Here is a 144,179-nt window from a genome sequence, read left to right as displayed (position 1 = left end):
CACTCTTTACAGCTGAAAACAAGCCACTTGAGCAGCTAACAACAATAATGGCAGGAAAGACAAAAGAAACATTTGCAATGCAATAGGTCTCACATTTACGCGAGTTTGTGCTATTTGCATTGTAAATGACAATGCCTTTTATTTATGTTTTGGTTTTTAAAACATAAATAAAAGGCTTTGTCATTTACCATGCAAATAGCTTAACCCCTTCCCCACTCATGAAGGAACCACTCCGTCATGAGCCACGGTCGCCGTGTGCTCATGACGGAGTGGTTCCATCATGCTGCGGCCGTTGGCGGCCGCGCCGCCCACGCGGCGCTAATTCCCCGCCTGTGCGGGCAATTAGCGCAGTGGGCGGAGTCATGACGGAACCACTCCGTCATGAGCACAGCTCAACCGCGGCTCATGACGGAGTGGTTCCGTCATGAGCACCGCGCCACCGCGCTGCCCCCAAACCCCCCCCCAGCGCTGCGGCGGAATTCCCGCCGCAGCGAAAGGGTTAAAGTCTCGCAAATGCAAGAACTATTGCTTTCCAAATGCTTGTTTTTTTCTGTAGTGATATGTTCTGCTTTTTTTATTGCTGTGTTTTTGTGCTATATTTTTGGAATACGATGTGTTTTACTGTGGTTATTATCTTGCATTCTGTTTTGACTTGTGCTGCATTGTGCCCTGTTATGTTTTTATTGTGTATGTTGTTGTGGTATGTTCTGTTTTTTACTTTATTTATGTCAACAAATGCGGATCCATTTTAAGGCATAAGCAGTACATGCCTTTTAAGCTCCTTTATCAAACCACCATTTACCAGTGTCTTAAGTGGTAAAATAGCACTGGTCGAGCTGCATAACTAGGTAAGATACCAGTCATCCCCAAACTGTAGCAGAGACTGCCTTAAAGTAATGTTCCTTGTGATTTTTGTCGCATGTCTTATATTAGCACTTGCAGTGCTCATTTTATATAAAGTTGCCCAGTTTGTTAGTTACTTGAAAAGGGTGCCTGCATTCTGCAGTGCATTGTAGTGTTTCTTCAGGATTGGTGCTAAACATAAGGCTTCTCAAGTCAGAAGGTAGCATTTGCAAACGTCAGGGCTTGTGCCTAAGAGTAAACTTTTAATGCTCTAAACACCAGGGTTGTATTATATTATTATTGTGAATGGTCCTAGTCTGAGTCAGGTAAATTGGGAAAGTCCGGTGAAGGCACCCATTGATGCTTGCACAGTTAGGAGCACATCAGTGAAAGGTGGATCACAGCTCCACATCTTTCAAGGAAAAGGAACTGCTCTTACTTTAATAGGGGTTCGGTCTTCCTTTTCAAATGGGTGGATTGTGTGACTTACACCCATCTGCCTGAAAGGTGGATGGAACCACTGGCCACTTGCAAAATTTACATTCAAGGGCCACTAACTGTGTGCGACTTTCTATGTGGCACACTCTCAGTAGGCCTGAGAGCACCTGTGTCTGCATCAGCAATACAAGGAAGGGAGATAGGGCAAAAGTGTTCCCTTATTTGTGTGGGGTCACAATGTGAGGCAAAAGAGGGAACATCCCTTTGAAATTGTTCAAATGAAAAATGTGCACCCTTGTATTTACAGCATGGGCTGTAGAGCACATATGTGGGCTCTTTCAGCAGCATTGCAAAAGGCACAAATGTTCATTGGGCCTCAGAGCCACTTCTGTAACATGAAAGTACCCTATTATTATTACCGAACAAACACAAAGAGATGATGGACGGAGTGCTGAAACTTTTCAGACACTCACCCCCAGTCACAGATCTGGGTTGAATCCAACATCATTGTTTAGCTCACTTTGCCACCTCAATTCAGACCCAGCTATACGCAAATCAGTCTTCAACCTGAGGCACATTGTTAAGACTGATTTTCATATGGCTGGGTCCAAACTAGGGTTGCGTAGTGGGCAAAAGAACAATGGATTTAACCCAGATCTCTTGACTGGGGGAGAATGTTTCATTCAGCATTCCGTCCATCTTTTGTTGCAGTTACACTTTTCGCCCCAAGTGGGATGGGTATGCCCAGACGTGAGTCCCTTGCTCAATGTGCCACTGGATTCAAGCTAGCCTGGCTGGTGAAGGGTGATATACCCTGAAACTGGTCCCAGGATGCTTGTGTCTGGTCCAGGGAGGACCTGGATTGGCAGTTCGGGCCTGGACTGTTCCCATGAGGCACAGGGCCAAGACTGATTTGCATATGGCTGGGTCCAAACTGGGGTGGCGTAGTGGGAAAAAGAACGATGGATTTAACCCAGATCTCTTGACTGGGGAGTATGTTTGACTCATTCAGCATTCCATCCATCATTTGTTGCAGTTACACTTTTCGCCCTTAGTTGGATGGGTATGACCAGACGTGGCTCCCTTGCTCACTGTGCCACTGGATTCAAGCTAGCCTGGCTGGTGAAGGGTGACATACCCTGAAACAGGTCCCAGAATGCTTGTTTCCGGGCCAGGGAAGACCTGGCTTGGCAGTTCGGTTTGGACTGTTCCCATGAGGCACAGGGTTAAGACTGATTTTCATATGGCTGGGTCCAAACTGGGGTGGAGAAGTGGGCAAAAGAACAATGGGTTTAACCCAGATCTCTTGACTGGGGGAGAATGTCTGAATCATTCAGGATTCTGTCCATGATTTTTTGCAGTTAGACTCTTCACCCTTTAGTGGAATGGGTATGCCCAGATGTGAGTCCCTTGCTCACTGTGCCACTGGATTCAAGCTAGCCTGGCTGATGAAGGGTGACATACCCTGAAACCGGTCCCAGGATGCTTGTTTCCATTCCGTGGAGGACCTGGTTTGGCAGTTCGTTCTGGACTGTTCCCATGAGGCACAGGGTCAAGACTGATTTGCATATGGATGGGTCCAAACTGGGGTGGCATAGTGGGCAAAAGAACGATGGCTTTAACCCAGATCTCTTGACTGGGGAGAATGTTTGACTCATTCAGCATTCCATCCATCATTTGTCGCTGTTACACTTTTCGCCCTTAGTGGGATGGGTTTGCCCAGACATGGGTCCCTTGCTCGCTGTGCCACTGGATTTAAACTAGCCTGGCTGATGAAGGGTGACATACCCTGATACCGGTCCCAGGATTCTTGTTTCGGTCCGGGAGGACCTGGCTTGGCAGTTCGGTCTGGACTGTTCCCATGAGGCACAGGTTCAAGACTGATTTGCATATGGCTGGGTCCAAACTGGGGTGGCGTCGTGGGCAAAACAACAATGGTTTTAACCCATATCTCTTGACTGGGGGAGTATGTTTGAATCATTCAGTATTCCGTCCATCATTTGTTGCAGTTACACTATTATTATTACCACCCCCCATTTTTAGGTCGAGCCTGGGCAGGCATTGCGCTGCTCTACGAGGCATGCTCTATTCTGGTAGGGAATTGAAGCTCCACCCTCTCTCCGCCAATATTGTTCATTGGCTTGTGTCATTCTCCTTTGTAAATGTTGGCTTCTGATCCATTAATCGGCTTGTTGGTCCCACCTCAGTACTGCCTTGTCTTCATTTATAACCTTCCATGAGGACTGGCCCTTTTATTTCAGTTGTTACACGGTATGTCTTTTTTAGCCTGTAAGCACTATTTTCTATAATGAGTTTCTCCTACTGCAGGCACAGCGTGCTTTCCTGCAACATTCAGCACGCCTAGGACAATGGCGGCAGCTTCTTTGAAATAAAATGGGTCTCGCATTTACGAGAGTTTGAGCTATTGGCATTATAAATTACAATGTCTTTTATTTATGTGTTAATTATCCAAAACACATAAATAAAATGCATTCTTATTTACAATCTTAATACCTTAAACTCTTGCAAATGCGAGACCTATTGCATTGCAATGCTTTTTCTTTCTTGATACAGATACTCCTTCCCAACCAAACAGGAAGGTGTTAGCAGCCATGGCCTGGAGCTGGAAGCTGGAGGCCAACTGCAGAAAATATCGGCATCTGGTGGCTCTGGCGGAGGAGGAGGTGGAAGCAGTTTCAGCCTCCTCCAATGCTCCAGGCCCCAGCCAGGTCCCCCCAATGGTACAGAGCCACGGTCTGGCAGCCGCCCACTGCACTTCATCTTCATTGAACACTGCTGCCCCCCCCCCCCCCTTGAATGCAATTGTAGAGCCTTCAAGTGCTGCATGCTCCTCCGGATGGCCCGCCTAGAGGAGCGGGTAAAGGAGGTCCTGGAGATTGACCGGCGACTGCGAGCCCGGTGCTAGAACTCCATCGCCTTGCCCCTTTAAAAAAAGATTGGGCTGGGTGTGGGGCATTGTTGAAAAGTTGGGATATATATGGACAATAGACTTTTGGAGTGGACAATCTTTGGACATTGGTTGGGGTTAGGGAGAGGAGTGGGTCAGGTGTTGCGGGTTTTTCCAATCGTTTATTTTATTAAGGGGGAATAAATTACTTATAGTTACTTTACATACAATGTAAATGTTTTGTAGGGGGGTTACTCTTTTACTTCGCACAGTTTCCTTTGCTGCTGCAGGGCCACAGTCAGATTTTGATTGAAAAAAAATCTGCGATAGTGTAACACACCAACAGATAGATGCAGTACCCTCACTTGTGACTTGTCCCACTAGTACTGTCAGTCTCCGCTCCTATTCTATGCAGTCTGCAACTGGACTTAGAAGGGTGAGCGTGTGTGAATTAATGAATTAATTTCCATATTAATTATGCCTCCCCCAAACGTCTTCTCTTACCTGTGATTGATGTTTATTCTTACTTAGGCAAAGCGATGACTGCATCGTGATGATGGTTTGTTTCCCAAGATAACATGGTGGTGGTGGTAGTAGTAGACACTGACAGTGACAGTAGCATTTGCAAAAAAAAGAAACTGAGACAGTCAGTTGCCTGAGGGAAACTCGGGAACGAGTAGTAAAGGTACATTACACATGAAGACTGGCAAACAAGAAACCATGATGATGATAAGCAATGTTAAAGTAAAGTAAAACATAATGGTGGCAGGGATAGCCTAGTGCAAGTTACCAACTGAAGTTGACTCGACCTATAAAGTGGACAAGAGTAACCTTTATTGCTGGAAGGATGATGAATCGATGCCAGCAATTAATTATGATGAATTATGTTCCTCTGGAAAAAAAATTGCTCGCAAATATTTAGAATGGGTGGGCAAGCAAAAGAAGATCCTCGCCCTGCCTTGTTGAGTTGTGTTGCTTTTACCACATCCGCCCCAGCAAGTGTGATCAATTATTGGTGTAAATTTAATTTAGTCCCACCGCAATATAAATCACACAGCCCGGGGGAAGAGGGTTAGGGTTTTATGAATGGTTGGGAATGGGTATTTGAGGGAAAGGTTTGACAAAGACAAACACTACACATGGACATCACACAACCTTGGCAGACGACCATCATAAATCTGTTAAGGGAGAAAAAGGAAATGCATGCATGATGATGACTTGATGATGAGTAGTACTAGACTAGTAGTAGTACAGGGCAGCAGTACATATTATTAATTATTATTATGCAATTGCCTTGCCTGTCTGCCCCCAGAGAGACCCACGTTACATACATTTTATGTTCTGTTGTATCGGGTTTCCATTTAACACTAGAAAAGAAAATTTAAAAATATCTGTAGGAGTCAAACATAAGCAAACATAATAACAACAACACAGACAGTGTTAATGATTGAAGAGAAAAAATTAATCATATGAAAAGAATATGATACTAGCCTATAACTATGTTATGGTCAAATTGGAGTTGCATCTTGGCAGTCGGCATTCCTCTTGGTCCTTCCTTCCATGGACGCTCCCTCTGTCAATCATGGGTGCCTGCCTGGCGGATGCAGATTGGTAAGGAAGTCTTAGTTGTTTTTCCGGGTATTGCAGAGGGACAAAGGGTAAAGGCCGGCCTGTAAAAGTAGATGGGAAAACAAAAGAGATATTAAAAAATCAAGGAGAAAATTAAAGTTAAAATGCATAATTTAAGGAGAAGTGCAACAAGAACATTTTCAGAGGAAGCATGGCTAAATCATATCTACTCTGACAGTTTCCAGCATCTACAACAACAACAGGAGCAGGCCCGCGGTGCCCACCCAACCTCCAGTTAGCTTAGATTTTGAGCCAGATAGCACTGAGCACATACAAATACACAGCAACATAGCATTTTCAAAATTAAATAACTAAATCAATGCACCGCTGTCAGTCATACCACTACACTCGCCTCCACCACTACGCAGACATGTAGGTCTGGTGTTGTTGTTGTTGACTTGTTTACTTTTAGGCCACTTCATGAAACGCCTGAGTTATTCCATAAATCATCTCTGATCCTACTGCAATGGATCGTCCTGCAGTTGTACAATTTTGTTATGGACCAACAAGAAGGGAAACATTGACTTGAGGCACTCTTTTGTGTGTAGATTAATACTAGTAGACATCATGCACATCATGCACAACACCAACACAAACACCAATTTCTCAGAGTCAGCGTCCAATGCATGCCATCAGACATTTACCTGTTCTTACGGGGCAGTCCCTCCATGCTCAGAAAGGAGGATAGCTATATTCAGGTTCTTTGGAGGGACTCGACGAGGCAGGCACAAATTTCACATTTCTTGTACTATTCTCCAGCTTGAGGGAAATGGATTTAGGGCGAGTCAGGTCTGGAGGAGGACTCGGAAGAGTGGACTTACTTCTTACTTCTTCACTGACTACACACAGTTGCAACTCTGATCTGGCAATAAAAAGAGTAAGACGGTGGGGATGGATGTGTGAACCAGGAAGACAGTGACACACACAAATAATAGAGTAAATAATGTTTCTTAGCTATATCTTTTTTAGTTTTTTTTGGGGGGTGTCAAAGAAAAAAGAAAGTAACTGGAAATTGAAAGAGCCTAGTTGTCAGGGAAGTATAGCTGGTACTCAAACTCTGGTGGGTTACCCAGAAGTAGGTCATCTAACACATTACTTCCATGACCTAAGTCGCCCTCATCATCTTCCTGCTGTACTACTTCAGGTAAGGTGTAATATGGTGGTATAAAGTGCTGATTCATTTTGATCATGTTTAACCTCTCCACATTTTGGGGTGAGAGACTGGTCCTTCTCACTGTCAAAACTGCACCAGCAGCACTGAAAACACGCTCAGAAGAGACAGTTGCGACAGGGCAAGCCAGATAGTTTATCGCCAGCCTGTTGAGCACTAGCCATTGGTGCTTTTCCCTCACCAATATAGCAATGGGTTTTGATCAATGAAGACCTCTGTTGGGTCATCCAGATAGGACTGGACCATCCTCTTTTGCCTTTGCCTCAGCACTGGACCTAACAATCCCTTGCTGTAGAAACCATTCCTGTGCCGATTTTGGTGGGGCTGATGCTCCTGTACTTGTTGTTGTTGATGTTGTTCTTGGTGTTGTTGGTGGTTTTGACTGCTGTGAGCCAACCTCACAGCCCTCAGGTTCTGAAGTTGAACTTTACGCCAGCTGCCCTGCAGTACTTGTTGTGGCCTGGAGTGCCAGGCCTCTAATTCCCAGCAGTACTTTTTTAAAGTGACTGGCTTCCGTAGTTATCCAAGTTTTGTACTTGGCAATATCCCCTTTTAAAAAAGGAATCAATGTGTTAAGTACTTGTTTGTACTGTGGATCCAGAATTGTGGCACAAATGAAATGGTTGGATGACACAATGCCTCTTTGCACCCTTGTATTTTCAGATAAGCAAAGGGTTAAGCTCTCCACCAACTCATATGCTTCTTTTTTTCCTCCACACCTACGTACATTGCAGACACCCCCTTCAGCTGTTCCTGTAGCATGTGCAACAATGGGATAACTTGGCCCATAGTACGTTCCTCCTTGCTGACTTCACGTGTGAAGAGCTCAAAAGGAATTTAACTAGGCCCCATTGGTCCAGCTCAATGATCATGCCTTTCACAGTAGCATCCCCTCTTTGCATGACATATTCATTGATTGGTCTGTACTGCTCAAACAGACGTTCAAGCATGTTATAAGTTGAGTTCCAACGTGTTGGCACCTCCTGAATGAGTGCTTTAACTGGCATGATATGCTCATGTTGAATGATCCTCAGCTGCTTCCGGCCTTTAAAAGAATGGCTGAAATGTGTGCAGGTTCTTCTGCAGGTGGTCAGTACGTCGTTGACGCGGTCTTTTCTTTTCTCAGAAAGTCTTGAACAATGATGTTAATGCATTGCGCCAAACACAGGACCCTTAAATAGCCACCATCAAACAAGGCCTTAACTACATTACTGTCATTGTCCGTGGCAACAAAACCAATGTTAAGCCCTCTTGGGCATAGCCATTTAAAGACCTTGCTGTCAAAGTCTTCCAAAATGTTTGCTGCAGTATGAGAGTATGTGGAAGAGAACAATGGTTCGGGATGGCCTGAGAAGGTCCAGTGAAATGAAAAGCCCTTAGGAGGGCGAGATGATTTAGTATAGGTTCAAGGACTCATATTGGAGAGTGATACTTAATATAGAGAAACAAGGGACAGGAGAGGTCAATGTATGACACTTATTTATTGAACAAAGATTGAATTCAAGTGCTCACATATTTAGTGACAAGAAAGCGTGACATGCAGGTGAGGGTGGAGTCTTTAAAAGAGAACATCGCATTGGCAACAATAGAGAACCATTTTTTAAATAAGATTAGTACAAAATAGGTTCGAGTTGCATAGGGTCGACGGCGTTTCGAACTCAGTTATTTGAGTTCATCATCAGGACAAAATGTGAGCATATGAACTCTAAATGTGAAAAAAATACAGAAAAAATAAATAAATAAGTACAAAACATAAATTAGTCCCTGAACTGTAACAAGCATCACAAGCAATTAATGAGCGGTATATGGTGTTCTCCAAAACGTGATGCAATTACATAAAGATGAGAAATCGGTAACCTGGCAGAGTCAGCAAAGTCATGGAACTGAGCAGTCTAGTGCCCTGAAGGAATGCGCAATTACAAGAATATGATGTTAGAGACTCGGAGCTCATAGTGACGAAGTAAATTATAGCGCTAGGGGCGGAGGTTGGGGCATCATTGCGCGCGCATGAAGTGGAACACTTACTGAGCATATGAGCGGTAGAGTGACGGGGTAGTCGTCAGTAAAAACGTGTTCGTCGCGGTAGTGAACGTCTTGATTTGAATCAATAGCCTAAGAAAACGGAGTGATTATGGGATACAACTGGACAAAGCGCGTGGTGATTAAAGCAAGAATACCGCGTGGTGTTACGGTAGTGAAGACACTTACTGAAGTAATAAACTGGGTACGGACTTCTCAATAAATGGAAGCGCGGTGTCTGTGCCGAAATTTAATTCAAGCAGGTATCAGGAGGAAGTTGCCTGAGGAAAAAGGGGGGTGGTGTTATTGTTAAAGGGACGTAGTACGGTGTGTGTACATGTAAATACGGGGCGGTGCCAGAATTAGAGCGAGGACACTTACTTAAGGTAGGAGTGTAATCATGCCTGCTCAGCGAGTTGAGGCGAGTTTTCGGTGCCGAGGAACTCAATCTGTAGAGGAGGATGCGGGAGGTTACCTTCAGGCGGATATCAAAGCCACGAGCAAGTGGAGGGAAGGGGATTTAGTTTCAATAGTACTTACTTAATCCATGCGGCACTCGGTGCATTCAATGGGGGTCACGGGGAGTGGAGCGAATCCTGTGTGCGTGTAGTTACGCGCGGCGACTGGCCATGAAGTGGGAGGGGGAGGTATTTAAGGGGCAGGGTTGCCATTGGTTACTCGAGGCGTCTGCAGCTGCGCCGATCGCAAGGTGTGAAAGCCCAACAAGGGTAGTAGGCTCAGGAGGTGCCTGTATGCAATTAGAACCGCTAGCATGAATGGAACTGCTCGAGTTACTAGTTACTGTGATGGAGCATGATTCCATACCGTTGGGCACACAATGTTGAGAATTCTTAAGTCTGGGGTCAATACAAAAGGGCCAAAATGGGTATTGGGCGGTGCAGTAACTAAATTGCAGCGTCAATATAGTAAAGGCAGCGTAGGTGTTCAAATACTTGCCCGCTTAGTATACATTCAATTATATACAAGTAGTACAATAAGAAACAGAAGGGTTGCTTTACATACAAGAGTACAGAATTGCATGTACGAGGTCTCAGGGTTGGCAAGAAGAGACTGGTGTTGCAAGAGTTAATGGCATATTTGAACACAGAAGGTGGTTACAGAATGGTTCTGTATTCGTCCAGAGTGTTAAGTCCTTGTTCAATGGAGCGGCATTTAAAAATCCATTTACATTCCATGCGGTTAAGGATTTGCTGTTGATTTCCTCCTCTGTGGTTGTGTTGTAGGCTGTCAATCACTTGCCATGTGAAATCAGATTCAGAGTGTCCTTTGGCCAGAAAATGTTCCACAAGAGGTGCCGTTTGTGTTTTGCAGCGGATCCTGCTCCTGTGTTGCGAGATCCTAGTCTTGATTTTCTGCGTGGTTTGCCCGATATAGAGTAGTTGGCAGGGACATTTTATACAGTAGATCACATTTTGTGAATTACAATTAGAGAAGAACTGTAAAGTGTGTTTGGTGCCATTATATTCAAAGGACTGGGTGTTACAGGTGGAATCACACGACAGACAGTTGTTACATTTATAGTGGCCTTGTAGAGGAGGGAGGCCAAGGAAAGAATGAAGAGTATTGTCCTTGTGCACTGGTTTCTGGGCTCTAACTAGGTGGTCCTTAATATTACGTCCTCTCTTGAAGGCAAAGAGTGGAGTGCCTGTATTGAGTTCCAAAGGGCCTAGTACTGACCAGTGTTTCTTTATCATTTTGGTAAGTTTGTTGCTAACCGGGCAGAAGGTAGTGACGCATGTGATTTTGTTGAGGGATGCCTTCTCTTTGGGTTGCAGCAGGAATTCACGATGTGAGTACCATGCTCGTTTCATTGACCTCTTTACTAGACGTCTAGGGTAGCCCCGATTGGTGAGTTTTTTACATAGGATTTCAGCCTCTTGGAAGAAATCCTCTTTGAACCTGCAATTTCTGCGAATACGCAGGAATTGACCGTAGGGTAGGCCATCTCTCAGAGCCCTGGGATGACAGCTATCGTACTGTAAGAGGGTGTTACGCTCTGTAGGTTTTCTAAAGAGGGTAGTGTAGAGTTCACCCTCGGACGTTTTGACCGTGACGTCTAGGTAGTCAATTTTGTTTTTATTGAAATTGTAGGTAAATTTTAGGTCCGGCTGGGTGTTATTGAGCCATGCACTGAATAGTTGGAGTTCAGTTTCAGTGCCAGACCAAATCATGAAGACGTCATCTATGTACCTTCGCCATACGCGAATTTTGTTAAAGAAGGGGTTGTTGTTGTTGAGGATGAACTTATTTTCAATGTCATCAACAAAGAGTATGGCAAAATTAGGAGCAAAAATGGCCCCCATTGAAGTGCCTTTACATTGCCTGTAATACTGGTCTTCAAACATAAAATAGTTTCTGGTGAGGGCTATTTCCAGGAGTGAGATGATGAATTCTGTTGGGACCCGATGAGGTGCTGGGCGTAGATTGAGATGTTTAGTGATAACTTCTATGCCTTTGTCTTGGGGAATGTTGGTGTATAGTGACTCGATGTCCAGAGTGACCAGGAGTTCAGTTTGGGGGTCAAAGGGCTGGGATTCAATTAGGTTGATAAAGTGAGTGGTGTCCTTAACGTAAGTGGCGGTGTCTTGTACCATATTCTTTATAAAGAAGTCAATGTAGCTCCCTAAAGGTTCTAGAATGGATCCGCAACCAGAAAGGATGGGTCTGCCTGGTGGAGTTTCCAGATTCTTATGGATCTTGGGAAGAGTATATAGGACAGGAGTCCTAGGGTTTTTATTATTTAGAAAGGAAAATTCGTGTTTGCTGATGTAGCCTTCTTCTAGAGCCGTTTTGGTAGCTGTGAGGATGAGGTCACTGATGTCTTGAAGAGGATTGCGCATAAGGCGTTCATAGTGTGACGTGTTCCTGAGTTGGCGTTGGATTTCATTGTCGTAGGCGGTTTTGTCCTGTAGGACGATACCGCCTCCCTTGTCACAGGGTTTTATCACCACGTCATCGAGGTTTTTTAGAGCGTTGAGACTATGTCTTTCTTCAAGGCTAACATTGAAGGGAGTGAACCTGTAGTTAGTTTTTATGTTGTTGAAGTCTTTAAGTACGAGATGTTCGAAGGTAATAACTTCCGGGGGCATCGAACCAGTGGGTGGATTGAATGTGGATTTGGGTCGCAATCCTGTGATATCATTTCTCGTGGTTGTCTCTTTATCTTGGAAAAATACATTAAGTCTTACTTTCCTAAAGAATTGAAGAATTTCGGTGTGGATGTCAAACCAGTTAGGTTTTTCCGTGATGACAAAGGAAAGTCCTCTACTAAGTAGGGCTATGTCAGTCGAGGCCAGCTGATGTTTGGAGAGGTTAAAGATAGGCATTTGGTCCATGTTAGATGAGAGAGGTGGGAGGGGGGAAGGTGTTAGTATTGGTATCCCCATTGGTAGAATTTCCTGCGTGTTTGTCGCTCCCCTGGGGGGAGGTTGTACCTGGGCCTCCCTCTGCCCCGACCTCTGCCTCTCGGTCTCTCCCCTGTGAATGTTTGGCCTCTCTCTAAAAAATTGGGATTGTATGTAGAGGAGCTAGTGCCTTCCCCGGGATCAGAGTTGTCGGATTCTAGAGAGGAGGTTGAGAACGTGACCGGCTGCCTGTTTCTGAATCTACCCCAAGTACCTGTTGGGTACCTCTGTTGATCTTGGTTGTTTTGAGTAAAGAAGTCTTCTCTGAGGTAAGGGTAGGTTTGTTCTTTGTTGTAGGTCCTTATGTCCTTTGTCACTTTAGTTGACTTTTTATGGTGTTCAAAGTTTTGAAAGTCAACAATGGTACGTTCTAGTTTCTCCAGGGCTGATTTGGCATCTGCTAGGCTGTCTAGTTCTAAGATTGCCTTTTCTAGTTCTCGGATTTCTAGTAGTTCTTTTCTACTGTGTTCTAATGCAGTGTCAATACCTAGCACCATCCAGTGGCGGGAACACGTAGTGCCAATGTGGGCGAAACCGTTCTTAAATTTTGGGTCTTGTAGGAAGATTGCAGGGATGTTGCGTACTTGCAAACCTACTGGAATGATGTCTGCCTTCAGATATTCCGTAAGCATACGGGCGTGTAGTTCAGTACGTATGTGTTTCTTTTTTAGTCTTTCTAGACTAATAAGTTTTTCACTTGCTACATTAGAGGGAGTGTTGTTGGCTGGTATCGGTGTATGGAAAAGTGAAGGACCATTAATCAATCTTGCTATATATTCCTCGGTATAGGTTGGGATAGTGGGTGTAGACATAGTCTGATAACGAGGTAGGGCTTCTGGCTGGCCTGTAAGTTAGGGTGATGTACATAGATCAAAGGAGGGAACAGAGTAATTTCTTTATAGTATACTCACATCGTGAATTCCTGCTGCAACCCAAAGAGAAGGCATCCCTCAACAAAATCACATGCGTCACTACCTTCTGCCCGGTTAGCAACAAACTTACCAAAATGATAAAGAAACACTGGTCAGTACTAGGCCCATTGGAACTCAATACAGGCACTCCACTCTTTGCCTTCAAGAGAGGACGTAATATTAAGGACCACCTAGTTAGAGCCCAGAAACCAGTGCACAAGGACAATACTCTTCATTCTTTCCTTGGCCTCCCTCCTCTACAAGGCCACTATAAATGTAACAACTGTCTGTCGTGTGATTCCACCTGTAACACCCAGTCCTTTGAATATAATGGCACCAAACACACTTTACAGTTCTTCTCTAATTGTAATTCACAAAATGTGATCTACTGTATAAAATGTCCCTGCCAACTACTCTATATCGGGCAAACCACGCAGAAAATCAAGACTAGGATCTCGCAACACAGGAGCAGGATCCGCTGCAAAACACAAACGGCACCTCTTGTGGAACATTTTCTGGCCAAAGGACACTCTGAATCTGATTTCACATGGCAAGTGATTGACAGCCTACAACACAACCACAGAGGAGGAAATCAACAGCAAATCCTTAACCGCATGGAATGTAAATGGATTTTTAAATGCCGCTCCATTGAACAAGGACTTAACACTCTGGACGAATACAGAACCATTCTGTAACCACCTTCTGTGTTCAAATATGCCATTAACTCTTGCAACACCAGTCTCTTCTTGCCAACCCTGAGACCTCGTACATGCAATTCTGTACTCTTGTATGTAAAGCAACCCTTCTGTTTCTTATTGTACTACTTGTATATAATTGAATGTATACTAAGCGGGCAAGTATTTGAACACCTACGCTGCCTTTACTATATTGACGCTGCAATTTAGTTACTGCACCGCCCAATACCCATTTTGGCCCTTTTGTATTGACCCCAGACTTAAGAATTCTCAACATTGTGTGCCCAACGGTATGGAATCATGCTCCATCACAGTAACTAGTAACTCGAGCAGTTCCATTCATGCTAGCGGTTCTAATTGCATACAGGCACCTCCTGAGCCTACTACCCTTGTTGGGCTTTCACACCTTGCGATCGGCGCAGCTGCAGACGCCTCGAGTAACCAATGGCAACCCTGCCCCTTAAATACCTCCCCCTCCCACTTCATGGCCAGTCGCCGCGCGTAACTACACGCACACAGGATTCGCTCCACTCCCCGTGACCCCCATTGAATGCACCGAGTGCCGCATGGATTAAGTAAGTACTATTGAAACTAAATCCCCTTCCCTCCACTTGCTCGTGGCTTTGATATCCGCCTGAAGGTAACCTCCCGCATCCTCCTCTACAGATTGAGTTCCTCGGCACCGAAAACTCGCCTCAACTCGCTGAGCAGGCATGATTACACTCCTACCTTAAGTAAGTGTCCTCGCTCTAATTCTGGCACCGCCCCGTATTTACATGTACACACACCGTACTACGTCCCTTTAACAATAACACCACCCCCCTTTTTCCTCAGGCAACTTCCTCCTGATACCTGCTTGAATTAAATTTCGGCACAGACACCGCGCTTCCATTTATTGAGAAGTCCGTACCCAGTTTATTACTTCAGTAAGTGTCTTCACTACCGTAACACCACGCGGTATTCTTGCTTTAATCACCACGCGCTTTGTCCAGTTGTATCCCATAATCACTCCGTTTTCTTAGGCTATTGATTCAAATCAAGACGTTCACTACCGCGACGAACACGTTTTTACTGACGACTACCCCGTCACTCTACCGCTCATATGCTCAGTAAGTGTTCCACTTCATGCGCGCGCAATGATGCCCCAACCTCCGCCCCTAGCGCTATAATTTACTTCGTCACTATGAGCTCCGAGTCTCTAACATCATATTCTTGTAATTGCGCATTCCTTCAGGGCACTAGACTGCTCAGTTCCATGACTTTGCTGACTCTGCCAGGTTACCGATTTCTCATCTTTATGTAATTGCATCACGTTTTGGAGAACACCATATACCGCTCATTAATTGCTTGTGATGCTTGTTACAGTTCAGGGACTAATTTATGTTTTGTACTTATTTATTTATTTTTTCTGTATTTTTTTCACATTTAGAGTTCATATGCTCACATTTTGTCCTGATGATGAACTCAAATAACTGAGTTCGAAACGCCGTCGACCCTATGCAACTCGAACCTATTTTGTACTAATCTTATTTAAAAAATGGTTCTCTATTGTTGCCAATGCGATGTTCTCTTTTAAAGACTCCACCCTCACCTGCATGTCACGCTTTCTTGTCACTAAATATGTGAGCACTTGAATTCAATCTTTGTTCAATAAATAAGTGTCATACATTGACCTCTCCTGTCCCTTGTTTCTCTATATTAAGTATCACTCTCCAATATGAGTCCTTGAACCTATACTAAATCATCTCGCCCTCCTAAGGGCTTTTCATTTCACTGGACCTTCTCAGGCCATCCCGAACCATTGTTCTCTTCCACATTGTATCACCCCAGGTTCGCATAAGGGGTACCCTTGTTCTTTAAAACACACGCAGTATGAGAGTATGGCAAACATGGCTACAGTTGCATGTTTCCGAGTGGCATTACAAATCTCAGCAGAGTCAACAACATCTGATGCAGATAATTTTTCTCTAACCCCCACAAAAGAGATCCAGTGTGCAGTGATGCACATGTAATCAGTGGCTTGGCAACTGGTCTACATGTCTTTTGTCAGGTGGATAGTGTGAACAGTACTCTGCTGCAAAGCTTGTCCAAGCAATTCCAGCACGTCGTGATATAGTGCTGGAACAGCAACACTGGCGAAATAGGACCGGCTGGGAACCTTCCATTTTGGACAGATGGCTTTCACAAATAAAAATAAAAAATACCCCTTCCACAAAAGAAAAAGGGAGGAAGTCCAGCGCTAACATTTTAGCCAGCTTCGTATTGTATAAACATGCCGTTGGGTGGTTGCGTTTGTACTGCCCCTCCAACCTAAACATGCTGAGAATGGTAGGCTGGATTTTTTTCTTTTCTGGTGCCACTGATGCAGGTGACTTTTTGAAACCATATGTTGTTAGGCTCAACGCATGTTTTTTCGTTGTGGTACTCTCTTGCCTGGGACCCCTTGGTGTCTCATCCTGACTCTTACTCTTGTGCCACTCTGATGTTGCTGATGAGGATGCGGGCAGTACCACTGCACTGCTGGGGACTGGGCTACTTTCTGTACCTGAGAAAATGTCTCCCTCTCGTTTACCTTCCACCGCTATTGTATCTTCTACTTCTACATCCCCACCAACAGCAATGGGTGCAGTTTTTTGGCTGCTAAGGTGCCCCTCCCACTGGATCAAGTAGTGTTTTTTCAGATCGGTTGTTTGGCCTCCGGTACCATAGTTTGTACCAAGCTTACCCCGACTAGCACCTGGTCCACAAATGGAGCATATAGCAATGTTCAGCTCCTTCGTGCTATCTGAAAAGAAGTCCCAAACTTGGAGAGGTCAACTTTCTTGCGCTGCTGCTGTGCAACTTGCAATGCTGGATGAACTAGTAGGTGGGAGTGAAGTTTGACTCTGCAATACCTACTTCTAGGTGGTTCTATGGAAGCTGGACGTGGTATTGGTTGTTTGATCTGTGTTGGTGGTATCTGTTAGGGGTGGGCGGAATTTGCGAAATTCACTTTCGCAAATTATCGCAAAAATGTAAACAATCTCCGCAAACACGTGGAAATATCGCGAAGATGCAAAAGTTTTTTTCCCGCCTGTTCGCGGTGTGTTCTGCATGGTCGCGGCTCGCCAACTTACCCATGCGGTTGCTCGCGGGCGCGGCCATCTTGTTTTCACTTGTCTCGCGGTGCATGATCGCGAGAAGAAAGACGTGATCACGCGACGAATGATGTTACTGCGGGCGCGAACTGTCGCGAGACAGCGCAAATGGCTACCAACAATCCAACATCTCGTGGAGAACGCAACCGCATCGGGAAAACTTGTCGGCGAACGCGGGGATTCAGGTAAGGCGATCGCGCGCACGCAAGAATGTATTATTTTACAGTGCAAGCAAGCAAAAAATTTCCGGAAAAATGCGGATTGCGGAAATTTTGACATTTTCGCGCTCTCCGCGCAACGCGAAAATGTCAAATTATCACAATTTCCGTGAGCGGAACGGATTTTTAGCCCAGACCTAGTATCTGTGCCACATCCCTCACAGAAATTTGGGATGGGGTAATTTCAGTCACTACTGTGGCGGGACTATTGCCCATGATGATGACTGGCACGTCATCATCATCCTCTTCTATATCTACCTCCATAACTCTAAGGCTGTCTGGAACCTCCTTTTCCCTAGCCTTGTTTTGTGGCGTGTCTCACTCTCAGACTGAAGTGGTGGGATCCAAGTGGCATCTAGCTCATCAGAAGGGAGACTTGCAGAGGAAGTTGATGGACTAACCCTCCTTTTCCTTGCTGGGGATCTGGAAGACAATGGATCTTCTGAAAGAGTGGCTTGCTCTCCTTCCTCTGCAGAAAGCTCTATCTCCTGAGCTGCCCCTACTTCGGGAGGAACAACTACTATTGGGGCGGTTGCGGCTGTTGTTGCTCACTTATCTCAGTTCCCTTGATTGATTGGGTACTACTTTGCGATAACGATAAGACAATTTCAACATCACTACTCGTCGGCGTTGTTGTGATTAGACTGGCTGCCTCAGCGACAGACATGGGCTTGGACCTAGGTTGGTGGGGTGGGTCCACTGAAGCGAGTGTGCCACTCCCAGCTTGCTCCCCGGATAGCGCTGCTGCAGGCGCAATTTTTGGTTTCCTAAAAAAGATCTTGGGCGGCACACCAGTCTTGGTAAGTGGCAGTTCCTTCATCTCACTGGCAACTTTCTTGGTACTGGAGGACCTGGTACCTTTCTTTAGGACCATCTTCTTCAGATGTCAGCATCATGCAGTGGTACAAGTTGAAGAATGTCTGTGGTCTCACGTCACGTGAACTTGTGCGCTGCAGGACTTCTGTCTGGCAGTACAATGGGTGATGACGCCTCCTCCTCTTTTGTGCACCTAAAAGCAAAGAAGCAAGAAGAACATCAGTGAAACTTGGTATTCATTATTTTGGTTCAATTACTACTTGTACAAACAAACAAATATAATATATAACTTTGTGTGTGGTCACACTTATTAATATTATTATTGAATGTATTACCTCAGTTATTTAAAAAAAAAACTTAAAAATACAGTGTAGACATTTGTGAGATTGACAAAAACAAGGGCTTTCATGGTTAGGGTACTAGTGTGTACAGTACACTGAGGAAGGATAGGAAAGAAGAAAAACAACAACAAAAATACAAATGTAACAGACCCTGGGCCATATGTACGACCAGTTTTTACATGTGCAAGCGGGTTTGCGACCCGTCTGCGCATGCAAAAACCTACATGGTCAATGCACAAACACTAATTTGCGAGTCGCAACAAATTATGACTCTCAAAATCGTGTTTTGCGACTCGCTATTAGGAAGGGGCATTCCTTTCCTAATAGCGAGTCCCTAGCCATATATGAATGTTTTGTGACCGCAATTACAGTCGCAAAACACTCCCAAATTACCACCCTCTTCAAGAGGATGGTGATGGAGTCGCAAATGAGAAGAGGTCCCCAGGGGAGACCTTCCCCTTTGTGACTAGCTCTAGAAATATTTTTAATGCCAGGCAGTGGTCCCAGGGACCACTACCTGCCCTTAAAAAATTAAACGAAAACGTTTAATTAAAAAAAAAAAATTATCCTGTTTTCCTTTAAGAAAAACGGGCTGCATTAAAAACAAGCATTGGCATAGCCAATAGGTCTCGCCTTTGGGACCTTATAAGTGTTTAGTTATCCAGCCCAATATCCTTGCTGCAACAACATCAACTGTTGCATGGCTAAACACTTATAAGGTCCCAAAGGCGAGACCTATTGGCTATGCCAATGCTTGTTTAACTTAGTCAGGGTTGGTAACATAGCTCTATACACATTAAAGGTGCTTGGTGTTTGTTAGCTGGTTGAAGTAAGTACAAATATGGGCAAAAAATACCGGCCTTAGGTGATTTTGCTTATTTTAAAAATACCAGTTTGCCAGTTGAAAAATGGCCACATGGCAACCTTATATGCCTAAAAAATAAGGCACTGAAAAATAAAATGACAATAAAATCGTGCTACTATCATGTTATTTTTCTTTTTTGCACTGTGCAGAGAGCAGCCGGGTGACGCTCCTTCGCCTTAACAGAGGAGCCGACGCTGCACCTAAAACATCTCGAGAGTATTAAACCGCAAAAATTCGGATGTTTTGCTAAAAGTTTAAAACAATAGTCAGTATATAAATGCATTATTTGTTTATGAGTAAGGCAAGGTGGCAAGTTATATTTTGTAGAATATTGAAGATCACTCAAGGATTTTGTATATCATTAAAGCGTATTTGTTAAATGCTCGTGGACTAATTTATTTCAGTACTTTTGCGATTTTTTTGTAAATGTTGTAGTCCGCAGCAATGGTTAGCTTAAATTTCATTGAAAACAGTGTTAAGCGAACAACAGTGGCTAAGTTGAATTATGAAGCACATTTAATGTAACTTTCAAGGCAAACTTGAGTGCATGTGCAACCAGGATGGCCTTTTTTACGAACCATGACTTCTTATATGATCTCCCGATGGTTGACTCATAAAAGTGATAATGTGCACATTCAGCACACAGGTACATTTGTTTCAGAGAATGTGAATTCATTGCTGTGTAAGAAGTACGTATTTTATTTCTCGAAATGCAGTCTCCCACTGTGGCAGCAAAAGTATTTAAAAGATTTAAGGAATAGGCAGAGTGGGACCCTGTTTTTTGTTTTTTAAAGTGTCATTAACAAGTAATCAGTCTTTTAAAGACATGTGAAAATTCGCAGATGAGATAAGGCGCCATCCACCGCCCAGCCAGCCCAGAGCACCTCCGACTGTGAATGTGTGTGCCCCGAAACCTGCATCAGCCCGGGCTGAGACACGATAGGGGGGATGGGCTGGCTGGTTGAACCCCATTAGCGTGAACGCAAGTGTTAGGCCAGCCAGCAGCACTTTGAAATGCCCAAATACAAAATGTCTCTTCGAGCCAGCGCATTCGCTGGGCTCAGCGAGACCTAAAAACTGCTTTATTGAAAAGCAGTCCCAGACATGGTGGTCTGCTTTGCCCAGCAGGCCACCATCCCTGGGAGGGCCAGCCATTCCCAATGGGCTCTCAAATTGCATTAATATTCATGAGACTCACAATTTGGGACCCCTTTGGGAATCGCAAACAGTGTCTGAGACACTTTTGAACATTGGATTTAGTGCCTCGCAATTTGGGACTCGCAATTTGCCGCAAATTGCGACGTGCTAACTCCAATGGTCGTACATCTGGCCCCCTGTTTGGCATTGTGTATCACGTGGGATTCAGCATTCAGGGAGGTGCAGCTGACAATGGATAGAAGCAATAAGCCAAGAGGAAGAACGGAAAGAGAAAGACATGCAGGCCTAATGCAGAAGCACACTGACTACCTTCACAAAATGGCCACCAGCCACATAGCCAGGCCACAACAACAAGAAAGGAAAGAAGACATGCAGGTCTATGGCAAAAGCACTACCACCACCACAAAATGGCCACCAGCCACATGGTCACTCACAACAACAAGCAGGAGACCTGAAAAACAATGAACTCAAGCAGGCCTGTTATGGACACAGACTTTACAAAATGGCCTCTGGCCACACAGAGAGGCTCAGCCAAGGCAAATGCTGGCCCACTATTACAAGCAATCACACTCACACACTGGCCAGACAAAGGAGGCATGCTAAACAACACAGCTTTAATACAACAATGCCAAAAACAAAAATCCACAGGGCTAAAGAAAGGTTTGCAAGTCACACAACAACCACACACATCCAACAAAGGCATTTATTTATTTAACACACATGAAAAAAGTGAAAAACACCCAAAGAAACATTTTGCATTTAAATCCAATGCCATCCATGCCCTAAATGATGTTTAAATTCAACAAATGCCACATAAACAGTTGTTTCATGCACCCATGAGCAGCTCTGGCCTGGGCCTATTGGTTGGAAAACCCATTGGCAGACTAGGCCACATAGTGAATCAAATCAAATCAAATCAATAATATTGCAAATTTATTAGAAAATGTAGTGAACTGTGCTACATTTTTGCTGGATTAAACATAAAAGAAGAAAAAATTGCATGCAAATTTTGGAAAACAACAATCAGCAAGAAGCGATGGCTACCACAAAGTCTTGCAGGCCTAATGTAGAAGCACACTGGCTGCCCCTTCACAAAATGGCCGCCAGCCACATAGCCAGGCCACAACAACAAGAAAGGGAAGACAGACAATGCAGGCCTATGGCAAAAGCAGTGCACAATGGCTGCCTTCACAAAATGGCCACCAGACACATGGCCAGGCAGGCAACAACAAGAAGCAATAAGCAAAGAGGAACAAAGGAAAGAAGACATGCAGGTCTATGGTAAAAGCACTACCACACAAAATGGCCACCAGCCACATGGTCACACACAACAACAAGCAGGAGACCTGGAAAACAATGAACTCAAGCAGGCCTGTTATGGACACAGACTTTACAAAATGGCCTCTGGCCACACGGAGAGGCTCAGAGGAAGGTGAACTGGAGTTCCATAAAGGTATGACTTTTCTCCCATCATTTTTATTACTATCTATGTATTTTTGAGTTTCAACTGGTGTCATATGCTGATGGCACCTAAATCATACTCAAGTTCCACAAAGCTGCCTCAGTGCTTTGGATGATTCCCCTTCAGCGCTGCCTCTTTGCAGTCCAAAATGGGTACCAGCCAACTTCTTTAAGTGAATCAGGGATAAAGAGGAAATTCTACTGGTTCCACATCAGCCTGCAACAAACCTCTTTGGCCCATCCCATTTGCCTTGCTTCCTGTTCCAACTAAAGAATAACAAATCTGGGTTTCTGGTTTGACTATGATCTACCCCATAATATCCAAATACAGAAAACCTGCATAAGTTGCTTTGTGTTATTGCAGACATTCGTGAAAATTCTCCCTTACTTCCATCAGAACTGCCAGATACTGTTACTCAAAAATGACCATACTATCGTAACTTGACTACAACAACACTTTATAACTTGACCTTCCTTTCTGCTAAACTAGAGGTAATCAAAACATTGCAGTTCATTTGGTGGTTGGCTTTGGGAAGGTTAACCAGGTTTTGGAATCACACCATGCTTTCTTTAAGGCTCTTTGTAGTGTCCATAGAGCCTTTTATAGTACCACTCCTACACTACTCTCTTCCAGGTTGTGCCAGTGCATTGCAAGAATAGCATGTGTCAAACTCCTCTTGCAGTCACCTAGTTCTATCATTCCAGCGTAGGTGGGAGTTACTTTATTGTTTAGGGTCTCAAGCTGTGGAATGGCGTATCACAGAACTTCATCAAATCTCTTCTCACACGTTATTTGGGAAGCAATTAAGAAACCACCTCTTCTGCTGCATCTTGCTTTCATCAAGGTTCCTTCTCTCCAACCGTCCTAGCTCCATGACGACCTAAGATGTAAGCCCTACACTACCAATAAATAAAGAGGAGGGAGGTCAGATCCTATTCCCAGTCATTCCTACAACTTCTCACTATTTGTTTTCATAAGTATTTGATTTTGTAATACCTGCTCACATTCTGTCTTTAAAAATAGCATATGACAGCAAAGGATCTTAATGCTGAAATGTAGTGTCTAATACTTTATCTGTCACTTTGCTTCCAACAATAAACCATCTACCTCTCAATAAAAGTATTCAATGTGTTCCATATCATAAATCTATCTTTCTTGAGGCAAAAGCAAATGCAATTTGCATCCCTAGCAGTTTCCAATGATGATAAATTCAAAACATTCCTTTAGGCCAAAACCACCCAAGCAATGATTCAATAAGGATAGTTTACTTTGCGGGTACCTTCTATGACAACAACATTTGCGAGGCACATACTAACTATACCTCCCACCCCATAGACAGTTATCTAGGTGTTTGTGAAAATGGATGTGGTGGTGCAATGCTTTACTGAGTAGATTAACAACATGAACCAAAGTACACAAAAAGCAGAAATTGTGATCTTAAATTAAAAACTAATATAAGAAGGGTGGTCAACATTGCCCATGTATTATGTCTTAAAAAAGCCAAAGTGGAGCGTGGCAAAGTCACCAATGGAGTATGACGCATGCTTTCAGAGCGCCACTTCTCCGAGGCCTGCTACAGCTCTTACGCCACATTTACTATCATCTGACGGGCTTGTCTGGAGGGGGTGAGGCACCGGGATTACGTTGGGAGCCCCCCTATGCCACGGAAAACTGCTGGGAGCCTTACCGGCGACTCCCGACAGATCGGCCGTGCCGGGAGCTGCCACCATCCTGGGTCCTATTGAGAGGCCTAGTACTACAAGACTGCCTCCCCCTCTACTGTCAGCTCGGGGGGAGTGCATCTGGGGGCATCGTTGAAGTGAGAGGACTGCTCCCCCCAACTGAGGGCCCAGAGACATGTTCGCAGAGAATAAGAGGCAAACCTGGCCTTGGTGGCTTCCGCGTTTACCACCATGTAGTGAGGGGCCTGTGCTTTGACCCTGCTACATGATCTCCCCCCACCCACTTTAACTGCTGCTAGTCACCACTGTGAATTAGAGGGACTGGCTGCGGAGATCGCACAGCGGGGCCTCTTACCCCCATCCAGTTGTTGAGCCTCCCCGGGGCTCCCTCAGACCCTCTCGGAGCCAGCCCTTTACTAGCATCTGGCTCTGGTGCAGGCCTAAGGTCTTCTCTTCTGCCTGCAACTCCTGCGCTGTGCATCGAAATTGATGAACATTGTGCACAGTGAGGGCCCACTTGCACACCCTATTTCTACCCCCCACCTGATCTGGTGCCTGCTGCTGACTGTAATCACACCCCTGGGCTGGTTGCTGCCGGAGGACCCCAAGACAGTGGACCACACACAACGTTGTCTCTCTCGGGGGCTGGAGGGAATGGCTGTGAGGATCGCACAGCAGGACCCCCTGCATGGCGGCCCCCCCTCGAGACCTAAGATCTGGATTCTTTGGCTACACTGGAGGGTTGCACATTGCAAGGACTGGCAGGGATCTGTTGCTGAGCTTAAAGGTCTCCCCTATATCTAAGCCCACCCACTACTGACTTTGACTTTTAATCTCCTCCTTTAACCTGAACACCTAACGGGGCCTTAGGACTGAGCTTATACCCTTGACCCCTGTGCACTTCAACACTCCCCCTCTGCCCTCTGACTCCCAACCTAGGGAACTCACCTATGAGGCTCACCCATTGATTTTACTCACTTCTCCTTCTTCTCGCTCAGCAGCCTGGCGTCTCTCCCTCTGGTCTTCCCCGGATCTCTGGGGTTTGCCATCGATGTGGGGCTGTATGTGGGTCCCAGACAGCTTGCGGTGCCCTAGGTCCCTCGCTGGCATGACTAGGGTCTCAACTCACAACTAGCCTGTCACAGCCAGGCCATAACGACTCTGGTGTGGCTTCCCTGCCACAGCGCTTCTCCCCCTGTCTCCTTGGAACCTCCCCTTTGGACCGCGATATCAAGGAAAAGCCATCCTTCACTATGCCTTGCTCTAAGGTGGGCAAAGATCCCGCACCTACTCCAGCTAAAGATAATCCAGTGGCATGCCTATGGATGAAGTCTACTCCTCAGCCGAAATCTACCTCTGACCCGCTGAGTGCCTCTGCAGTCAATGACTCGACGACAATCCCGATTACATAGGCTTTTATTATCTCTTTTTGGCAAGAAATTAAGGCCGCAATCGGATCGCTCAAGAGTGACTTTAAATCTTGCCTGCAAGATATCCGACAGGATGGAATGGAAATTGGGGGCCGGGAGGAATATCTTGAGCGCATGATGAATGCCCGCGTAAAGGACCACAAGAGCCTTTGGCACAGAATGGCCCAACTGGAGGATCAACATATTAGCCTGCAGCTGAAGCAAGACAATTTAGAAAATAGAAGCCCGCAAAATAATATCCGCATCAGGGGGGTCCAGTGGGGGGCAGAAGGCCAAGATAATATGGCCTTCACAGCTGACCTTCTACACACAATCAGGGCAGATGACAATGCCTAACCTCTGGCTCTCGACAGAGCACATTGAATTGTTAGCCCTAGAGGTCGCCTGGACGTTATCCCAGATATCCCCACTTGAGTTAATTTCTTTGTAGAAAAGGAAGCCATCCTCCAGAAGATACGGGTAGACTCAGAAAAACTTTATTCGGTTTTTGCTTTCAAACCATAAAAGTTGCATTGACATAAAACAATTTAAATAAAAATGCATGAGTTAAGATAACAACCAATAAAGCAATTACACATCCATTTAATTCCTAGATTTAACAGTGGCTTTTAAAAACCCTTCTAAAAAAAATATACAGTCCTCTTTCAATAATTGAAGGTACACAAGTGCCAGTCGAGCCTGTCTAAAATTCATTCTTTTTAAAATAGGAACCAGAAAGCGTTTACGCGGAATTTTATATAATTTACATAAAAACAGGAAGTGCAGAGTATCCTGCGGGGACTGTCCGTCGCAGCCGCAGGGCGCTAGCTCTTGACCTCTATTAAAACCCTTGGGTCTGGCGAGCAAAAGATGAAAAAGTTTCAACCGCAACCTGGTTAACAAAAATTTCTCAAGTGTGGACAGAGACCCCATGAGGTAGGGTTCCGTCATGGGGGTTGTTTTAAGCATTATATACGTCCGCACACTAGGTTTCAACACCTCCTTGGCTTCCCTTTCCATTTTCCTCAGTGACAAAAAGGCTAATTTGATAGAATACACATCTTTCTTTGTAATAACATCAGGGTTGGCAAATAAGTCCCCCCGCCCTAACCCATCAAGACTTTTTTTAATATATCTCAGCCACAAAATACGAGGCGAGTTGTCCAGAGACATGCATTCTCTTAGGATCAGGTGGGTGAGAGAAAGATCTTTATTTAACCAACATTTTAGCCAGAAAATCAGGGGTCGCAATGCAAGTGCGTCACTTAAATAGGGAACCCCCAGTTCCTCGTGGACCGCTAAATTAGATGTGCCACGGGGAACAATTAGTAAACGTTTCAAAAATAATTTTCCGCTATCTGTAAGGTTTCTGCAATAGTGTATCCCCAAATTTCACTGCCATAAGAAGCTATGGCCAGGCTTTTGGCCTGATACACTTGCAGCATAGCTCCTGTTGGTTTCTTCCCTATTTTGGATGCAAAATTAAAAATTGCTGAATGAACCCTGGCCAGATCCCCTTTTTTTCTGTGATAGGGGGCCCCATTTGAGCTGGTCATCAAAGAGGAACCCTAAATAGGAAAATACATTTGTGCGGGGGATCATGGAATCACCTACACTAAACTGGAAGTTCTTTTTCCCCAATTGCCCCACTTACATGACATACGACTTGGAATTATTAATTGCCAAATCCTGGTCAGTCATGAATCTGGAGAAGGCAGTTAAAAGCGATTGCAGACCCAATTCAGTCCTGGATATGAGGACGGCATCGTCCGCATATAACATGACGGGAATCCCTCGCCGTCCTACACTTGGGTAATCAACTCCTGTTGCCCTTAGTACGCTATCCGGTTCATTAATATAAAAATTTAATAAAAAAGGGGCCAAAATACAGCCCTGCCGGACTCCCTTTTTGATATTAAAATCCCTCGTGACCTGCAAATCCTGTGAGAACCTGACATTAGCTTTAGTTGACATGTGCAGGTCCTCCATAAAATTGACAGTACTGTGCTCCACTCCCATTGTCCTCATGGACTGCCATAGCTTGTTCCTGTTGACACAGTCAAACGCAGATGACAAGTCCATGAAGGCAAGGTGAATGGTCCCAGTACGAACAACAGTATATTTACTCAGTAGCATAAATAGATTAAGACACTGAGCGACGGTGGAACGTCCCGATCGAAAACCGTACCGACAAAATCTTATTGTCCTCCGCCCAAGTTGATAATCTCTGTAAGAGGACCCGTCCCACCACTTTAACCACTGAGTCAATGAGCAAAATTGGTCTATAGCAGTGGGTACTATTTCTATCGCCCTTTTTAAAAATGGGAACTATAGTAGAGGTTGCCCAAGACTGGGGACAACCATTCTCTGCTGCAGCATGAAAAACTGCCACCAGTATCGGCGCCCAAAAGGAGGGCTCTGACTTAAATAAGTCTGGGGGGATCCCGTCAGGACCAGGCGCTTTACCAACAGATAATCCTGTGATACCTTCCAGGATCTCCCCCTTCTCAAATGTTAATTCCGGGTCTTTCCTGTCCTGGGAGTTCCAGCAGTTAAGTTCAGACGGGCAATCAAACATAGTTTTAAAATGAAGTACCCACTCCTCCTCAGTGATGTGTGAGCCGAGGCCCCCCCCCCCCCTTCATGGTCAAACATGGGCCTGTTCGCAACACTCCAGAACCTCAAGCTATTTCTGAGAGTGCTGGAATCGATCAATTCCTTCCACGCTTCTTCCTTCAATGCTCCCCTCCGCTTAGCAAGGGCTACCTTGTATTCCCTGCGACAGTTGGAGATTTCCGATTGAATTCTAGGTTTTGATGACAGGACTTCCCTCAACCTCTTGGCTGCTTTAGAGCAATGGGAATCAAACCATCTAGGACCAGACAAGGTTTGACCTCTGGCTGGGGCGCATAGCAATTCAGCCACTTTTTGTGAAATAGACTCGAATGCACCAAGGATCGCTTTTGGAAGAGACCACTCCATTGTGCATAGGGACAGTCCCTTGCTCACTTTGCCACTGGATTCAAGCAAGCCTGGCTGAAGACGGCTGAAATGCCAGAAACCGGTCCTAGGAAGCTTGTTTCTGGTCCAGGGAAGACATGGCTTGGCAGTTCGGGCTGGACTGTTCCCATGAGGCACAGGGTCAGACGGATTTACATAAGGCCATGTCTGAACTGGGGTGGCAGAGTGGGCTAAAGAACGGTGAAGGATTAAACCCAGATCAGTTGACTGGGGGTGAGTGCTTGCAATGTTCAACACTCCGTCCATCATTCCCTTTGGTTTTGCTTTGTTCGCCATTAGTTGGCAGGGTATGCTCAGACGTGAGTTCCTTGCTCACTTTGCCACTGGATTCAAGCAAGCCTGGCTGAAGACGGCTGAAATGCCAGAAATCGATCCTAGGAAGCTTGTTTCCGGTCCAGGGAAGACATGGCTTGGCAGTTCGGGCTGGACTGTTCCCATAAGGCACAGGGTCAGACTGATTTGCATATGGCCATGTCTGAACTGGGGTGGCAGTGTGGGCTAAAGAACGGTGATGGATTAAACCCAGATCAGTTGACTGGGGGTGAGTGCTTGCAATGTTCAACACTCCGTCCATCATTCCCTTTGGTTTTGCATAGGGACAGTTCATCAGCACATACTATTTTAACCTTGTTATAAAATATTTCTGGGGATACCTGAGACCATTTTAATCTGCGCTTCCCATCTGTTGGTCTCAGTACGCCCTTACTTGGAGCATCCCCGAATTTTGCTGAAAGTGGACCTGTCATGTGAAGAGTTAAGGGGTTATGATCACTAAATTCACTTTCTGCAATATTCAAATTATTGATAAAAAATTGTAAGGAGGACGAAATTAAACTAAAGTCAATAAAAGATCCCCTTCCGTGTCCTTTGAAGGTGGGCACAGTAAAGTTAGTGCGTGGGTCAGTTAAAATCATTGTAGCCACCAAATCTAGTTCATTTATCATGGTATTCAACAACTCCCCATGAGCGGTATGTTCAAAGTGAAAACCCTTCATACGGGAACAACCCAGCTCAGAAATACACGATGTTGTTGGCTCACCACAGGGATGTATATTAAAATCACCAGAGACCAAAAGGTTATGAAGACTTGGGCCTAGGCATTGTTTTATGGTTACTCCCAGGGCAATTATGTTACTAGCCTTATGCGGGGAGGAAAAAGAATTGTAAAAGTTAACAATCCCCCAACTGATGTCCCCCCTTCGGGCCGATAATGGCAATATTCCTGGATGTGTGGTGGACATCACACGCAGCTTGCAATCAATAGCCACAGAAATGTATGTGACTAGTCCACCCTTTAGTCTCCCACTCACAGGTCTGGCTGGGATGAAAAAGGCCTTGTAGCCCTCCAGGAACAGGTTGCAATCCACCGACCACATTTCCTGGAGGCTAATTACCATAAATTGCTTGACATAAGACACCCATCATGGATCCTGAAGCTTAGTTGCCAACCCTGCTATATTCCAGGATAGAAAATTATTCAAACTCAACACTGGGAGCTCCACAACTACCTCCCCTAGAGCCTGAAGAGGTATGACCGGCTCGGACCCAATGAGTACGGGATCCCACAGTCAATCGCATTCCTCCATGCCTGTTAAGTCAGAAAATCTATTGTTTGACGCCACTATATGGCCGGTACCAAATTGCCTATCTAATTCTAGCAGTGTTGAACAGAATTGTTGAATAGCCACCACGATGGGGTACCCCATGGCCATCTATGGTCATGTCCCCATAGGAAAGTGTTCAGGAGTTCTTGCCCGCAAAGTTGGCGGGTCAAAGCAGGTTGCACAGCCGTATACACATTTGTATATCAAAGTAATACACATCCACCAGAGTAATCAATTTTATCCATTTTATTTTCTTCATTTTCCATCATTTTTTCAGCTCTTATTTATCCATCACGTCAAAAGTGGTGAAATTCCTTGAAAAACTTTAAGCATGTAACTTGTTCTATGTATTGCCCATCCAGGCCTATGCATGAACATGTTTCGAATTTCCTCCATAGTATTCAATTCATGTCGTACTCAATGCATTTCGGTTAAAAAACCTTCTTCAGGAATATCTACAAATTGTAAAAATATGTATGTCAGTCACATTACATTTCTGTCCCAACAGATGTAAATTATATAAAAAGAAATTGTCACCAAAATTTCCCTTCCCTCTTCAATACCAACTGATTTTTACCAAGACACCCGTGTCACCTTTCAATACCACCATAGTAAAACTCCCACCGCACTCACCATCTACAAAGCATTCCTAGTGACCCGCAAATTAAACTCCTAACCTGAACACTCATCCTAATTTCTAATCAGTGCAATCTGATAATTTCCTAACAACAAACCCATTTAAATCTCTAACTACCTCTTCTCAACTTAAACGATCCTCCATTACCTTAGTGCCTAATATTGAACTGATCACTTTCTTACGCCCCCCATGAATACCTGATGTAAACTACGCAGTACTTCAAACGCCTCTGTCGCACTCGTGGTATCTTAATGACGGCCATGTTAAACATCCTCAATTTAAATGAATATCACCCGCCCACCTCTGCGATCATTGGTGCAAAATATCACGTGATCACCACCCTCTCCCGCTTTTCAAACCCTGTCAACATTGTGTGTACACACTACATTACCCACAATCCTTTAAAAATCAAACCTCAAGCCCCCTTCTATTATATCAGTGCTTATTTAAAAACATAAACATCAAAAACTGTGCCAAATAAACTTTCTGTATGTAAACGATCCATGTTGATGACTAATCCGTGATCCAAACGTAATGAACTACTTTTGACGTGAAGCTCGTTGTTGTCTAATGAACTCATTTTTTGAATCTTCACTTTTATTGGGGCCTAGGAAAGTGGCCTGTAAAAATAGCCCAAAGGTAAAGCCTTAATGACAGAACCCACTAAAGGGGTGAGACTGCAGTCCCTAGAGAGAATATGGCCTGCGGTGAAAGGGTTGTCAAAATTTATGATAATACAGTCACCTGTCCCCTGTTTACGTGAGCTCCCAATCCAGCTAACCCTGCGTGCCATAAGTATGTTTTTAGATACATGATCGCCCAAGGTGGTATTATATGTGAACCAATGGTTTATTTTATTTAACAGCTGCCCATAATCTTCACTCTTCCCACCAGTATAGATATTTCAGCTTCTACACAGCAGTCATCTTTAAGAATAGAGCCCCCTATGCCTCAGAGGGACAAGAGATCTGAGGGTAGGGCCCCCCAGATGCTGACTCTTCCAACTATTGATCTCCCACCAAATCCACTCCATATGTTGTGATTTTGGGGAGTGTTCCTGCTCTCCCCAATGGGAAGAGTGAAGATACTGGTAGAAACAAATCTGATCTGCAAAGGCCACCCCATCCAAGTCTTTCAGGACACTGCCCCAGTTACTTTCCGTCACAGCAAAGAATTCAAACCTAATACAGACAAATTTTCTCATGGGAAGGCAAATGCCATGCCCTCCACTCTCTGCATGAAGCGAAACGGCTCCTTCAAATTCCAACTGAACTGGACAACAAGGCCCCTTCTTCACAGAGGACTCCCCTCACAGAGCTGGCGTGGCCAAAATGGTCCACCGTCTCCCCAAACGCAGGTCTCGAGGGAAGGAGCAGAACTCCTCCCAAACAAAGCAGGAAATCATCAACCACCTCCGCACCAGGAATCTTCCTCACTTACCGGTCTGCAACTCGGAGGCCTTAGACAGCAACAGTCACACCAATGTACCAACTGCGTCCTGAACCATTAATAAAAGTCCTCTGATGGGCGAACCTCTAAACCTCACTCCAACCACTGCACCCCAACTGACAACTCGTTAATCTGTGTTAAAGGCTTCGAGCGCCTTTCCTGACTCACTATACCTGGAAGTGACTCTTGCTCTCCTCTACCACCCAAACTTCACTATTACACAGTCACTTTGCTACCTGGCACCCAACCGCTTCTATCGACTTGCCTCCCCACATGGAGTGACATCCTCGGAATGGCTCCTGTTTCGACTTCCGAGCCATTCCAGAAATGGCAGTACACCCTATGTGCCCTGTGCCCAACACATGTAATTCTCCGTTTTATCTTCCTTTCCTACATTGGGGGCTGGGTGAGCCTGACGTGACAACATTCTCACTCTTCATCATGCATAGTTTCTCCAATGGGAGTTCCACAAGCTCTACTTCCCTCCCCTAGGAGAGCATCAATCTCCCAACCATGGCTACAATAATACCCCCGGACACTCCCCGTAACACTGTGACCACAAGTCTGCTAATTAAACTCCTTTCCCTCAATGTCAAGGGATTCAACTCTCCCAATGAAAGGTGAGAGATTTGGCGATACCTACTCCTCCAAGACCCCAACATTATTTTCGTCCAGGAAACTCATTTGCTTTCTACAGATACTCATGCCATGGCACACCAGAAATACCCTCACCAATACAGGGCATCGGCCGCTTCCAAAACAGCGGGGGTTGCCATACTAACTAGATCCAGACTGGAAGGGGCAACTTCTCGAGTGACGCGGGACACTGAGAGACGATATTTGAAACTCCAAATCCAACTGGGTGCACAGCCTTTGACCCTTATCAATATCTATGCACCTAATCAGGCAGAGGATGCCTTTCTCAAATCCTTCTTGAAAGACCACTTGCACTCCCCAGAGGGCTCAGTAATTCTTGGGGGTGACTTTAACCCCTTCAGTGCCACGTCCTTTCCCCGCCCTGTGCCGGGCGTTACATTAGCGGGCGGGGTTCATGACGAGATAGTCTCGTCATGGGCACAGCGCAACTGTGCTCCATGACGAGACTATCTCGTCATGGGCACTGAAGAGGTTAACATGGTTTGGGATCCCGTGCTGGACCGTAGCTCCGCCTCATACCAGAACACAGGGGCAATGTCTGATGCTATGAAGAGGGATTTTACGGAGTCTGGTTTGACAGACGCCTGGAGATATTACTCCCCTAAAGTACGCGATTATACCTTCTTCTTACATGTTCACCGCTCTTACTCAAGAATTACTTCCTGTCTCACTCTCTGATAAAATCGCTGGAAACAGCCAAGATATTGGACATATCCATATCGGACCTCACATCTTACGGAACCCAGTAGATTTGGCAGAGGTCCGTTGAGAGATCTTGGATTTCTTTGAGGCGAACACAGCCCCTGAGCCGCTTGCACGAGGTGGGATGCTTTTAAATCAACCATTTGTGGAGTCATATCGTCTATTCCTATTGCCCGCTCCCGAGAAGCTCACCAGGTCGAGCACAGTTTAACCAACTACATTAAGGCCCTAGAACGCAGAGACCACGCCACACCTTCAAAAGCACACAAGAAGCGCCTCGCCATGCTCTGGGGTCAATTGAGACTACTTCGCACTAATAAAGGAGAACATGCTCTCATGTCGCTTAAGCAGAATTTCTCCGAAGGGGGGAGATAAGGTAAGTACTATTCTAGCATGCTGCATCCGAGCTGAAGCTGCTAAAACACATCTCTCCAAAATCATATGCGTTGACAACACCTGATCCACATCTGAACAGAACAAGAGACAGGTCTTTGCTACATTCTACACTGAGCTGTACTCTGCAGCCACCTACTCACCCGAAGAGACTTCCTCTTTTCTCAATGCATGCCCCTGGGACCCTTTGGACCCTCAGCATGCGAAACTGCTAGAGGGCCCAATCACTTGCATAGAGCACTGAAACAAATCCCGACTAATAAAACTTGTCACCGCTGTGACCGTCTTGCCTGTCTTGCTGGGTACTCCATCCCCCATACACCAAAGTGCCAGGAGGAGCCAATGTGTTTACCCTTGCCAGGAGGCGCTAAAAGCAGATCTGGGGTTCCGCAGCGCAGGACATGTGTGGGCGTGCCCGCGCAATGACGGGGCAAAGGGCAGGCCCGTCGGCACCCATCATCGACTGGAAGAGGCTGGGCTGGGCTGGGCCACCCCCTGTTGTCCATCCTTTAGCTACCACCATGAGTGAGCGTAAACAGCCATACAATGCCAACCTGGGCAAATCCAAAGCTAGAGTGCCCCGGAACTCTGTTTCAATAATCTTGTACTTAACTTCTGCTGTGGGAGTATTAAGGCACAAAATTCAAAATGCTGGGGAACAGATGGGTTTGAGGGCTGATCACTTTGGGCCAAGTGTCTCCAGGTGAACCCCTCCTGAATGCAAACCCTACTGAGGCCCCAGCCACCCCCACAAAGGAGGTTGATTTGGTTAAGGATCCGCTGGTTCCTTGTAGGGGATCCCAGTCGGCGGAGGGTGGGACTTTGGGAGAGGCTGCTTTACCCTGCGAGCAGCTGCCCGTACCCTCAGCCAAAAAAAAGGGGAAGAGAGGCACAAAACCTGACTTGGTACCAGCTGAACCCATCCTAAGACACACTACAGGTAGTGGTTGAGGTCCCGAGTATCCTCCATACCCAGCCGTGAGACAATTGGTGGAGGATCTACTGAAAACGCACCTGGAGCCACTTTATTCTAGTTATTCAAGACATTTCTAGACTTCTTAAATCAATAATAGATGGGTTAATGAGGACAATGGAGCATACAGAGACTCAATTGATGGACATGAAGAATAGGAGTTTGACCATGAACAGGTCTGGTGTTCTGGCTGCATGAAATGCAGCTCCTTTGCGTAAGGGGGGACACCGAGGCCAGAAAGTCAGACCCCCGCACAAACTGGCATAGGGTGTGAAGATAAAGCTAAACCAGGGGGGAGCTTGGGGGTTAGGGAGGTGGACAAGAATTGCAAATATACTGGTGAGTGTACCCCTGTGGTTAACCAATAGTTGGTAGGTCAGGGTGGGATACCCGCAAACAGGTCTGAAATCAGGGTCCCAAATAGCTGCAGACTACACTTGTCCCCGGAGGCAACCCCCCACCTAGTAGCAATGCTAACAGGTGCCCCCCCCTCAAAGAGAATGGTATCAAATCAACACAGGAACTCATAAACAATACCGAATTCTGGTGTAAACATTACTCAGGCAATGGGGCCCTTGCTTCCACCCACATCATTATGGCTAGTTGAGTTGGCTGGGTGGGTTTTAGGCCAAAACAGGAAGAGGGTAATTGTATTGTTACTAACTTTGATCAGTCAGGTATAGCAGGGAAGCTGTTCCTGGGAGGTCCAAATGAGGGCCCGGGAGGTATTAAGGCCCAGCCACTGGGGTTCTTTCATCCACCACCCAAGGGGCATCAGGTACCCAGCAGGAGAGAGTTGGGGAATTTTGTAACTGACCAAGTGAGGGCACTTCCGACATCCAGACCAAGATCCAGGGACGGCCATCCTTCTAAGCCCAACCTCCCTATTGTCACAAAACTATCCCTATTGTTAAAAAATCTTCCTGTGGAGAATGGAAGGGAAAGCAGTCTTGTTTCTACAAACAGATTCCTCCCCCTGAGCCAATTGGACAACAACAACTGACTGGCGTCTCCCACCCGACAGCGGAACCACAGTATGGATGTATTAAGTAGAGTCTGGACAAACAAGGGAGATAACTTAAATGTTAGGATTCTTATCTGGATTATAGCAGGTCTAAGAAACAAAAGAGATGATCCTCGGTGGTCTGATTTCCTAAGAGAGTATGACGTAGGTAGCTTACAAGAAACGTGGGACAGGGAAAGCAATTTTTGATTGGATGGGTATAAGACCTACGATGAGCCCCTTGGCCCTCTCCAGCAGGCAGAGCAAAGGGTAGTCTATTAACTCTTATTTCAGCTAATCTGCTAGGTACACACTGTATTGCGGATCCTGGATCATGCAACTGTCTAGCGATAGAAATTACGCCTGCCCATCTGTCAAAAGTAGTCATTGTCAATTTTTATAATTCTTTTGATAGTAGTTTTATAAATGAACATCTATGTAATCTAAAATGCTTTTTTAGAGGGTTATAGGGAGAAGCAAACCACTTTTTACTCGATAATAATCTTACGTGATTTTAATATTTACTTGTGTGCTATGCATTGTCATGTTACAGATTCCCTGGGTCCTGCTAATTGCTCAATTTTGCCTTTTGGGCACACACAAAAAGGGGAGTTCTTTGAGGATCTACTAGCTGAAGTTGATCTCGTACAACCTGGTATAATGTAGGAGAGGCCAGAATCCCCACATTCAAGGCGAGAGGTCGGGATTCTATAATAGATTACATATTCATTTCCTCAGCCCTGTCAGCCCAGGCGGTCACTTATAACACGCAGTGGTCACACGTTAGTGACCACAACCCCATGCACCTTATGCTGGGGCCTAGATTTGGATTAAAGGGTAAACATGGGGAAGCTTCTACTGTTAACTGTTTAAAACTCTCTGACCAGGGTCGCAGGCTGAAATGGAGCAAGGTAGCCCTAGGCCTGTTTCTCCAAGATCTATAAGTTAGCGCTGATGAGGACTTCGGCCTCTGTCTGGATCCCACCAAGCTGGGGACAGAAATTCTCTCAGCATTTGAAAGAATCTGTGTCCTGGTAGATAAAGGTCTTACTCTGCCCACTAGAAATCTAAAAGAAACGGGCGAGATATGGTTTGATAGTAAATGTACCGAAAACTCTTTACTGCCCTGAATTAGGTACCACAAGACAAACCTTATAGAGCCACATTGCGAAAGGCATATAAATGCACCCTAGAATCTCACAAAAACGAAATTCAAAAAGAAGCCTGTAATGATTTACTTGCAGTGTACGTCCTTAAGGATAAGGCCATATTCTGGGCAATAGTAACCAAACCTTTTTTTTCTGGTATTCATAATTCCTCACTGGATTGTAATATCATGGAGGATCAATGGTTCTCCCATTTCAAACTCAGATATGATGACCAGGTAGAGATGGGAACCCCCGCTCCCTCTTTACAAAACACGTGCTCTTTTACATTGGTTTTTAATGAAGAAGAAGTAGAGCTAGCAATCACGCAGATGTCCAGTAATAAGGCTCCTGGCCTGGACGGCGTCCCTGCTGACTTATATAAAATGAATCCAACTTTCTGGGCAAAAAACGTAACCAACGTTTTTAATGTGGCTAGTCAGCATAATTTCCGAGGTCTTGGTACCAATCCCCCATTTTACCGGTCTTCAAAAAGGGCCAGAGAGGCGACCCACGCTGTTACAGGCCGATTTCCCTGATTGACTCTGCTGTGAAAGTGCTAGGGAGAGTGATACGTAGCTAGTTAACGGAATGGCTGGAAGTCAGCAGTGTGCTGTCAAACCCGGTTCTAGTAAGGGAGGAGCACACTAGACCAGTGTCTGAACCTGAACTTGTTAGCTGGGAAATACACTGTGGCCAAGTCCGGGACAATACATTTGACCTTTATGAACCTGTCCTCGGCGTTAGATCAAGTTAACAGATCGAAATTATGGGCATTATTAATTGACATGGGAATGGACCGTTACATAGTCAATTTCTTGGCAGACCTACCCAGGGACCTCTTCGCAAGGGTGAGTTTTGAACAGGGTGGAAAATGCACCAAGCACTTTTGTATTGGTAGAGGTGTCAGACAGGGTTGTATTTTAGCTCCCCTTCTTTTTACCCTATATATAAATAACCTTGACACCTCCCTGTGCTCAGCCTGCCAAGATATCCCACATGTAGGGGACCGGGCTCTCCCTGCCCTTTTATATTCAGATGACGCGGTTTTGCTAGCACGCACAGCAGTGGGGCTCCAGGATTCTCCTGGATTCTTTTGCGGACTTCATGCGATCACTGGATCAAAATGTTAACATAACCAAATCGCACACGATGATCATGGGCCAGAGACCAAAAAACTTAAAACGTTTTATTGTGAAGACACAGATCTGTCTAGGGTGACCTCATTTACCTATCTGGGGGTATTGTTTGATGAGAGGAGCTCATGGGTACCTCAACAGAAAGATAAAAACCATGCTATGGGAAGGTCTACAGCAGCTCTTCATGGTTTTGCGCAGAGACTCAGTGCAAAGCCAATTGAAACTATGCTTAATATCTACATATCAAAATGTATTGCCATCTTGAATTATGGGTCTGCAATTTGAGGGTATAAGCCGGCAGTGGGTCTACAAATATTGCAAAATATGTTTTTAAGGAACCTGTTGTTGGTTCCTCAATCCACTCCCATGTACATTATCCATCAAAAACTAGGCATTGGCTTTGTCTCTGACCTGATTGATCTGGCCCCAGTTGTGGCTAACGATCTGGACTAATCCAGAACTTGTGTTGGACCGAGAGATTGCCCTGGATTGTCTACCTTTGGAGAGTGCAAGCAGTATCCAGTGGCTAAGATATGTAAAATTGACTTAAAAAAAATGTAGGGCGCCTGAACTCTTTGATTCCCCAGGAAACATTAGGAAAGGGGACCTTGCGTGGGTTTAAAAACACTTTTTAAATATGATGTTTTTAGAGAGAGGCGAGTGAGATAACAAAACCCATGGTGAGAGCATACCTCTTGTTAAAAACATCCCCACTGACAGAACCCTTTCTGAAAATTGTATCTAAGCCCTATCATTGCTTCCTTTTATTCAGATTCCGTTTTAATCTCTTGCATTGTTTAGTGGCGAACCACAGGGATGGAGTAAGGTGAAAGATCTATGCCCATGTAAATGTGATTGCTTCTCCACCCAGGACTCTCTGCACTTTACCAAGTTTTGTGACCATTTTAGTGATATGCTTAGAAAATTCCTAGTACCTATCTTAAAGGAAAAAGACTTTACTCAGGTCAGGCCGGCACTATTATACCTGCAGATGCTGAATGACATCTGGGAGACTTTTAATATTGCCAGTTTTTTAGTTGCCGCTGTTTGAAAATGGAACAGAAGGCACATTTTGTTTAGTACTATTGTAGCTTCTATTTGAACGGATTAATTTTGTTTTAATGATTGCCCTTTTACCTGAGGAGTTTTGCAGTATAAGATGTGTGAAGAAAAATGCTGACTTGTAAAATAGATTGTTTCTTCTCCACAGGGAATACACAGAGAAACTTCTGTTTAAATTTTCCCTTTTTAAGCTAATAGCTGAAGTTCATTTTAATGACTTTTTATGAATTTGGTGAAGAAATATTTTATAGTGCCTAAGATTATTTATGATGATAACTTTTATTGTTGTGATATATGTTGTACGTTGTGTACTAACCGAATGAAGTGGTTTTGACTGACTGACTGAATAAAACTCCGGAACCGGATGGCCTTTGGGTTACCTTTGACCTCGCCTTTCTCCCCCAACTCCAGGACCACTTACTTGACCTTTTTAATACGTTTTCTGACACAACAGGACTTACCACCACGATGTCTGAAGCTGAAGTGGTTCTCATACCAAAATTGGGAAAAGACCTTTCTTTATGGACTTCTTAACGGCTCTTCGTCCTACTTAACACTGTTATCAAAATATACACTAAGACTGGCGAACCGCCTCAAACCTTATCTCCCAGGACTGATCGACCCCGACCAGGTGGGGTTCATCTGCCACCGCCAGGGGGCTGACAACGTTCGGCAAATTGCCCACCTAATTGAAGCAGTCCAAAAGCGAGACATCCCGGCCTCTCTGATATCCCTTGACACGGAGAAGGCCTTAGATCGTGTCGACTGGCAGTTTCTGTGTGCAGTGCTCCATAAAATAGGCCTAGGACAAACAATGATTTCCAAGCTAATGTCCCCCTACACTTCCCCTACAGTGCGATTCCGAATTAAAGGACAACTTACAGCCCCAATCTCAATACACAGGGGTACCAGCAGGGCTGCCCACTCTCCCCTCTCTGTTTGCTTTAGTAGTGGAACCCCTAGCTATTGCTATTCGCCAGTCACCAGATATAATGGGTATACCCTTTGGGGGCCATGATCATAAAGTATCCCTGTTCGCGGACGACCGAATGCTCTCACTTACCGCCTGGATACTTTTATTCCGGAACTATCCTCGCTTCTCCACTCTTTTGAAATAGCTTCAGGCTTCAAGATTAACATGTCCAAATCTCACCTTGTAAATCTCACCATTCCTGCCCCGGATTTACAGAGACTCCAACCCCTTACACCCATACGCTGGTCAGAACACTTAATCCGTTACTTGGGCCTCAATTTGACCCCGTCCCTCTCCACCTGGACTCAGGCCAACTGGCCAGTCTGTCGTAGAGAAGTTCGAGAGGATCTACAACGCTGGGAAAAGCTCCCTATTTCTTGGGTGAGTCACCTGAATGCGGTAAACATTATAAGTCTCCCTAAAATAATTTACCTCTTTCAAAACCTGCCTACCCCGATCCCACAGGTAGACATCCAAAGCCTTCAGCATGACCTAGCCTCCTTTATTTGGGTTAAGAGTCATCCGAGCTTCTCAAACAAAGTGCTTATGCTGCCCCGAGACAGCGGAGGCCTCCCCTTTCCCCAATCTTCTGGAATATTATTGGGCAGCCCATCTTCGATACATATCTGAATGGGTGGCAAAAAACACTGGCTCCAAATGGATCGGGCATTCTCCTGTAGGCCACTGTGAGACCTGCCTAGGTCTCCAGAGTGGCCAGGCCCCGCAGTGCATACATAGCAACTCCCACAAAACACCCAGTGTACCCTACATTTTATGTGGCGGCCGGCAATTTTCCCCGATGCACAGTCTCGAGTGGCCTTCATATTGTCCTATCTTAGTGGTGATGCCGCATTCTGGTCTATGCCCCGAGTAACAAGAAACAATGCGGTTTTGTATGTTTTTGACAAATTCAAGAAAGAGTGCCCGAGAATTTTTGACCGTCGAGGAGCATCCCAAGCTACCGAAATGAGTTGTTGGAAATTAAACAGGGGAATCGAGATCTGGTAGCATATCTTGCTCAGTTCACCAAACTGATCGTTGAAACAGTGGCCTGAGAGTAAGAGAGCTGCAGTGTTCTACAGAGGTCTGAAAGATGAATTGAAAGATGCCCTTGCACAAGTACCAAATAGACCTACTGAAATTTCGGCATTGATTGATTTGGTGTTAGAAATGGATTTTCATCTAAACAAAATGAATGGAGAAAGAAGACAAGATTTTCATCCCAGTGTACCAATGTTCAATCGAGCCAAAGTAGAGAATGCTAAATCTATGGAAGGGAGTAATCATGGAGTTGAACCAATGCAAATTGGAATGGTCAGAGGACCTTTGTCCAAAGAAGAGAAAGAGAGGAGAAGACAAAATAAGCAATGTCTCTACTGTGGCACAGGTTGGCATTTTGTGATGGCACAGGTGGGCATTTTGTGAGAAACCAAAATTACCAGCGAAGGAAAACTTGCAGCAACATCAGTAGGAGGAGTTGGGCTGATGAGTGCAGAGTCAAACACAAACACAACTCCCAAAAATCATCAACTGGACAACACATTACAGTCCTCCTCTCCACATTTGACATTGCCTATGACGAAACAAATTGGAAGATTTTGCAGTGATGAAAGATTTGGGTGCAACAGGAAATATTTGCGATATAAAATTTGCTGAAAAAATTGGTTTGACAGCAATTCGGAAGAACAAGAGTGAACCGGTTAGAGCTGTGGATGGAACAAATGTGTTATCTGGTACCATAGTAAGCCATACAGATGCCATAGACCTAACATCTTTAGAAGGACATTGGGAGACCATACAATTCAACTTTATAGACGCCCCTCAGTTTCAATTGATACTTGGTCTGCTATGGCTCACTGAGCATAATCCCTCGATAGACTGGAGTACAAGGTCTATTGCAATGGATTCATATTACTGTAAAGAACATTGCTTTAAGAGAAAAGAAAACTCCAGCAACCATGCTTTGCAACAGTGAATCAACAGTGTGTGTAATCCACACCATCGAAATTCCTCCGTAGTATGCTGATTTCCAGGATGTTTTCAATGAAGTGGAAGAGGAAAAATGACCTCCCCATAGAAGTTTCGATTGCAAGATTGAGTTAGAACCTGGCTTCAATTTACCCTGCAGCAGGATTTAGGCTTTAACCGAAAAGAAAGATCAACATTTAAAAGAATATATTCAGAAGTATTTGGAAAATGGATTCATCCGTCATTCACAACAGTGAACTGTTGCAGAGTTAAGATTTTTTTCTATTCTGAGTATAAAGGTGAAAATGTAGAGCCCGATAGGGACCCGTCTCGGCACCTGCTTATAAGAACTGCAGTGCTGAGCACCGGCAGGACCCGGCCCACTTAAAGCCCTGCTATTATGGCAGTAATCAGGGATCAAGGGAGGAGGAAATAAATAATGTGCTGATCCTGCAACAAACTTCCAGTCTTATTATTAGGGTTGCCAGCTCATTATTTTGATGTCCCAGACGGTATAAAAATGAACAGTCACATAAAGCCGTATTTTCAGCATTTATCTGTGCATACTTCAAACAGCAAATATATATAGAAAGCACTTTGTATTGTGTTCTAGGGCTGCCTGATTGATCCATGACTGATAATTAAAGGGAACAAAGACAGAGAAGTCACATTACAAATTAATACATACTTTTTTATTTATAACCCTATTTAGGGTCAAGACAAGGTCTTTGCAGGTTCTTCATACAACACATGGCTGACATTTTTCTTTTGGCAACCCTACATTGCATTCCTTTTCTTGAAATGCATTCTTACACTACAACAGTAAATGTAAAATACAAATGTAAGGTGGCCCAGAGTGTACCGGAACCAGAAAAAAAACTAAGCCTCGGTGGCCAGTTTACAAAGGTATGTAAATATGTAAATGTTCTTTAAAGACCTGTGAAAAACACGGGTGTGCCAAACACTTCAGACACTGCCTCGCCTAGCCCACAGCAGCTCGAGCTGCAGCAGCACGGGCTGGGACACACGACGGGAGGGGCTGAAGCCCTTTCAGCCCTATTGGCGCTGCACGCTTGCCATATACAAAATAAGCGGTCCTAAGACCGAGCACTTTCATGAGACACAGGTAGACTATGGGGTAAGGGATTCTCAAGGAAGATAACATTCCAAAGTCATGAAGAACCAAGTCCCTGACGTTTATTTGAAGACAGCAAGTCAAAATGCTGCCAGTACTTTAGAACCATCTATCTATCTATCTATCTATCTATCTAGTCATCACGGCATAGAACACTGTATCGAGCTTGGAAGGATGGGAGGCTCACCTGGCTCATCGTGCCGGTACTTTGAGGCACAATGTATCAACTCAGAAGGGTGGGAGGCTATCTAGTCCTGTCATCCCTTCTGCAGACAATCTGGCTGTTGTAAGCATGCAGAAGATTTCCAGAACACCCATTCACACTGCACCTCGGAAAGAAGGTGGTCTGACTAGCCCTTGTGCCAGCACACTGACGCACACTCTATCGAGCTCGAAATGTTAAGATGCTGACTAGGCCCATTGTGCCTGCACTCTGATGCAAACTCTATCAACCTTGGAAAGACAGAGGGCTGACTAGGCCTGTCATGCCAGCACCCTGGTGCACAATCTATCGAGCTCAGGAAGATAAGTTGCTGACTAGGTCCCTTGTGCCAGCATTCTGAAGCACACTCTATCGAGCTCAGAAGTATAAGATGCTGACTAGGCCCCTCGTGCCAGCTCTCTGATGCAAACTGTGTCAACCTTAGAAGGACTGCGGGCTGACTAGGCCCATCGTGCCAGCACTATGATGCACACTCTATTGAGCTCAAAAGGATAAATTGCAAAGTAGGTCCCTCTTTCCAGCACTCTGATGCATACTATATCCAGCTTGGAAGTGTAAGATGCTTATTAAGCACCTCATACCAGCAGTCTGATGCATACTCTATCCAGCTTGGAAAGGTAAGATGCTGATTACGCACCTCATGCCAGCACTCTAATGCATATTATATCCAGCTTGTAAGGATAAGATGTTGACTAGGCCCCTAGTACCAGCACTCTGACGCATACTATATCTTGCTCGGAAGGATAAAATGCTGACCAAGCCTCTCGTGCCACCACTCTGATGCACACTCTATTGAGCTCAGAAGGATAAGATGCTGACTAGGCCCCTCGTGTCACCATTCTGATGCAAACTGTATCAACCTTGGAAGGGCGGAATGCTGATTAGGCCCATCATGCCAGCACTCTGATGCATACTATATCCAGCTCGGAAGGGTAAGATGCTGACTAGTCCTCTCGTGCCAGCCCTCTGGTGGACAGTCTATTGAGCTCAGAAGGAAAAGATGCTGATTAGGCACTTCGAGCCAGCACTGTTATGCATGCTATATTAAGCGTAGAAGGATAAGATCCTGATTAGGCCCCTTGTTTCAGCACACTGATGCATACTATATCCAGCACTGAAGGATAAGATGCTGATCAGGCACTTCGTGGCAGCACTCTTATGCATACTATAACCATCTCAGAAAGATAAGATGCTGACTAGGCCCTTCGTGCCAGCACTCTGATGCGTACTTTATCCAGCTTGGAAAGATAAGATGCTGACTCGGCCCCTCGTGCCAGCACTCTGATGCAAACTGCATCAACCTTGGAAGGATGAAGGAATGACTAGGTCCATCGTGACAGCACCCTGATGCGTACTATATCGAGCTCAGAAGGATAAGATGCTGACTAGGCCCCTCGTGCCAGCCCTCTGATGCACACTCTATTGAGCTCAGAAGGATAAGATGCTCACTAGGCACCCCGTGCCAGCACTCTGATGTATACTATAGCCAGCTCGGAAGGATAAGATGCTAAACAAGGCCCCTCGTGCCAGCACTCTGATGCATACTATATCTAGCTTGAAGCACCGTTAAGCCACGTTAAGTGGCTTAACATTAAGGTGAAGCCACTATCGCCACCACGACGTCCAAAAAAGTGATGTTGTGGTGGTGATAGGGGCTTGTAAGTATGCCCCCATGTGTCTCTTTAGCCCTGAGATGATTCTTATGCCAGGGTTGATGTGACATGCTCCCAGGTGGCTACCTTAGAGATTTCCCCAGCCTTTCCTGTGCTTGGCTGGCAGCTTGCAGCTGCGACCTCCAAAATAGGGATCTGAACCCTTGCTAGGAGGTGTGAACACTCCCAGTATTCAGAAACAAAGGCCTGGACGGGAAGGAGGTGAATCCTCCCCCATGACAGGATGGCTAGTAAAGTGGCAGATCAAGGGGGCGAGCTTCAAATCATTCACTGCTGTTATATTTCATTCAGTTGCCCGATTTAGGCTCAGGTAGCAACCAGACGTTTCACTTATATTTCCCCTGCCATTACACTACATAACGGTTCTTAGTACTGACCTTTTACCTAGTTAGGGTAATGCATAAATGACATGGGGTTTTCTCCAAAAAACTAGCCTCATCCATTATGCATGAGGATTCTTGGAATCACAGCAGGACTACCAACTCCTGCATAATAACTATGTAGAAGGGTAATTGCTTCTGTCAACCTAGTCCGACAAGACACAGCAAATTATATCCCCTGGGGTTACCATTTTGGGTATATAAACACCATATTTTTGCTGAGGCAAGAGAAGAGAAAAGGACTTCCATGCTGACACACTGATGCGAGACGATGATGTTCCTGCTTGCAGTGGTCTGACATCCCTTGGGGATGTCCATCTCGAGACCAAGACAGGGTCCCACAGTCTCTCACTTCAGGTAATGGGGTTGACTTTATCCTAGAGGGATTCTTGGCTCTACACCTACATACATGCTAGGTACACTTAGGTACATCTAGTTAGGGTCGCATCTTAGGAGTATGCATCATTACTATCATGTATTTTAATATTTGCCTGTACGCATTGTTTTAGCACTATGGTAAGAATCTACCATCCTTTTACTCTGTTGATGCTTACGATCATTTATATCTTTTTCTGTCTTATGGTTGTTTACTTTCAGCACACCTAATTTACATCAGAATGACGCTGGTTCAGTAAATGCTTGTTGAAAAACGCCCACACCGTTTTTTCTGTGTATTTCTCTGAGACTAGGAGAGCACGAGTGACTGAACGAAAAGTACTGTACTGTTTCCACGGTCCCTGATGGGACAAAGTTGTCATGTTCGATAGTTGCCAAGAACTATTCTCTCCTTGGTAAGAAGAGCTTATAGTGGCACTGTGAGCTAGTTAGTATACAGGCGAACATACCCGGTGGGGATGTCTGGAATCAGTCTGGACACCAATCCTGCAGTGTATGTTGTCTAAGCGACAACTTATACGGTAGTAATGTAAAGGAGAACGCACCTCAACAAGATTTTTGTAATCAGACTGGATAGTCAATAGTATTTTCAATATGATATTTTGTAAAGAGCAAAAGCAGGCATTTATTGTGGTGCCACTCAGGATAAAAATGCACCTTACTACCTAGATGCCAAGCTACACACCGTGATAAACAATATTATATACAAATATCCCGGCACTCAAAAGTAACAACTATTATTCATATTGGTATATAACCAAAGAAGAAACCATTGAATGTTATCAAAATATCACTGGCTATAAAGCAGATTTGGATTCTTACATAATGCGTATAAAAGTTTTTAATTTAGAAAAGCTTTGTACAAAAGAACATCAGAATTCTAAAACAAGACCAAGAGAAGGCCAATGTTCCCTAAGTAAATATAACTTTAAAGGACAGTTCATAAAAAGATAGTTGTAGTCTCAAGGTTTTGATCCAAATGAGCAACAGCCGCAAAAGCCGACACGTGTTTCGTCACGTCTTGTGACTTCCTCAGGGCTGTGAAGACAATCGCATAGTCTCATTTAACTCAACATGTAAATAAAACAAGAGATATGTCCCAGTTGTTTGGGAGATCTTATCCTCAGATAAGGAATAGAGTGAAAAAAAGGGAAGGAAAGGTAAAATCAGAAAAAGAAGGTGCCATAAGGTGATGAAAAGAAAAACAAAGAGAAATGGAGGAAAACGATTTTGTCTTTCCCCTCTTTCAAAAAGTGGTAGCCTCAAGGTGTAAAAATATAGGTTGAAGTGCGAGAAAGACCCATTGCCATACTGTGCTCCAAGTTATTATCAACCAAAAGGTAATGACCAAGCATGGTCACACCACCCTAACCATAGTCATGTCACTAACCTCTTTCAGATTTTGGGGTTTCTATATCTATTCAGACATTTGATTCCCGATAGTTTCTTCAACAGTGGGCTAAAGTTTCCAAAAATGCTGTGAGAAAGATATGTATAGACACGATGTCTTATTTATCAGAATTCCATAATATTACTAATTCAGACATCAGAATATTTGTTTATTAATAATAATTGAAAATACCGGCACTCGTTATCAGCTTTCTGTAGGCGTCGTCCACCTATTTCTTAAATTCTGTTTATATGAGAGCTTGCCAGCTCAGCTAGTTCAAGAAGTGTATCTCCAAAAATATTCTAATAGGACTAATAGAAACTGAATACAGATATCTCTTTAACACCACGCCTAGGTCGCCCTGTCTGTATATCTTACCAAAGATACACAAACCGAGTAATTTTACCCAGGGTCGACCAATAATATCCGGCATTGGCTCCCTGACGGAACACATCTCAGAATACATAGATGTTTTCCTTCAACCCCTAGTACATAATCTTCTCTCTTATATAAGGGACACGGGGGACCTCCTGAGCAAATTAGAAGATGTAGAATGGACTAATGATCTCTCATTTGTCACAATGGACGTTTGCTCTCTATATACCTGTATACCCTTGGACAATGGCCTACAAGCTCTAGCAGAATGTTTATCACATAGAGATGCGACTTTTTTTGAACATACTCAGATGTTATTAGATCTAACACGTCTCACTTTGGAAAACAATGTCTTTTTACATCAGGATACTTGGTACAGACAAATGATAGGGGTAGCCATGGGTTCGAAATTTTCTCCGTCCTATGCTAACCTTTACATGGGTCATTTTGAACAACAACATTTGGGGAAAATGTCGAACACTCAACTCATAGAGCACATAGTTTATTGGGGTCGCTACATTGATGACATTTTTTTTCTTTGATCAGGTACCGACCAATGTCTTCTATAGTTGTTGACACATCTGAATGATAATACTTACAACCTTTGATTTACCCACAAGATTAGCAGACGGGAAATGGAATTTTTAGATGTAATTCTATACACAAAAGACAATAAAATCGTCTCAAGATTATTCAGGAAGCCCACAGCTTGCAACACAGTGCTGCATGCTAGTAGCGCTCATCCTAATTCTCAAATAAATTCGATCCCCATGGGGGAAATGACTAGACTTAAAAGGAACTGTAGTGAAGACTCAGTGTTCTTGACTGAATTACACAAATTGGAACTAAGATTCCAAAACAGAGGATATTCGAAGGCAATATTGGATTGTGCCAAAAGTAAGATACAGAAAAAAATCAAGGTCAAGCCTATTAAAAGCGGGAAAGAATGATAAAAACAAGAACAGGGAACGTAAGATCGCAATGGTGACTTATTTTAATACACATGGTCACCAAATTTATAACATTCTTCGAAAGCATTGGCACATCCTGAGATTAGACAAATCAATAGAAAATATATTGCCAATAATACTACTGTGTCACACAGAAGGGGCACCACCCTGAGAGAACTTCTCTGTCCAAGCTATCTGCCTCCTAAAAAGAAAGCAGCCACTTGGCTACCACCTAAACCAGTCGTTTTTTTCAAATGTACTAACTGCAGCATCTGCCAGTTCGCAGTTAACAAAATTATTGAATTTCAATATAATACAACAGTAAAACATGGTATTAAACAATTTATAAATTGCAATACCAATTATGTGGTATACTGTATTATTTGCTGCTGCGGCCTAATTTATGTGGGAAGTACCATACGACCCCTAAGGGAAAGAATACAAGAACATGTTAGGGCAGTGCGAAATAACAATTGCAGCTATCCATTTGCGGTACACTTCAATCAGAAACACACATTGGAGGAAATGGAAAAAATCAGATTTCATGGGATTTCACACACCATGAGTGGGCCGAGGGGTGGCGATAGGTCACTAACTCTGAGAAGGACGGAGACACAGTGGATTATTAAATTGCGAGCGGTAGAAATGGGGCTCAATTTTGATAAAGAACTACATGTGTTCCTAGACTAATGAGTACTTAGGATATCTGTCTACCTGTTGTATATAAAAATGAGGGGTCCAGCATTAATGACGTTTCTATAGGTACCATCTCTTCATTCCTGTGGGGGATACAAAGTTTCCAATGTCTAAACAAATCTTTAAGGTGTTTTTTTAGAACATGACTATGATTACAACAAACATATTTGTTCTTGTAAAAATTAGTAATGTTAATTTGTGGTCATAACAAATGTATTGTAATTATAAGGCTACAAATGTAATATGTCAGGACCCACGGAACAGCGCACCGCCGGCCAGGACTTTCTAATGGCCGAGTACGTTTCCCTGATAAACTACACCTCCCGTCGGGCGTTGCGAGAGACGCAACACGTGACTCGCGTCACGCCCGTCGAGGACGTAAGAGGGGAAAGGTCGAAACCGTCGGAGCCGATAATTCTGATATCCGGAAGCGACCAGGAAGCGCGGAGGATCGTGACGAAGACACGGAGCCAGCCCGAGCGAGAGAGGAGGAAGCGGAACGCCGGATTCATAAACCCCGAGGTAGGCGTGTCTGTGACCGAATTATTCTCTCGGCTCTACCGCGAGCTAATCCGAGAGACGAAGTACTCTAATTCGTTGAGGAGAAGCTCCCGGAACATTTGCTTTTGTATAGCCCCTCTGTTGGAGAGACCGGCTGGTCTCATGCAGAGGAGCGGTGACAACCTTTTGACCAAAGTCCACGTACCGTGAATACTCGCAAACGAACAAGCCAGTTCGTGGAGTGTGGGAGAACCAACGGAACTATATTCCTATGGGTACTAGATGCAGCCTGTGGGAACCTAGTATTGTGTGAATCAAAAATCGTACGCCCTCAGGAGTGCTGTAACGAATGAGGGGAGTACGGTGGTGCTTAGAGAATTGCTGGCATAGGGAGTCGGGCGATCAGACAAGCCCCCACCGCCAGTCCTCATCATTGTTTCTTTTCTATTTCTATGCAGACATACGAGAGAGCGTCTAGACAGGGTGGTGATACCTCCAGTGGCTTAGAACATACAGAGGTTACGCAAGTGGGTACAAGTAACATAAGGTTCTGCAGAAATGTCCTGTTCCCTGTGTTGGCGCTAAGGCGATGCTTTATACCTCTGTTCTCCCTTTTGTATTTGTACTAGTTGCCTGAGTCCACTGGTCACTGCCTCTTGCTCTCCCATATATGTCTTTGACGTACCTTCTTTTACTTTACAGGTGAGGGGGCAATTTAGGTTGGCAAACGCTGATGTTTAAGATAACGCAAGTGTTTCAGTTTACTCAGACCAGGGTCTCATAGGTGTCTTGTGTTCTTTTGCTTTTCAGATCTCCCTCCCTGCCGTCCCCATCCTTTCCTTCCCCCGCTCGATCACCCCAAAAGTCCGTGTACTCACACGCCGGACTTGGGGTCATCCAGAGGTGGGCCCCCCTAGAGCATCAACACAGCCCCGGGGACATCGGAACGGAGGAACCTGACAGAATTATCGGCCCAAGAATTCTCTTATCCTCCCGGTTGTGTTGACGGCTACAATGACTACCTTAGACAACGTCATGGCAGCCCTAGCCCTGATGCAGACGGAGTTAGCGGCTTCAAGGCAAGAAACCGCGTCTTTGCATTCCCGCGTAGATTACATGCAGCGCAACCCATTTAGTGTGGGTGGTCCCTCCACGCCTACATCCGTGGTGGTGGAAGTCCCGGTCTCGGTCCCCTTGGCCCCCCCAGAGAGGTTCCACGGGGATAGAAAAAAGGTCCAGGTTTTTCTGACCCAGGTATTGCTTCATTTTACCTGCAAGCCCAAGATGTTCGCGACTAACCAAGCCCGAGTCGCGTTTCTAATATCGTATTTAGGGGGAGAAGCTGCCCAGTGGGCAGTCCCGATCGTGAGAAAGGACGACCCTCTACTATATGATTGGGATACGTTCAGAACTGCATTCGAAAAAACTTTTGATCGAAGGGCCGAAACGTTCTCTGCGGATAAGGATCTCCTGGAGTTGCGACAAGGATCGTTGGACTTGGTAAGCTACCTCAACAACTTCCGACGATTGATAGCCGAAACCGATTGGCCAGAAGCCAAACAATCGGTCATATTCTACCACGGCCTTACCGACGAAATGAAGGACGTCTTAGCCCAAATAGAGCCTCAACCAAGTACGTGTGCTGCCCTCATCGATTTGACCCTTAGGTTGGACCATCGGTTGAGAGAACGTAAAGGTGAGCACTCACGAAAAGAGAGGACAAACCCATGGAGCGAGCGAACAGGGCCCCCAGAGAGAACCCTCGCCAAACCGGAACCTATGGAAATAGGAACTGTAAGGGCGTCTTTAACCCTGAGCGAAAGAGAACATCGGCGCAAACAAGGTTTATGTTTGTATTGCGGCAAGAAAGGCCATTACATACGGGAATGCCCTGTGAAACCTGCATATGGTCGGAATCGTGTCGGGCAGATGGCAACGGTAGCAACTGACAAGGGGGAGGAAAACTGCCGCACCTGAGAACCAGAGAAGGGAAGTTCTCAGGTACAAATACCATCCCTTCGGTGGATTATTCTCTCTTCCGGGAAAAAGAACATTTTTTCATCACGCTACACATAGACATCAACCAGGTGCAACACCCTGTCCGAGTCATGGTGGATTCCGGTGCTACTGGATGTTTCATGGACAAAAGGGAGGCAGCACGACTAGGAATACAAATTCTCCTCAAAACCTCCCCAGAAAAGGTTTACGCAGTGGATGGCAAGGAGCTGGAGTCAGGCCCCATACAACACCACACTCCGGAGTACGAAATCACGTATGAAGGGTACCATCGGGAATGGGCTTCGTTTAATATCATCCAAGCCCCTCAATACGGAATCATACTGGGACTCCCGTGGTTGCAAAAACATGAACCCATCATTCACTGGGCTACTAAGACATTACAGTTACGGTCGGCATATTGCCAGACGCATTGCAACTTGGATCAAGTCCAACCAGCGACAGCGCTTGCCACCTGGCACGGGGTAGCTACCGCTGCGGAGAAAGAGGTGGCGTTACCAAACTGGTTAAATCAATGAGGACATTGTTCCCTGTTGGCGGTGAAACAAAAATAATGATCACCTGCTCAACATAGGTAGAGATAGAAGAAAGAGTAAAGATGGGGGGAGGAGAGGGGGGTAGGGGGGAGATGAAAAGAGGCGAAGAGAAATTTCCCCAGTCTCAAGGATCCAATCCCGAAGGGGAGGACTCTATGTAGCCTCTGGTTAGCCCTCACAGACCCCGAGGGATGTCTTGCTTCATCATTGGGCTGTTGTTGCTCCTCGTCGGGCCGGCGCTGCAATGCCCGACGGTCCCCCGAAGGGTCTCTTTATCGGAGGTCTTTAAAAGAGAAAAGCCGTAAGGTGAATGCGGGTATGTGGGCCAAAAAACAGTAGGGAGGATCCGAGGTGTAAGTGATAACGTGCGTGTGAGGTGTGTGAAATAAAAATAAAAATGCCTAGGGGTGTCCAGAGAGTGAATTTTAATATAATGGAGCCCCTGGCAAAGTAAAAAAGACCAACAGGTCGCAGGGTCACTAATTAGCGCAAGGTGCTAATGTGACTTTAGTAAAAGGTCGACATGTTTCACGCATAAAATGCCCAAACGGGTCAGCGGCGTTTCATCAGGACCAAAGAAGGGTGAAAGGTTGTGCACGGTGAAGACGGGGGTGCCAGAGATTGGAGGGGTAACCCACGTCTTATAGGAGGTTAGAAAATGGTACGGGGCTGCGGGTTACAGTGACCAAGTCAGCAGGGGAAAAGAACGTACCAAGCTAGTGTAACCCTCGTGTATCTGAACGGGGCTTCCTAGGTTTAGCCGAGGCTGCCAGCGCCCTATTTGGGTTGCGTCGGGGGCCGGCTCTGTCAGCACCTACCCTCTGCCAGCGGCTGCCTGGAGATACACGAGGGTTACACTAGCTTGGTACGTTCTTTTCCCCTGCTGACTTGGTCACTGTAACCCGCAGCCCCGTACCATTTTCTAACCTCCTATAAGACGTGGGTTACCCCTCCAATCTCTGGCACCCCCGTCTTCACCGTGCACAACCTTTCACCCTTCTTTGGTCCTGATGAAACGCCGCTGACCCGTTTGGGCATTTTAGGCGTGAAACATGTCGACCTTTTACTAAAGTCACATTAGCACCTTGCGCTAATTAGTGACCCTGCGACCTGTTGGTCTTTTTTACTTTGCCAGGGGCTCCATTATATTAAAATTCACTCTCTGGACACCCCTAGGCATTTTTATTTTTATTTCACACACCTCACACGCACGTTATCACTTACACCTCGGATCCTCCCTACTGTTTTTTGGCCCACATACCCGCATTCACCTTACGGCTTTTCTCTTTTAAAGACCTCCGATAAAGAGACCCTTCGGGGGACCGTCGGGCATTGCAGCGCCGGCCCGACGAGGAGCAACAACAGCCCAATGATGAAGCAAGACATCCCTCGGGGTGTGTGAGGGCTAACCAGAGGCTACATAGAGTCCTCCCCTTCGGGATTGGATCCTTGAGACTGGGGAAATTTCTCTTCGCCTCTTTTCATCTCCCCCCCTACCCCCCTTACCTCCCCCCATCTTTACTCTTTCTTCTATCTCTACCTATGTTGAGCAGGTGATCATTATTTTTGTTTCACCGCCAACAGGGAACAATGTCCTCATTGATTTAACTGTCATGAGTGGAGCACGGACATTGGACCATAACCAGCTCCTGGTCCCCCTCTTCTTTTTTTGACTAAAAAGTTACCAAACTGGTACCTCTCCTTCAAGGAGGTATTTAGCGATAAAAAGGCGGAAGAGCTCCCTCCACATCGAGAATTCGATTGTCGCATCGATTTGATCCCTGGAGCGGTGATACCCTGTGGGAGGATCTACGCTCTGACCATACCAGAAAATCAGCACCTACGCACGTACTTAGACAAGTATCTGGGATTAGGATTTATTCGTCCTTCACGGTCACCTGCAGCCTCACCACTGTTTTTTATTCCTAAAGCCAATGGGGAATTGAGGTGCTGCATTGACTTTCGCGCATTAAACGCTATCACGGTAAAAAATCGCTATCCCCTGCCGTTGATTCCCGTGCTCCTAGAGCAGGTGAGAGCTGCGAACATTTATACGAAACTGGACCTACGAGGAGCATATCACCTCGTACGAATGCGCGAAGGGGATGAATGGAAGACGGCATTCAAGACGCGGTACGGGCTCTTTGAATATTTGGTGATGCCCTTTGGGCTCTGTAACGCGCCTGCCGCTTTTCAATTTTTCATCAATGAGGTGTTGCGAGAATTCCTGGATGTGTTCGCAGTCGTTTATATCGACGACATTCTCGTGTACTCCATTACGGAAGAAGAACACATCTCCCATGTGCGACAGGTGTTGCAGGCGTTACAACAAAACCTGTTGTTCTGTAAACTCACAAAATGTGAGTTTCACGTTACCACTGTGGAGTTCCTCGGGGTGATGCTTACCCCCTCGGGTCAAATCATGGCTGAGAGGAAGGTGAAGGCAGTTGTTGAATGGCCCCGTCCCCACACGGTGAAAGACATTCAAAGTCTACTGGGGTTTGCGAACTTCTATCGGAGATTCATCCAGAACTTCTCCGATACCGTCGCACCCCTCACCAAATTGACCAGAGTGAAGGTTCCGTTCATCTGGACATCGGAAACCCAAGAGGCATTCGATCGCCTAAAGGAAGCATTCACGTCTGCTCCGGTTCTACTCCATGCGAGACCTGAGTTGCCCTTTTTTGTCGAAGCAGACGCTTCAGAAATAGCCGTGGGAGCGGTGCTGTCGCAGCGACACGAAACAACTGGTTATCTCCACCCCATAGCCTTCATGTCCCGCAAACTGAACCCAGCGGAACAAAACTATACTATCGCTGAAAAGGAGCTTTTGGCGATTAAAGACGCCTTTATGGAGTGGAGGCATTGGCTAATGGGGGCGTCGCATCAGATCACAGTATATACCGATCACCGCAACCTCCAGTTTTTAAGAGCAGCTCGACACCTGACCCCGCGACAACTCCGATGGACGTTGTTTTTCGCAGAATTCAACTTTATCGTGACCTTTCGCCCAGGAGTGAATAACCGGAAAGCAGACGCCCTCACGAGACAGGAGACCCCTCCGCACAAAGAGATGGGTCCGGAAACCACGATCATAGAACCTAGCCGTGTGGTGGGGATCGTGGCCACAGACGACTTCTTAGTCAGCGTTCGACGCGGAATCAGAACAGGGAAGTGGAGAACCTGGCTAAGATTTCACCCAGAGTGGAGGATACATCAAGGCCTCCCCGTGAAAGGACGGCAGGTACTCGTCCCCTCCAAGACGTTAAGGACCACGGCGTTTGGGTGGTGCCACGCCCTTCCATGTGCGGGTCATACCGGACAACAAAAGACCTTGGAAAGAATGTTAAGGCACTTTTGGTGGCCCTCCATTCGTCCAGACATCCGGAAATGGGTACAAGAATGTTCCACTTGTGCTCAGATGAAATCGGATCATAGGGCCCCTCCAGGATTGTTACAACCAATGCCCACTCCAGAACGACCCTGGGAACGAATATCCGTGGATTTCATCGTGGGACTCCCCCGGGATCAAGGAATGACAGCCATCATGGTGGTGATAGACTACTACACGAAAATGGGCCACTTCATAGCCTGCAGACAGGCTCCCACCGCGGGACAGTTGGCGGTACTCCTGCTTACTCATGTGGTCCGCCTTCATGGACTTCCGCTAGTCATCGTGTCTGACAGGGGAGCCCAATTTACCTCTGGCTTCTGGAGAACATGGTGTTCCAAACTCCAAGTTACCTCTTCCCTGTCAACAAGCTTCCATCCCCAGACGGATGGCCAAACCGAGAGGCTGAACCAGTCTTTGAAGCAATACCTGAGGTGCTACGTAAACCAGGCCACGGAGGCGTGGGTGGAGTGGTTGTGGTCTGCTGAAATCGCCTACAATAGCGCCACACACTCGTCCACCAAACACACCCCATTCTTCAGTACCTATGGGTTCCATCCCAGATTCACCCCATTACTCATGCCTAACACCGAAACACGACGCCCCGAATTGCGCGAAAGGCTAGTGTTAATGCGAAAGACCCTTGCACAGGTGAGAGCGAATTTTCTGAAAGCAAAGGTCCAATACAAAGGACAAGCAGACAAACATCGGAGACCAGGTCCCGTATACAACAAGGGTGATTGGGTATGGCTGGCAACCAGAAACATCAGGTTTAAAAGGCATAGCGTGTTCAACCCTAGATTCATCGGACCTTATCAGGTCATGAAGCATGTAAACCCGGTGGCGGTGAAGGTGCGACTACCTGCACATATTCGCATCCATCCGGTTTTTCACGTTTCCCTTCTGAAACCTGCCAAGACGCCACCCAACAGGAGGCCAGCTCCGGTGCTAGTCCAACAGGATCAGGAATATGAGGTCAAGGCCATCTTAGATGCCAAACTGGTACGGGGTAGGGTGCAGTACTTGGTCTCCTGGAAAGGGTATGGGCCAGAGGACGATTCATGGGAACCCGCGGAGGCGGTCCACGCGCCCCGACTCGTAGCTCACTTCCATAGGTTGCACCCTAACAAACCTGCCGGCCGTCGGTGACCCTCGGAAGAGGGATGTGCTGTCAGGACCCACGGAACAGCGCACCGCCGGCCAGGACTTTCTAATGGCCGAGTACGTTTCCCTGATAAACTATACCTCCCGTCGGGCGTTGCGAGAGACGCAACACGTGACTCGCGTCACGCCCGTCGAGGACGTAAGAGGGGAAAGGTCGAAACCGTCGGAGCCGATAATTCTGATATCCGGAAGCGACCAGGAAGCGCGGAGGATCGTGACGAAGACACGGAGCCAGCCCGAGCGAGAGAGGAGGAAGCGGAACGCCGGATTCATAAACCCCGAGGTAGGCGTGTCTGTGACCGAATTATTCTCTCGGCTCTACCGCGAGCTAATCCGAGAGACGAAGTACTCTAATTTGTTGAGGAGAAGCTCCCGGAACATTTGCTTTTGTATAGCCCCTCTGTTGGAGAGACCGGCTGGTCTCATGCAGAGGAACGGTGACAACCTTTTGACCAAAGTCCACGTACCGTGAATACTCGCAAACGAACAAGCCAGTTCGTGGAGTGTGGGAGAACCAACGGAACTATATTCCTATGGGTACTAGATGCAGCCTGTGGGAACCTAGTATTGTGTGAATCAAAAATCGTACGCCCTCAGGAGTGCTGTAACGAATGAGGGGAGTACGGTGGTGCTTAGAGAATTGCTGGCATAGTGAGTCGGGCGATCAGACAAGCCCCCACCGCCAGTCCTCATCATTGTTTCTTTTCTATTTCTATGCAGACATACGAGAGAGCGTCCAGACAGGGTGGTGATACCTCCAGTGGCTTAGAACATACAGAGGTTACGCAAGTGGGTACAAGTAACATAAGGTTCTGCAGAAATGTCCTGTTCCCTGTGTTGGCGCTAAGGCGATGCTTTATACCTCTGTTCTCCCTTTTGTATTTGTACTAGTTGCCTGAGTCCACTGGTCACTGCCTCTTGCTCTCCCATATATGTCTTTGACGTACCTTCTTTTACTTTACAGGTGAGGGGGCAATTTAGGTTGGCAAACGCTGATGTTTAAGATAACGCAAGTGTTTCAGTTTACTCAGACCAGGGTCTCATAGGTGTCTTGTGTTCTTTTGCTTTTCAGATCTCCCTCCCTGCCGTCCCCATCCTTTCCTTCCCCCGCTCGATCACCCCAAAAGTCCGTGTACTCACACGCCGGACTTGGGGTCATCCAGAGGTGGGCCCCCCTAGAGCATCCACACAGCCCCGGGGACATCGGAACGGAGGAACCTGACAGTAATACATAGTGATGGTCAACATATGCCATTAGTTTCTCTTCTTCTCTTCTTTTTTATTCACACATCTTGAGATATGCCTTCTCTTTCTGATTCTTTCTTTACATATTTTTAATAATGACACAGGTGGAGGGAATGATTTTTTGACGCACGAGTGGAAAACAGTTAGATGCGTCCTGTGCGATTTAGATGTTTTTATAAAAATACCTTACACAATATACATTTTCCTCAAATGTTGTTCTCCTACCTAATTTTGGAACGGAACATGAATATCATCAAAAACATATGGAGAACTAACCTCACAAATGGATAGGACTGAACATAGATTCACATTCATTTGGTTGATTTTTAAGAATAAATGTACGATAAATACTCTTCAAATATGGCCGCCCTCTTTGGTGGTCTAGCAACACCAACATACTGGATATGTGTTGAGAGAAACAGACAAGGTGACTACTTTCTGACGCATACAGTCATTTCCGGTTTCGTCGGCATTTCGATCGGTTTAAATTGAGACTGCCAATGCCATTACGGTTTCTCGTCGGAGGTGTTCTGCCGGGCCCACGCTTTTGGAACTTTAAACAACATTATACGGTAAGCAGAATGATCGGTCTGCTAGTCCCCTTCTGTTTGCGAATGCAGTTAGGCGGATTCAATATTGTGTAATATGAAAATTGGCTCGTTGTCTAAGAAAGATTATTTTGTAGCCTGTCGTAGCGTCATTATAAAAAATAGGGGAAATATAAGTAAAAATTGCCAACGGTCTTTGCCGAGATATTTACCTTATTTTACAATACGTGTCACTTCCTAGGAGGTACCGAATTTTACGAGCGGTTACTGTTGGTAATTACAATCATCTTTTTAACTCTAGTTTCCCTCTTTTCTAATGATATTAGGAAATATCCGGGAATGTTAACGCTTTACGATAGTGGTACTGACCGGACGAACAATGTTATTACATTTCGTCTGGATTTTCTAATTACGAATGCTAATAGACATCATTTTTGAAAAAATAAAACTTTATGTTTTTTAACAAATTGAAAGATTAAGTTATGTTTTTTTAAACATTTTTGCAAACTTTTAGGGCTTAACATAGCCTGTCGCGATTTCGATTTGTGATGGTGATACTGAAGATTACAATGAGTAAGTATAGCATGTAATCTTAAGAAGGTTAAAATAGGACTGAAACTGTAGTAATAGATATGATCATTCAATAATCCGCCTGAATAGAATATTTGATAGATAATATGTTTGTGGAACTATCGTTTGTTGCTTAGAAACAATCACACAGATGATGGAATGAGCATTGCAACGAGAACAAATGAAATATATGATAGACTTTTTTGGGCCGTATGCACGGTGGGAACACACACAATTTGTGATAAAACATAGGTACAGTATATTAATGAAAATAATGCCATTTCTTATTGGAATGATGGAATGAGCTATCTAATGGCCACTTTTTCCTCCTTCCTGTTTTGTCCTATTAGAATATTTTTGGAGATACACTTCTTGAACTAGCTGAGCTGGCAAGCTCTCATATAAACAGAATTTAAGAAATAGGTGGACGACGCCTACAGAAAGCTGATAACGAGTGCCGGTATTTTCAATTATTATTAATAAACAAATATTCTGATATCTGAATTAGTAATATTATGGAATTCTGATAATTAAGACATCGTGTCTATACATATCTTTCTCACAGCATTTTTGGAAACTTTAGCCCACTGTTGAAGAAACTATCGGGAATCAAATGTCTGAATAGATATAGAAACCCCAAAATCTGAAAGAGGTTAGGGACATGACTATGGTTAGGGTAGTGTGACCATGCTTGGTCATTACCTTTTGGTTGATATTAACTTGGAGCACGGTGTGGCAATGGGTCTTTCTCGCACTTCAACCTATACTTTTACACCTTGAGGCTACCACTCCCTTTCTTTTTGTTTTTCTTTTCATCACCTTACGGCACCTTCTTTTTCTGATTTTACCATTCCTTCCCTTTTTTTCACTCTATTCCTTATCTGAGGATAAGATCTCCCAAACAACTGGGACATATCTCTTGTATATTTATATGTTGAGTTAAATGAGATTATGCTATTATCTTCACAGCCCTGAGGAAGTCACAAGACGTGACGAAACACGTGTCGGCTGTTGCGGCTGTTGCTCATTTGGATCAAGACCTTGAGACTACAACTATCTTTTTATGAACTGTCCTTTAAAGTTATATTTACTTAGGGAACATTGGCCTTCTCTTGGTCTTGTTTTAGAATTCTGATGTTCTTTGGTACAAAGCTTTTCTAAATTAAAAACTTTTATACGCATTATGTAAGAATCCAAATCTGCTTTGTTGCCAGTGATATTTTGATAACATTTAATGGTTTCTTCTTTGGTTTTATACCAATATGAATAATAGTTGTTACTTTTGAGTGCCGGGATATTTGTATAAAATATGTTGTCTAAGCGTGCTGATCCTATATAGGTTTTTAGAAACTACACGTAATGGCGCCACCAACGTTGGTTTGGTGCTTATTTAACGGTAAAATCTGAGTAGTTCAATCATGCTGTTCTCAGAGACCCCTACTCACATTTACCCAGAGCCGTCTGGAGTCGGAAGGGAACTATCCGCCACAGCTGAGTAGGCACATCCTATGTATTGGCGGTAGGTTAATCAAGCTTGAAGGACAAACAGTTCCCTGTTGTGCATAAAACCTTATCTCAGTTTCCTTGAAAATGTTTCCTTGAAAAGCCCTTTTCATTAATGGCTGACGAAGACATCACTGCGCCAGCCCAACGTACGGCTGCAGCAAGGGAGGAAAACCAGGAAGGTGATATTAACATTTCTTAAATGTCAGAACTGCCCTTCCTTTAAAAATAGCAGACTATGGAGTCACAGCTAGGGGTGGGACAGTAACATTCATGATTGAGGCACACGCATCATACAGAACAGAGGTATTCTATACATGGGTTAAATTCCCACAAGCAGATGCACAAACAAATACATTTCATTCTTACACTGAAGATGAAACACCAGATGAATACTGTCCATATGAGGACATTGAAGTTCCGCTCACCTACCAGGAGCACATAAACTGGTTTAAAGGCGCCCTCCCACACACAAAAGAAAAAGTTAGACTCGGTCTCCTCGGAAGAGATGGAGCAACTTAGCCAGTCCTAGCGGCTTACACACCGCATCCAGACATTGACGCTATGCCAGTAGCAGACTTACGTCGACTTCATAAAGAAATAATAAAACTTTACAGAAATCTGACACAGTTCGTTATGAGAACACTCACACTTCAGCCAGCAAGGGCTACATCTGCAGGACAAATTCAGGGATCTACAACTAAAATGCCATTCTGGATAGCTCGAAAAATAACACAGCTAGAGGTAGTGTTTCCACACACAAGGCCTCAAGAAAAATGCAGAATGCTAACAATTTGCTTGCCTATGGGGATAGCTCCCCCGACAGAGGATTGTACCACATGGGGTACAATTTTCACTGCCATATATACCAGAACTTATTGTATCCCTTCAATAGCAGTAATATCAGATGTATTAAGAGAAATACAGAATGAGTATGGAACAGAACCTGCTCTGAACTTAGGGATGAATCTTTTTAGGATATTTTGTCCAGGTATCAACTAATATATTATCAAACATAAAAGGGGAGGCAGCAGCAGAGGCCATACGCCAACCCCTAGGGATTTCACTTCTTTACAACAGGAACGTGAATTACCTAAAATTATCGAAGACGCCTATGCCGAATTAGGTAGAGATAGTTTGGGAGCTAGAGCAAAAAAACCTCAACTCTTGGGTGGTCCTGAAAAAGATAACACCAAGCAAGCACCTGATTCTTCTACAAAGAAATTGTATTATAACAATTAAAAACAAAAGAATAAGCAGAATACATCTCAATCCAGAAGCAGGTCTCCTCAACAGGAATCCTCCGAATGGAGATACAACCTGAGGAATAGAGATAACATTAAAAAACCTGACAGGTATCAGGATATTGATACATGTCCCTCTTGTTCCTTTTAGGGTTCATCAAAAAACTCAGAGAGGGAAGGACGGTCAGAACACAGACAAGAAGAGCGTACAATGTCCAGAGACACGCAACGCGCGTCAGACTATACTGAGAAAAAAAAAAGAGAAACCAAAATCAAAACCAAAATCAAAAACTCAATTTAAAAAGAAGAAGGTAACAGGTCTCAAAGTTAGACATGCCCAGAGCTTGATGGAATTTCTGGTGACAGTGGAGTTGAATGAACATATCACGGTGGAGACACCTGATACAAGGGTAAGTGTCCCACATAGGTTACATGAGACAACACTCTAAATGGAGGGGGACAAACCCAGGAAAATTAAAGGTCTCTATTGTGAAAACCTGACTTATGGATATAACATCCTTTTGGCTGAAAAATATTGGTCGCCTGGAATTGTTATGGACTGCCCAGAGGGAGAAACAGTAATTTTACCAGCTTTTTCTGATCTCGTTCCAGTATACCTAAAACATTCATATGTCCAGGAGTGGGCAGTAGCTGTCGCTCTAGCATTATATCGCAACCGTGTTGGATGGGATGTTGAGTCACCTCACCATACAATTCCTGTAAAAATGACTCGAACTCCACAGAGACAATACCCAATAAAACAAGAAGCAAAAAAACAGGTCAGAGAGATCTTAAATCAACTCGAGTACCAGGGTGTAATAGAAACCTGCACCTCTTCAATGAATAATCCTTTGTTTCCTGTAATAAACCCCAAATATTCATACCGTCTAGTTTTAGACTACAGACATCCGAACACTTGCACTAAAACATTTGCAGTACAGAATGCACACAATGCCACATTGATGAATAACATTGTGCGGAAAAAATACAAAACAACACTAGATATCTCAAATGGATTTTTCTGCCAAAATATAGCACCTGAGAGCAGGTATTTGACAGCATTCTCAGCGTTAGGCTCTCAGCTACAATTTTTGAGACTTCCCCAAGGGTATAGGAATAGCCCTGGGTTGTTCCCAGCTAGGGTAACAGAGCTACTTCAGAATTGGGATGCGAGGCATTGTCCTATGTAGATGATATTTATCTGACGATTATGAATTAAAGGATCACTAGATCAGGGTAAGCAACATAATTTTGGGTTTCGCCTTTGAGGGCTACAAATTCAACCTTATAAAATCGAAAATAGCCCACCTCAACATCCTTTTTTTAGGATATGAGCTTCCAAGTGAAGGGAAAAGCCTGGCAGGTAACTTTTTAGAAAAGTGTGAGGTGCTCCAACCTCCTAAATCTTAGAAAAATTTACAATATATATTAGGATTCTTAAATTCTGGTAGAACTTACTGTTGGACCCGGCCCTTCTGGCAGGTTCACCCCCGAAACGTTTTGCTTTTTATGGGTGACTTGATGTAGTGGTTTTTGGGTTTCTGCGCACTTTACCGCTGTGTCCCAGGGTAAAGTGCGTGCGTGTGTATTGAGGTTGGCCTGCCCTCCCATAGGAATGCATGGGGGAATGTATGTGTCCTGGTAGTTCCTGATGCGTGGGGTGTGCAGGCCCGTGTTTGGTATGTGCAGACTCGTGTGATTGAATGCTGCGCGATGATGTGTGCGGCGTGCATGTACCTAGTTTGGAAGTGCCACTTCTAGAAGTGGGCACTTCAGTGTGCAGTATGAAATGTGTGGCTTGTCTGGCGATTGGCTGGTGGAGGTCATGTGACGGACTAGGGAAATCCCCAGGGACAGGAGGAGTCACCCAGTGGTGAATGGGGAGATCAGCAGCTAGATGGGTGGGAGGAGTACACCTGGGTCCTGAATAGGATAGGGCTTCCCCACACACTGCTGGCTCCGGCCCCTGTGGTGCGTCTGATGACCCTAGCCCTGCCAGTGAATAGGGAGAGGGGCTGAGCAAAACAAAGTGCTCAGGAACCTGTTGGAACTGGTTCGCCCCTTCCCTGCACCTTCAGACAAAGACTTTTTACTGTATAAAAAGGGGCTGTGTCCCCTTACAATTGGTGTTCTCTTGCAGGATCCACTTGAGGGGGGGCCTGCTGTTGCTGGGCGCCAGGTGAGACCGCCACTGGGGACTTCCTCCCTGCTGGAGGGCCCTGTGAGCTGGCTCTGGGCCCAGTCTTTGCCCCCCTGCTCTTGAAAGACTTTATTGGTGGACCTTCCTTTGCTTATAGCGCCTGGGAGCGCTTTCTGGGCTTTATAGCGCTGGGAGCGCTGTTTTGCTTTATAGCGCTGTGAGCGCTTGGATCCTGATAGCGGGTGCCCACCCCGCTTATTTGTGGTACTTACGGAGGGAGCCCACCCCTCTTGTGACGGGGAGAATCACCGCTGCGGCCCGGTTCGTAACCTGAAGTCAGGCGGCCCGTGTTGGGACGTGGGCGGGACGTGACAAAGCAGGAAGCGGACGGGAGCCTACCCCGCGCTCCTGCACTGAAGCCGGAACTCTTTGTTGACTGACGCGGGGCTCCCGTGAGGTCGAGGGAAGCCCCGCGCCGAGAAGAGGAAGCAGCGCCGTGACCGCCCCAGCCTCGCCGCGAGAGAAGTGCTGCGGGAGTGTTGCCGGTCCCGTGACTCAGACGACGGAGTCCGGAGGTGAGTGGGGGCCGCAGGAGGGCGATCCTTGTCTGTGAGCCCCGTGAGGCTCCAGTACAGAGCCCCGTAGGGCTCCAAACGAGCGGGGGCATTTTTCTTAGTTTCTGAGCGCGAGGGCTCCACCGACGTCTGGGGGCATTATACTTTTTGAGTCCAGGAGAAGGACTCCAACGTGGGGGACATTGTCGTTTCTGAGCGCGTGGCGCTCCAACGGGTCCACAGTGTGCCTTGAGCCCCGTGTGGCTCTAACGTGGTGGCAGGGTTTGGTCGAGCCCTGTGAGGCTCCCACGAGTGGACAAATACTGGTCTAGAGCCCCGAGGCTCCACTCATACGGGGGCATTTCTTATCATAGAGCCTACGAGGCTCGAGGGGACATTTGGTAGGGACAGAGCCCAGAGAGGGCTCCAGAGGCACGTCGGTGCCTGAGTTTCGTTCCACAGCTGCCCAGCACTTAGTGGGCAGCTGCAACGTTTAGGTTGGGGATAATTACGTTTTGCTCTGCGCAGCTGGCGCAGCCTGACTGGGACAGAGCGTCCTAGCCCCGACAAGGCCAGTTGGCCTAGGGACTGCCACAGGTGGTGGCTCATGTGAGTTTTGCGTTATGATTCCTAACCTGCACCTCTGAATGTATTTCGATGCGTCATGTGCCTTGATTTACACCGCTGAATGTATTTCTATGCATCATGTGTTTTCCTTCCTTACACCTCTGAATGTTTTTATGCATCATGTGTTTTCCTAACCTGCACCTCTGAATGTGTTTTCATGCGTCATGTGCCATTGCTTTACACCTCTGAATGTGTTTTCATGCATCATGTGTTTTCCTTCCCTACACCTCTGAATGTGATGCATCATGTGTAACGTTCTATTACCCCTACAGGTATTGTGATACTTAGGTGGTTGTTTGCTTTCTCCTAGTACAGGTGGTGCTAGTGAGGTTCTAGTTCCCTGCGTGACATTCTCCTAAGGTGGTTAGGGTTGCGTAGGTGGTACTCACCTGATACCAGTAAGTACTGGTTGTGTGCTATATATGTTTTTGTACTACAATTTTATTCCTATGTTCTAAGTGTATTTCTAAAAAGTGCTAATTCCGGACAGTGGTCCATGTGGCCCTGTCCCCTGTATATATAATCTCTTGTAAATTCTGCCCGTGCCTGTTGGCACATTGTAAAGTGTGTGTTTTTATCTAATGTGTTGTGGTATAATACAAAGGTTATTTTTATATAATACCTTGTGTGGAGTTTCTTTTGTGGTGGGCCTTGGGTGTTGTTGCTGGGTGCGCGCGCAAACGCTTTACACATCGCCTCAGGGGTAAGCCTGACTGCTCGTGCCAAGCTACCAAGGGGGTGAGCAGGGGTTATCTTTGGCGTGTAACTCCCCAGCCCTGACTAGAGTGGTGGTTTCTGCCTGGCTTTGGCGCAAGCCCTAGCCAACCAGAAATCCCATTTCTAACACTTACATTTTAGATTACGCAGAAAAAGTGATACCTTTCTATGACCTAATAAGACCTGATTTTTCAGTTAGGCATTGGACACAGGAACAAACCGTTATCCTTCGTTCCTTACAAGCTGATATGATAGCTTCCAAACACATACACACGTGTAAGCACCACAGATTTGGTGATCCGTGTTATAGCGGATCAATCAGGGTACACCTACCTAACCTTCAATGAAGGCGAAACGGTACCTATAACATATAAATCACACTTGTACACGAATGCGGAAATGTGTTTTGCTTCAACAGAAAAAACTCTGAGAGCAGTACAGACTGCTGTAGTGAGAGAAAGAGCACTGGCTCAGAGGAAACAAATAATTGTCGTAACTCCAGTACCAACCTTAGAGGCTGTCACAAAAGTAAGTGTTCCAAATGCTAAAGCTTTACATCCAAGATGGATACAATGGGCTAATTCTCTCACTGCAACAGATGCACATTACAAATTTGATTCTACACTTAAAATGCGAGCATTCCTGCAATATAAACAAGAACATCCTCTACCAAAAGAAATAATGCTTCTAGATCAGTATGAATATATCATTTACATTGACAGATCTGCTCAGCCGGCCATAGGAAGTAAACAACAATACAGTGCCGTGTGTGCGATTGCAATGGGTTATATGCAGGAAGGCAAGTTCCATCCTAGCAGTATGAAGACACAGTCTCTAGGAGACTGCACATCACTGCTGGCAGAATTAAAAGCCCGTTTACTGGCACTGATAAATACGGATCGATAATTCCCCACACTGGTTGTGTGCGATTCATTTTACTGTGTCCAGTCATACAATGAATATCTTCACTACTGGGGTCAGACTGGGTTTAAACAGTCAAAAGGTTGCACAATAAATCATAAAATGCTATGGGAACAGGTAGCTGAGATTAAAAACGAACTACCAAGAGCTCACGTGATACACACGCTGAGTCATCAACATGATGGCATTCACATTGAAGGGAATTTATTGGCCGATGAAGCTGCAAAGGGGGCAGTACGAACTGCTGCCATAGCTGCAATCACTCGTTCAAAAACGAGAATAGATGGAGCCATAATAGTAGCTGTCATTGCCACACATAACGGCTCAGCTGTACCAAAGACATTTCCACTCAAGTACTCGTACAAGTTAGATGTAAATAACATTCAGTTTGCTCAAATTCCAGGAGTTGGGGATATAGTAATACAAAACATGGATCGCAAATTAGGCTTAATCCTAGCTGCACATGAGGGGCTGAGTTCTCCACATGCAGGAGTTACCGCACGGTTTCTTTATTGAAAAAACGCTAATGGTGGCCGGGATTAACTAAACATATGAAGAATTTTGTATTAAAGTGTGACATCTGACAGCAGATGAAGGGTTCCACCGTAGTACGTCTAGCGCAGACACCTTTACTGATATCAGACAGACCACTCACTTGTGTCTATTTGGACCACTGCAGCCTCCTACAATGAGATGGGGCTTACAAGTATATCTTGATGGCAGTGGATTCAAGCTCTAGATTCTTATGGGTATGGCCTCAGCACTCAGCTGATGCTCAAACTGTTATAAAAGATTTGCGAGTCTTTATAGGGATATACGCAGTCGGCACATTACATTCTGACCGTTGCCCTGCGTTTAGCTCTAGGGCTTACAAGGAAGCCATGGGAAGTATGGGTGTAGCTCTGCAGTACTACTCTCCATATCATCCCGAGGGAAATTCGGTCGGAGAGAGGAAAAACCGGCACTTAAAGCAATCTTTAACAGTGAGGGTATTAGGTTAGGTGGTAGTTGGGTCAAAAACATATTTGGGGTCCAGAGGGCTCTCAATAAAATGTCAAGAAGTTCCCTAGGAAGTGTCATTACTTACAAAGTCCTATTTGAGATGAGAATGTGGGTACCTGATCTCGATTGTGAAAGCACAGTGGCGGATGAAAAATCATTTGATATCAATAAACATTTGCCTGTTTTACAGAATCTCAATGAATTCAGAGAACTACAAAGCAACGTGCAAGTAAAACGCACCACCACTAGGGAAGTCAAATCAGTCACGGCAAGACCTGCCTGGATCCCAAAAGTCGGGGATTTAGTCAGAGAAAAGATTGTGAACAATAAAAAATTCAGGCCATCATACAGAAAGCCTGTACCTGTCCTGGCTGTCGAAGGAACAAGAACAGTACTTCTTCCACCTCTTGCCGGCAAAAAAGAAAAGAGATTCATCTCCATTGATATGATCAAACAACATTATTTGGCCGAGACTGAACAGTAGGCCTCGTGGGCTCCTGGCTAGCTGCCGCTCTCATCTCGCTACCATACAGGAAGATCGGACTGAAAGACTCATGAAATTGGAAGAGTCACCAATACAAAGTAATGGACTTTCCAACAATGAAATGGAACTCTTTCCTGTTGAAACAGAACATCAAAACACAAATGAAAGACAAGTATCAATTCGGCCTACCACCGATATCTACATCAATATGCCTCTACAAGAGACTTCTGCGAGTTCAACAAAACCTGCTGAGCCACTGAAGATAGATCAAACTGCCTTTGGCTACTTCATCGACTTGATAACTTCTCTCTTGATTCCAGTAAACCCGAATCAATGCCAGCTTTAGTTTCCCGTAAAAAATAACTACAGGAATTCTACATTTTTCTGAAAAAGACTTTCCCAGTCTCACCAAGGCTACAGCTCTGGATAATAACTGGAATATTGTTTTTTCTATTCTGGATTGGCCTAGTGACTGTCTTTTGCTTACTCAAACCCTCTCCCAGAATGCTCTGCAGTTTCAAATGTGAACTTGGTCCTGAAACCTCATATGTCATCTCATCGTGAACAAAGAGACCTGACCTTCATGATCATTACAGCTGTTCCAATTCCTGATGGTATAGTTTGGGACAAGATGGATTATGATGTATTTGGCCCCACAGAACTTTTGAAAATACCTTATGTATTACAAATTTCTTTAAATTATATAATTACCTCCAGTACATTTTCTGATGATTAGGATTTTGAAACTGTAAATAACATGTTGTCTGATTTAGAACAATCTGCTGCATTTTCAAGCATTGACATGTTAGAGGACACAACTGATTTCAGCAGTATGTACTGTTATCAACATTATGGTCATCACTTTTTACATAAATCCAGTATGCCACGTAATCTTTTTACATACCACCAATGGGAACATTGCCCAACACCTCCAAAAGGTAGTTCCCGAACATTTGCACAGAGGTTTTCCTATTTTTCAGGGTTTAACACTTCAGACCCAACCTCACATTACTATAAGGTTGCACCAACAATTGCACAGAAAAATATGCTAACAAACACCAAACAGATTTACTCTGCATCCTTCATTTCCCAACTGTCTGAACAGGGTTTCGACTTATGGAAAGACACTATAGACATAAAATCAGTCTGGGGTTCAAAGGAATTGCATGTTCAAGGGAACAAAGGCACGATTTCGTGCTTACCTCAACCAACAGTAAATCATCTTTTTGAATGACACAGTGCAACAAACCTCCTGTCTTGGACTAGTCAAGAACAAGGAATTGAACACACCTCCGACTTCCTCACCTACACACTTTGAGGGGTGGCAAAACTTTACAACATATGGTGATGATACATTTGATGACATTGTCCATACAGTTTCATACAATTCATAAGACTTCGAATGGAAGGGATGGTAAGTTTGGCCCACACACACAAATAGGTGTCAGTCAAGAATCAGGGGTACCACCGAAGGGTTTAGTATCCAGAAGCCAGACTCACGCTATGTACAATGAGAACATCCGGGGGTGGTTACATCATACGGTGTTGGGAGGTTATGCCTTGATTGGCTAAAAGCCTTAATGCTGTCTCAGGGAAACAGCACTTATCCTTATGGTCAGAAGACATGAATCTACGAGATTTTTTACTAGGTCCCAGAAAGCCACGTCAGAAACATTTCTTATACACTGTTTATAATGAAATTTGGAAAATCTCTCAACAGGAATCTGCAGAAAGACTTCGTGATATCGACCGAATTAACCTAGAAAAAGCCTTAGCGGTTGTTGATAATGGTATGTCCACATTGACATCCAAGATTTATTCACTGGGTGTTAGAAATGAGGGGGCTCTGGTTGACGCAGGAGTGAACCCACAACAAGCAGGGACCCTTTACTTCTTGTCAGGGCGAAGGATGACTCCCCAGAATAACCCCTGCTCACCCTCTAGGTGCGTGGCGCGAGCAGTCTAGGCTAAGTCTCAGGCGTACACGGTTAAGCAAATGCAATTACACATACAGTAAACCCCTTGCATGCACCACAAACGGACACCAATCAGGAAGTATATAAAAATAAGCTTTTATGTAGATTCAGCAGATTCAAATACAAGGCCCAGTAACGTTGAACTGATGGGGCCACACTTCTTGGAAATACGGTAAAGTTCTCTTGGTTTTATGGAAAGTTCTTTTAGGCGGGCACAAGGTAACTGTAGGCCTCAGCGTACTTGGGGCTGAGGCAGCGCCCCGGAAGCACACAGCAGATGACAGGGAAATAAGAACGTTGCGGACCCTGGATCCGATGCGAGCTCGCGGTCGAGTTCGTAAGTACAGTACCTTGGTTCTTGACGCAAAGGCGGGTGCGGGATTTCAGCGGTTCTTCGACAGAAGAGCGAGGCGGCGTCCGGGGCTCCCACACTTCACGATGGGGGGTCTGATCTTCAGGCTCACGACAAGAGCGGGGTGTTGCAGGTGGCGGGTGAACAAAGCGGGGCAGCCGGGCACGCAGATACGTCCGGGCCGTCCGAGGCTTGGAGATGCTCACAAACGCCGATTCCGGCGGGAGGGTGAAGGGGCACAGCGAGCCTCCACGAGCGAGGTGACGGGGCAGCCCAGCACAGCGTAGGGGGAGCGGCTCCGATCGAGCGAGGCTCTTCCCAAGGCGGGGGCGGCTAAGCAGTCCTGGTCACGGCTCAGGGAGGGACTGGGCACGAGGGTCACAGCTCCGGCGGGGGAAAGGACACCACAGTCCAGCAGCAGGCGAGTGAAGATCAGGTAGAGCCCAATGGTCCTGGGGCTCAGTTCAGGGGGCAAGCTCAGTTCCAAGCCCTTGGAGATCGTTTTGGAAAAGCACAAGTCTTGAAAGTAAAAGTAAAGTAAAAGTCTTCAGCAACAGTTTCTCTTCTCTCCTTTGGCAGCAAGGTCACCACTGCAGGCCAATCCCCCAGGATAGGGACAGTCTTCCTCCTACAGCTTTCCCGGTGCCTCCTCCTCAGGCAGAGATTCTTCTTGGTCAAAAGCGGATCTAGTTTCTTAGGAGCAGGGCTCCTCCATTTATACCACAAATCTTTTGTTCTCCCAGGCCAGGGGGGCCCTTGCCTAGTTCAGTCCGGTTTCTGAGCACTTTGTTTACGTGATGCAGGCTTCTTCTTTCAGAGTGCAGGGCAGAGTCATCAGACGCTCCACAGGGGGTGGAGCCGGCATCGAGGTAGCGGAGCACTGTCCTATTCAGAACCTAGGAGCACTCCTCCCACCCATCTACCTGTCGATCGTCCTATTCATACCAGGCTACCTAGCCCTGCCCATCTGGGTTCCCCCAGCCCTGTCACTCACACCAGCCAGACATCAGATACACATCACGCAGAGGCGGCTGAAATGTTTAGGCAAGCAAAGGCCGACTTTCTAAAAGCGGCATTTGCAAACCCGGAATATTAAAATAAACCTTGCGAAAAGATGTACCTTATTATTCCGAGTTCAGGCATACTAAACTCGATCTTCTACCATGTTCCCTGGGTCGGTTAGGATCATAGGGTGTAATAATCCAGGCCGCCCATACTGGCCTATGAGAACAGGGTAGCCTTGCAGTAGTGAACAACAAGATGGCGGTCATTCACTACCAGGACATGCCAGGCATCTGGGCTTGTCCTACCTTAGGCTTACAACGCACCCTGCCCGTGGGCCTACCAGAGGGGTGACTAACATGCAGCTAAGGGAAGGTTTTAGGGACTGGCAAGTGTGGGCACTTGTCGGTCGGCGTGTCAGTACCAGACTGCACGCAGGTTCTGCGATGGCAGACCTTAGACGTATTTTACCGGCCGCATCTGTGGGTGGCACAACCCGTGCTGCAAGCCCACCAGCGGTGTTTGCCTTTACATGCCCTGGCACTCCTGGCGCACTTTACTGGGGTCTGATAGTAAATCAAACAATCCAATCATGGAATCCAACCAACATATACAATTTACATAGGGAGCACTCGCACCGCAACACTGGTTGGCAGTGGCACAGCGCGCTGAGCGGCCAACACCCTAAAAACACATGAGGCACAGTGACAAAAAGAGGAAGGGAGACTCACGCCAAGGTGCCAGGTCTAACACGTGTCCCCTCCAGCTGAAAAGTGGGGAGACCTACCCTACCCCAGGGAGTTCCTCATCACTAAGGCGGAAAAATCTGGACAGACCGTCAGCATTGGCGTGATCTGTACCAGGGCGATGTTCCACCGTGAAATCCATACCCTGTAGGGAAATGGACCACCTCAACAGCTTTGGATTCTCACCCCTCATATGCATCAACCATCTGAGGGGCCTGTGGTCCGTCTGAACCCGGAAGTGAGACCCAAACAAGTAGGGTCTTAGCTTCTTCAGCGCCCAGACCACAGCAAATGCCTCACGCTCAATAGCACTCCACCTTTGTTCCCGTGGAAGTAACCTCCTGCTAAGAAAGGCTACGGGTTGATCTAGGCCCTCCTCATTAATCTGTGAAAGAACAGCCCCCACACCATGCTCTGAAGCGTCTGTCTGAACGATAAACTCTTTGGAGAAGTTGGGAGCCAAGAGCACGGGCGCCGTGCACATAGCAGTTTTCAAGGCCTCAAAAGCTTTCTGACAGGTGTCAGTCCAGATCACTTTCCTGGGCTGCTTCTTCGAAGTCAGCGCTGTCAAGGGGGCAACCATGTTGCCATACCCCTTGACAAACCTCCTGTAGTACCCGGTGAGACCTAGGAAGGCTCTCACCTCCGTCTGGGTTTTGGGCGCCTCCCAATTCAGGATGGTTTCTATCTTGGGCTGAAGGGGTGCCACCTGGCCACTCCCAACTTGGTGTCCCAAGTACACCACGGAACCCTGCCCGATCTGGCACTTACTCGCCTTGATCGTGAGGCCTGCCTTGCGCAGCGCCATCAACACTTCCCAGAGGTGACGCAAGTGTTCCTCCCAAGTGGAGCTGAACACGGCGATGTCATCCAGGTAGGCTGCACTGAACGAATCCAGCCCAGCCAACACCTGGTTGACCAATCTCTGGAAGGTGGCAGGGGCATTCTTCATCCCAAATGGCATAACCCGGAACTGGTAGTGCCCATCTGGGGTGGAAAATGCTGACCTCTCTTTGGCCCCCTCGGTCAAGGCGATCTGCCAACACCCAGACGTTAAATCAAACGTGCTGAGGTAGTTGGCAGCCCCTAGCCGATCGATGAGCTCATCAGCTCTGGGGATGGGGTGTGCGTCGGTCCTAGTGACCGAATTGAGTCCTCTGTAGTCCACGCAGAACCGGAGTTCGGGTGTGGCTCCCGGCGCTGCAGCCTTTGGGACCAAGACCACGGGGCTGGCCCAAGGACTGCTAGAAGACTCAATTACCCCGAGTGCAAACATCTTGGAGACCTCCTCCTTGATGCATGTCCTCACCCTGTCAGTCACCCTGTAGGCCTTGTGCCGCACAGGTGGACTATCCCCAGTGTCCACATCATGGACGCACCAATCAGTGACACCCGGGACCAGGGAAAACAGGTCAGAAAACTGTCCCAGCAACTGGCGACAATCATTCTGTTGCTCAGGGGTCAGGGTGGAAGAGAGGATGACACCATCCACTGACCCATCTTGCTCCTTGGCTGACAGGAGGTCAGGAAGAGGTTCTGTCTCCTCTTCCATTCCAGCATCTGTTGCCAAGAGCATGCCCACTTGGGACCTCTCCAAGTGGGGCTTGAGGCGGTTGACATGTAGGACCCTTAAGGGGTTCCTAGGAGACTTCAGGTCCACCACGTAGGTAACAGGACTCTTGCGCTCCACCACCTCAAAGGGACCGGTCCACTTATCCTGGAGCGCACACGGCTCCACGGGGGCCAAGACCCATACTTTCTGTCCAGGCTGAAGCTCTACCAGAGTGGCGTTCTGGTCGTACCACCGCTTCATCTCCTCCTGGCTGGCTTCCAGATTTGCCTCAGCAAGTTGCCTGAATCGCCTAGTCTGATTCCTGAAGGCCAGCATGTAACTATATACATTCTGGGGAGGTTTCCTGGGAGATTGCTCCCAGCCTTCTTTGACCAGACTTAGAGGTCCTCTGACTGGGTGACCATACAGAAGCTCAAAGGGACTGAACCCCAGAGACTTCTGTGGCACCTCACGGTAAGCGAAGAGAAGGCATGGTAAGAGGACGTCCCACTTACGCCTCATGGCTCCTTCTAGGCCCATTATCATGCCTTTGAGGGTTCGGTTGAATCTCTCAACCAACCCGTTTCCTTGGGGGTGGTAAGGGGTGGTGAACTTGTAGGTTACACCACACTCTTGCCAAAGAGATTTCATGTACTTGGACATGAAATTGGTACCTCGGTCAGACACCACTTCTAGAGGGAATCCCACTCGGGAGAAAATTCCCATCAGTGCCCGTCCCACCACGGGGGCCGTCACTGTCCTTAGAGGAATGGCTTCCGGGTACCGGGTGGCATGGTCCACCAGGACCAGGATGAACCTATTGCCCATCGCTGTCCTGGGGTCCAGTGGCCCTACAATGTCAATCCCCACTCGCTGGAATGGGGTACTGACCACAGGGAATGGCTGGAGTGGAGCCTTCTGCTTCCTTCCACTCTTTCCACTTGCCTGGCAAGTCTGGCATGTCCTGCAGTGAGTATCTGAACTCCTGCGCATTTGAGGCCAATAAAAGTGGGTGACAAGCCTTTCAAAGGTCTTGTCCTGCCCCAAATGCCCTGCCAATGGCACATCGTGAGCCAGCCCCAGTAGGAAGGCTCTGAAGTCCTGGGGTACCACCAGCGCACGGGCTGACCCAGGCTCAGCAACCTTAGGCTCTGTATATAGGAGGTCGTTCTCCCAGTAAACGAAATGTGATCCTGACTGATCACCTGCGGCCTGGTCTGCAGCCTGCTGCCGCATACCCACGAGAGAAGGGCACTCCTTCTGTGCCTTGCAAAAGTCCTCCCTGGTGGGACCCCCTTCCTGCTGCCAATGGGTCAGCTCCGGCAGGTCTCCCAGTTCAGCTATCTGCTCCCCTGTAGGCTCCAGGGCATCCCCCTCAAGGTCTGCTTCCTCCTGGACCGTGGGAACTTCAGGGGCCGGCTTCCCGCGCCCCTTGCTCCTTCTCTCTGAGGCCGGTTCCTGGGCCTCCCTCTCAGGCTCCAGGACCTCTTGAGTACCTCTACTGGCTGCCATGGACCGTGTGGTGACACACGCCCAATCCGGCATACCCAACATCTCCAGGTGAGCACTCCGCTCCACCTTAGCCCAAGGTGAGCTCTCCAAATCGTTCCCTAACAAACAGTCTACAGGCATGGCGGGCCTCACAGCTACCTGAAGAGTACCAGAGACCCCCCCCCACTCAAAGGGAACCTGAGCCACCTTGCAGTGTCTCTCTGTGTTGTCAGCGGCAACAACGGGATAGAATGCATTGGGGACCACCTGCTCCTGAGACACCAGGTGACACCTGACAGCCGTCACACTGGCTCCTGTATCTCTAAGAGCTTCCACTCTATGGCCATTTATGGTCACCCACTGCCTGTACTTCTTAGTGTTCTCAGGCAGCTGGGTTGGAGGGACCACTTCGCGGTCTCCTAGCGAGACCAGGGACATCTCTGCGGGACCCCACCCACCTTGGACATCCCTCTCCTCCCCCAAGGCTACACTAGTCACCTGCCGGGGTGGAGCACCAGTGGGTGCTGGTTTACCAAACAATGGACACTTTACATCAGAGGCAAAATGCCCCAAATTGTTACACCTGTAACATCTTACGGGCCCCTTTTGAACAGGAGGACCTGTCGGGGCCCCGGTCGGTTTCTGGGGTGGGGGAGGCTGAGAACCCTTCCCTTGGTTCCCTTGGGGACTATTTTGGGGCCCTTTTTGGAACTGCTTCTGTTTACCCCTGTCCCCCCCACTCTTCTGCTGGGGACCCTGCCCACCTTTGGCGGAATCTCCCACGGTACCCTTGTGGACCCTGGTACTGACCCAGCGGTCCGCCTCCTCAGCAAGCTTCCTCGGGTTAGTCAGCTTACTATCTATCAGGTGCTGGCGTAGCTCAGGAAAACAATTACTGGACAAGTGCTCCCATGCCATTAGATCAAGAAGCCCTTGATAATCGTTCACCTTACTACCCTTCACCCAACCATCCAGCGCTCTGCAAAAGAAAGTCACATACTCCACATACGTACTATTGGGAATCTTAGTGCAACCCCTGAACCTCTGTCTATATAACTCAGGGGTCAACCCATACCTAGCCATCAATGCTTCCTTCATATGGGCATAAGAATTACGAACATCAACAGGTAAATCTAACAGTGTGTCCCGCCCTTCACTCAGGAACCTTCCCCACAACCCCGCTCCCCAATCTTTCTCAGGGACCCGGTGGGAAGACATGGCTACCTCGTAGGCTCTGAACCACTGCCCGATGTCGTCATTCCTGAAGAACTCCTTCACTACGTCCTTGGGAATATAAACTCTTGGTTCCGCCGGTACTGGCGGTGTGCTGCCACCAGAGGGATTAAGCTCCAAACTTTTTGCTTTCAGCTCCAGCTCCCTCAGCTTCATGTCATGCTCTAATTGTAGTTTCTTTTCTTCCATGGCTAATCTTTGTTTTTCCATATCCATCTGCCCATGAAGTTTTGCCATTTCCACCTCGTGTGCCCGGGTTGCTGCCCTGTCTGCCAATTCTTCTGGCGACAGGCCTCTGCCAAACTCATGGACACTTTCTGGTGGAACCACTTCCACCTGATTCTCTGGTGCCTTTGACTCATACCAGGCCCTCAGCGCCTTCACAAATTGTTCCTTCTTTTTCAATCCAGTTTGGGCAATCCTGAACTTGGAGCAAAGACCTTTCAAGTCTTCATTGGTACGATTCAGAAGCGCGTCTTCTTCCCAATCTACATCTTCAAATCCAGAGATTATGGAAGCCGCCCTTCCGGCTGAAAGTGAACCAGGCATGGCTCTAACAACGGAGACTCTTGGCAAAACAAAAACAAATGCTAGCCTTGTGGCTGTGTTACTGGTCTGCTCTCACTACGTGGTGATCAGTGATTCACTATACGCAAACCACAAATGCAAATCCGTAAATCCCACCGCTGCCACCAATGTTAGAAATGAGGGGGCTCTGGTTGACGCAGGTGTGAACCCACAACAAGCAGGGACCCTTTACTTCTTGTCAGGGCGAAGGATGACTCCCCAGAATAACCCCTGCTCACCCTCTAGGTGCGTGGCGCGAGCAGTCTAGGCTAAGTCTCAGGCATACACGGTTAAGCAAATGCAATTACACATACAGTAAACCCCTTGCATGCACCACAAACGGACACCAATCAGGAAGTATATAAAAATAAGCTTTTATGTAGATTCAGCAGATTCAAATACAAGGCCCAGTAACGTTGAACTGATGGGGCCACACTTCTTGGAAATACGGTAAAGTTCTCTTGGTTTTATGGAAAGTTCTTTTAGGCGGGCACAAGGTAACTGTAGGCCTCAGCGTACTTGGGGCTGAGGCAGCGCCCCGGAAGCACACAGCAGATGACAGGGAAATAAGAACGTTGCGGACCCTGGATCCGATGCGAGCTCGCGGTCGAGTTCGTAAGTACAGTACCTTGGTTCTTGACGCAAAGGCGGGTGCGGGATTTCAGCGGCTCTTCGACAGAAGAGCGAGGCGGCGTCCGGGGCTCCCACACTTCACGATGGGGGGTCTGATCTTCAGGCTCACGACAAGAGCGGGGTGTTGCAGGTGGCGGGTGAACAAAGCGGGGCAGCCGGGCACGCAGATACGTCCGGGCCGTCCGAGGCTTGGAGATGCTCACAAACGCCGATTCCGGCGGGAGGGTGAAGGGGCACAGCGAGCCTCCACGAGCGAGGTGACGGGGCAGCCCAGCACAGCGTAGGGGGAGCGGCTCCGATCGAGCGAGGCTCTTCCCAAGGCGGGGGCGGCTAAGCAGTCCTGGTCACGGCTCAGGGAGGGACTGGGCATGAGGGTCACAGCTCCGGCGGGGGAAAGGACACCACAGTCCAGCAGCAGGCGAGTGAAGATCAGGTAGAGCCCAATGGTCCTGGGGCTCAGTTCAGGGGGCAAGCTCAGTTCCAAGCCCTTGGAGATCGTTTTGGAAAAGCACAAGTCTTGAAAGTAAAAGTAAAGTAAAAGTCTTCAGCAACAGTTTCTCTTCTCTCCTTTGGCAGCAAGGTCACCACTGCAGGCCAATCCCCCAGGATAGGGACAGTCTTCCTCCTACAGCTTTCCCGGTGCCTCCTCCTCAGGCAGAGATTCTTCTTGGTCAAAAGCGGATCTAGTTTCTTAGGAGCAGGGCTCCTCCATTTATACCACAAATCTTTTGTTCTCCCAGGCCAGGGGGGCCCTTGCCTAGTTCAGTCCGGTTTCTGAGCACTTTGTTTACGTGATGCAGGCTTCTTCTTTCAGAGTGCAGGGCAGAGTCATCAGACGCTCCACAGGGGGTGGAGCCGGCATCGAGGTAGCGGAGCACTGTCCTATTCAGAACCTAGGAGCACTCCTCCCACCCATCTACCTGTCGATCGTCCTATTCATACCAGGCTACCTAGCCCTGCCCATCTGGGTTCCCCCAGCCCTGTAACTCACACCAGCCAGACATCAGATACACATCACGCAGAGGCGGCTGAAATGTTTAGGCAAGCAAAGGCCGACTTTCTAAAAGCGGCATTTGCAAACCCGGAATATTAAAATAAACCTTGCGAAAAGATGTACCTTATTATTCCGAGTTCAGGCATACTAAACTCGATCTTCTACCATGTTCCCTGGGTCGGTTAGGATCATAGGGTGTAATAATCAAGGCCGCCCATACTGGCCTATGAGAACAGGGTAGCCTTGCAGTAGTGAACAACAAGATGGCGGTCATTCACTACCAGGACATGCCAGGCATCTGGGCTTGTCCTACCTTAGGCTTACAACGCACCCTGCCCGTGGGCCTACCAGAGGGGTGACTAACATGCAGCTAAGGGAAGGTTTTAGGGACTGGCAAGTGTGGGCACTTGTCGGTCGGCGTGTCAGTACCAGACTGCACGCAGGTTCTGCGATGGCAGACCTTAGACGTATTTTACCGGCCGCATCTGTGGGTGGCACAACCCGTGCTGCAAGCCCACCAGCGGTGTTTGCCTTTACATGCCCTGGCGCTCCTGGCGCACTTTACTGGGGTCTGATAGTAAATCAAACAATCCAATCATGGAATCCAACCAACATATACAATTTACATAGGGAGCACTCGCACCGCAACACTGGTTGGCAGTGGCACAGCGCGCTGAGCGGCCAACACCCTAAAAACACATGAGGCACAGTGACAAAAAGAGGAAGGGAGACTCACGCCAAGGTGCCAGGTCTAACACTGGGCAACATTGTATCTTCTGCTATAGATATACTAGAACAGGATTTGTCCATATTACAGCACAGACAGTCTCAGTTACGTTCTGTTATGTTGTTAAGCTGTACGCTACAATCCTTGCATTCAGGTTATGTGCCATGGCGATTTATCAACAGTACATCTCTGTTCTCTGCATACAAGCTAACTAAATATGCAGATAACAATGCACAAAGAGGAGCAAAGTAGACAAAGCCGCGTATTGAGAAACTGGACTAATTTCCTTTCACTGTGGCTGAGTCACCATCCACAGAATGATTAATTCATGGCCATATAACATTACCGGTCACAACTTTCCAGTTTCAGTATTGCCTAGAACAACAACAGGCAGGCGGATATGAAGAAATGGGTAAGGAATTCATCAAGGAATCTTAGGAATTACCATATAGATTTCGATGCAAGAGTGGGGACATGGAAGTGTTCCTAAGTGATACGAACTGGGAAACTCCTTAAGTGAAGCACTCATTTGCCAGGAAATCATGCTTCAGAGGGCCTGTAGTGGTTCAGTTGCAAACTTATCCTGTCATTTGAAAAGTTCCCCAGCTGCCGTGATTAATCCGGTGTTCAAGTTGCTCTTGAATGGTGGTTACTTGATGCTGAATGATCAAGGTTGTTGTGGGATGCTTCTGGGCATCGCATATCTTGTCACTGTAGGCTCCAGAGTTGCTTGCTGTATGCAAGTATTGTTTCCACCAACCAACACAGTCAGGGAGGTGCTGTTATGGCTAGGGGTGGGCGGAATTAGCGAAAATGCCTTTCGCAAAATATAGCGAAACGGCACAAAATCTCCGCGATCACGCAAAATTTCGCGTGATCGCGGAGATTTTGGTCTGCTGATTAATGCGTTACTGAATTTGACCTTCAACTCGGGCTCCTGCTTTATTTATAATTATATCTGTAAGACTTACAGATATAAATAAAGCAGGTGCCCGAGTTGAAGGTCAAATAAAAGTGCTTCCGGTTGGGGTTTAATTTTTGTGACAGGAGCATCGTGCCAGAATGAATCCTGCCCTGCATATTTACCCAAGAAGATGCCACCGTTTTGTGCAATACCTCTACTCAACTCGAGTACTTTCTACTGGCTAATCAGTAAGTGCTACCTCGTTGGGTAAATGTATAGTGCTTTTCCTACACTACAGCTGCGTAAAGGGCCAGAAGAGTTGTCTCCAGTGGCAATGTGTGTCTGTAACTTTGCCACCGCGCCGAAAGGCGCTAGGGTCCCTTGAGTGAGGTGTCCATCATCATAGCGGGAAATGGGAGGGAAGAAGTTGCATAAAGCTAGTGTGTTTGGAGCGGGGCCTAACGGGCGGGGCTTCTAGGCCAGTTCACATGCCTCTTGTTTATAAAGGGTCAGAGCAGTGTCTCTGAGGCAGACAAGGAGAAGGAACCGCCTTGGCACAGGAACTACACGAGGATTGCGCTCGAGTAAATCAAAGATGCAAAGACCACCGTTAAGGATTACAGCTATCATTTCAGGGTGGAAATGGGGAGAAGGCACATATGCTTAACCACGCTCACGAATTCTACACGAGGATTGCGCTCGAGAAAATGAAGGATGCAAAGACCACCATGAAGGATGTGTGTCTGTAACGGCACCGACGGCCCTGGGGTCCCTTGAGTCAGCTGTCCATCATAGTGGGGGAAAGGGCGGGAAGACGTTGCCCACCGCTGGTGTGTGGGGCGGGGCCAAATGGGCGAGGCTTCCATGCAGTTCACATGCCTCTTCCAGAGACCGATCAGAGCAGCAGACGAGGAGACAGAACCTCCTGGTGTCAGGAACTACAAGGGGATTGCGCTCGAGAAAGTCATGGCTGCACAGAGCTCCATCAAAGATCACAGCTAATTTTTGATGGCAGATATGGGGAGAAAAGCACACCTGCCAAACTTCGACCTAGCTCCCGAATGTTTTGTGCTGATTAATGCGTTACTGAATTTGAGCTTCAACACGGTCCCTTGCTTTATTTATATCTGTAAGTGCTTCCTGTTGAGGTTTAATTTTTGTGACAGGACTCATTCAAGGCGACAATATCCGTTCCCTCGCGGATCGCGGAAATTTCAGCATTTTCGCATTCCGCGTGGAACTCGAAAATGTCGAATTGTCGCAATTTCCGCGAGCGGAACGGAAATTGTCGCCCACCCCTAGTTATGGCCTTCGTTGAAAGTTTTCTTTATATGGTTTGCTACTCTGAGCCGAATGAAAGCCATGCTTCTACAGAAAACTGTGCCTTTAACCTCCGCCAGAGAGACCTTTGATCTTTAGGTTGCAAGGTCCTCAGCTGCGATGCAGGCACTTGTACGAACAACCTGCCCTTTCCATTTCACAGAAATGGTACAACGTATCTTTAGCATGTCTGATCCGAAGGGTATAGTACACTTATTTAAGACCATAGGTTCTGGACTGTTAAGCACTTTTCAGACAATCTTCATAGTGATTCCAGCCTTCATACACTCTGTATTCAGAAGCATTTTTGGAGGACTTATGCTGATCCTGTTTCTTATAGCAGGACTCCTAATTGTAATTTTTCTGCTACACAATGGACATCCCAGTCACCAAGGAGTTGGAAAAAAGGCTCTTTGAGCACCAATACCGTAATCGCATGGTACTCCATCTGGGAACACCTCGCCTTTAGGAACTAAGCGAGTCTTGGTTGCTATCATTTCGACCAATCTGGATTGACTGTGTTCTGCCTGTCCTCTGCTTCCTATTCTGTGGACAAGAATGTATGTTGGTTCTCTGTCTAACACTTCCATTGGTTGTGCCACTGGAAGTGGATGCTTTACTGAACCCGTTAAAGGTCCATGTACTGCTGTGTCCTCAGCGTATTCCCATGTTGATGTCGGCATTCTTAGAGCCACCACGGGATTCTTCAGCTCCTGTTGGATGGAGACCGGCTCCTCTACAGGCACACAAGTCATGGATTTCATACAGGCTTTCCCGGCATTGGCTGTGGGCTCTGCAGAAGATCATCTGTGCTCAATTGACCTGCTCTGTGAGGTGGTGCAGAGATCGTCGTCTGCGATGGCAAGCAGCAGTGATGTTGCGTCTCCCATGCAGGACACATAAACATGTGGCTCATTGTGTGTTGGGAAATATTTGGCCCTTTTCAAAAACAACCATACTTGGAATTTTAAAACAAAAACACTTTTTTTATGCTTCTCCTGCTAAACAGCATGGCTTTCAGTCACTTATAGTTGTTCAGACCATATATACGAACATATTTCAATATACTTCTACAGCTTATGCTAGAGTTTGAGCAATATTTTTATTTTACTATTTTTTATGGACTTATTAGGTACCTGCGTATTTTAGAAGTACATTTAGTTTTTAGTATGTCATCCAGTCGGATGAGGAGTGGGTGTTATGTTTCATACAGGTGCCCAATTCAAGCTCAGGTAGCAACCAGATCTTTCACCAATATTTCCCCTGCCATTACACTACATAACGATTCTTAATACTGATCTTTTACCTAGTTATGGTAATGCCTAAGTGACATGGGGTTTTCCCTGAAAAACTAGCCTCATCCATTATGCATGAGCATTCTTAGAATCAAAGCAGGACTATCATCTCCTGCATAATAACTATTTATAAGGGTCATTCCTTCCATCATCTTAGTCCGACATGACACAACAAGGTATATACCCTGGGGTACCGCTTTCGGTATATAAACACAATATCATTGCTGAGGCAAGAGAGGAGAAAAGGACTTCCATGCTGACACACTGATGCGAGACACTGAGGTTCCTGCATGCAATGGTCGGATATCCCTCTTGGGGTGTCCATCTCGAGACAAAGACGGGGGTCCCACAGTCTCTCACTTAAGGTAATGGATCCAGGTTGCCTCACAAAGGAGTAAAAAGCTCTCCCCCTATACCCAGGCACATTTGCACCTGCAGAGGCAGGAGAATTATGTTGTCATGTCAAGAGGTGTACACCCCCAGCAGGCTGGCCACACCCATAAGGCGGGCTACCTGGTCTTTAGAGCTGAGGAAGACTTATGCCATTTTGGTGTTATAATAGAGGGTTCTGGGCAAAAAATGTAACACACACACACACACACACACACACTCCCCCGATGTGGTCACCTCAGAGGTGGGATAGCCTCTGGGGCTAGTAGCCCATTGGCCACTTGGACCCACACCCCTAACAGCCCTAATTCTGTAATTTAAGGGACATCCCTGTCTAAAGAACCTCAGTTCTGATCTGACTTGCAACAAAGGACAAAGAAGGGACTTGTGTCTGTAACAACAGGATCCACACAAGGCAAAGGTGTGATACTCTGCAACTGTGGCAACCTTCTTGGAAACTGCATGAAAGCGTCTCGTCCTGGACCAAAGACTGGTTCCCCCAGACAGAGGAGACCCTTTGAGAGCCAAAGGCAACTCCAGACTCCCTTGGACTAGTAACACTTGTCCCCTGCAGTCCACAGGTAAAACAATGTACCGGAACAAAAGAATCTCTGGCCAACGGGCTATCCAAGGGATCGCCCAAAAGTAAATGGTCCAGTGCATTGTGGGAAACGTAGTACCGATCTCCAGCAAGTTTAAGATGGCTACCGCTTTCCCCAAACCTCCGGACCTCAAAGTATCCTTTAGTTGACCTTACCGCTGCAAAGGCTTGAACATGAGAGACAGAAATGTTTATTTAGACCTCAGTCTTATAAAACAATATTTAAGTTACAATATCATGATAAAATAATACACAGCACCAATATAAAATACAAGTATAAAATACAATAAGACGCAATTCATACTACAATAAAATATGTACAATCTCAACACCAGTGAATTAAATTAAGGACTCCCCTCAAGTATAATCATTTTTGTCGTATTGACTGTAAAAACCTGTCAACAGACAATAAAAATTGCCCCATGACACGTCACATCTAGGAATCTCATTTCAACCAATAGTTGAATTGCTTTTCCCCTATCTCTTGTAACGTATTTTATAAGCACAGGTTTTAAAAAAGTCTTCAGTTTGGATAAAAACAACCAACAATCCACAAGATTGTGGACTGAATTTCCTTCTATATTAAGGCCACATTGACAGATTTTCCTTTCATTTAATAACATACCATGACTTCCTGACATCAACACTTGATTCAATCCACACCTAAATCTCAGGAGCCTTTGATGCATTTTGATATTCAGCAGTCTCTCCAGGTAAGGGAAAGTTTCACCATGAACTTAATAGATGGGAAACAGATTGCTTTTCTCTCAGGTAAGTAAGGTCCTCCTCCCTTGAGACTTGCTTTATTATTCTTTTCAATTCCACCTTACTCACTCCTATCAATCTGCTACATCTTTAAGTCCCTCCACCATGTTTGAATTCTCCCCCTAACTCCACGTGCCCAAGTTAGCTCACTATATATTATCTCCCTTTTACACAGCTGAGAGATTTTAGAGGTTTCCCCACTCTCTATTTGTGTCCAAAATTGTATTAATTCTGCATGGGCCAAGTATGTCCACCGGGTGAGGCCCGTTAACACCCTAACGGTCTGCACCATAGTGGAGAATGGAAGAGAAAGAAGTTTCTTTGAGCACCGTCCTTCTTCCAATTTCCAACAATTTTTACCCCCCAAGCCAACTACCTTGGTGCCATAATGAAATTGTGGTCTTATCATGGCCTGATAGGCCATTAGCACTGGTCGCGGTGAGGGGCCCGCATAGCGTATGTCAAATTTCCATACATTTTTGGGCTAAAGGTATTTGGGTGCCTTGGGGAAGTCCTCCAGGAACAAGGAGAACAACGTTGGTGCCAATACACACCCCTGTCTCAGGTTGTTCCTTATGTAAATTATTTTAGACAGGGACACTTCACTATACAAATTGACTTGGGCCCACTTTTTCCTATGGAGTTCCTGCACGATCAAAAGCAAATCTTTAGGGATCTCATATTCCTTTAGCCACCCTGTTTGAGAGGGATAATAGAATTAGCTTCTGCTCACTCCTTTAGCATCCCTAAAAGGATCTTAGAGAAGACCTTGCCAATTAAATCCAACAGATTTATTTGTGGGTAATTTCCTGGGAGGGCATAGTCACCTTTTTTAAATATATGTGCTTAATCACTGCTCCCTTCCAGCTATATGGGAATCTTCCTGTTAAGAGTATTTCCTGGAAGAGCATATAAAACAGACTGGACCAACAAGCAGTATTTGGTTTTATTACTACTGCAGGCAAACTATCAGGGCCGGCAGCCTTTATAAGTTTTAGCCTCTCAACTGTTTTCTTGAGGGCTAGCTCAGAGAACCTCTCCTTTGTCTCCTTCTCAATCAGAAATCTAGCAGGGCGCTGAACAGTGGTGGTATCATTGTTATAGGCATCCTCTAGGAATTCTACCCACGCATCCTACCCCTCTTGGCACCAACCTCCAAACTTTACTAATATTTTTCGCCTCTCTTTCATCCATCATAGTTTCTCAACATTTTGCCTGTAGCTCTCACTTTTTCTTGGCAACCAAGTTTTTTAATTCTTTCTTTAAGCTAAGAAGGCATAGCCCCCCAACCATATTTCCAGAGTACCTCAGGTATCTTTCCAACTTCCGGATGTTACTTTTTATAGTTCTCCATTCTTTGTCAAACCAACTATTTTCGCCTTTTTGGAGGATTTAAGTTTACTCTGTATAATATTACAGGCCTTGAATTCTATTTTTAAACATGCAATAACCTTTTTTATCATTTGCTCCTGCCAAACTAGAGGATCTAGTAGTACCTTCCTGGAGTCCAATCTTCCATAATTTTGTTGGAGTATCTTTAGTAAACTTAAATGCTTCTTGGAGAGTCTCGTTCTTAGGCACTTGCAACAGCCAACCTTTAGGGGGGAGATCCCTTGCCTGTCTAGGTGCAATATCCAATTTGAGGGTTGTAGTTAGGGGGTATTGATCGCTCCCTTCTAACTAGAGGACCTCAATTTTCTCAATTAACTCAAACCCCTATGACTGTACAAACACGTAATCAATAGGATAGTTCTGATTACCAAACTGGAATGTTTTCCTTCCATTTAATATGAGGAAGTCTAACACAGCTACACCTTTCCCTAAGACCTCGTTTGATGGAAAGCCTCGTATTTTTCATCCACTACCTCAGAAAACAATTTATGATTAAAATCTCCCCTCAAGATGATCAGATTGTGGGAGTACTGAATACATATGTTAATCACATCTTCTCTAAACAATTCAATATTTCCCTTATAGTCTGAAGTATTTCTTGCATGCATATATATTTGAAATAATATTACATTGCTTCTCTGTGCTTGCGTTCCTTATTTTCATACCAAAGCTAGTATCCAATTGCACTTTGTTTTAATTTGCCATACCCTCACGGTGATGCCAGCGTTAGCAATGCCGCTGAGGACCGCCTTGAAGCATTTTCTACTGCCTTCAGAGAGGCTTCCAGAAAACCATCTATCGGTGGTGGCTCTTTGCACAGCCATATTTCCTAGAAACATTGCTTTTTGTTTTCTCTGAGCACATTCAACCTCATGTTATTAAACCCGTGAGTATTCCAGGAGAACAACCTAATGCTGTGCAGAGAAGCCCACCCCTAATCGACATTGCTTACGTTTTCCCATTTGCACATATCCTCCTCCTAGTCCAAGCAATCATACATTTTTGGATCGGGGGCGATGCCCCGATGTCTATAACCATCCTCTTTTGTATAACTTGAAGTCTACCTTCACTATGTTACCTAATGCATCTATGGCTGAGATAATCCTCCTTAGGTTCCCATTTTACTTGGTTTGCCTCTAAGCCTCCATGGTACTTCAGAAATCCCGGGCTTTGGGAAGTGGGCTGTTCTGGGGCTATATCCCTAGATATTTTCACCTCCAGGAGTTTTAACTCATTTTCTGCTAGGAGAAATATATCTCTTACCAACTCAGAATAGAGCAAGATTTTAGTGACATCCTTAGTATCTCTATTTACCAAGATACCCACCTGTTTCAAGTCAGTTGTAGAGACTGAGCATAAACTGGGCAAGAGGGCAAAAGTTCAAGGAGACGAGCCCTAATTAGAGGGTTTAACTTATTTAGTCCTTTCCTGTACTGTTTTCCTTGGGCTGGGTCTAGATAAACCCATAGGGAGTCTACCTCCCTCCCCTGGTACATCGGCCTAGGTGGAAGGGGGCCAGTCACCCTCTGGGCTTTGCTAGTACTTTGTTCTGCTTTGGGGATGAATCTAATGAATCTAACCTTGGGGGTATTTGCCTTTCTAATGCCATAGGTTTCTCCCATCTTTAACTCTCCTTACTGGGCTCCGCCTTCTGGTCCCACCGTCTTCCTTTAGTCCCCCTTTGCCCCTCCAGTAAACTACTGACTAGTCCTGTGCACCGGGCCTGGGGCCTTTTTCCCTTTGCTTACATGTATTTTTGTTACCAATGGCCCGGTGAGGGTGGTTGGTCTACCTTTGACCAAGGTACTATGTCTGCGGTCTTCTTTACTATTCTCTGAATTCCCAACTGCAGGATGGGACTGTATCCTAACCCTATGGGTTTTCATCTTCCCACCTCTGACCATCCTACCCTACTCACCTCTTTTTCCACGTTTGTTTAATTTATTGGTACCCAAACCGGAGGAGTAGCTATGGGAGCTGGTTCTTCCATAGCCGTAACGACTACCCCTTCTTTTTATTAGCATCGGGCATCTTGATATGTACACAGAGCGCGGACAAAACTTGTTGGTGGCCGGTCCAGCAACCACCTCCTTTATTCAGAGCTGTATCTCGAGGAAGCTCCCACACACCTTCATCCGATGTCAGCAGTGGCTTTGTTGTTGACCTTTTGCACCCAGTTCCTCACCAGTACAATGTAAGCAGTAAAAAACAACTCCCGCTTCAGCAGCTTGGACAGCCAGTACATCTCTGCACCGGGCTTCTCGTGCCAGGTGATATTGAACTGACTGTCGTAGCTTGGTCCTGGGGCATGTATCACCTTTACCCTTTGTGGGATCAATACAACTCGTTCCATGCCACGTAGGAACCTTGTAGTGCGATCCCATTGCAGTGCCATTTTCAAAGGCACCGCAGCCTTTAAAAGAGGCACCGCCATGGGACCACCATTGTGTCTGCCTGCCAGACTACTGAAAAGTCATAATCTGGCGGGCAGGTGGTGGCGACCTTTGGTGGAGCGATGGCATGCAGTATGCACAGCTGCTCCACCTCTCTGCCAAAATGTCGTAATCAGGGCCTTAGAGAGTTAGAACAAGGTTGTAAAGGTTTTTCAAAGTTTTAAAAAGGTTCCAACTTTCAGAAAAAAGGTTTGACACTATGCAGGCTGACAAAAATCTTTACCCGTCTGTCATCCCAGCTCTCAAGTTCAATGATGTGAGATTGCTGTGCAAAGTCAGGGGCATTGGCTATAGAGTCCCAGCCAAAAAGGAGTAACTCAAAAGAGCCCTCTGCTCCTGTGAGAGAGAAAAACTTGTAAGGGAGAGCCATTCCTCAGATGGAGGCCCTGAAGAGGCCCTATCCCAAATTGAAGAAGATGGGGAAGAAGGTTAAGATCAATACTTCCCACCCTTTCCCAGACCCCTTTCCCCAGTGGGTAGTGACACAAGTCACTCTAGCAGACCCCCATTGATAAGATAGTAGCAAGCCTTGAGGATGAGCTTGATCTCCTCTCTCTACAGGAGAGAAAACTTGAACTTAAGGAAAGGAGACTAGCCCTTGAAAGAACAAGTGTCAAGAAGGGCTTTCAGCTCAAAAATAATAGTGGCAGCAAATTTAATACGGAAAAAGAGGAATCATTTGACCCTAAAATCCCCAAAGAGATTGTCCCAAAGTTTAGAAATAGTCATGACATTAATTAATGTTTGCAGCCTTTCAGAGGGCTTGCAAAATGAGGAGGATAGCACACCAGCACTGGGGTTCTCTGTTGTGGGAGTTGTTCTCATTGAAGGGCAGTGACAGATACCTGGCCCTTGATGAGGATGTGGCTGAGGCCTATCAGCATATGAAGGATACCTTAATAGAAGGATTTGGACTCACCACAGAGGAAAACAGATTGAAGTTTAGGGGCACCCATAAAGTTCAAAATCAGACATCGGTGGACTTTGTCGACTCTTCAGTCAAAGAGCTAGAAGGCTATATAAAAGGCAATGAGGTGGACACTTATAATGGGCTATATAAATGTATTATTAAGGAGCACATTTTAACCAGTTGTACCTCAGTTAAATGACACCAGCATCTGGTAGATTCAGAGCTTTCTGGCCACAGAGAGTTGGGCAAAAGAGCTGATGAGTGGGTTAGAACAAGAGTATCCAAGAAAACCCAGGAGGGTGATCTCAAGAAGACTCCTTCAGAACCCCAGAACCCTAAAAGAAGGAAATCTAGATCCACCACACCTTTTGCAAGCAGAGTAATGGGGAACCTGGGCTTATTAAACTGTTAGACAACAGGCTGTGCTTTGACTGCCAAAAGGCAGGGTACTACATGGGGGATTTAACCGGCCCCAAAAGGAAGGTTACAACTGTGCTGGCCAGTGTAGCCTTTGAGGAAGACACCTGAAATGAGAAAGTCCTCATAGCTCCAGATGGTAAGCAGGTTATCCGTAATGATGGTAATAAGCACTTCCACTCCATTCAGGTGAATGGGATCCCCACCACTGTCCTGAGAGACACTGGTGCCATTCATACGATAGTGGTTGACAGGTTGGTGTACCAAGATCAGTATTTGCCAGGAGAAGCAAAGAAAGTAAGAGTAGTCCTAGAGGAGGTCACAACCGGACCCTTCGCCTTTGCATCCAAAAGAAAGAGGTGATACCTTTAGCTGGCATAGGGTGGTAGTTAGTCCAGGCCTCTCCTAGGTTGCATCCTAGGTAATGACCTCCCAGAGGTACGTCTGAATCCAGAAGGGCCAAGTGCCCAGGGCACTACCCAAACCAAGGATCTTGGAGGTCCTGTCCCTAAAGTTAGGAGACTAAGACCACAGCATAAAGGGAGAAAAGGTAAAGGAATTAAAGGAAGGCAACCCTTTGCAGGAGACCCAGGAAGCCAAGGGCATTCTATCCAAGTAAGGGAGAACCCCCATGATTGCATTTGCAAAGCTTCTCCTGACCCCCAAGAAGTCCTGAAGTGTCAGGCAACTGTTTGGCAACAGGGTGTCACTGCTTTACTGACAGAAGGAGGATTGGAAGTAGGATTTCTGCCACATGAGGTTGTAACTCCCCATTCTGAACAACTAGGAAGACTTCAAGTACCCACAGTTGCCCCTAAGGTAGCCCATCCACATGTGAGTGGAGAGCTCAGGATGTGGTTCTGGACACAGACAGCTGTCAGTAGCCTCTGTCGGGTGCCGGCCTTCATGTCAACACTGTACTTGGTATGGGAGGTAGACCCCTTGTCAAAAGGTAAATTAGGTCTGCTGACCCTGTTTGTCATGGTGGGGTTGCTCAAATGTTGGGCAACCTCTTTGGGTCAGCCGGGTGTTTCCCTAGCTAAGGTAGAGTTAGAAGAGGTGGGCACCTTGCTACTCAAGGCAAAAGAGGAGAAGGGTAAAAACACCACTTCAGTGCTAAAATCCAGTTTAAATTAGGTCCTCTCACAATTGAGGTGAGTCAAAGTCCCAGTGGGAGTGACCCTGACAGAAGGCTGGGAGGCAGAGTTGGAACTGCAATAGGTCAGCCAGTTTTCTCTCCATCGTGCCTCGATGGACAAGTCAAGCAAGCTCCCTCAGAGTGGGGTTGAGTCTCCTGAACATGTTAGCTGAGGGGCGGGGAGTGTAAGAAAACATGCTTTTTGCAGATGTCCCCCACCTTTTGCCTCCAATTGGAATACTAGCTGCTGGTGTATGACTCTGAAAGTGCACTGAAGCCTGATAACCAGGTACCAGTGCCAGTGCTCTTTCCCTAAAACTGATACATGTGACTTGTTAACCCCAATTGGCAAGGACTCTAACCCCCTTATAATTCCCTGGTAAATGTTACCAGTAGCACACAGGACATGGAATTTAAAGGGGTCACCAGGGCCTGAAGCACTATTGTTGTGCCACCCTGAGTGGCCCAAGTAAACAGATGACAGCAGTCCTGCCATTGCAGACTGCAGGAGCAGTGCAAGGTGCTCAAACTCAACTTTGCCCTCACCATGTGTGGCAAGGTCAAAGCACTATCTCTAATATATGCCAGTCACCCCTAAGGTAGGAGTCCTGATCTCACGAGACAGGGTGCATTATATTAAAGATGTGGACTTGTAAGTTCAAGCTTATTTATCTGTCTATAGTAGCCTTTTCCATCAAGGACCACTATAAGTGATCAAAGGTCCATAGGATAGCATGGGCTGGCACCCAGGCTCCCCCGATGTAGCCAACTCCATTATGGTGCTGCCTAAATATAGAGGGGCATATTTAAAACAGAAGTACTGGAGCGCGGCGTTAGCCTTCTTTGCTTACCGCAGCACTCCACCACTTCCAAAACGCAGGGCTGCACCATATTTACAACAATATGGTGCAGCCTTGTGTTTCCCCTGTGCTGGCACTAAATTTAACTGCCTAGTGCCAGCGTAGGCACCATTGCACCATAGTGCAAGGGTGTCTGCATTGCAGGGGAAGATTGTTTATCTGCAGGAAGGCAGGTGTCCCTTCCTGCACGTAAACAATCTTTAAACAGCGTTTTGTAACTTCGATGTGTGCTGCTTAATGTAGCTCACATGGAAGTTGCAAAACATCATTTTTTTTTAAAGATTGTTTATGTGCATTAAGGGACACCTTCCTGCACATAAACAATCAATGGTGTTTTGCTGTTTCTATGTGTGCCGCACAAAGCAGCACACATGGAAACAAACAACACTCCCTTGTAAATAAGGCGAAGCACCTATCGCCACCACAACCTCATGAAAAGTGACAGTGTAGTGGCAATAGGGGCTTGTAAATATGCCCCGTTATCTTTGGTATCAAACAACGTGTCTCATCACCCCTGACATAATTCTCATGCCAGGGTTGATATGACATGGAACCAGGTGGCTACCTTAGAGCCTGCAGCTGCTCCCTCAAACAGAGATCTGCCCCCCTGCTAGGAAGTGAGAAAACTCTGACGAGTTGGAAACAAATACCTGGATAGGAAGGATGTGACACCTCCTTCCCTGACAGGATGGCTAGTAAAGTGGCACATGAAGGCAGTCAGCTTCAAAGCATTCACCACCTGATATGCATCCACGCTTCCTCCAAAAGGAGTAAACAGCCCTCCCCCCTGCCTCCAGGCACAGTTGCACCTGGACAGGTGAAAATGATGTAGTCAAGTGTTGTACATCCCCAAAAGGCTAGCCAGATGCCTAGAGTGGGCTACATGGTCTGTAGAGCAGGGGGAGCCTTCTGCCATTTTTCAAGCGGTAGAATAGAGTGTTCTGGGTAAAGAAAGATGACACACACACACACCCAAATGTGATCACCTCAGGGGCGAATGTGCTGCTCTGGAAAAGATTCATTGATGATATCCTGATTCTCTGGAAAGGAGACCGTATAAGATGTACTGAATTTTGTACTTGGATTAACACCCTAAATCCTTTCCTGAAATTCACACACACTATCTCTGACACAGAGGTCCCATTTCTAGACCTGCTCATCCGCCCAGAGGGAGAACATATCACTACTAGTCTGTATCGCAAACCGACAGATGGGAATAGCCTTTTTCAGCAGTCACCACCCTAAGTCACTGAGACAGAATTTGCCCTTCGGACAATTCCTACGCATTAGAAGGAATTGCAGCTCACTGGTAGATTATCAGCGGGAGTCTGCTGACCTCATGAATGACTTGATCAAAAGAGAATACCCTAGACAAGTAGTCTCCCTTGCTCGGAAACGAGCTAGACACAACAACAGGGATAGTCTACTGGAAATTAACATTAAAAGACCCGAGCAGTCCATCACCTGCGTCACTACATTCACCCCTGATTCTACTAGGATCAGGAATATCATACATCAGAATTGGAAAATCCTCAACACTGGGGATCTGGACTTACAACCACCCAGATTTGCGTTTAAACGTACAATCAATCTCAAAGATTTACTTATTCACACTAGACCTAAGAGACAACAAACCAGATACCAAAGAATGTTGTGGGACCTTCCTCCCGTTAGGGGCCACTATCCCTGCGGTTCTTGTTCCGTGTGTCCGCAAACTAAAGGTAGCAAAGAATTGGTATTCCCTAACGGGACTACCTGGACTATCTCTAAACACACTAATTGCAATTTGTCCAACTGTATTTACATGATGACCTGTCCATGTGGTCTACCTTATATAGGTATGACCACCAGACTAGTGAAGACCCGCATTCTTGAACATAAAAGTAACTTCAGATGTGCCAAAACCAACATGAAGATGACAACACACTATCACTCAGAACGACATGCCCCTACCTCCTTCCAATGGGTAGTTCTAGAATCACACCCTAGCATGTCCAAACAGGCGCTATTCCGCCTAGAACAGCGTTGGGTCCTACAATTGACCTCGGACACCAATGGCCTTAATGAGGACATTCCTTGGAGTCTGCTAACTTAAATCCAACTTTGGGTACTTATCTCTCATGAGCCTTAAGTCTATCTGTGAGATCTTATCCTTTATGAGACCAACCATGTATATACAGCGTTATTCATGGACGTTACTTTTTAGTGCCCTAATCTCTACTCCACTCCTTAGCCTTCATTATATATCCCACACTCAGCCCATATTCGACATTATCTGTCCGCAACTTTGTTGACCTCACTACCTCCTTTGGTCCCCTCACTGTTGCAGGACTATACAGTGTATATTCATCCTTACTTTTATGTAGGACTCATTCCTAACAGGGACACGCCACTTCTTTTATGTTGCCCTGTGCTCTTTGCGGTGGTTACTTCTTTTTGTTTTTCCATATTCCACGAGCCGCGCATGCGCTTCCTCTAAGGGAGGTTGGCGGTACAGCTCTCCAGAATTCGCGCAGACCGCTGGGTCCGACCGGAAGTCCCGCCCCCCCCCTGCTCCTCACAGGTGGGCGTTTTTTAAAGGCATGGACGCGAGCTCCCTTTCCTGGCAGACCGGACCATGGTGGAGAGAGAGGGGGTAGGAACACGGAGGTTTCCTAACTACGGAATCGTGAGTACTGCAATGCTGTATCTGCTGCCCCCGTACTGGCGGGCTTTGATGCTTGAGATGCGACACGCCTGGAGGTCTACACGATCGCTCTAGGCAGTAGCGCCTCCATTCAGCGATCCGGATGGGGTGTGCACTCCCAGGCAATCATTACGGTCCTCTGAGATTGATTAAGGGGCTGGGGACGCCATGGGTGACGCGCTACATTCCAGGTTCCAACAAATGAGACTGCGTATGCGAGCCCTTTTGAGTGCATTAAGAGACCTACTTGGTTGGTATGAACAGGTGGTCTGGCTATGGGGTCATCTTCTCAGTACACCGATGCACAGCAACTCCCAATTTAGAGGGAAGCTGGCGTTAATGACGGTGGTGTGAATATATTCCCCCACTGGCCTTTTTACTTGTTGATCACTATCTGCCGGCTCACCCATCCTCGAACCACCATAACTGAGGTTAGCCTATCGCTGACCCGTTGGGCTTTACTGGGCCTTATGGTTCAGTTTCTTTTGGACCTTGTTCCCTTTGTCTCATTTTTATTTTACTTTCCAGGACACTATAATTTAGTGCTCTCCCACACTGGTCTCAACGTTACTACAGCCTAATGAGGGTGAGTTACTTTGCACTGCACCTTAACAGTGATCTTTCCCTACATTGGGTCTATCCACGTTATTTCTCACTGCTGTTTGTTAAACGTGTCTCCTTGACACCACCACACACAGTCGATGCATGTCACGGCTGACTTTATCCCAAACACGTTATCAATATGATATTACTGTGTAGAGCAATCCTGATACTCCGCATTGCCCTCGCTGTGTTGTTTTTTAATATTTGAATTTTTACTTCTTTTACTTTGCAGGTTGTGATAGAAAATCACTGGTACCACACATTTTTAGGGTGCTGTACGTGTGGTCACCACTGATACCTCCCTGAGGTTGTGACCACCACCAAAAAAGTGTAGGTAGCTAACATCCTGGTCCTGAAGAATTGCCAATTAATAAATAAACAGGCAAGAAACATGTTGACCTCTTTAGCACATAAACTCATACACTTAAAGGGGAGAATGTGCGTTTCACTTTGGTTTTAATCAGGGTAGTGACCACGTCTCATTAAAATAGTTTTGAGTGGATCACCTACTCCTGTTTTATTTCACCCACCTTACACACCACTTGCACCTACACTAGTTATTATAAGGAACCTCACACGCACTTCACCCATCGGCATTGGAAAAAAGATCTCTGCTAAGAAGGCCCTATCTGGGTGCCTGATCGGGTATTGCACCGCCGACCCGATAAGGAGCAAGACCTGATGATGAAGCAAGACATCCGCTTGTTGGGTGTGTGAGGGTCTCTTTTCCATAAGGAGTGTATCCTTCTCCTGCTTGCCCCCTGACCTACACCTTGGCACCTCTTGTTTTTTAATCATACCCTGCGACACCACTAGGAACTGCATACCAATTCTGTTTCTCTGTGGCTAGTAGCCCATTGTCCACTGGCACATATACCCCTAGCAACCCTAATTCTATAATTTAAGGGACACCACTGACTCCAGAACCTCAGTTCTGATCTGACTTGCAACAAAGGACAAAGAAGAGACCCGTGTCTGCGACAACAAGATCTACACAAAACAAAGGCGTGATAGTCTGCACCTGTGACAACCTTCCTGAAACTGCACGACTGTGAATCGTCTCAAACTAAACACTGTTTCCCCTGACAGAGGAACCCTTTCCAGAGCCACAGGCAACTCCAGACTCCTTTGGACTAGTGTAGGATTGCCGGAAAGTAAATGGTCAAGTGCATTGTGGAAAATGTAGTCCTGACCTACAGCAAGTTCCAGGTGGCTACCTCTTTCTCCCGGACCTCTGGACATCTAAGTGTCCTTTAACTGACCTTCCCGCTGCCAAGGTTTGTTGGTGGCCAGTCCGGGAACTACCACCTTTACCTGACACTGCAACTTGCGGGAACCCTGCAACACCTTCATCTGACACCTGCAATGGCTTAATTGTCGACTTTTTGCATCCATTTCCTAACCAGCACTGTGTAAGCTGTAAAATCAGCTCACCCAATGGCTCCCGCTTTAGCACCTCAGACAGCCAGGACAACTCTGCACCCAGGCTTCTCTAGCAAGGTGAAATTTACTTTCGAGGCTTGGTCCTTGGACATGTATCACCTTTACCTTCTTTGGGTTCCATGCAACTCGACTTGCAAAATTACCGATTATCACTAATGCTTTTTCCTATTGACCGCAATACTCAAGTTCTGCAGTACTGAATTGCTGTGATTTATTCTTCCTTCTAAAATCCATGACTCCTGTTATATGTATCTGAATGTGTTCATTTTGGTGTCTAAATAAAATATAAAATCTGCCTTATTTTCACAAAATGTATCATCATCATGGTGTTGGATTACTATTGGGCTGTGTCAATTACTTATCTTCCATGTTGGTACTCTGAAATGCTTGAAAAACAATAGTGAACTGGTGGTCGTGCAAAACGAGGAAATGAATATGAAGAACAGATAAAATATAGAGAGTTACTACAATCAACTATTCTAAGTGTGGTTGATAGAGATAGAACATTGTACTCTAGATGCGGATTCCCATCAACTGCCAAGGGAGGCCAGTGTCATCACTTGGTAATCCTTCCTTCTTGTCACTACTCCTCTTAGCCAAGAGGCAGATGTAGTAGGCAAGATCAGAGCAGAGTACAAGTTCAAGAGAGAAATCGACCAAGAGTGGCCATATGTATTCCTGTTGAAGGGTACTGTGTGTAATAAGTGCAGTGCAAGTGAAAAATTTAAAAAGGGAGTTGGACAGGGAAAACTATGTTTATTAAATATCTCTGTTCCAATCCTATTAAAAAGACATGTAGCGGCAACTTTTAGCAAATAGGTTGCGTCATATAGGGGTCGACTAGTTTCAGCCAGAAGGGAATGTGTTCCCGGCTTTCTTCAGGACCAATACATAATTGCTACTGCAAGTGAAAAAGAAAAGACAAGAAAAAGTGACAAGTTGTTCAACAATACAACCTGGTACCTATCGACCTCACGGCAAGTAGGGTGTATTTCACTCCTGTTGAAAGAAAATAAAATACAAACGATAGGTAGTGTTCTATTACAATGTTCCTCATTACATACAAAGTTAGAAATTGGTTCTCATGACAGTAACAACCAATATGTCATCTATGAGAGAGAACGCCAACTCACCTTACTTGTGTGAGCGTCAGACCTCACCTCACCCGGTAACAACTCAGGTAATTGAGACCCCGCCCTGTAAGTATGAATCAAATTAGGGCGGATTATTTAACAAACTCAAAGGTAGTGTTCAAAGTGTTAGAAAAGTGGTTTAGGGACAAAATGAAAAGCATGTGTCCAGTAGGAATAAATCAATAGGAATATAATGTATATACCGCAATAGTAGGTATTAAATTGCAGATCTTGAGTTAAAAGAGAGAAGAGCCGATTAACTTAGAAAGATGGCGCACTCGCATCTTGTTAAGCAGGACCCCAAGGATAATTAATAGGGGTTAGTACTTCGGCATGGTGTAACCATATGCAGAAAAATATTGCAGTATTTCGGTCACAGAAACAAACTCAAACGAATCCGACTAAGAAACTAGCCGGTCACTATTTAGCAAGACACACTGAAATGCTTAACACATGTTTCTCTAATTAAGCCTGACTGCTGTTTGCCACACTACCAGCACAGAACTAAGGATTTATTATTGTGAATCCAAGGACCATCTTTGGGGTGTTGTGAGAGTATTACATGGTGCAGTCTAACCACCCACGCTACATACTACTCCACTTTCCTACATATAACAGGAGATTTGAGAAATTTATAAAGAAAAGAACACTTGGACTATGCTGGCATTTGGTCATATATTCTTATTAGAGAGAAACTTTCCACTTTCGTCTCTCTGTGACTCAAGGCTGGTATGCCTGATATCAGAACTTATGATCCCAAAGCCCTGGGACCCTTCTCAAAAGCTACAGGAGGTAAAAAAGATTGATGGTTTCAATGACCAAATCAAATTATAAGCACATGCTGATGACACACTGTGTATCTAAACCTCAGTTCCATTACAGATTAGTACGCAGAATATTTATTTATTATTAGCCTGAAATTTAGTCAGAATGGAGACAGGGATCATATATTCCTATGCAAGATCCATATGTCCCAGCCCTTCTGGATGAGGCTGCTGAAAACAAGACTGCCTCTGAATATAATGTTTGCCTCCACAGTTGATGTTATGCTAATGTGTAGACTGGTCTCCCACCACTCAGTGGCATTCCTCCTGAATGGCCGCTGCTCTAGCTGCTATGAAGGGCAGTGGTGAACAAAATGGCCATACAAATTAGTTCAATTCAGTGATCATTTTTTTCAGCCTATTAGTTTCAAAACCAGACAGAACTGGTCTTATAGATGTATTAATATCCAAGGTGCAGTGGAGGTGGGGGCATTTTCCCACTATATTTACATTGATTTTCTCCTAGTTACTCCATTATACCTTTTGAAATCAAGGGAAACATTAGTTATGCAATCCAGGCATGTAGCTAATTTACTGTGACTCATGTAATTGTCTTATGCTATGTGGAGAATTCATATTTCAAGTTAACTAAATAAACATTTTTGGTTGTTTGTCTTGCAGCCGGTTGACTACTGGGTAGGTCGACCTGCTGATCAAAAAAATCAAGACATCCTTTTAACATGCTGATGTCCTCCTCATTGTCCGTAATGAAAACAAACATGTCTCTACATTTTACTGATGCCTCGGTTTACCTTTATAAATGTATTTGTATTCAAATTCCAGCTTCATCAATTACTCTCTAGACTGAAGTTCGCCTCAAATAAGTATCCTGGTCAAGGTTCAACCAGAATTCAGATATTGGGTTTAAGCAGGGTGCTATATGTTTACCTACATGTAATAGACAAATAGTTAAAGCAAATGTTTGTGAAAAACTAACTCTGATAACAAAAATAACTTTAGTTCAGAAAGGGTACCTTTACAAATAGGAGTCAGACTGTTATCTGCTCATACTTTGTTGATTCCTTTATTTACACAAAGTGACTGTCAAAAATGTGACAAATAAAAGAATGACGACTACACCTGTCCTATGTATCGTTTTTGATCTAATTTAAAAATAGACTATTCTTAAATCCTCATCTAAATACTGTGAAGATATATGTATATAACCCAGGCACGTATTTGTGGAGGTAGGTATAGTAGAAAATCTATACAAACTTACCTTGCAATATTTTGTCACTCAATATTCTGATAGTGGTATTATTACACTTCCTTCTTCAAAATTTCCAACCCACACAGATTCACTCCTATTTTAGACCAAATCCAGTGGTCGGTAGTCACACAAAAATATTAGAAAATGCTACATTGGCTGGGAGCAAGTCTACTCACTACAAAATTAGAATTACTTGCAGCTCAACGCATGAGCTCATTGGAATGGACCATACACATGCACAAGGTTGAGGAAACGTTTCACAAATTGCAGAAGTTGCAGAAGGCAAGCACCCAATATTTCTGTGTATGTAAGTCGTGAGTAAGTTGCTCCTACTCACAGAAGAAAGTATGTCAATTGGTCCCAGGGTTTTGACCTAAAATTATTTCAGAGAGGACAAGCAAATTGAAATAAAAAAGTCTTTTGATTCTAGAGAGGGCAGTTTTACTGTTTGGATCGGCTGACAAACATATATTTGCGTCTGTATTTGGCTGTGCTCCCCTGTGCATGTCTGATAGGTGCCAGAAGAAGAGTACTGTTATTTTCTACATAGCCTCTTAACTCCATGACAGATTCAATGCTGCCTACATTCCTGTATATCTGGCTGTCAACACAACTGCCCTTGATTTTCAGCAACACTCCAAACTGATCAAGACTCTCACCCCCTCATCCCCTTGGGATCTGAGCTACATCCCACTGGGGACATCGCTATGTGCACACACAACCTCTCTCCCTCTCTCTCTCTCTTTTTCATTGTGTTCTCTCTCTCTCTCTCTCTCTCTCTCTCTGTCTCTCTATCTCTTGCTCTCTCTTCGCAACCTCCCCATTTCTTAACTTGTCCACCTTCCTACAATCTCAATTTTATTCTACTTAGAGATCATGTGTGTGCGTTTTGTTACTGATATTTACAGTCAAGGATGGTTAGTCATGTTCTAGATAAATACCTATGGACCTAAGACACTTTGGGGGCTTATTTACAAGCCCCTTGCACCACCGGTACCCCACATTAAAGGTGATGCATCAGTGGTGCAAGGGGCTTGTAAATAAGCCCCTTGGTGTTGGCTTTTCATTTAGGCACCTGGCGAATAGAGAACTTTCTCAAATATTTTTCAGCCTTTTGGAGAAAAGAAGCAAAGACCATGAGCTATTTGGCCAGCAGCCAGGCAGCCAGAAAAAAAAAACTTCACTATTTACCTATGCTCTGCCTAAATAGCAGACATTGGGGGAGATTCTCAAGCACGCGTGAAAACTACCGCAAAAGTAGCTTAATGCAACTCTTCACATCGCGGTCTATCACGGCAAAATAACACTGTGTCAACGTGGTATTCCCAACACGACAGAACCATGCGATAGACCAACCACAACGTGTCAAATGACCACGTTAAAACCAACGCGACGCCGCAAAAATGCGAAACACGTAGCCAAAAAAGTAGCGATGTGGCCAACGCGATTCAAAAATCAGCGTTAATCAGTGACAGGCCTGCAATCCCCACGCGTCATGCAGGAAAATGCGCCATTAAAGCAACAAAAAAAAAATTAAGGAGAAAAAAAGAAACTGCGTAGCACCATGGATGCTCCCGGACCGAGTTCAGAGGCCAACGCGAACCCCACAAGCCCCACAGACCACCGCCAAGGAGAAGAGGAAGAGGTAGACGGGGTGCAGTGCACAGGAAAACCAGATCAAAGTCACGGAGGTGACAGAACACCACCATCCACTGAACGTCAACATGACAAACGTGAAGCAGTTGGAATTTTGAGGAGGCCTATGGAGGAGGACAAGAGGTGCTGGCATGATGTGAAAAGCCAAACCAAGTACAAACCCGCTGCCAACAGGAAGGCAGCAACAGCGACAGGAGGTGGGAGTACTGCGCCACAGGAGGAGCTGGAGCAAATGGAGGCCACAGTCATCAGGGTGGAGATGGCGCAAGGAGTTGGAAGTCCGGATACACCACAATAGGAACTGACACAACATCCACCGGGTGAGTAATGACCAGGGACTGGAGGGACAGGGGGAGATGGGCACAATGGCACACATGCACAAACATGTGCAGCACACAGCACAACCACAATGACCCTGGAACATGTCCCTGTTGCCCGTGGCACACTGCAGCACACACACATAGCAATAACAGCACATCCAACAACGATGTGGCACAAAGTGCAACACCGACACTGCAGAACAGAGGACACAACTGGGTCCGCTCATGCGCAGAAACAAGCCAATCACATGTAACATATCAAGAAACTGTGAGATGGAAATGCACGTGCACAACCACACCTACGTCATGTACTCCAAATGTCCACTGTCCCGCATCAAATATACAGCACCTCCCAAACAGTCACAATGTACATCATCATACAATCTGCATGTAAACCAGAATAATGCACCAAAACACATCAACACAATGTCAACATGCATCTCCCCTTCGCATTGCAGAGGGACCAACAACACCTCCAGCAGAGCAGACCAGACTACTCATCAGTGATGCTGGAGAGGACCAACAAACCTTCGACACTGACGCCCTACAACAGCCCATGGATATCTTAGGCGACCCACCCCCAGGAGCAGTGCAGCCAAGCCACATAGAGGAGACACCAACACCTGCACAGACCACACAGCAGGAAGCACCCGCCACCACATCTGGCTCCCAACATCCCACCTCGACACACATCGCATTCTAAACCAGGTGTCAGAATGCCAAAAGGAGGTGACCGAACAGGTGCGGGTGGGGGTCAGAGTACATGGAAGCCGAACTAGATCACAGGCGTGGGTGTTCAAGTCCCACCAGGGACCACCTACACCCCACAAAGGAGACCCACACCTCGACAGAAACACATGCATACTTCCTACAATGAACCGCACCCAGAACCCAGGAATCAACATACACACCCCCATGCTGGACCACCGTATGACGGCCCAGTTCACTCCTCCCATGCAATGAGCAGGTGATGACAAAGCTGCATGTCCAAGGTCTTACCCACTGCCAGAGGTAACATGGTTGCGTCCACTGTCCACTACACTCCATACACCAGCGGTGTTTGTCGCCATGGATATGGGTGTGTTCTGCATACTGCAGTCTGTCCAGCACATCTTTGCCATACTTGGCATTGTGTACTTTCCCATTCATGGGTCACTTGCCTTCTCCACACATGCCTGATTCCCACCTCTCCCCACATTACGCTATTTTGTGCCTGGGGTGCCATTACATTGTTGGCTCATGTTCACGGCTAGCCTAGGTTACCATAGTGAGTTGTGCTGTCGTGTCTGGTGGGTGGGCATGTTGTTTAGAATGTTGAATGTGATTTTGGGACGTGTGCATTGCCAGAGTTGTGAGTTGCATGGTTGTGGAGTTGAGGTGTGTGGGGTGTTCATTTGGTACTTGCCAACAGGCTGTGCATTTCCATTGGTGGCATTCTGGAAGCGCAGGTTGATGTAGGACTGTCGGAAGATGAAGGTCTCATACACACTGCCTGGGTAGTTGGCGACAACATTGGTGGCGATTCCACGGTGTTCGGATGTGTCCAGTCGATTGCCCCCAACACGTGCGTGCATCTAGCTATGGCGTATAGTCCTTGCTTGGTCTCCAGCTGTTCCTGTGCATTGTGGTGGACGTATAGGTACTGGGGCACCAGGCTGATGGTGGCATCCAGAACAGGTGTTGGGGACTTGGATGTGACTGGCTGTGAGACTCCTCCGACTCTGGCGGTTGTTGGTTGGGAGGTACCAGAGGCCAACAGGTGCAGCACAGCCAGCAGCTTTGTCTGGGGTGGGATGTTGGTTGTCCGCTGTGTTGGTGCCGTCAGCCTGTTGGGCGATGATGGTCAGGATGCGTGGATGGTTGTCCTGTTGAGCCTGTAGTGGGCAATGACATTGTCAGGTGTTGGGTCTGTGGGGCTGGCGCGTTTCCTGGGGGTCTGCTATCTTTGTCTGCGCTGCCTCTGTGGTGATGGGGGGGGCGGTCCTGGGGATGGTGGCGGTGGGTGTTGTGGCCCTGTTGGGGGTCCTTAGCTGAATGATGAGTGGCTACATGGCGTCTGTTGGAATTCAGGTGTGGCTGTAGTCTGGACTCCCTTTTCTGTTGCCAGTTGTCATCCGACTTTGCACCAGGTCAGAGCAGATGTTAATTTCCTGCTGCTAATGCACCTTATCGCACGTTTTGTGATTTTATCGCCAAACTGGCTGGTCGTTGAGAATGTTGTGGAGTGGTGTTGTCGCGGGTTTCTGCACGGAAACGCCTCCTCTGCATCTCATTAGCGATAATTGCCGGGGGTCATCGGTGGCGTTGTTTTTTGAGGATGCTGTCGCTGGAAAACTGGTGGTATGGGCTGCTAACACCGGCTTGTGAATGGGGCGGTAAATTTATCGCGAGTCTGGCTGCGATAAAGTGCCGGTAACTCGGCGACAGCTCCTTGAGAATATGCCCCATTATATACTATTTAGCCAACAGCCAGATACATTGCCAGCAAAGTCACTACTTACTAGGTAACCATAAAAATAGTCCTGTAGTACTTAACTAGTGATCAGGAAGAAAGCAAAAATATTCGCTGTTTATGTGGTCATTGGCAAGAAATAGTATTTAAGTAAGGCAGCCAAAAAGAGTTAATGAATTTACCCTTATGTTTGAGAAAAAAGAAGAGGTTTTATACTGTTTAGCTGGCAACCAAGAAACGAGTTAGCATAAATGCCAACCTCCTGATACAGGTGAGAGTCTACCAATTTTTCATGGGTAGTCTCCCGATTCCTGCATACAGAAATCTGATTCAGATTATTCATGATCTGCTGGAAACAAGGCAGCTTGAGGTCGAAAATATATATCCTGAACCCTTCCCCTTAATTCTTAATGGGGGAGATTAGAGGGTGTGACAGGCCTCGAAATTTAGGGGCATATTTATCATAGGGTTGCGTCACTTTTGCAACATGCAACAGAGTGCAAAAGCGATGTAACCCTTAAATTTGATTTATCAAGCCATGCAAGGCCACCTTGCATGGCCCTGAAGGGCTTGATAAATCTAGAGTGATGTAACGCAGCACTAATTGCTGCATTGCGTTACTGTGCCCTGGGAAGGCGGTCCTTAGATGGAGCGTGGGTGTTCCCATCCATCCATCCATGGATTCTGTCTCATGCCCAGATTTTCCAATACTGGTAGATCAGGGAATGCATCAGAATGCTATGCCTTCCCAGTGGAGACGTAACAAGGAGAAACATCTTTATTTTTCCTAATTTCTTCCGCTTTCTTGTTGTGTGGCATTCTGCAGTACATATAGAAAGAGGAAAATGCCTCAAGGGATTGTTTTGTGCAAGAACGTTTTCCTTTCTGAACGAAAATAATCATGCCTACAACTAAGGCACCCTTGCACCATGGTGAAAGAATGCCTGCGTTGGCGCTAGGCAGCACATTGTTCACCAGCACTGGGAAAAGACTGTATTGTGCCATATTATGTTAAATTAGGCACATTCATACCCTTCCCTGTCACCCAGCGCAGCAAGGTGATTTGCTGCCCTGCATGACTTTATGGTTAATATGGCTCTTAATTTTTGCCAGTTTTACATAGAACATACAAAAAACAAGAACTTTATTTTTGTTTGCGCTATGTTATTAAACTGCAAAAATGAAATGCTGGTTGTCTACCACCATGCATGCTAATAGATTGCTTCTGCTTCAGTCTAAGTCAATGGGGAAAATACATTCTCACAACAATTTCTTTTTTTTAATCTCCCACTTGCCTGCTCTAAAAGGTTGGCATAAATGAGTTAGGTAACCCTGATTCTAATAAACACTGAGGGAGGTCATAACTATGAAAAGACTATTTTTCTTCTCAGGAAGGTTACAATGGTGGTTTATTGGGCTGAAACCGAAGGCACCCCACAATTCATGAAAAACAATTTTAGCTTTAGCAGTGCAAGCCCGAAGCGTGTTTTATGTTTTTTATCTCATTGGTTATCACAAGGAGTAGGCTTAAAACTGGCTGTGTAAATTGCTTCTAGTGTCACCCGTAATGGCCACGAGATGGCGGAATAGTAATGTGAATACTTTAGCTGCTTTATGACTGCTGGAGCCCAACTTCAAACACAGTAAGAACAGAATGATGCGTTTCAAAATGTTATGCATCAGAGTTTTAATCCCCTTTCATACCTCTCAGCAGGACTTAATTGTTTAGAGATGGCTAACGATCAAGTTCAGATCAAGGGGGCTAGTCCCTGTCTGCTGAACAAATAAAGACAAACATTTGCAATGCAATAGGTCTCACATTAAAATAATGCAGGATTTTGGCAACTGTTGCCATGCAAGGTAAGCGGCATCAATGTCTTCATGTCCCTACTTTTTAGGTCAAGCCTAGAGTCAGCGTGCATGTGCTGCTCTACGAGACTTGCTGTACTGTAGTATGGAATAGAAGCCCTGCCCACTCTCCGCCCATATTTGTCATTGGCGTCTGTCATTGCTATTTGTGAATGCTGGCTTCTGATTCAAAAATAGGCTTGTTAGTCCCTCCTCAGTACTGCTTTGTCATCATTTGTAACCTCCCATGGCGACTGCCCATTTTACTTCGGTTGTTACACTGTACGTCTTCTTTAGCCTGTAAGCACTATTTTCTTTATTGAGTTTTGCTTACTGCGGGCACACCGTGCTTTAGTAACATTCAGCAGCAGGGACAATGGCAGTCACTTCTTTCTGCATTTTGTTTCTATTGGCGGCCGCGGATCTTGTGCGCTGGTTGTTCAAATCATTTTTTTATCAAAAATCTGAAATCATGGCAGCAGCACTTGTGTGCAGCATGCTGTAGTGTGGCGAAATAAATATACAAAGGCAGTATTTTCCAAATTTAAGAGAAGGTTTAATCTCAGTAAAAGGACCCACGACTGACTAGAACAAGAGCTAGGCAAGAAATACCTTGGAAGCTCCACATTCTAGAATACCTCACCTGACGTGCAAGTTATTACATACACAGAATTCCTTAAAGTTAAAAACACAACTTACTAATATAAAGCTGACATACCACACACGAACAACTTATTGTTTTGTTTTACATGTAAAATAATAGCTCTTAAGCCCTCACTGAAGCAGTTTCCTTCGGCCAGAGCAGCGTGGCACAGTTTAACAGAATATTGCACAGAGCCGGGTTTCTTCATTGGGTGCCACGGTGGGGAGTCTAAATATCGATTTTAAAATATCGACATACAAAAATATTGAGTTTGTAATATCGTAAGTATAAAATATCGATGTAGTAAATATCTTTTTGAAGTGTGTTGTGAAATATCAATGTAAGTAATATCGATTGTAAAAATATCGACATGTAAAAATATCGTTTAGTTATGTATTTTCTTTTTTTTAGAGTTATTGTTAAGTAGTAAAATGTTTTAAATGTTCCAAAATAAAAAGATAATTTTATATTGTTTTAGGAGCGGGATGTTGGGTTCATAGGGGATAAGGGTGGGGAGTGTTTTAAAAATATTAATTTAATTTTTAGAAATTTTTAAATTTCAAAATATAATTTAAAATTTAATTTCGAATTTCAAATTAAAATTTAGGAGCTGGATGTTGGGTTTATAGTGGAGAAGGGGGGGAGTGTTTTAAAAATATTCATTTAATTTTTATTAATTTTCAAATTAAAAATTATAATTTAAAATTACATTTCGAATTTCAAAATAAAATTTAGGAGCGGGATATTGGGTTTATAGGGGGTAAGGGTGGGGAGTGTTTTAAAAAATTATTATGTAATTTGTATTAATTTAAACATTTCAATTATCAATTTTGAATTTAATTTCGATTTTGAAATTAAAATTTATGAGTGGGATGTTGGTACTATAGGGGATGGGGGGGGAGTGCTTTAAAATATATTGTATTAATTTGTAATAATGTTAAATATTTAAATATTAATTTTAGATTTAATTTATAATTTCAAATTATAATTGAGGAGCAGGATGTTGGGTTTTTAGGGGATAAGGGTGGGCAGTGTTTTAAAATATATTAGATTAATTTGTATAATTTTACAAAATTGAATTATTAATTTTAAATTTAATTTACAATATAAGAAATTCAATTAGGAGTAGGATGTAGGATTAAAACTAAATAAAGTTTTTTATGTAAAGTATAAATACATTTTTTTTTAAAGTGTAGGGAATTTTTTTAATATAATTGTCAAATTTAGAAAAATATCTCAATTGTAAAGTAAACATTTTTTTTTATAAAGTATGGCAATATATGTGGGAGTGTAAACATGTTCTAAAAATACATTAATTGGTGTAGGAATAGTAAATTAATTAAGTTTAGTGTCCCGCACCTACCACATTTAATTACTAACTGGAGTTGGAATAATAACTAAATTAGGGAGAGGGTCCAGCACCTACCCCAATTAAATACTAACTGGAGTGGGAATAGTAATTAAATTAGGTTTAGTGTCCAGCACCTACCCCAATTAAGGTGCCGATTCTGATCCGGGCCGGAAAGCACTCCGACAGACCCGGATCTGGAGTGTTTTCCGACCGAGCCAGAGGCCTGCAGAGCGAGTACGATGCGGCCGTATGCTGTCGGACTCGGTTCGGTCGGACTCCCATAGGAGTCAATGGGAGCCGGTCGTACAACGCGTACATGGACACCCATTGACTGAATGGGTACGTCATGGACAAGTGCGCCCCCTACAGTAGGTACGCGTCTGTGCCATCCGCACCGTACATGGCTGTGTTGGGGAGACCAATGGGTCTCCCCCTGTGTCCGAGTCGGAGGGCTGCAAGTGTCAGGGGGTCCGACGCGGACCCCCAAAGGCAACCACCCAGATGTTTTGTGAGCCGGACACTTCGGCTCGCACAGGCTGTCCGAGGCGTGCATCGTACTGGCTCGGTCGTAAATCGCATCCATTGCACGCCACGGTTAGCTTCCAATTGAGACGTACGGAGCGGTTCGGACCCGGAAACGACTTGGTCGGTGAATTTCACGTAGCTCACATCGTACTTGCTTGCTCGTACAGCTGTACGAGTCGGCCGGAAAACACGTGTACGGCTTGTAGTTTTTCTGGCCGGATCGCGTTTGGTGCACTTCCGACCCGGATTGGAATCGGCCCCTAAATGTAGACTGGAGTGGGAATAGTAAATTAATTATGTTTAGTGTTCAGCACCCACCCCAATTCAATGTAGACTGGAGTGGGAATAGTAATTAAAATAGGTTTACTGTCTAGCACCTATCCGAATTAAGGGGTCAATTCCGATCCAGATCAGACGGCCCTCCGAGAGCTGTTCGTAGCCTTTTTTAAAATTTTTTTTTATTGTAAATAGGAAATGGTACATCAACAGTGACACAGACAGTATACAGACAGCTCATAGTATAGAGATTGTACAATCTATGGATACAGAAGCACATGACTAGGAAAGTAATATGACTAGCCCGCATGTAGTGCTGGTGAACCCCCATATGAATCGGCGATAGGGGCGGGAGGTCCCTCAGGGCATACCTTTTCAGCATCTTGAGCCTTCAGCCAGGGAAAGTACTTAATTCTGTTGGGCTGCCAGTGTCCCGTTTTCAGCCTGTGGCACAATGCAGCAGCCCCAAACATATCGCACATATCCCATCCCCGGGGTCATCATAGTGCTGTGGCCCAACACCGTGTCTCCACGTCCCTCAAGGCAGTATCGTCTATCTGACTGCCGTAATATCCGCACCTGCCCATAGGGAAGAGAGTCTAGTACTGCCGCCATCAGGCCAGTCTGGGGAGGGAATTACTAGCATGGGTCTGCAGGTATTGCGTTAGGGGTTCCCATATATCTTTAGGTTTCGAAATAGCGGGTAGTGTTTCCGCATATATAGTAAGATACTCCTGACAGTACACCAGGTCCCCCAGCCAATCCTTAAATTTAGGGGCTCTCCCCCTACCCCATCTACAGGCCACTCTACGCTTCACCAACAGCAGCGAAACCGAGACATAGCGTCGGCACGCCCTCGGGATCTGCCAGGTGTAGCCCAACAAGGCGACTAAAGGGTCACATTCCACCAGAAGGCCCGTCATCTCAGCCAGCACCCCAAAGACCTGTTTCCAGTATTCCCGCACCTCTGGGCATTCCCAGGCGAGATGCAGGAACCCCGCATCCATTCCGCCGCATCTATCACACCTGTCCGATTCTTGTAGCCCAAACCGGCACATCTCTGCTGGGGTACAGTATAGACGCTGCAAAAACTTATAGTGAATAATGCGTAGCCTGGCACTGGCCGATACCTCCGCAGTTTGCAAGCAGCAGTAACGCCACTGGTCATCCGTGAAGTCCCCGTTCAGATCAGCTGCCCATCGCAATCGTGCCCTGTCAGTAGGGGCCTCACTGTCTGTCCGTATCGTGCGGTACATATTGGACACTAAGTGCCCGGGGTTATCGCTCTGTAACATCTGATGTAACGGCTGCAGTATCTCAGGCTCCCGCGGAAAGCCCGGGAGAATGGCCCGCATGCCCTGCCGCAGTCTCACATACAGAAACAGGTCCAGTGGCGTACGTTGCATGTCACCAAAGAACTGAGCAGACGCGCAGAATTCCCCACCACAAAAAAGGGCTCCCCAAGTTCGCCTACCCACTCGATTGCAGAGTTGCCTGAAACCTGTCTCCTGCAGCAATGTCAGCTGAGGATGATATGTCAAAGGCAGCGTTGGGGAATATAGAATCTCAGCCCCCATAGTCTTCATTATGTACTGCCACGCATTAACAGTGCTCGAAATTGTGGTCGTCGCTTCGCTGCGACGGCAAGGGGGCGCATGCAGCAGTCCATCCAGAGGGATCGGGTCCGCCAGCCAGTGCTCCGCCGCCACCTGCGGCATGCACGCCGGCGGGTGCACCCAATAATAAGCATAATGGGCTTGTGCACATGCATGATAGAGCTCGAAGTCCGGTATGTCGTATCCTCCCACCGCCTCAGGTCTGGTAAGAACCCTCCACTGGACCCTCGGCCGCCTGTCACCCCAAAACAGTCTTATAAGCTCAGATCGCAGGGTTTTGAAAAAAAAACGCCCCGGGTGATAGGGGACATTAAGAAACAGGTATAAAAATTGCGGCAGCACCACCATCTTAATCAGTGAGGCCCGTCCCGCCATAGACAGGGGCATTGCAATCCAGCGAGTGACATTGTCAGTGAGCCGACTCATGGCCGTGCCATAGTTCAATCTGATCATCTCATCCCTATCTCCCAAAATTTGGATCCCCAGATATCTCAGGTCCGAGTCACACCACTCAAGCGGATAGTCCAGTGGGAATTGGACCGCTGCCGCCGTAAGGGGGAAGACATGCGATTTCTCCCAGTTAATATGTATACCTGATAGTTTCCCAAAGATTATAAATTCTCGTAACAGGGGGTTAAGATTATTCTGGGGGTCTCGGACATAAAGAGTCAGGTCATCAGCGTACATCGAGATCACTATTTGACGCAGGGGGCATCGGAGTGCCCTGTCGTTGTGATGTTGTCGCAGCCGACATGCCAGGGGTTCGATCGTAAGGGCAAATAGGAGGGGGGACAGTGGGCATCCTTACCTAGACCCTCTCGTAAATGGGAAGGCATCCGAGACGCGACCGTTCATGAGCACTCTGGCCGTGGGCTGTCTGTATAGCATCTGGATCCATGCAACGAATCCCGGGGGAAACCCCATGCGGAGCAGAATACCGAATAGGTAGTCCCATTAAACAGAGTCGAACGCCTTAGTAGCGTCCAGGAATACCGCAGCCATCGGGAGCTCCGGCGATACATTCTGGAGAATCGAGCATAGCGTACGTAAATTGTGCGAGGTTGCCCGCCCCGGGACAAAGCCCGACTGGTCAGGCAGGACCAATTTGCCCAGGAGTAGGAGAACCCTGTTCGCTATGAGTTTGGCAGTATCTTGGTGTCGCAATTGAGGAGCGACAGCGGTCTATAAGAAGCACAGTGCTGTGGTTCCTTACCGGGTTTAAGTATGGACGTGATCAGGGCTTCCCGCATTGAAGGGGGCAGTACGCCACCCTCAAGAGCCACCTCAAAGAGTTCTTTCAGTATGGGGGCCATGGTATCCACATACGTTTTATAGAATTCCGCCGGAATCCCATCTAGGCCCGGCGCCCTGCCGGATCTTTGCTGCATTATTGCCTCCCGCACCTCGTCAAGCTCAAACGGGGCGCACAGAAACTCCCTGTGGTGGTCTTCCAGCCACCCAAGCGCTACATCGCCCAGGAACTCTTTAAGGTCTAGGGGGTCCCTACGCTGCGTCGCGTAGAGTGTGGTATAGTGGTCCACGAACACATCTTGCACCGTCTTTGCGTCTCTACACAGCCCGCCGTCACCATCTGTAATTTCTAGAATGTAGTTAGAAAATCTAGGCGATCGTATGGCGTCAGCTAACGTTTTACCCGGACGTTCCCCCTCCCCATAACGCCGCGCTCTCCAGTATTTTCCCAAGAATTTGGACTCTCGGTCAGCAGTATCTACATATTCCGACAGCTTATCCCTGAACTCCGCATGCGCCGTTCCATCGCCCCCATGAGCCATCTTTAACTTCAGAGCTTTCAGCTCGTTTTCCAAGCGCCGGAGCCTCCTGCGCATATCTCGGAGTACTCCAAAGCTTTTTGACATGCATACCCCTCTAATCGTGACCTTGAAGGCTTCCCAGATAGTCTCTACCGAGTCCACGGACCCCCTATTTCTCTGAAAGAAGAGCCCAATCTCCTCCTTAAGCTCGACACGAAACACCTCGTCCAGTAGTGCCGTAGTCTGCAATCTCCACGATCTCTGTGTGCCACTGCCTCCCATCATGCGGAGCTCAAGGAGCACCGGAGAGTGGTCCGAGTATGTGCGCGGCAAGTGACTAGCCCTAGCAATGCATGGTCCCAGACCCCTGGACGTTAAACAGTAATCTATACGAGCCCATGATGCTGCATTGGATACAAAATGCGTGCCCTCCAGTGCTCTCGGATGCATGTGACGCCAAGTGTCCACTAGCGCACCCTCCTCCATGATTTCCCGCATCGTGGCCTGTGTGTGATTATAATGGTGCAGCAGCGCCTTTGATCTATCTACGGCCAGGACAAAGGCCACATTAAAGTCCCCTCCCCAGAATGTGGGTGGTGCCCAGTGCCAGGATTTTGCCCCAGAGGACTGTGAAAAAATCGGGGGTATCCACGTTCGGGCCATAACAGCACAACAGCGTGACCGTGTCATTCCCTAGTCTCCCCCACACTATAGCATATCTACCCTGCGGGTCTGTCAGTTCCCCCCGCGGCACAAAGGGCGTATGGCGCTTAATCAGGATTGCAACCCCCTGAGCGTAGGAAGAGTAAGAGGAAAAAAGCCTATAAGTCGCCCATTTCCCCGCAAAAGTATTACCACTCTATGGGGCACAATGCGTCTCCTGCAGCAGTGCAATACTGATCTTGTGCCGATCTAAATATGAAAGGATCTGTCTCTTTTTCCTGGGGTCCCCCATCCCCCTCGCATTCCAGGAGAGAATCCCCATACAATTATCGGGCATCCTACCCTCCATTCTCAGTCCTATCAATGAAGGAAGCCCTCCGCATCCTCTTAGGCGTGTCGCTGTCTGTGGTTATACTGATTCTTGTTTGACTAACTAGCACCATGTGAGTGAATACTATAACATTCCCACTAACCGTTCCCCCTCCCCCCTCCCACTGAAGCATCCCAACCATGCCAGTAGCTCTGTCCCCACCCCCCCTCTCTCTACCCAACTAAAATGTCTTACGAACACTAGGACACAACTACAAGGTGTCAACCAAATTCTATGAAAGAAAAAAACACCCTGGGGGGGATCTCCCAAATGGGGTGTGTCAGGAGGTGGCTCACAAGTTCCCTCTCCTTCCTGAGGGGGCACGCCGGAGCGCACCATATCCCCACAGCAAGACAGGGGTATCCGGTATGTTCATAAGTCTCTTTCAGTGTCAATACCCCTTCCCAAGTGGTGTGGGGTTACATTTCACCTGACAGTACATGGTCGCCTCGAGAGACAGGTGTTTGCAGCTGCCGCCACTCAGGCATGTTCCGCCCACGGGGACAGCTCTCAGTCAATGTCGGAAGTGGTGGGTGTCCGGGATCCCACAGTGGAGCGTTCCCCCGCATCACGACGTCTCAGGTTTTTGAGGAACTCCTCAACTTGCTGTGGTTTGGTGAAGAAAGATTGCTTACCCTGATGGGTAACACGAAGCCAGGCCGGGTAAAGCAGAGCATAGTCTATTTGTGCCTGTCGGAGCTTTTGTTTCACCGGGAGAAACTTTCTTCTGTCTTCCTGCACCGTGGCAGTGAATTCTGGGTAGATAGTGAAGGTGACCCCCGACATATTGCAGCTGCTTTTGTTCTCTTGCCCTCCTGAGGGCCACGTCTCTGTCTCTATAGTTGAGAAGCCGTGCGATGATGGGTCGCGGCGGGCCTCCCACCGGCGGTCGGGGGCCCAACGAGCGGTGCGCTCTCTCCACCACGAATTGGGATGAAAAGGAATCTGCCCCTATCGTCGCCATTAGCAGTTTCTCCACGTAGAGTTCCATCCTGCCAGTATTGGTAGTTTCAGGAATACCTAGGAGGCGGAGGTTGTTGCGGCGGCTTTTCGCTTCCATGTCCTCACTCTTAGCCGCAATAACTTTCAGGAGCTTGTCCATTTGGGTCATCGTTTGTTGCATGCGCGCCGTTGCATCCTCAGAGTTTGATATACGCGTTTCCGCCTCCTTTAGTCTGTATTCATGCCCATCAATTTTACGCACAATATTATCCATACGCGTGTTCATGTCGTCCATCTTCCCAGCTATAGTAGCGATTCCCTGTCTCACCTCCAGAAGGATCGCCTTCATGTCCACGTCAGGTTCCATCGGCGGGTCTCGGGTACTTGTTGTCGCAAGTTCAGTACTACCTTCCGGGCTTGTCTTAGCGCTCTTTTTCGCTTCAAAGTGAAGTCCGGGCTGGCGAGGATCCGTCTTCCCCATCTCGCCTGGATATTGCACACTCTGTCACAGGAGAATCCAAGCAGTGCCGCCCCACTGTAGTTATACGTCCCTATCGGCCCATGCGCCGGGCATCACAGTAGACAGCGTATCTCAGGTGTCCCCTCTGTGGCAGAGAATGTGCATCAGCTAGGCACACAGGGACCTGTGATATTGCTCATGCATAATTAAACATATCAAAAGAGGGGGGGCCAAGGAGCTAATAAAGGTCCAGTGTCCATGCTCCAAATGCTTAAGTTTCGTTAGCACAAGGGGCACTGTTCCTGTTTGCAGGGTGCAAAAGTCACTCACGCATGAGGGTGCAATTAGTCACCCGTGCAATGAAAAAAAGGGGTGGGGGGATAGAAGAAAGAAAATAAGATATCCTAGGTAAAAATGTGGGCCCATTCATGAAGTGGAACAACCACTTGTACTCTGTTGCCCTCACACACCCCAAGGGGTGTCATGCTTCATCATCGGGCTGTTGCTCCTCGTGGGGCCGGCGCTGCAATTCCCCACGGGTCCCCCGAAGGGTCTCTTTGTCGGAGATCTTTTTAGGCCTGCCGGATGGTGCATGTGGGTGTGTGGGGTATGGGTCCAATTGAGGGTGAAAAGTGGTGCGTGCAAAGTGGTGAGATATTTAATAAAGGGTAAACATGCAGCAAATGTATGGATAGTAAACCCTTGGCAGATTGCCTGCTGATTAAAAACTTGCCCCGGAAACACACTATGTCCGGGTGTCAAAAGGTCATAGGTCGACATGTTTCGCGCCTGTGTCGCCTTAAGGGTCGTTGGCGCTTCTTCAGGACCAGAGCAATGATATATAAAGTGCACGTGATAAAAATTCCAAAACCCTCTAAATCAAAAAAAGGGGTGGGGCAGTAACCTGATTACCATTAGTACGGTTACAGCTGCATGGTGAAAGAACGCTCCTGATAAAAACCTAGGAGAAGGAACAGAAAAAGCAGATAAGAGCATCAGTAACAACTTGATGTCTCATAATGTGACACATCTGTATTCACATCAATAAAAGCAATAAGCAAAGAAACAGGCACAGGGGGCATATAAGTACGTTCAATGGGGTAGTGGCCCAGTGTGGTATTATTGAAACACCATGCCATATGATAATGTCAATATCGGTACCACTCGTAACCCTCCCAAGTGGGGATTATGCCATACAGTAACAGCAGCTGATAAAACGAATGTTGCTTCGCCTATTGGCGGTGCCGTAAGGTCATTGGTTATAAAAGGTGCTTACCTCATAATGTTATGAGGGTACCTCCGCCGGCAAGAGCAGGGAATGCCCGCAACATTACTGGGCTGTAAAAAATGGAAATGGACACATAGATGCAGGAACAGAAACCCAGCACAGACTTTCCTGAGCCAAACGCTCACCATGTCTGAATTTTATGCCACGGGAATCTACTTACTGTTTCTCCGGGGGGACTGCCTCCTCTACACCTACCCCTTCCAAGTCACTGCCGGGAGTGAAACAGTGGCCGCGGAACTTGGTGCTAATAAAGAAGTGAGGTCAGGTGTGGGCGTATACAATTTCCGGGTTGTCCTCACAGATCAACATGGAGCGCGCATGCGCACAAGCAGGGGTAAACAGCGCATGTGTGTAACAAGGGAGAAGATCTCTCGAGCACATGCGCAGAAGCTAAATGGTCAGCCGCATACCAAACTGGGCTAAGAAGTAGCAAAAAAATTCCTTTTGGCAAAAAATCTATTTGGATCGTTGTAATAGCGATCACGAAATTGCCCACAAATTGAAGTGCCTGCTGACCACTACCTTGTTACTCGCGCTAAATATCCTGCCGCAAGAACGCCGCTCCCACGTTGTTAATCCGGGAATACCCTGTGCTGAACAGAGTAAGAAGAAGGTCTGTGTTCCTAGTGTCAGTGAATATACCAACTAAATCTTCTAAAGTTAAGACCATAGGGAGGTAGTGGGTTGTGGTGGAGAGGTGTCTTTAGGGTAGTGACCCTTGTATACCCTCAAGACTATTTTCTCATTTTTCAGAAAAAGAGGAAGGGGGAGTTTATGTAAATAAGACCCCTAATTAAAGTAACAATGTCTTGTGTGCCCGTAGAAACGGAAAGAGAGAAAGAGCAAATATAGTACTGGCCCTCGGCTGAACCGCCGTGCATAATTAAACATATCAAAAGAGGGGGGGCCAAGGAGCTAATAAAGGTCCAGTGTCCATGCTCCAAATGCTTAAGTTTCGTTAACACAAGGGGCACTGTTCCTGTTTGCGGGGTGCAAAAGTCACTCACGCATGAGGGTGCAATTAGTCACCCGTGCAATGAAAACAAGCATTGGCATAGCCAATAGGTCTCGCTTTGGGGACCTTATAAGTATTTAGTTATGCAGCACAATATCCTTGGTGCAACAACATCAACTGTTGCCTGGCTAAACACATATAAGGTACCAAAGGCGAGACCTATTGGCTATGCCAATGCTTGGTATTAATGTGAAGGACAGAACCATATACTAATTACAGCTTATGGTGGATGGACACTACAAGAAAGGTAGAATAGTCATCAGAAATAGTGAAGGAGAATATTTTGAAGGATCAGTGTGTTTACAAGAACTCGATACCAAGCGAGGAACTAAGATAGAGAAGTCGAAGGAAGGTGAACGGGTGAAAGTCGGGAAGGTTGGTAAGTTGCCTAAAGGGGAAAGTAAGTATGCAGAACCCTTGAGAGTGAAGAAGTGTTCGCAAAATTCTGCGAGCTTGAGTGATAATAGTGTGTGGCATATAAGTCTGATGGTAAAATGCAATGAGACCAATGGTGAGGAAATGGCGAAAGGATTGTATGAGAATGAATGGTTGTGGAAGGATGTGGTGGTGGAACATGAACATGATTTGGAAGGATTGCAGGCAGGAAGGGGAGCCTCTGAAGAGGCGGATGAGGATCGGGGAGGAAGGTATTAGGATGGAACGAACCAGCTGATTAGGAAGGATCATTCACATACTGAAAAAATAGATTAATTTTTTTATTGAAGTAGAATATTCATTATTGATCCATGCATAGTTTAGCATCATTGAATACAACTATTATTATATCATGCTGAAGTATACCTAAAGGAACTGGTTTATAGTATGATTTTATGCCTTTATTTAGGAAGGTATTCATCTACATTTTAAGTAACGTTCAATACAGCTCAAGTGTTTTATCAATGTTTGTATTGGGCCGATTGTTACTTTTGTTTGGGTGTATAAAGAGGAAGGATGTGTGGTGTCGCTGCCTGCGTGCAACAGAGTGTGTGATGTTCTGATGTAGTATGGAATGGGGGATGTGAGAAGGCTCTGTGGAGGGCAGTTGGAAATGAAGGTTTGCGCAAGAGAGGCGCGCTTCTCTGCTGCTGCAGAGCTAAGAATAAAGGAATCATTTACTCTTTCTGGAGTTTGTATCTAATCTACAGAAAAATTCTAGCACTCACGGCAGAACGGATAAAAACTCAAGTTCACCAGTATCCGAAATCACTAAATGCCGCATGGAGTTAGAAAGGACCCGAGGGGTTTCCAAGAAACGAAATCTTAGCCAGCAGGATGACGGCACAACAGGAGCAATATTTGTGCCATGGATGCCTGCAGAGATCGGTATAGACCTAGTCCACTGCATTTTACATTTCTCAGGCTCATATCCACTACTATGCAATGCTCCTTCCCGACCCTATGCCATTTCAATTTGCCTCAACGAAGCTTTATAAATTATTAACCCCTTCGCCGCGGCACGAATTTTGCCGCGGCGCTGGGGGGGGGGTTTGGGGGCAGCGCGGCGCCCCCATGCTCGTGACGGAACCACTCCGTCATGAGTCACGGACGCGCTGTGCTCATGATGGAGTGGTTCCGTCACGACTCCGCCCACTGCGCTAATCGCCCGCACAGGCGGGGAATTAGCGCCACGTGGGCAGAGCGGCCGCCAACGGCCGCTGCATGACGGAACCACTCCGTCATGAGCACACGGCACCTGTGGCTCATGACGGAGTGGCTCTGTCATGAGCGCTGAAGGGGTTAATATAAAAAAGTCAAAACACTTCAAATAAATCTGAAGTACGTTTCCATAAGCATTACCAAAGGTGCCAATTATTTTTCTGCTATTAAATGGTACTGATTTGCCGAGAAACATACTTAACTGGTATTGTGTACGAGAATAATCAACATTCTCAAACTTGCCCAACCATCCATTTTAGTGATACTCCCATTACGTTTTTAACAAGATAAAAAAAGCATAAAGGTTGCTTTTCTTCCTTAAAATAAAGCTACAAAAAGCTGGGCTCACCTAAGCTAATGGCATTTGCAGCTTGTTTTACTGCTAAATAGATGTCAATTACACTGAAAAGGCATCTAAAACTGTTTAACTACACGATGCAGATTGTCGTTTAACACTACGTTTGGGATCACCATGTTACTCGCCCCGTGCTTCTGCCCTTTAAATCCACAGATAAACACACAAACCATGTGCAGTTGTCATTGACGTCAGCAGTTGCCTAGTAACAGCACTTGGTACAAATGTGGCGGTGCCATGACTTTGTGGATTGAAACAGAATGACAGCAGGCGAGGCTTGATCAGAACATCAGCGAAAGGATATTATACACTGAAACAAGTGTTCTTTTTAACAGAACATTTTCTTAAACGGCCATGGAATGTTAATCTGCACGAATACCTTACTGATCACGCTCATTGGAACATTTAATGTGTATTTCCTTATTTTTTTTCGTTTCTAAAAAATCAAATCACATCATAATCTAATACTTTAAGATTCATTTTGAAACTAAATGTGTTTATTAATCATTGCATAGAGGAAAAAACTTTGGTAAAGCCTTTGGGTCCTTTTCGCGTTGACAATGATTTTTAGGCATATTGCACAGCACTCTCGACGCTGTGCAGCATGGCTAAAGGAAACCTAAAAATAGAGCTATGAACATGTATGCACGTGTCTACAAAATGACGCAAGAATTAAAAAAAAAAATAACGAGATGGTTTAGTACATAAAATAAGAAGTGGTAGAACAATTTCTTTGAAGTGCAGGAGGAAGGACATAACACAGAGCACCCCATGGGAGGAGAATACATGAAAGTGAGATCTGTTGAGAATGGGGGAAATGAGCAACATGTGCGGACATTGAAAGAAGTACACAAGGGAGAGCTGGAAAGTGAAGACACTCGTTAATTGCTTTATCCAAAAGAAAACAAGCATTGGTCGCGGGGAATGCAAAGATGGGGGCTGCTGCAGGAGAGAGAGGCGGAGGCGCGCGCACGCGTGCAGGCAAACACACGAGTGGTGCGCGCTCACCAGCGCCCGAAGTGAAAGTAATTGCACGTTCACGCGAGCGTGAACGCAAGCATTAGGCCAGCAAATGCCGGTGGGAAGCACTTTCAAATCCCACTTATAAAAGTCGAGCAACAGCGCATGCGCTGCTGTAGGCTCGACCTAAAAAGGGGTGGGGGGATAGAAGAAAGAAAATAAGATATCCTAGGTAAAAATGTGGGCCCATTCATGAAGTGGAACAACCACTTGTACTCTGTTGCCCTCACACACCCCAAGGGGTGTCATGCTTCATCATCGGGCTGTTGCTCCTCGTGGGGCCGGCGCTGCAATTCCCCACGGGTCCCCCGAAGGGTCTCTTTGTCGGAGATCTTTTTAGGCCTGCCGGATGGTGCATGTGGGTGTGTGGGGTATGGGTCCAATTGAGGGTGAAAAGTGGTGCGTGCAAAGTGGTGAGATATTTAATAAAGGGTAAACATGCAGCAAATGTATGGATAGTAAACCCTTGGCAGATTGCCTGCTGATTAAAAACTTGCCCCGGAAACACACTATGTCCGGGTGTCAAAAGGTCATAGGTCGACATGTTTCGCGCCTGTGTCGCCTTAAGGGTCGTTGGCGCTTCTTCAGGACCAGAGCAATGATATATAAAGTGCACGTGATAAAAATTCCAAAACCCTCTAAATCAAAAAAAGGGGCGGGGCAGTAACCTGATTACCATTAGTACGGTTACAGCTGCATGGTGAAAGAACGCTCCTGATAAAAACCTAGGAGAAGGAACAGAAAAAGCAGATAAGAGCATCAGTAACAACTTGATGTCTCATAATGTGACACATCTGTATTCACATCAATAAAAGCAATAAGCAAAGAAACAGGCACAGGGGGCATATAAGTACGTTCAATGGGGCAGTGGCCCAGTGTGGTATTATTGAAACACCATGCCATATGATAATGTCAATATCGGTACCACTCGTAACCCTCCCAAGTGGGGATTATGCCATACAGTAACAGCAGCTGATAAAACGAATGTTGCTTCGCCTATTGGCGGTGCCGTAAGGTCATTGGTTATAAAAGGTGCTTACCTCATAATGTTATGAGGGTACCTCCGCCGGCAAGAGCAGGGAATGCCCGCAACATTACTGGGCTGTAAAAAATGGAAATGGACACATAGATACAGGAACAGAAACCCAGCACAGACTTTCCTGAGCCAAACGCTCACCATGTCTGAATTTTATGCCACGGGAATCTACTTACTGTTTCTCCGGGGGGACTGCCTCCTCTACACCTACCCCTTCCAAGTCACTGCCGGGAGTGAAACAGTGGCCGCGGAACTTGGTGCTAATAAAGAAGTGAAGTCAGGTGTGGGCGTATACAATTTCCGGGTTGTCCTCACAGATCAACATGGAGCGCGCATGCGCACAAGCAGGGGTAAACAGCGCATGTGTGTAACAAGGGAGAAGATCTCTCGAGCACATGCGCAGAAGCTAAATGGTCAGCCGCATACCAAACTGGGCTAAGAAGTAGCAAAAAAATTCCTTTTGGCAAAAAATCTATTTGGATCGTTGTAATAGCGATCACGAAATTGCCCACAAATTGAAGTGCCTGCTGACCACTGCCTTGTTACTCGCGCTAAATATCCTGCCGCAAGAACGCCGCTCCCACGTTGTTAATCCGGGAATACCCCGTGCTGAACAGAGTAAGAAGAAGGTCTGTGTTCCTAGTGTCAGTGAATATACCAACTAAATCTTCTAAAGTTAAGACCATAGGGAGGTAGTGGGTTGTGGTGGAGAGGTGTCTTTAGGGTAGTGACCCTTGTATACCCTCAAGACTATTTTCTCATTTTTCAGAAAAAGAGGAAGGGGGAGTTTATGTAAATAAGACCCCTAATTAAAGTAACAATGTCTCGTGTGCCCGTAGAAACGGAAAGAGAGAAAGAGCAAATATAGTACTGGCCCTCGGCTGAACCACCGTGCATAATTAAACATATCAAAAGAGGGGGGGCCAAGGAGCTAATAAAGGTCCAGTGTCCATGCTCCAAATGCTTAAGTTTCGTTAACACAAGGGGCACTGTTCCTGTTTGCGGGGTGCAAAAGTCACTCACGCATGAGGGTGCAATTAGTCACCCGTGCAATGAAAAAAAGGGGTGGGGGGATAGAAGAAAGAAAATAAGATATCCTGGGTAAAAATGTGGGCCCATTCATGAAGTGGAACAACCACTTGTACTCTGTTGCCCTCACACACCCCAAGGGGTGTCATGCTTCATCATCGAGCTGTTGCTCCTCGTGGGGCCGGCGCTGCAATTCCCCACGGGTCCCCCGAAGGGTCTCTTTGTCGGAGATCTTTTTAGGCCTGCCGGATGGTGCATGTGGGTGTGTGGGGTATGGGTCCAATTGAGGGTGAAAAGTGGTGCGTGCAAAGTGGTGAGATATTTAATAAAGGGTAAACATGCAGCAAATGTATGGATAGTAAACCCTTGGCAGATTGCCTGCTGATTAAAAACTTGCCCCGGAAACACACTATGTCCGGGTGTCAAAAGGTCATAGGTCGACATGTTTCGCGCCTGTGTCGCCTTAAGGGTCGTTGGCGCTTCTTCAGGACCAGAGCAATGATATATAAAGTGCACGTGATAAAAATTCCAAAACCCTCTAAATCAAAAAAAGGGGCGGGGCAGTAACCTGATTACCATTAGTACGGTTACAGCTGCATGGTGAAAGAACGCTCCTGATAAAAACCTAGGAGAAGGAACAGAAAAAGCAGATAAGAGCATCAGTAACAACTTGATGTCTCATAATGTGACACATCTGTATTCACATCAATAAAAGCAATAAGCAAAGAAACAGGCACAGGGGGCATATAAGTACGTTCAATGGGGCAGTGGCCCAGTGTGGTATTATTAAAACACCATGCCATATGATAATGTCAATATCTGTACCACTCGTAACCCTCCCAAGTGGGGATTATGCCATAAAGTAACAGCAGCTGATAAAACGAATGTTGCTTCGCCTATTGGCGGTGCCGTAAGGTCATTGGTTATAAAAGGTGCTTACCTCATAATGTTATGAGGGTACCTCCGCCGGCAAGAGCAGGGAATGCCCACAACATTACTGGGCTGTAAAAAATGGAAATGGACACATAGATGCAGGAACAGAAACCCAGCACAGACTTTCCTGAGCCAAACGCTCACCATGTCTGAATTTTATGCCACGGGAATCTACTTACTGTTTCTCCGGGGGGACTGCCTCCTCTACACCTAACCCTTCCAAGTCACTGCCGGGAGTGAAACAGTGGCCGCGGAACTTGGTGCTAATAAAGAAGTGAGGTCAGGTGTGGGCGTATACAATTTCCGGGTTGTCCTCACAGATCAACATGGAGCGCGCATGCGCACAAGCAGGGGTAAACAGCGCATGTGTGTAACAAGGGAGAAGATCTCTCGAGCACATGCGCAGAAGCTAAATGGTCAGCCGCATACCAAACTGGGCTAAGAAGTAGCAAAAAAATTCCTTTTGGCAAAAAATCTATTTGGATCGTTGTAATAGCGATCACGAAATTGCCCACAAATTGAAGTGCCTGCTGACCACTGCCTTGTTACTCGCGCTAAATATCCTCCTGCAAGAACGCCGCTCCCACGTTGTTAATCCGGGAATACCCCGTGCTGAACAGAGAAAGAAGAAGGTCTGTGTTCCTAGTGTCAGTGAATATACCAACTAAATCTTCTAAAGTTAAGACCATAGGGAGGTAGTGGGTTGTGGTGGAGAGGTGTCTTTAGGGTAGTGACCCTTGTATACCCTCAAGACTATTTTCTCATTTTTCAGAAAAAGAGGAAGGGGGAGTTTATGTAAATAAGACCCCTAATTAAAGTAACAATGTCTCGTGTGCCCGTAGAAACGGAAAGAGAGAAAGAGCAAATATAGTACTGGCCCTCGGCTGAACCGCCATGCATAATTAAACATATCAAAAGAGGGGGGGCCAAGGAGCTAATAAAGGTCCAGTGTCCATGCTCCAAATGCTTAAGTTTCGTTAACACAAGGGGCACTGTTCCTGTTTGCGGGGTGCAAAAGTCACTCACGCATGAGGGTGCAATTAGTCACCCGTGCAATGAAAAAAAGGGGTGGGGGGATAGAAGAAAGAAAATAAGATATCCTAGGTAAAAATGTGGGCCCATTCATGAAGTGGAACAACCACTTGTACTCTGTTGCCCTCACACACCCCAAGGGGTGTCATGCTTCATCATCGAGCTGTTGCTCCTCGTGGGGCCGGCGCTGCAATTCCCCACGGGTCCCCCGAAGGGTCTCTTTGTCGGAGATCTTTTTAGGCCTGCCGGATGGTGCATGTGGGTGTGTGGGGTATGGGTCCAATTGAGGGTGAAAAGTGGTGCGTGCAAAGTGGTGAGATATTTAATAAAGGGTAAACATGCAGCAAATGTATGGATAGTAAACCCTTGGCAGATTGCCTGCTGATTAAAAACTTGCCCCGGAAACACACTATGTCCGGGTGTCAAAAGGTCATAGGTCGACATGTTTCGCGCCTGTGTCGCCTTAAGGGTCGTTGGCGCTTCTTCAGGACCAGAGCAATGATATATAAAGTGCACGTGATAAAAATTCCAAAACCCTCTAAATCAAAAAAAGGGGCGGGGCAGTAACCTGATTACCATTAGTACGGTTACAGCTGCATGGGGAAAGAACGCTCCTGATAAAAACCTAGGAGAAGGAACAGAAAAAGCAGATAATAGCATCAGTAACAACTTGATGTCTCATAATGTGACACATCTGTATTCACATCAATAAAAGCAATAAGCAAAGAAACAGGCACAGGGGGCATATAAGTACGTTCAATGGGGCAGTGGCCCAGTGTGGTATTATTGAAACACCATGCCATATGATAATGTCAATATCGGTACCACTCGTAACCCTCCCAAGTGGGGATTATGCCATACAGTAACAGCAGCTGATAAAACGAATGTTGCTTCGCCTATTGGCGGTGCCGTAAGGTCATTGGTTATAAAAGGTGCTTACCTCATAATGTTATGAGGGTACCTCCGCCGGCAAGAGCAGGGAATGCCCGCAACATTACTGGGCTGTAAAAAATGGAAATGGACACATAGATGCAGGAACAGAAACCCAGCACAGACTTTCCTGAGCCAAACGCTCACCATGTCTGAATTTTATGCCACGGGAATCTACTTACTGTTTCTCCGGGGGGACTGCCTCCTCTACACCTACCCCTTCCAAGTCACTGCCGGGAGTGAAACAGTGGCCGCGGAACTTGGTGCTAATAAAGAAGTGAGGTCAGGTGTGGGCGTATACAATTTCCGGGTTGTTCTCACAGATCAACATGGAGTGCGCATGCGCACAAGCAGGGGTAAACAGCGCATGTGTGTAACAAGGGAGAAGATCTCTCGAGCACATGCGCAGAAGCTAAATGGTCAGCCGCATACCAAACTGGGCTAAGAAGTAGCAAAAAAATTCCTTTTGGCAAAAAATCTATTTGGATCGTTGTAATAGCGATCACGAAATTGCCCACACATGACAATCCCAGGGGTATTGGGGGGATCAAAGGTGCCCACAAATCCTCTCACAAGGGCTGACAACAACACCTATGAAGGTCTGCCACAGCATGCGGCACATCGACAATACGTGAAAACTACACAATTCACTCCGAACCCTGCCAGACACCTACTCCAATGTTGAACCACAGGAGAGCCACAACGCACAAATGTCGACACCTTCCAACATAGCAGCAATGACCCTGATGATAGGGAGTAGTCACACACACACACACACACACACACACAAGTGAACTTGTCAATGACAGATACCACATAGGGAAAAACACATGATGTTGCTAACACATAAGTGCCAATGGTCATCCAGAATGTGTCCCATGTGCGTTGGATAACAACCCTGGAAATTACTAATGAAACAGGCAGGGATGACAGCCTAATTACCAGTAGTGTGTCATGCACCTACATCCCAGAAAAGGCAGGGCAAAGAAGTTATATGAACACAGGCCAAGTCAGCCAGTCCACAAAACAGGTACATCTGTCTGGAACACAGGCTGCGTCCAGGAACGGGAAGTGAACACACACAGACATGCTCACACAACACACACCATGTGCCCAGGCAATGTCATGGAATGACACAATGCCATGATGGGACTGCACTCCTGGGGAAGGCCAGCTGTGCCACATTTTGTCTGTGCAGGCTCCTGTCATGTCTGCACAAGACATGCCCAGTGATACAACTATTACAACTCAAGAAAAGCAATGGTCACAGAAGCTTGTGTACCGAAGCCCTCCCTCAGTCATCTGCACATATGCAATACACATGTAGACCAAGTTGGACAGATGACACAGATGACTTGTGTAACATGGATGCACAAACATGCCTGTCCAGTGGAGATTATCCAAGTCAGGGAATCTTTCCATGTGCCCAAATGTAAGCGCAACCTATGTGCAACAGTATATGGCAAAGATGTCAAGTAGCAAACCCAAAGATAAAACCCTGGTCACAACATTTTGCCATCATTACACCCTGAAATTGCAGCTAAGGATGTCATGGATACATAGCAGAAAAGTACACATACCCCATAGACCACATGGAGTACATCACATCAACAACTCATTCTGTTATACCTTTAAAACACCTGTTCAACAGCAAGTCCATGACACCCATCATCAACATCATGTACATTTGAAGCAACACCACTGGACAACGAAAATTGGCTTTATTAAGTACATAACTTATTGAAACTGTTAAGTCCACAATGTCAAAAGGCCAATGGCCTGTCATGTCAGGAGTCCTCCCAGGGTGAAATGTGACAAGTTGTCACCCATTGCTTGCCTGCACTGCTACGGGCAGGGGACATCTCCCATTGGAGGGGCATAAACAGGGGAAGGACAGGCACCATGGGACAGGATCAGGGGGCAGGGGAGGGCTGGTGGGTTCAGGAGTGTCACTGGCAACTGCAGCGGAGGTGTCTGACACTGTGGCAGGGCCCAAGTCCAATGGGGTGTGTGCAGGTTAGACAGTTGGGACGGGGCCTCTACTGCAGTGCAAAACTCCAAGGGAGTGTCATGGGGCCCAGGTGAGGTTGGCAGGACAGAGGGGGGGGGGGGTACATGGTCCCCACATCAGTGGCAGGAACAGGCTGAGCACGTGAGGTGGGGGTGGAAGTGCATGTGGTAGGAGGGGATGGCCTAATCATTTTGGGGATTTGGTATTGGTGTGTGGGGGAACAAGGGGCAGGGTGTGGCGGGGGGACCTGTGGAGTGGTGGTCTGGGGGCTGCAGGAAGGAGAATGTGACTTTGACCTGCGGGATTGGGGGGGGGGTCTTGCTCTTCCTGCTCTAGGGGGACTTGCGGCTGGGGGCCTCAGTGTCTGGGGGCTTGGGGGAGGTTGTCTGTGTGGCAGGGTAACTCCCCCCTGTGCGTGGTGACTTCCTCTTCCCCTTGTGCATCTGAGCAGATGGATCGGTGGGGAAGAGGCCAAGATCACAGAGGAAGAGCTGCTTGGAAGGGGGGGTTGCAGGTGAGGCAGGGGAAGTGCTTTCGGAGGTAGAGGCATCTGAGGTCTGCAGCGTGCTCGTGGGTGCCTGTTTGTGCATCTGTGACCCATGTGTGTGTGTGCCATCAGTCCCTGGAGTGTGCCTGCCTGTGGATTTTGTTTTGGACTTGCATGATTGTGTGCTGCCTGGGTCTGTTGTGGTGCGTGCCGGTGCCGGTGCCGGTGTGTGTGTGTGTTGGTCAGGTAGGGTAGTGGGGACTGTGGGTGGTGCAGAGGTAGGAGGGGTGAGGGACTGTTAGAGGAGGGACACTGCTGCCATCTGTGTGGAGGTCATGGACTGAATGGTCCGATGTAGGGCAGACAGGTTGGATGAGATGCCCTCCATGAAGGACACCAGTTGAGTCAACAGAGGGGTATGGGAATAGAGGACACTCAGCATCGCTGTCTGCCCTACATGGAGCTGCTTCAGTAAGTCCACAGACTCCACACTGAGGGCAGAAGGGGAGACAGAGGCAGGGGGTGCGGTGCCTGGACCAAAGGAGACAAGTTCCCTCACACTGGGGCCTCCACGGACATCTGGGATGGCAGCAGATGGGAGGGTGGAGATGGTGGTGGTGGCAGGGACAAACTCGCTAGGTATTGTCTGGGGTCTGCTGACACCCGCCTCCACAAGGGAGTCCTCACTGGAGATGCTGTGTTCCTCAGCAGAGGTGTTTGTAGCTGAGGTCTCCTCTGTGTGGCTCCCCTCACCCTCTGTGCCACTGGGTCCCTCCAACTCCTCTGAAGCTGACCCAGTCTGGCTCTGCAGCTCCTCTTGGTCCGTGGAACTGTCTCCTCCAGTAGCTGTGGATGTATCTGCAATCAATCGGAATAAACAGATCCACATCAGTCACCTGTTTCACCTGACACATCACAGTCAGTACAGCACATCACAGAGTACGGCTTTGCATCAAGTGCCAGATATTGCGAACAGTGGAGACATCATTTGGAAATGACAAATGTCAGTCTGCAAGTCAACCATGCCCCTCAGATCCTGCCCCTCCATGGACCCATCTGCCTGGGACATGTTGTCTGCCACTTCTCATATGTGTGCACAAGCACCACATAGACATATCTCTGAACTGCAGGACTCGTGATTTAAATCTGCCTGGACTAACACATGCCATCTCCTGCCACTGACACAGTACATGTGTCATGAGAAGGGATGGCAAAAATCATTGTCAGTAAAATGGATAGGCTTTACTCACAAGACACCATGATGTGCACATGTCTTGATGGTCAATGCCACAATAGAGTGCATGTGTACAACTGACATCACTGCGGGATACACATCAGCAAGTAGGATACCATGCTATGGCCCAGTATGGCTAAGCAGCCAGCACTGGCCTCAGTCTCAGGGGTAGTGCATCCAAAATTATACACTCTGCACTGTGTCACAACCATTAACATGTATGAGAATTTAAGCCCTGCAGATGTCGAGTGCACAGGGACACCCAATGCTAACCACATCTTCAGGCATCTGATGATCACACGTAATAAAAATGAAACAGATGACTGACTGCAAGCACCAATCTGTAAGCATGATGACATCACAGCATGATCGCAATGAATTGAGACTGCCTGCACTGTGATGTACTATACAACATAATGCACTGTCAAGTGATTCGACACCTATGCATGAACCCATTCTGGTGATCTATTTCCCACACCTCAGCTAGCTGCACAAACAAAAATGACCAACACCACAGGAGCCTAAGAGGCTAGGCCACCTCGAATGACACCGATGCATACGCCATATAGCACACTTCACAATGCACTAATGTTAGGCTGACACACAGGAGTAGAAGAACAGAGTGTACTTCATGTCCGGAGTAGGGATACCTGTCCAGGAACATGTGCAACATGGGATTACCCTGGACACCAGGCTTGTGTCCATGCATGTGTGAAACACATGATGTACATTTTTCTGAGGCCCATAAATTCTCGTTGCTGCTACATGGCTGTGTCAAATACCCCTGGCACACATGGTGTACCAAAACATAAATTGGAACACATATCAGTTGCCCACACAGAGTACATGTCTTTTTTTTCAGGCAGTGTGCAGACACATGGAAATCATGTGCCTCACTCATGAAGACAAAACAATGCACCGGTCGCAGATGCTGTTCACAACGTTAAGTTTGTACAACAGCAGGGACACACAACCCAAGTTACACAAGTCACAGCATGAAAGGGGCACACCTGTGTATCAGATGAGGATGGGACATGACGTAGTTTTGTCACATCACTCCTGTACAAGCAGACAGGAGATCTGTGGAAGTGTAACCAGGATGTGGGCGCGCAAAGAGTATGTGATACATTGGACACAGAGAATGCATGCACTTACCCCCTCCTTGCTGATGTCTGGCCTTTAACTGCCCATCCAGGTCCGGGAAGACCACTGCCAGAATCCTGAGCATGTGGGGGGTCAGTGTCCGTCGTCCGCCCCTTCTGCGAGGAGGCGACAGCTTCAGCTGGACTCTGGCAATCCTCCGGGTCCAGCCACGAAGGTCGTGCCACCTTTTCTGGCAGTTGCAGATACGGCGTCTGTGGACCCCCACAGCACGAACAACCCGGGCATGGTCAGCCAGATCTCCTGCTTCTGGTGGGCATCAACCTGTGAGAATGACAAGGGTAAACAAAGTCCTTTACCACACAAGCCACATGTTTGTGCATCACATATTTGGATATATATGTCTTTCTTGCAAGGGAATACGATGGACACAGGTAGTGCAGATATGGTGATTGACAGTTGGCCTGAGTTTTCAACAGGGAAACATTAACTGAGTATGATAACCGTGTGGAAAAACACTTTTAATGCACAGTACCTGTCCACTACAGGGACCTACACACCATGGGGGTATGAACTACTCAGTGAGCATGCTAGACACTGTTGCACACAATTTCATTGGTGCCAGTCAGACAACATACACAATGAATAAGGGATGTGGAGTGCACACTCACCTGCTCCCCTGGTGTCCCATACAGCTTGCTGTACTGTGGAAGGAGGCTGTCCAGCAGGGCCTTGTTCTCCTCCTCTGTGAAGGCTGGGGCCCTCTCCACTGTACGTGCCATTCTTGGAGCCAGAGGATGCAGAGACAGCAGCAGTGTTAGCAGAGATGTCGATCTGGAGCATGTAGTGCAGGCAAGTGAGCTCACAGGTGAACAGACAGACTTATATCTGTGCTGCAGAGGCAGATTCAGTCCCATGTGTCAAAAGCATTAGGTCCAACACGTTTGTATCCTATGAATCTGGCCAATCCATCGAATTGCACGTCTCGTATACGCCTTCCGCATCGTTTGAAATATTCAAAAGCATTGCAATGATGAGTCTGAAACATTGTTGCAGGCAGCCAATGGATTTTCAAGGAACCGAATCGTACCAGGCTCAAATCCGCATCTGTTCCTATTGAAGAAATTGTGCAAGGCGTGCGTGTAAGGCGTGCGTGCGGCTCGGTCCACCCGCGTCAGTCCACATTGTTGACATTGTGCAAGGAATGCCTGCAAGGCGTGCGTGCAGCTCAGTCCACCCACGTCAGTCCACATTGGTGACATTGTGAAAGGCGTGCATGCAAGGCGTGCGTGCGGCTCGGCCCATCCGTGTCAGTCCACATTGGTGACATTGTGCAAGGCGTGCGTGCGGATCGGTCCACCCGTGTCAGTCGACATTGGTGACATTGTGCAAGGCGTGCGTGCGACTCAGTCCACCCGCGTCAGTCCACATTGGTGACATTGTGCAAGGCGTGCATGCGGCTCGGTCCACCCGCGTCAGTCCACATTGGTGACATTGTGCAAGGCGTGCGTGCAGCTCCTTCCCTAGGTGTTCAATGCATCTTTTGCATTGGTCACCTGCGTCAGTCACCATATAAAGAACTGTTTAAGGCGTGCAACACACCATAGCTTGCCTTTGCCCATTGGGCACAACAACAGTAGACTCTGTGACACAGTAACTCAAAGTGCATGTCAGACTGCATTACCTGTGTGTGTATGTGGGTAGACATGTGAATTTGTATGTTTAACTTAGTGGCACCCACTCCCAGGCAGGGCAGGTTGTCATGGGGACAGATCCAATTGTTGGCTGGACACATAACCACTGTGTTTGACGACAGTACATTTCAGTGCATGAGGCATGTACACAGTTCCCGGTGTACATTGTGTATTTCATGTGACATACACCCTGACTCTTCAGTGGAATGGTAGGTGCCTCACAGGGTGTCACAGTGCCACATGTGTGATGTTCATCCACAGTATGTGTGCATTGTCATATAGAGATGACTCAGATTTCAAGTGCTCAATGTCAAATGTTCACAACATCTCAGTCTATTGTCAATGTGAGTGGATGTTGCATCTGTGTATCACATACATCCATGTGTGAGCTGGCATGAAATCAGGGGGCACTTCATGTGTGTGTCATGTGTGCATTGTGTTGTGCACATGGTACGCCACATCATGATGGTGTCCATGTTGTGACACAAGGTCCCTGTGTGTGTCTGTCAGGAACCTGTGCTGTGGGGTAGACATCTGTCCTCACTAGTCTCTGTGGTGTGTGTCTGGTATGTGACACTCATACTGATGTACTGTGACAGGGAACATTGATTGCTCACAGCACAACAGGGACCTTGTTGTGTGGCCCTGTAGAGTTGAGATGTCAGATGATGGGCACGTATCTGATATGTGTGTCCATACCCAACAGCACACACATCATGTTCTTGTGTCCTGTAATGTGGTATCATGTGCTATTTGTCATGTACACTGGCACATAGATAGGGGGAATGACAAACTGTCTTTGCTCTCCTATGTACTGCAGGAGACCAAATGTCCACAGACCGTTCCCAGACCTGGAGACCATGGTTGAACGTGACTGCATGCGATGGTACTGGTTCACCAGGCCACTGATCGAAGAATTGGCGGAGCAGTTGGCTCCACATCTGCAACCTGGCCGGACATACCCTACAGCGCTGACCCCCAAGGTGAAGGTGATGGCAGCCCTACACTTTTTTGCCACCTGTACTTTCCAGCACACTGGTGCTACTGCTGCTGGGATGTCACAGACTATGTTCAGCCGTGTGCTTCGGGATGTGTTGGAGGCAATGTTGCATTTCCTGGCCCAGTACATCCATTTCCCCAAAGCACAACAACTAGCTGACATCAAGGGGGACTTCTATGCCCTGGGCAGGATGCCACGTGTCATTGGCTCCATCGATGGAACACATGTGGCTTTGGTACCACCGCAGGCACATGAGCAGACATACCGGAACAGGAAGCATTTCCACTCTATAAATGCTCTTGTGGTTTGTTTTGCCGACATGACCATTTCCCATGTGTGTGCAAGGTTCCCAGGCTCAGCGCACGACGCCTACATAATGAGGAGTAGTCGCATCCCAATGATGATGGCACAGATACAGTACCAGCATTCCTGGCTTGTCGGTGTGTACTGACTGCTTAGCATTATGTGTGTTGATTCACGATGGCTCATGCTGGAGGGGCCAGGTCGGTCGAGGTCGTCGTCCGAAGAGGACGTAGAGTGATCCACACCGGGGAGCTCAGGGTCCGCCAGAGTCTGGAACTGGCATTGTTCCTCAGGACCTGCTGTGTCCCCAGCATCACCTGTGTTTGGAGGAGACACACAATGTATGTTATGTTTCTACAGACCTCAATGTTTCACACACATGACATTTGACACTGAACATCATTATGAGGGTCTGGACATTGCATTGTCCTAAGTTGTGACAGACGGAGGTTGATAGTGTTGCAGCGCTTTGTAATGGCAACCTGGAGCATTTTGATGTGCACGTCAAGCTGCGTGCATGATCAGCTCATGTATTGATCAATTGTCTGTAGATGCCCATTGCCACTCGGGTCCCATCACATGCCTGACACTGCTGTATTATCCCTGTCCACATTTGTGCTTTAACAATAACATACGTACTATTACACTTGGGGTATGTTGCGAGGTTGGGGCATGTGTTGTGTGATTCTTTTATTTCCTCTGTGGGTCACATTTCTGTGTCTGTGCAACAGGGTTGCAGTACGGTATGTCTGCGATCCATTGTGAGATACTAATTAGTTGTCTGTGTTCCTAGTTGACATCTCTATTCATACAAGTCATGGGGTTAGCATAGCTAATGAAGTTGGTGCTGAGTTTTGTATGTGCTAACACCTTCTTTCTTGTCAAAATCATCAACAGTGACAGGGATTGGGCACAGGTGCTGTCTTGCTTTTCAATGCTCATTACAGTGATGGGCAGAGGTGTGTGTCTTACAGTTCAGCTGCTGTGAGATGCATGCCTCCGCAGATGCAGTCCAGGTTAGTCATTGTGTTTGGGGTCTCCATGACAGTGAATGATATGTTGTATGAATGATGCGTACAATGCAGGCCGATGTGAGATTGAACTGCATCTCACAACTGCACATTTTTTGGATGACACCATGCTACAGTGTCAGCTATGTGTGTGTCCATTCTAGTTACCGTCAGGTGTCCACTGTCAATGATGTATGGGTGACATTGTGTCAGCTTGTTGCTATGTCCTAAGTCTACATCTCCCCAATTGTCATCTACAAGACACACCTTCACAGCCAGGTCAGGGGACACCCCAGGGACACTGCATCTCCAGAGGGTGGGAGGATACCTACAGTTCCAATGGCTGTGAGTGTAAATGTGTTTGAGTTGGCCAGTGCGTAGGTGTGACTTGCAGCCAATTCATACATCATGATCATGTGTCAGCCATCTTGCAAAGGCATTTACTTTTGGAGTGACTGGTCCCAAGGGTGCACTTTATTCTGTCTGAGAAGGTGTGTTTTGAAGCGGCCTTGATGACATTTTGAGTCATTGCAGGACCTCCTTCGCCCACAGAGGCCAGGTAATCCCCGATGTGGCATGCTTCCATTGCAGGGAGTCACAATTTACGTTCGCCTGTCAGGCATTGGTGTCCTGTTGTTTGTTTGCACACAAGTCCCAACAAACCCATGTCCTTCATACAGCAGAACCCAGTGTGGTAAATCTTTGTGGGATATTTAAATGAATTCTCATTGAATGCATTATACCAGGTGGGTTGTGTGGAGTTTGTGTTAAGGGGGGTGTGTGTGCAAGTACCTGCTGGTAGATGTAGTCAGAGCTGGCAGTCCTCCTCCCCCAGTCCAGATATACCACCATGCTGCATGCTTCCATTGCAGGGAGTCACAATTTACGCTCAGGCTGTCTGGCATTGGCGTCCTGTTTGTTTGAGCCCAAGTCCCAGCAGGGCCTAGTGCTCCCCACAGCAGGGCCTAGTGTCAGCCATCTTGGCAGTACTTTTGCACTCCCTGTGAGGTGAGCATGGTTCAGTGTGAGCTTGCTGGGACATGTGGGTGGGGGACTGGTGGGGGTGACTGCAACTCCCATCATGCTTTTGGCTCCACCCACCTTCCCACAATACCTGCACTTCCTTCCTGTGACTCTGCTACCATGTGAGTGATTGAGACAGCAATGGCAAGATGACTGACAGTGGTATCCAGTTGTTTGTTTGTGCACAATTTCAAGGCAGGGCCTTGTGTTCCCCACAGTGGAGTACATTGTCAGGGTTCTTGGTATAGACTTTTCACTGACTCTCTTGTGGAGCATGGTTCCAGGTGTGTATTTTGCTGTAGGTGGGAGGGGTGTGTGTGACAGGGGCTGCTGGTTGATGTAGTCAGAGCTGGCAGTCCTCCTCCCCAGTCCAGGCATCCCACCATGCTGCATGCTTCCATTGCAGGGAGTAGATGTTACCTTTCAGGCTGTCTGGCATTGTTGTCCTGTTGTTTGTTAGCGTCCAAGTCCCAGCAGGTCCTGTGCTCCCCACAGCAGGGCCTAGTGTCAGCCATCTTGGAAGTACTTTTGCACTCCCTGTGAGGTGAGCATGGTCCAGTGTGAGCTTGATGGGACATGTGGGTGGGGGATTGCTGGCTGTGACTGCAACTCCCATCATGCTTTTGGCTACACCCACCTTCCCACAATACCTGAGCGTCCTTCCTGTGATTCTTTTTCCCTATGTGGTGGTGTGCCTGTGCTGACAAGTTGGCAGACAGTGGTGTCCTGGTGTTTGTTTGCACACAAGTCCCAACAATCCCATGTCCTTCATACAGCAGAACCCAGTGTGGTAAATCTTTGTGGGATATTTAAATCGATTCTTATTGAATGCATTATACCAGTTGGGTTGTGTGGAGTTTGTGTTAAGGGGTGTGTGTGTGCAAGTTCCTGCTGGTAGATATAGTCAGAGCTGGCAGTCCTCCTCCCCCAGTCCAGGAATCCCACGATGCTGCATGCTTCCATTTCAGGGAGTAGAAGTTACCTTTCAGGCTGTCTGGCATTGGTGTCCTGTTGTTAGTTTGAGCCCAAGTCCCAGCAGGGCCTTGTGCTCCCCACAGCAGGGCCTAGTGTCAGCCATCTTGGGAGTACTTTTGCACTCCCTCTGAGGTGAGCATGGTTCAGTGTGAGCTTGCAGGGACATGTGGGTGGGGGACTGGTGGCTGTGACTGCAACTTCCATCATGCTTTCTGCTACATGCACATTCCCATCAGCCCAACCTTCCTTCATTTTGACTCAGCTTTCCTGCGAGGTGGTGTGACAGTGGTTGCAAAATGGGTGACAGTGTTTGTTGGTTATTTCTGGTCATGTCTTGCACTATTGGTCTTTAGGTTTGTACATGTTAGGACGTAGTTCCCTATTACTGTGGGATGGCAGGTATTGTGTTTGTGTAACTGATATACCCATCACAAGATAGTTGCCTTTCCGTTGCTATGGCTTTGCTGGCGGTAATTTGTTTCACAGTTCCCTTGACAGTGCTATTTGTATGTTGCCACACAATGTTGAGTGAATTGGTTGTGTACTCACCAGGCTCTGGTATTCCCGTTAATCCATGTATGCTCTCCAGTAGTAGGATGGCCCGCACCTTCTCCTCCCAGGTCCTGAAGTGCGTTGGTTTGGCAGGAGGGCCACTGCCAGTCACCCTGCTCAGGGTGTGTTCCCTGTCGATGAGCTTCTTGACCCTCCTGCACACATCATAATACCTGCTCTATATGTCATCCTTTGTGCGTACACAAGGTGCTTGTGCATTGACCTTGTCGACACTCCTCTCCCACATCTTGGTTCTCTGTGACATGGGGGTCTGTTGGACCAATGTGCCAAACAACTGTGGCTCTACCCTGAATATTTCGTCAATCATGACTTCCAACTCACTATCTGTGAACTTTGGATTCTTCTTGGGGGGCATGGTGCTGGGTGGTTGTGGGGATTGATGAGAGGGGTGTATGTGTGTGTGGTGGGTGTGATTTAGTTTTTAAGTTGTGCAAATGGTGTAGTTGTTGTGTGAGTTGTGGTGTGTCTCTGCAATGTGGTGGTAGTGTCTGCTGTCCTATGCCTGTAGTTTGCAAAGGATCATGGTAGGGCTTTCCTGCCATTATATAGGTGGAGTTGTGGGTGTGTCTTTGTTCTTCCATTTTTTTATTTATTTATTGGCTTTATCATGTGTTTTTTGGGCTTTTTTTGTGACTTTTCCTTTGCTTTTGTTGTGGAGGATGGAGACGTTTGTTTGACCATGTCGGACGATGGATGTGGCTCGCGCGGGCCAACCCGAGTCGGTCACACTGACATTTTGCTGTTTTCAACGTTGTCGTACGTGTCGGATGCAGAGGGGTCTGTTATTTGCTCGTCACTATTTGCTGTGCGTCTCGGTTTTAATGTTTGTGCTCCGTGCGAGTCGGTCTCAATTAACACGTTTGGCATCGTACTGCGCGGCTCGTGCATCGTGGGTATGTTTCAGTCGCGTCTATTCATGGTGCGTGTCGGTCGGTAGGATTCCCGGTCATTTTACGAGCGACTCACTGATTTTCGTACGGGTCGGTCGTTCGGCTCATGTTTCGTGCGAGTGGGTTGTAATTCAAACGCGTTGCATCATACTGCACGGGTCGTACGGCGCCGGTCCGTGTTGGTCGGTCTCCATCCCAGGTCCGTGTCAGTCGGTACGTTTTACCGCCGGAATCGGAATCGGCCCCTAAATGTAGACTGAAGTAGGAATAGTAAATTAACTATGTTTATTGTCCAGCACCTACACCAATTCAATGTAGACTGGAGTGGGAATAGTAATTAAAATAGGTTTACTGTCCAGCACATACCCCAATTAAATGTAGACTGGAGTGGGAATAGTGACAAAATTAGGTTTAGGGTCCAGCACCTACCCCAATTAAGGTGCCGATTCCAATCCTGTAAAACCCGGGTACGAATGGTCGTACGGAGCGTATTCTCCGTACGACTCGTACCCGGGAAATCCACCGTACAAACCAGCAAGTATGATTCATACCATTTCCGTACGAATCGTACAAAACACCGTACGGCTAAAAAATACCTACTATTCTGATCCTGGACAGTGCGTACGCGACGTCCGCACGGAGTCAGGCAGCGTTTTACGGACCAGCAAGTAAGATTCGTACCCACAGCACTCCGCACGGCTATTTTTTTACGGGAGCCAAAAAGTGCCGGAAAAGCTAAGTACGCTGCGATGCACGACGAAAAGGGGGCCCGGTACGCGACGTACACGCCATCAACCACATCGTACGTGTCATCATGTACGGTGCGTACCCCAACATTGCATATGTACGGTGCGTACAGACGCGCTGTTGGGGTACGCACCGTACATAGGCCAACAGTGCGTATGTACGGTGCGTATGTCCGCACCGTACCCCCCACCCGCGTATGTCCACACCGTACCCCAGGCGTACCCCCCCACCCGCGTATGTCCGCACCGTACCCCAGGCATACCCCCCCACCCGCGTATGTCCGCACCGTACCCCAGGCGTACCCCAATCCTCGCATATGCGTACATACGCGAGGATTGGGGTACGCCTGGGGTACGGTGCGGACATACGCGGGTGGGGGGGTACGCCTGGGGTACGGTGTGGACATACGTGGGTGGGGGGGTACGCCTGTGGTACGGTGCGGACATACGCGGGTGGGGGGTACACCTGGGGTATGGTGCGGACATACGCGGGTGGGGGGGTACGGTGTGGACATATGCACCGTACATACGCACTGTTGGCCTATGTACGGTGCGTACCCCAACAGCGCGTATGTACGCACCGTACATATGCAATGTTGGGGTACGCACCGTACATGATGACACGTACGATGTGGTTGATGGCGTGTACGTCGCGCACTGGGCCCCCTTTTCGTTGTGCATCGCAGCGTACTTAGCTTTTCCGGCACTTTTTGGCTCCCGTAAAAAAATAGCCGTGCGGAGTGCTGTGGGTACGAATCGTACTTGCTGGTCCGTAAAACGCTGACTGGCTCCATGCGGACGGCGTGGACGTGCTGTCCAGGATCAGAATAGTAGGTATTTTTTAGCCATACGGTGTTTTGTACAATTCGTACGGAAATGGTATTTTTGTACGAATCGTACTTGCTGGTTTGTACAGTGGATTTCCCAGGTACGAGTCTTACGGAGAATAGGCTCCTTACGACCATTCGTACCCGGGTTTTACAGGATCGGAATCGGCACCTAAATGTAGACTGGAATGGGAATAGTGAATTAATTAAGTGTCCAGCACCTACTCCAATTAAGGTGCCGATTCGGATCCTGTAAAACCTGGGTACGAACCGTCATACGGAGTGTTTTCTCCGTCCGACTCATACCCGGGAAAACCACCTTACAAACCCGCAAGAACGATTCGTACAGAAATACCATTTCCGTACGAGTCGTACAAAAGACCTACAGGCAAAAAAATACATACAAATGTGAATCTGGACGGCGCATACGCCACGTCCGGACGGAGTCAGGCAGCGTTTTACGGACCAGCAAGTACGATTCGTGCGTACGTCACTCCGCACTTAGCATTTTTTACGGGAGCCAAAAACTACCGGACGGCGCGAACAAGGAGCACCGGTATGGCGATGGACCCCAACCTACGCGTCATCCCAGCCCTCATAGCCTACGACCTCCTGTTCAGAAACCGCTGCAGACGCCGCAGAAGGTCAGAACAACCCCCAGGGGCAAAGGGGGGGGGGGTGCAAGGGGCAGGAAACATAACCCACACCCACAAAAAACAAATATATCCTGCACAATAATTACCTCCATGGTCTGGTCACTTCGGGGGGCGTGTCCACCAATCCCACGTCCTGCCACAACGGAAGTGGACGTGGACGCGTACCCGTCACCACCACAATGGTGGTACGGGACGTTCCCACGCCCCTCAGAGCGTGGGTGCGGTCCGTACCACCATAGCAGTGGTGATGTAGGGTTACGCATGTACGGACCGTACCCACGCCCCCAGAGCGTGGGTACGGTCCATACACGTGTACCCCTACATCACCACTACAATGGTGGTACGGACCGTACCCACGCCCACCAGAGCGTGGGTACGGTCCGTACCACGCGTACCCCTACATCACCGCCACAATGGTGGTACGGACCGTACCCACGCCCCCCAGAGCGTGGGTACAGGCCGTACCACGTGTACCCTTACATCACCGCCACAATGGTGGTACGGACCGTACCCATGCCCCCCAGAGCGTGGGTACGGGCCTTACATGCGTACCTCTACGTCACCACCACAATGGTGGTATGGCCCGTACCCACACCCCCCAGAGCGTGGGTACAGGCCGTACCACGCGTACCCCTAGGTCACCGCCACAATGGTGGTACGGCCCGTACCCACGCCCCCAGAGCATGGGTACGGGCCGTATCACGCGTACCCCTACAATGGTGGTACAGCCCGTACCCACGCCCCCCAGAGCGTGGGTACGGGCCGTACCACCATTGCAGTGGTGATGTAGGGGTACGCGTGTACAGACCGTACCCACGCCCCCAGAGCGTGGGTACGGTTCGTACATGCGTACCCCTAAGTCACCGCCACAATGGTGGTACGGCCCGTACCCACGCCCCCCAGAGCATGTGTACGGGCCGTACCACACATACCCCTACAGCCCCATTACATGATGGATACAAGGCGTACACACGCCACAGATGTAGGTGTATGGCTTGGTGCAGCACATCAGTTGTATATGCCCAGGACAGCAGTATACCAGAGCAAGGGCGCAAGTGGATGGGGGGGTGGGTGCAGAGGACTCCCAGCAGTGGACACATACATGGGGGTGGGTGCAGAGGACTCCCAGCAGTGGACACAGACATGGGGGTGGGTGCAGAGGAGTCCCAGCAGTGGACAGGGACATGGGGGTGGGTGCAGAGGACTCCCAGCAGTGGACAGAGACATGGGGGTGGGTGCAGAGGACTCCCAACAGTGGACACAGACATGGGGGTGGGTGCAGAGGAATACCAGCAGTGGACAGGGACATGTGAGGGGTGGGTGCCCATCCCTCCCAGCAGTGGACAGAGACATGGGGGTGGGTGCAGATGACTCCCAGCAGTGGACACAGACATGGGGGTGGGTGCAGAGGACTCCCAGCAGTGGACAGGGACATGGGGGTGGGTGCAGAGGACTCCCAGCAGTGGACACAGACATGGGGGTGGGTGCAGAGGACTCCCAGCAGTGGACACAGACATGGGGGTGGGTGCAGAGGAATACCAGCAGTGGACAGGGACATGTGAGGGGTGGGTGCCCATCACTCCAGCGGTGAACAGAGAGGTGGGGGTGGGTGCAGAGGACTCCCAGCAGTGGACAGAGACATGGGGGTGGGTGCAGAGGACTCCCAGCAGTGGACACAGACATGGGGGTGGGTGCAGAGGACTCCCAGCAGTGGACAGGGACATGGGGGTGGGTGCAGAGGACTCCCAGCAGTGGACACAGACATGGGGGTGGGTGCAGAGGACTCCCAGCAGTGGACACAGACATGGGGGTGGGTGCAGAGGACTCCCAGCAGTGGACAGGGACATGGGGGTGGGTGCAGAGGACTCCCAACAGTGGACACAGACATGGGGGTGGGTGCAGAGGACTCCCAGCAGTGGACACAGACATGGGGGTGGGTGCAGAGGACTCCCAGCAGTGGCAGGGACATGGGGGTGGGTGCAGAGGACTCCCAGCAGTGGACACAGACATGGGGGTGGGTGCAGAGGACTCCCAGCAGTGGACAGGGACATGAGGGTGGGTGCAGAGGACTCCCAGCAGTGGACACAGACATGGGGGTGGGTGCAGAGGAATACCAACAGTGGACAGGGACATGTGAGGGGTGGGTGCCCATCACTCCCAGCAGTGGACAGAGACAAGGGAGTGGGTGCAGAGGACTCCCAGCAGTGGACACAGACATGGGGGTGGGTGCAGAGGACTCCCAGCAGTGGACAGGGACATGGGGGTGGGTGCAGAGGACTCCCAGCAGTGGACGACACAGACATGGGGGTGGGTGCAGAGGACTCCCAGCAGTGGACACAGACATGGGGGTGGGTGCAGAGGAATACCAGCAGTGGACAGGGACATGTGAGGGGTGGGTGCCCATCAATCCCAGCAGTGGACAGAGACATGGGGGTGGGTGCAGAGGACTCCCAGCAGTGGACAGAGACATGGGGGTGGGTGCAGAGGATTCCCAGCAGTTGACACAGACATGGGGGTGGGTGCAGAGGACTCCCAGCAGTGGACAGGGACATGGGGGTGGGTGCAGATGAATACCAGCAGTGGACAGGGACATGGGGGTGGGTGCAGAGGAATACCAGCAGTGGACACAGACATGGGGGTGGGTGCAGAGGACTCCCAGCAGTCTACAGGGACATGGGGGTGGGTGCAGAGGAATACCAGCAGTGGACAGAGACATGGGGGTGAGTGCAGAGGACTCCCAGCAGCGGACACAGACATGGGGGTGGGTGCAGAGGACTCCCAGCAGTGGACAGAGACATGGGGGTGGGTGCAGAGGACTCCCAGCAGTGGACAGAGACATGGGGGTGGGTGCAGAGGACTCCCAGCAGTGGACACAGACACGGGGGGTGTACAGCATTATCAGATGACCACAACTCCATTGGTGTATGTACGCATCCCTAACTTTGGACAATGATGATAGTGCCATAACAACACATCACTGACAGCAGTGTCCCACTCCCAGGAGGATGGATGTCCTTCCCCCACTGCATGACACACCACATGTGGGTGTGAGGACAAATAACACATGCATACCCACCCCTGGCAGATGCAGCACAATACACACACTGAGATCATGCCACAAGACGGTATAGTCATGTCACTGCCTACTAAACTAAGAGAGCCAAAGGGAACACACACTGTCACGCACATCCCAGGACTGATAGGAATGTGCAGGTGCTGGGCCAGCCACCAAGATGTTGTCTCCCATGGAAGGAATAGGGTGGAGTTCCCACAGATACAATGCCCACAGATACAATGCCCACACCTGACTCACAATGACAATTGTGAGTCAGGTGTACAAATACCCAGCAGAGCAAGTCCCATATGTGTGCTAGGCTGGGATTACACACATGCATTGTGCGGAAAAGGGACAATTTCTCCATGAAGGCATGGCAAAATACTCTATACACAAGTACAGTGAGTACCAAGGATGGCACAGACGATGCAGCCGGAGACATTGCAGAGCAGGCATGGCCAGAGTTCAAGGGATCCATCATCAACAAAGGAAATGTAGACACAGGGCAACAGAACAATTTTGCAACTCTCTGCATGGAAGATGTCATGTGCCACAGAGGAAGGAACACTCCTTGGGACAATGTCTCCAAACACAAAGAGCATACACGACAAAGAATCTTTGCAGAGACCTTGTGATGGCACGCAGATACCAGGTTCCACCCCATGAGCAGCAGACTACAACATTTCCCTGAAACATAACACATGCCCACAACCCAACTCCTGTAGCATCAGCATCAACATCAATACCTGAAATGCAAGACTTTTCTAACGAAAATAGAAAATGCTTTATTCAGCATGAAAATAATAATGTGTAAATGAAACTATTCACAAAGGCCAATGGCCAGTCCATATCATCAGTCCTTGTGGGGGGGCACATGGCCATGCGTCTCCCCTAGCTTGTCTGCACAACAGAAGACTGAGTGTCGTCAACTGGGGGGGGGCATTGTTAGAAGGCGACCTCAGAGGGGCCCGGAGGGGGCCCTGACTGCCCTGAGACCCACCCTCGAGGTATCGTAGCCGGGCACTGGCGGGAGACTCCTCAGGGGAGAAATCTCGTAGCTAGGATCGTACACTCGGCACCACCCGACAAAGAGACACCACACCGGGAGTTCTTAAGAATAAACCTTTATCAGATCGGAGTTATAGGATCTTTATGATCAGCAAGGCAAAAAAATACAAGTGGAGCGCGGGCTCCTAAAGTCTTGGAGGGGGGGGTAGGAGGTAGCGGGACAGTCTTTGGGGATATGGATCAGATGCAGGAGCGTACCCGGCGCACAGCTCACAATCCTCGAGCTGGGGGATACGCTTGTCGTCGTGGGGTCCGGCGGGACCAAGAGAGTCTGTGGGAGCCGCGAGTCACTCAGCAGGGCTCAGGTACAAGTTCGGAGGTCTTACGATCTTCAGGGAGCCGCAAGTCACTCAGCAGGGCTTAAGCACAAGTTCGGAGGTCTTACGATCTTCAGGGAGCCGCGAGTCACTCAGCAGGGCTCAGGTGTTTCCAAGGCGAATCTGCCGGACAGTCCCAGAGCACCCCTTGTTATAGGCCGACTCCTCTT

This window comes from Triturus cristatus, chromosome 4_2 (genome assembly GCF_964204655.1).
Source record: "Triturus cristatus chromosome 4_2, aTriCri1.1, whole genome shotgun sequence".
NCBI classification, from domain to species: Eukaryota; Metazoa; Chordata; class Amphibia; order Caudata; family Salamandridae; genus Triturus; species Triturus cristatus.
This window is presented reverse-complemented; position numbering follows the sequence as displayed.